The following is a 144179-nucleotide window of genomic DNA, read 5'->3' on the forward strand; positions in this document are numbered from 1 at the left end:
AGTACATGCTATTTTTTATTTGTTTAAAAATATGGTTAACATGTATTTCTATTTTCCCTGTCCTTTTTTTTTTTTTTTTTTTTTTTTTAAGGGGCCCAATATTTTCTTCTGGCCCTGGGCCTCAACTGACCTAAATCCGCCTCTGGTTCTTTCCCTAAAGGGGAGCCACCCGGAGTTCTGCGGATGCAGGGCGTAGAGGAGCGATCCTTTGTTCCCTCCGGGGGTTTTGAGAGGGGTCTAGGTCTGGATCTCACGACAGGCGAAGACCGCGGCAGCCTGCAGGGTCATCGCCACCGCCTGCAGGCTCAGCATGGGCCAGGAGTTGGGCTGGCTGCCGCGTTCAGAGCCCCTGTACTTGGGCCTTCTTAGCGCTTGGGGTTCAGCTAGTGACCCCGTCCAGGGGAAAGGTATACGGATTGGGTCTCCCGCTCTGTAAATCTTCCTGGGAAGGGACCGTCCCCTACCCGCTCTCTCCCTCCCGGTCAGATTGCAGGAGCGAGAGAAGGGGATTTGGATTTTTTTAGATAAAGGGTTACAGCCAAGGCGTCTCTCAAGCCACATTCTAGATTCCTCCGAGGCGCAGGGTGTCCACCCGACTCAATCTGGAGCAGTCTCACCGCACTGAAGAAGGCAGTGCGGGCTGCGAGTGAGAGAGTTAATGAGCAGCGACGGAATGCGGTTGGTTTAAGGAGTCTATGCCTTCAGTGGCGTTTAAATTAAAGAGCTCGGGCTTCAGCAAGATGTCTCCAAGAGAAGGGGCTCGAGAAGGTGGAGGGGATGAAAGCTTGGGCTACAGTTTGAACTATGTGAGTTGCTTGACTTTTCTAGGTCTCAGGGTGACACTGCAGATAGAGGTGGGACAGGAAGGCGTTTTATACGTCGTAAAGTGCTCTCCAAGACGTAAGGAAATACGATTACCCCAGTGCGCAGGGTCTCACTACCTCGGACTCCAGTTCAGGACTCCGAGCTCAGCGGTCCACATCCTTGCAGAGGATCGATCCCCCGACGTCGTGGTTTGGCGATAGCTACTTCAGGACATGTCCTTCCCACAGCTCTTCTAGATCAGCAGAGGCCCCGACGTCCGGACAAGAACCTACATGGCAGGACTCCCGCCGGTCCTGTGCGCCGTCTTACTGCCTTGCTGATTCCAGCCCTGGGTCCCTGCCCTGTACCCCGTCTTTCGCAGCGTCCTCTTCTCTTCCATGGATTTCACTTGCAAGACCTCCCAGGTCTGGGATGATGTGCTGCTAGGATGGCAGGACGAGGGAGGTTGGGAGGAGCCGCAAACGCATGGGAGTCCCGGTGACCAAGCCGTCCTCTTGAACTTCCCCGGCCTGGGGCGGAGTACGGCTTGAAGGGGTTCGTAGGAAAGAGGTTGACACAGAATTGGGAGACTCTGGGGAATTTTATCCGCAGTGGCAATAGAGCAAAAGCCCTTAAGAAATGTAATCATTGTCTATTTCCCAGGGATATAAATAACAGACCCCAACCAGCATCTTTACTCTCTTCAGTACAGCAAAGCCCACCTTCGGAAGTTCTCATTCTTGCCCACTCCAGCGTCACCAGCTTTTCCAAATTGGGGATATTTCTTTCGTTCAGCCTCTGTCCAGCCATTGAGCCTTAGGCCGGGGGAACTCCTTTTTGTCCTCATTCCACGTCCCAGGCATGAACCCACACACGCCGGCTGGACACCCTGCTCTACTCTCGGCTGCGCTGCCTCTTATTCATTCCAACTAGTCGAGGGCCACGATAACTCGGCAGGATTCTTTTCTTTTTCTTTTTTTTTTTTTACCTCCCTACAACAGCCAGCCCAAGCCAAGTGCTGTCTTTGGGCACCCAGGCCCGGGTACTGCCCAGGAGACGCCGTGGCGACTCTTGTTACCTGCGTCCTGCCCAGCCTTGGCAGATTGCAACAGCAAGCTCGCCTATGCAACCCCAACTTAAGTTTCTTCCCATTGGGACACGTTTCCCTGGAAAACCTCTCCCGGGTTCCCTCCCGCCATCCCCTTCGGGCCAGGAAACATTTTAATTTCCATAGAAAAGATTTAATTTAAGTGCAGGGTGGGGCGCAGTGGGCGGGGCAAAGGTGGCTCCGAACATTGAATTTCTCTCCGGTCCAGACGAGCTGTCGGCGGATAAAGCGACAAATTTGTGACCTTGGTCGATAGAAGGATTACATACCGAAAAAACTTTGTCCAGTAAAAACGCCGAGTGTGCCCAGATTTCTCTGCAGATGGGTTTGCTGAAAAGCCTGTGATGTGAAGTTTCCGCAGACTGTATGGAGGGAGCTCAAGGAAAGAGTAAGAGGAGCCGGCCGGGGAGGGGGCTGTGTTAGTGTGAAGTGTGTGTGTGTTAGTGTGGTGTGTGTGTGTGTGTGTGTGTGTGTGTGTGAGATGTACCCAAGCGCGGGGGCAGAGGAAGGAGTCCACAACGTCTCGCAGGCTAATTAGTTTAAGACATTCTGCAAGCACTGGTAAAGGTCTTTGAAGGAGTTCGCTGCACACACACAAAGAATAATAATCTTAAAAAAAAAAAAGAGTGCTGGTCATGCGCAGAGAAAGTATGCCATATTGTAATGAGGCTGCGGTGGGAGTCTCAGGAACAGAGCAGCGCACGAGGGAGGCGGAGGGCGGGAAGCAAGCGAGAGCTACAGCGAACGGGAGACTTGCAGATCCCGCTAGTAAGGCTGGCGGGCTCGCTGTCGGCGCCCGGCCCTTGATCCACTCCGAGTGGAGAACGAACTTCACCACGTAGGACACCGTGCCGGCCACTGTTCCCGCGCCAAGCCCGCCCCGCTGGCAGACCTACGGCCGCAGGTTGAGTGGGCCGGTCAGCTTATTTTAACCAGCTAAGAAAAAAAAGGGAAGCTGGCCCTGGCCGGTTGGCTCAGTGGTAGAGCGTCGGCCTGGCGTGCAGAAGTCCGGGGTTCGATTCCCGGCCAGGGCACACAGGAGAAGCGCCCATCTGCTTCTCCACTCCCCCCCCCTCCTTCCTCTCTGTCTCTCTCTTCCCCTCCCGCAGCCAAGGCTCCATTAGAGCAAAGATGGCCCGGGCGCTGGGGATGGCTCCTTGGCCTCTGCCCCAGGCGCTGGAGTGGCTCTGGTCAAAACTGGGCGACCCCCCGGAGGGGCAGAGCATTGCCCCCTGGTGGGCAGAGCGTGGCCCCCTGGTGGGCGTGCCGGGTGGATCCGGGTCGGGCGCATGCGGGAGTCTGTCTGACTGTCTCTCCCTGTTTCCAGCTTCAGAAAAATACAAAAAAAAAAAAAAAAAAGGGAAGCTGGAGCCAGCCTGGCGTAGAGGGCTGGAGGAGGGAGAGGAGCGAAAGAGAAAAGGAGGAGGATTGTCATTTTTGCTTCCTCTGTCCCCTCCCCTCTGCTCCCTCGGCTTTGAAAAGCCCCGCCTTCTGGGACTCGGTCGGCAGTTGGAAAGTGCCCTCCTCCGTGATGCAAGTTGTCCTTTTTCATTTGCGCTCCTTCTAGCGACGCAGCCACTCTTGCTACTTCGCGCTCCCCTGTCTCCTCCTCGCTGGGGTCTCTTTCTTCTTTTGGGGAGGTTGTGTGTTGGCGGGAACGAGATGATGGGGTGAGGACTGGAAACCAACCATCCAGGGGGTGAAAAATCGGAGTACATTCAGAATTGCCCCTTGGAAACTTTTGTGCAACTAAAATGAAATTAGCAGTAGTAGTTTCGGCATGGATGATCTTTTTTTTTTTTCCTTTAAAGTAATACCCTGTCATTTGGGGCTTTCCTGTTGTCTACTGTCATATGACCTTATTTCTAAAGTATTAATCTGATTGGGCTTTGCAGATATTTTTAAAACTGTGTATGTATTGTGTGTGTGTGTGTGTAAAATCCACCAAAACCCCCCACAAAAAACAAACAAAACCACTGTAGAAACTGCTAGATGTACTTACGGATTTTGACTCAGGGTGGTGGGAGGGAATTAAGCCGGGGAAAGGGGAAGCCTGGGAGTGGGAAATGGTTGATTCGCGGTGGCCCGACACATGTCCAGAGCTCCATCGGTACTTAACCTTTTCTTGGAAGCGCTACAACTGCAGGGAAGGAATATTTAGAGACCGTGCCAGTTCCAATATGACAGGCTAAGGTGGCTTTTAAAAACTGAAAATAAAGGTTTTAAAGTGGGGGAAAAAAAACCCCTGGAGTTGCTATCCCTTAGTTTTGACTCTCTTTGGCTACTTCAGGAGTTGCTTTAGCGAATGAAGTGGGAAAAAGAAGAGAAAATGAGCTCTACCTTCGTGGTTTTTATTTTATTTTTTATAGAGACAGACATAGACAGGCACAGATATGGACAGACAGGAAGGGAGAGAGATGAGAAGCATCAGTTCTTCCTGTGGCACCTTAGTTCATTGATTGCCTTCTCATATGTGTCTTGACCGGAGGTGGGTAGGGGGTGGGGTGTGCGGTGGGGGGTGGTACAGCGGACCGAGTGACCCCTTGTTCAAGCCAGCGACCTTGGCTTCAAGCTGATGACCCTTGCTCAAACCAGATGATCCCACGCTCAAGCTGGCAACCGGGGTGGGGTGGGGGGTGTTTCAAACCTAGATCCCCTGCGTCCCAGTCCCACGCTCTATCCACTGCACCACCTCCTGGTCAGGCATATTCTTATCTTGTAGAAAATGGCAGATGGACTCTAGAAACTGCTCTTTTTTTTTTTTTTTTTAACATTTCATAGCCTCCATTTTATTTTTATTTATTTATTTATTATTATTACTATTATTTTTTAAGAAGCTGCTCTTTATGGGAGACCTAACGAAGCAGTGCCCTCTTTGGGCTCATTAGCTGGTTTTAAACTCCTCCCCTGGTGAAGCTTGAAGCTGGCAATTCAGATGTTTATAAGAGCAGAAATTAATTTTACTTCCTTTAAAGCATGGGAGGAAATATCAAGTTTTGCCAAACTGAAGTAGTTGATTTTTTATAGAAATTGGTTTTGGCATTTTTTGAGAAAGTGCACTAAGCATGGGGTAGATAAACTATAGTCTGATGGTTAGAGTGAACCAGTAGCTCAGTTTTGTGTGACCTTGGCTAAGTCACTTTCCTTCAATCTTCAACTTCCCGTTTTTGATTTTTCCTGACAAATGGCAGGATAGAATTCTTGCTTGATACAAATACATCTTAAAAACCTGCTTTTAAATGTAGAAGCCATGTTTACTTTTACAGCTTCATGACAAATAAGCTGTCTTTTTGTTAGAGAAAAAAAATCTGACTTGTATAAGGTACCTGCTTAACAGTTGCATATGAAGCATTTGTGCTTGAAGTTACTGTATTTTTCTTTTTTCCCATCTCCATATTGGAGAGGATGTTTTCCTCTGGGTTATTATTATTCTTTTAATGTTATATACTTAGTATTGGTCATTTTGTTTATGTACTAAGGAAAAACACTGGTGTGCTTCAGAAAAGTTGATTTGTCGTTTGATATAGATGAATGGATACCTCTTGTTGCATAGCATAGGTTGGAATTTTTCAATTGAAAAGACAGATTAAAAGACTGTTCTAAACAGCTTTCTAGTTGTTGCTCTGTCTGAAAGAGGTGCATTGCTTCTTCTTTTTTTTTTTTTTTTTTCTGAAGCTGGAAACGGGGAGAGACAGTCAGACAGACTGCAGCATGCGCCCGACCGACCGGGATCCACCCTGCACGCCCACCAGGGGGCGATGCTCTGCCCCAACTAGAGCCACTCTAGCGCCTGGGGCAGAGGCCAAGGAGCCACCCCCAGCGCCTGGGCCATCTTTGCTCCAATGGAGCCTTCGCTGCGGGAGGGGAAGAGAGAGACAGAGAGGAAGGAGGGGGGGGGGTGGAGAAGCAAATGGGCGCTTCTCCTATGTGCCCTGGCCGGGAATTGAACCCGGGTCCCCCGCACGCCAGGCCGACACTCTACCGCTGAGCCAACTGGCCAGGGCCGGTGCATTGCTTCTTGAGTATTACAGAGAGCTTGCAGACTGTTGCACAAAATGAATGGAGATTGGGACAGGAAACGTCAAGGAAGATGGAAGAAAGAGCACACTGCCAATACTTAGGTTAGAATCCTGAAGTATTTTCTGCAGGGAAGAAACTGGATTTGCCTTTTTGAGGGCAGAGAAGTGGGAAGGAGGCATCCTGGAATGGAGATTCTGGGAGGAAGAGGAGAGTGTATCTACAGATAATAGTTCACCTGCACCTGTGCGAATGGGGGAATGGAGGTCTTGAGGACAACGGTAAATCCTGAGGGCAAATGTTGACCGTTCCAGACAATCTACTTAAAATATATATATATGTTTTTCATTGATTTGAGGAGAGTGAGGAGATGGGAAAGAGAGGAGAGAGAGAGGAGAAAGAGAAACTTCAACTTGTTGTTCCACTTAGTTGTGTACTCATTGTTGCTTCTTATATGTGCCTTGACTGGGGCTCAAACCCATGACCTCTGAGTCAGGATGATTCTGTATCCACTGAGCTACCCGGTTAGGGCTGACTGTCTACTTGTCTTATTAATATTGTTGATATTAACTTGCTCAGTTAAACTTCATCTGTTTTTAATGATACTCTTCCATAACACATAGCTTATAATGGTTAGTGAACAAGCAACAGATGTAAAATCATGACTTCAGCTTCCAGCTTTAAGTTGAAGGCTGTAGAATGCATTCTCCTTTGCTTATTTGGCTTAAGGCTGATTTGCTAAGATTTCTGCGACAGTCAGCCTGATTTGGATTGTTGAACCATGCGGCCCTTCTTGTCCTGCACATTTTGTGTTGATTAATCTTCTTTGCATTTCACAGCCTTAATTTTCCACTTAGTGTAATTAAGAGGCTTTTAAAATTCTGGTGTTGCCTGACCTGTGGTGGCACAGTGGATAAAGCCTCGATCTGGAAATGCTGAGGTCGCCGGTTCGAAACCCTGGGCTTGCCTGGTCAAGGCACATATGGGAGTTGATACTTCCAGCTCCTCCCCCCTGTCTCTCTCCTCTCTCCTAAAATGAATAAATAAAATAAAAATTAAAAACAAAAAACAAAAAACAACTAAGCCTAAAGTTCTGGTGTGTAAAAGGCTGTGTGAGAGACTTACCCTTCCAGGTTTTTTGATTTTTGTTTTTGTGGATGATGTTTCAGATATTATTTGTTGGTAGCTGAGATTGGTGCTTTATTCAGGCATTTCCTAGGTAGGAGCTTTCCTAGTTGAGTGGAGGGTAAGGAAGAGGAGTAAGTGAGGCCCAGACTATTGTGAGAAACATCAAGGTCCCTGTGCTAATTAAATACAAAACAAAAGCTAGGCAGAATGCAGCCGATGATGGTTCATAGTAAAGCTGATATTTCTGAGATGCCTCAGGGACTCACAACTGGTGTAGCTAATCCCTGCCAAGTGTGCTTCTCTGATTTTAGACAAGAAGATGTCAATAGTTGAATGCCATCATTTAAATAAAAGCTGATGGATGTGGAACAACTTCATTGATTCTCTGCTTGCCTCTCCCCTGGTTCATTCTCATAGCACCATAGCTGCAAAGCAGGCAGCTTTGGAATCAAACAGACCAGTCACAGTTCTCCAGGCTGCTGCTCTGTTTGCAGACTGAGGACTTGCTCTAGGGGGCGTCACTGAGTATCTGGAGCTTGGAGTTCTGGCCCTTGTCATTGTCTTTAAATGAACTTTGCCTAATCTGTGGTGGCGCAGTGGATCAAGTGTCAACATGGAACCATGAGGTTGCCGGTTCAAAATCCTAGGCTTGCTTGGTCAAGGCAAATATAGGAGTTGATGCTTCCTACTCCAACCCCCTTCTCTCTCTCTCTCTCTCTCTCTCTCTCCTCTTTCCCTAAAAATGAATAAATAAAATCTTTTAAAAAAGTTATGAAAGAATAAACGAACTTAAATGTTTGCTTCCTCCCACCTAGCTGCAAAGTACAGACACACTCTTGTCAGCCCTCGCTGCTACGAACCAAAGTGCTCAGTGCAGTTTATTTAAATGTTTTGAGTAGCCAGCTGAGCATTTTGGGCCTAACTCACCACTCACCTCTCCCATGAAAGCTTTTGGGACCTAACTCAGATCATGTGAATATTTCCCTTTTCAAGTCTTCCATTTGAGTGGATGCCGTATTATTCTCCCCTACTATTCACCTAGTTTTAACAAAGAAGGTCAGTGAAAACCCAGTTTCCCAGCAGTGTTTGAGTGGGAGGTGTGACTTTAGGAGGCTTTCAGAACAGTTGCTGTGGTTTTCAGATGAGAACAGTGTTGCTTGGGGTGGTTAAAAGGCCAGAGTGTAGTCTATAAGTGATAGCTGTATTATAGTATGAATGCAGGTCTTCTACCCGCTGCTGGGTTGGTTACAGGTCCCATGTTCTTTACTAACCAGAATAAATTAGGATGTTTTTATTGATTTTGCATAATTGGTGATTAGACTTCACTAGACTGCAACGGACGAGCTCGGCTCCTAATAACACAACAAAAACAATGGGACTGGAAGGACGCTTCAAAATGCCTGGCAGTATCCAAGTGCCCCATAGCCCCAGTTTGCTTTATTATATAGCCATATGCAAATCAAGGACCTTGATACAAAGTTGCACATCCAAGGCTAAGACAGGAACTCTCCTGAGGCAAAAACAGGATACATTAGTGAAATCTACCAACATCTGAAACAAACAAAGAGTCAGAGGAAGGGCACGGTATATTACTTCCAGCAACCCAAGGAAGCAAGTAGAGTGGGTACAAATACTCAGCATCATAACCAAATATGGAGATGGAGGGGGGAGAACTTAGCCTTTTGCTAAGCCTTGAATCTAACAATGGCTTTTTGCCATTTACGGTCTACAACACTAGACCAACTTCTTTTGTGCCATTAAATGATATAATTTATAAAATTTGGTTTATACACAACTTGGTGGTTATATCTATGGCTTAAACACCTAAAAGGAGTTGGTTGGGTGTTCGAAGCTTCATTCTTTTTTATAGTAAATAAGTAGTTAATAAATGCATAAATAATTTGTAGGTAGATAGTATATTCAGAAATCAACTTCTCGGATGGTGCACAGCTAGTTTGCACTTGGACTGGCTTTTCTCTTTTGAGCACAGAACATGGAAAGGTCTTGTTTTTCTCATGCCTATTTTGAACAACTGATTTAGCTTACCTTCAACTCTTGAGCAATTCATGCCCTTTGACTAGGAGGTGAAGAGGTGACAGTTAGAATTAGAAGACACACTATGTTATTGGGAACAGGAGGCTGCCGCCAGCCCTGGACTTTTACTTGACTGCCTATTATCCCCAACATATCTTATTTTCCAGTATTGAGGTAAGAACCTGGTTGTAAAAAAATTAACATTTCTTATGCCAGGGCAGCAATTTGTGTCTGGTTTCAATCTATTTAGAGTGAATGTGAAGCCTGGTTGAAAATAGCCAATAAATTGTAATAAATCCTAATCAAGGTAAATCAAACTGAGCATATGGGGGATGGCAGAATTTCATGATCTTGCTCCCCAAACAATCAGTTCCTCTTCTTAATGATGGAATCAGGCAGGCCTGTCTCTTACACAGTCTGAAAGTTGGCTGGTAGGAGAGGGGAGGAGATGGGCTTAGTCAGGCATTATTAGCGAGTGATCTGGCTGACAGGATGAATAGAAATAGAAGAAAGAAGCTCTCTTCAATAGTAGCACTTGGCACTTAACACTCACTGCTTTTCACCTTCAAAGCCATTTTCAAATATGGTTCTTGCAGATAATTTGTGATCCAAGGCTGTTACTTGCTTGTTGCTTTTTAGGAAGATGGAAGCAATGATTAGTTTAAGTTCAACTTTTATTAAAAAATTTGGTTGTGCATCCTTTAGGATCCTCCAAAATTTTCCATTTTGAGTGAAATATTTTTAAAGGTTTTAGCTTAGCTTCGGTATCTTGTGCTCATTTTGAAATTCCTGGAGAGTGAAATGAGACAGTTTTCTCTGATTTAGATAAGCTAGATTTTTTTTTTTACACAGGGACAGAGAGAGAGTCAGAGGGATAGATGGGGACAGACAGGAACAAAGAGAGGTGAGAAGCATCAATCATCAGTTTTTCGTTGTGACACCTTAGTTGTTCATTGATTGCTTTCTCATAATTGCCTTGACCATGGGCCTTCGGCAGACTGAGTAACCCCTTGCTTGAACCAGCAACCTTGGGTCCAAGCTGTTGAGCTTTTTGCTCAAGTCAGATGAGCCTGTGCTCAAGCTGGCGGCCTCGGGGTCTCAAACCTGGGTCCTCCGCATCCCAGTCTGGCGCTTTATCCACTGCGCCACCACCTGGTCAGGCGATAAGCTAGATTTCTAAGGGTAGCTAGAGCATGTCTGGAATTTCATAAGCTTTTTGTTTACACCATCACATTTTATTTTCTATTGGACAGTATTCCCTTTTTGGGTCATGTTAAAAAGAAAAACACAACAAACAACAGCAAACACCAAGCAAGATAAATAAAAAATAAGAAAGAAAACTATACTGAAGCATATTATATCCAAACCACAGAAATTTAAAGACAAAGAAAAAATCTTGAAAGAAGCCAGAGGGAATAAACAAAGCCTGACCTGATGTCCTCTCCTTCCCGGGAGCATGCCCCTACCTTTCCCTCCCCCCTCTTCTTCCCCCACAAGCATGCATCTCCTAAACCCTAAGGCAGTGGTCCCCAACCCCCAGGTCGTGGACCAGTATTGGTCCACGGGCCATTTGGTACTGGTCCGCAGAGAAAGAATAAATAACTTACATTATTTTCGCTTTATTTATATTTAAGTTTGAATGATGTTTTATTTTTAAAAAATGACCACATTCCCTCTGTTACATCCGTCGAAGATTCATTCTTGACAGTTGTCTTGGTCACGCGATACATTTATCCATCCCACCCTAAAGGCCGGTCTGTGAAAATATTTTCTGACATTAAACCGGTCCATGGGCCAAAAAAGGTTGGGGACCACTGCTCTAAGGGATGCCATGAGAACTGCAATGAGGGGAGCAATGGGCAGTGATGGCTTGTTGTAGGTTAACCCCCTGAACCTGTCCCTAAGTCCCTGTTTCTCTGACCTCAGTGAGCTGACAGCAGCCCCGCCTTGGCTCACTTCTTTCCCATAACATTTCTAGAGAGGCCAAAGCAGCCTCACCTAGGCCTCCCCTGTTGCTTCTTCTCTCCTAAGCCCTTCCTTTTTCACTGGCCCCACCTTTAATAAACATACTATCAAAACCATAAAAACCTTGTCTGTGGAGGAAGAAGGATAAAAATTATATCGGACTTCTCCTAAGAAACCATACAAGCAAGAAGAGAGTAGAGTGAAATATTTAGTGTTGACCAAAATAAGACACCAACTTAGACTTCTATATTCAGATAAATTATCCTTCAAAAGTGAAGGAAAAGCCTGACCAGGCGGTGGCGCAGTGGATTGAGCGTCGGACTGGGATGCAGAGGACCCAGGTTTGAGACCCCGAAGTCGCCAGCTTGAACGTGGGCTCATCTGGTTTGAGCAAAAGCCTACCAGCTTGAACCCAAGGTCACTGTGTCCAACAAGGGGTTACTCGGTCTGCTGAAGGCCCACGGTCAAGGCACATATGAGAAAGCAATCAATGAACAACTAAGGTGTTGCAACATGCAATGAAAAACTAATGATTGATGCTTCTCATCTCTCTCCGTTCCTGTCTGTCTGTCCCTGTCTATCCCTCGCTCTGACTCACTCTCTGTCTCTGTAATAAATAAATAAATAAATTAATTAAAAATAAAGACTTAAAAAAATACCTTAATAAACAAAAGTGAAGGAAAAGAAAAATCTTCCAGAAAAACAAAAATTGAGAGTTTTTTTTTATTAGGCTTGCCTTGAAAGAAATGTTAAAAGAAGTTCTTCAGAGAGAAGAAAAATGATATATGTTAGAAACTTGGGTCTACTACATAAAGAGAGGAAGAACAGCCTGACCAGCGGTGGCGCAGTGGATGGAGGGGGACCTGGGTTCGGGACCGAGGTTGCAGGCTTGAGCGCGGGCTCATCTGGTTTGAGCGGGATTCCACCAGCTTGAGCCCAGGGTCACTGGCTCCAGCGGGGGGTTGCTCGGTCTGCTGAAGGCCTGCGGTCAAGGCACATGTGGGGGAGTGGTCAATGAACAACTAGGGTGTTGCAACGCGTGATGAAGAACTGATGATTGATGCTTCTCATCTCTCCGTTCCTGTCTGTCCCTCTCTGACTCACTCTCTGTCTCGAAGAAAGAAAAAAAAAAGAGGAAGAACATTTGAGAAGGAAGAGGGAGGCCCTGGCTGGGTATTCAGGTGGTTAGAGCATTGCCCCGAAATGCTGAAAAGAAAGAGGGAAAGGTAAAATAAAGTCTCATATTTTTCTTACTTTTAACTGACCTAATTGGTAACAGTTTGCTCAAGATAATAGTAGAGATAATATATTTGATGATTATAGCTTAAGGATATGTGAAATGTATGATAGGAATGTTATAAGGGATGGGAGTAAGGTATTGCGAATATTCTGTTACAGGGTACCTGCTTTGCCTGTCAAGCAGTTGATGTTATTTGAAACAAGACTTAGATTAGTTGTAAATGTATATTGCAAACTCTAGGCATACACTAAAATGCTTTTTTGAAAAATATAATTGATGTGTTAAAAGATGAGGAAAAATAGAATCATAAAAATGCTCAATTTAAAACCAGAGGGGGAAAAAAGAGTGGATGATAAAAAGAATCAAAGAACAGTAGCAATGAATAGAACACAGTTAAAATACTGTAGAGGTTAATCAACTTTATATAATAATTACATGTGAATGGTCTAAATACATAAAAAGAAAGATACTCTCAGAGAAGATAAAAAAATAAGATCTAGCTGTATGTTGTCTACAACAAATCCTTTTAAGTATAAAGCCACAGATAGATTAAACATCAAGGATGGAGAAAATTGTACCATGCTAACTAAATTTAAAAAAAGCCTGATTTTGGGCAAACAGGTGTGTTACAAGTGTGTTAGGCTTGCTTGCTTGTTGCCTGATTGGCGCATGAGCATGGGGCAGCGCCATGTGTGTATAGTCTATGTAAAGCTGCAGGTGCTTATCCTCAAGATGGCAGGTTGTAGATTGTGGATTGCCTGCTGCCATTGGGAGGGGCTATTGTTTACTACTGTTTGCCTGAGAAGGGGTTCCCCTTACACTGAGGCCTGTTTTGCATTTGAGTCCTGAGAGAGAAAGAGAGAGAAGCAGTTTGCCCTGCCTGCTTGCTCGTCCACCATTGCAAGACTAATAAAAAGAATGGCCCACCATTTTCTGGCTCCACAGTTTCTTTATTGTCTGCCAGAATTCAATGTTAAAATGCATGGCCATGGCACCCGGCCTTATGCCTGAAATAGCTATATTAATTTCAGACAAAGACATTTCAGAGAACAGTAAACTGTCAAGGAGAAAGAGGGGTGATAAATAATGAGAAAGGGGACAGTTCACCAAGAAAACATACAAACTGAGTGTGTACCTGACAGTCAAAATAGGGGGAGGCAAAAACTGATAGAACTGCAAGGAAAAACAGACAAATCCAATCTATGTCAACACCTATCTATCATCAATGAACAGATTCAACAGGCAGAAAGTTGGTAAGCATATATAGTTGGACTGAGGAGTGTCATCAAGCAACTGAGGCTATTTGACATTTATAGAATGCTTGATTCAGTAAGAGAAGAAGACACATTCGTTTCAAGCTCACATGGAATATTCACCAAGGCAGGCAACATCCTCATTAATAAAGCACATTTTAACAAATTTAAAAGAATAAAAATCATCAAAATATGTTCTTTAATAACAATGGAATTAAATTAGAAGTCAAAAGCAGAAAGAAAGCTATAAAATCCCTAATATTTGGAGATTAAACAACATATTTCTAAACAACTGATGGGCCCCAGAACAAGTCTTATGAGAAATTAAAAATATATTCTGAATTAAATGAAAATAAAATATAATACCAAAACTTGTGAGATGAATAAAAGTAGTACTGAGAGGGAAACTTAAAGCACTGAATGCATATGTTAGAAAGTAAGATACACCTGAATCAATAATATAAGCTTCATTCTTAGGAAACTTGAAAAAGAAAAGCATTTTAAATCCAAAGTAAATAGGAGAAAATAAATAATAAAAATCAGAGCAGAAATCAATGAAATTAAAAACAGAAAATCAGTAGAGAAAATCAATGAAAACAAAAGCCAATTCTTTAAAAAGATCAATAAAATTAATAAAACTTGAGACAGAATACCTAATCAAGAATAAAGAGAGAAGATACAAATAACTAATATTAGAAGTGAAAGAGCCTGACCAGGCAGTGGCGCAGTGGATAGAACATCGGACTGGGATGTGAAGGACCCAGGCTCGAGACCCCAAGGTCGCCAGCTTGAGCGCGGGCTCATCTGGTTTGAGTAGGGATCACCAGCTTGAGCCCAAGGTCGCTGGCTCGAACAAGGGGTCATTCGGTCTGCTATAGCCCCCCCCCGTCACCCCCCCCCCCCCCCCCCCCCCGTCAAGGCACATATGAGAAATCAATCAATGAACAACAGAGGAACCGCAACGAAGAATTGATGTTTCTCATCTCTCTCCCTTCCTGTCTGTCTGTCCCTATCTGTCCCTCTCTCTGACTCTCTGTCTCTGCTACCAAAAAAAAAAAAAAAGTAAAAGAGATGACATTACAACTGATTCCATGGAAACTAGAAGAATAATGAAAGAATATGATGAAGAATTTCATGACCATAAATTGATAAGTTAGATGAACTGGACCAATTCTTTGAAAGATATAATCTACCAAACTCCCATATAAAGAAATTGAAAAACTAAATTGGACTATATTAAAGAAATTAAGTAAATAATTAATAACCTTCCAAACAGAAAGCACCAGCCCCAAATCATTTCACTGGTGAATTCTGCCAAACATTTAAGGAAGAAATGATACCAAATCCTCTACAATCTCTTCCAGAAAATAGAAGCAGAGGGAACACTGCCTACCCCATTCTATGAGACCATTTTATCCCAGCACCAAAACCAGACATCACAGAAAAGGAAAACTGCAGTCTCATGAACAAAATGCAAAAGTCCTTAACAAAGTATTAGCTAATTAAATCATGTGGAAAATTAATTCTATGCCATAAAAAGTGGAATTTATCTCAGAAATGCAAGGCTATTCACCTTTTAAAAATCAATATTGTAATCCATTGTATAAATAGGATAGTAATAAAAGTTATATGATTATAACAATACATGCAGAAAAAGCATTTTAAAAAATGCATCATGATAAAAACTCGCACCCAACTAGGAATACAGGAGAACTTCTTCCACTTGATAGAGAACATTTACAAAAAACCTGCAGCTAACAGCATATTAACAGTGAGAGGCTAGATGCTTTCTCCTAAAATATGGAACAAGACAAAGATATCCCCTCTAACCATTCCTATTTAACATCATCTTGAAAGTTCTAGCTAATGCAATAAGACAAGAAAGGACATATAAAAGGCATACAGATTGGCAAAAAAGAAATAAAACTGTCTTTGTTCATAGATTGCATGATTGTCTCTGTAAAAAATCCAAAAGAATTAAACCTCAAGGTAAGTTTGGGGCAAGGTTTCTGTTTTTTTTATTTTAAAAGAATAAATAGGGAAATAACAGAATTTGAGAAGGCAGAAAGCCAAATAAGAGACTAAGGTTTATGACTAAACTGAAAAGGATTCAAACATTTCCTCAGACTGAAATAATTCTAGGCCAAGTAGAAGGAGGTCAGTGGATTCTTTCGGGACATTAGAGAGAAGTCTGCATGGAGCACGTAGGAGGCTGAATGCCAGACCCAGCCACCTGTGTTCAAAGATTATCACCAAGAATGACAAGGAGGCCACAGAGAGGTGGATCTCGAAGGGTCATGTAGACTACAGACTGCTGATGGCAGTGGGATGGGATGCAGCACCTTGGTCCTGTATTAGATTTCCAAGTGGGGAAAATCCCAGAACATCTGAGCTAAATTTTCTGTGGCCCAATGGAAGTGAGGTTTATTAGAGTCACAATTCATTTGTAGCAAACAAAGAAATGTGATATTTCTTAATAGAATATACTAATTCTAAAAAATCTCCCCAAAACAAAAACCAACCAAAGAAAACACTCCACACAAAAAACACACCTCCTTGCTACCAATTAGCTAACTATTCCCATGATTGTGAGTGTAATTCTTCCCACAGGTAAAGATAATTTATACTAGGTACCTTATTTTGTTATCTTCTTATTTTAAGTTTCCATCATGATTTTATTTCTCTTATTCTCTCTTACCTTGCCTAACTTTTTTGATTTTTTTACAAGTATTTTTAAAACAAATAATAAAGCAGCAGTACTCATATTTTTAACCTTTGCTGCCACCCTGTGGCTCTTTCATTACTGTGCAAGAAGAGAGGGCATCTCAGAGCTCCTGCTAAGCCATCAGAACAAGGGCAAGTGTAGGGAAGTACATTAAAAAATTGCAAACCTGACCTGTGGTGGCGCAGTGTATAAAGCATCAACCTGGGACACTGAGGTTGCCGGTTCAAAACCTTGGGCTTGCCTGGCACTTATGGGAGTTGATACTTCCTGCTCCTCCCCCCTTCCCTCTCTCTCTCTCTCTCCTCTCTAAAACTAACTAACTAACCAACTAAATAAATAAAATAAAGGAACATTTTTTAAAAATTGCAGGACATCCAAGGTGGTATTTCACTGTAATGCTTAGGATCTTAAACATGAATCTAGTATATGATATATATGTCTTTTTGTATCAGCATTTGTCCCTTAAAATCTTACTAGTTTGTATTTAACCTTTTTTTAGTAGTCTCTCATTTTTAATCTTAGTTCAAACTAAATGGATAACTACTCTGCGAATACATTAATGTTGATCCTGACTTGACAGTGTCAATTAAGGCTTTTAGTGGTCCCTGGAAAACGAATTGCTTAGGAAGCTGAACCTCTCTATGGTAGGCCCATGTCTTAAAATGTTGTAGAATTTCATGTTGGTTTAGAACTTGTCAGATTGGTGCAAAACATTTTGGCTTTCCCCTAAGTGGTAGAGATTAATAAAGACAGTTGTAAGACGTGTATGTAATATACTCCCAGCCCATTTTCAGGCACATTTTTCATGAGAAATGTGGACAATTGTAATAATCTCCTTGTGATCTGTCTCTAGTACTCTAGCCCCTTTCAATTACTTGTTACCATTCTAAATAAAATCTGATCATGCCACTGTCTGTTTTTAAAATATTTCATTGTTATTTTGTTGCTTTCAGTTTTATATCCCACATATGAGTGAAATCATATGGTTCTTAACTTTTTTCTGTCTGACTTACTTTGCTTAAAATGATATTCTCAAGATTCACCCATGTTGTAACAAATGGCAGTATGTCATCTTTTCTTATGGCTGAGTAGGGTTTCATCACACACACACACACACACACACACACACACACACACACACCTATATTCATCCAGCATTATTCACGGTGGCCATGTGGAAACACCCATTCCCAGATGGATAAAGAGGTGTGGTACATACATACAATCATAAGCTTTTACAATAGCAGGCTTCAGGTCTCTTACAAGGATGTTTTCTAGAACTGTGAGGGAAAAGCTCAGTGTCTGACTGGTAACCTGAAATAAGAAAGGGAGAGGCCCTGGCCGGTTGGCTCAGTGGTAGAGCGTCGGCCTGGCGTGCAGAAGTCCCGGGTTTGATTCCCGGCCAGGGCACACAGGAGAAGTGCCCATCTGCTTCTCCACCCCTCCCTCTCTCCTTCCTCTCTGTCTCTCTCTTCCCCTCCCGTAGGGAGGCTCCATTGGAGCAAAGATGGCCCAGGCGCTGGGGATGGCTCCTTGGCCTCTGCCCCAGGCGCTAGAGTGGCTCTGGTCGCAACAGAGCGACGCCCCAGAGGGGCAGAGCATCGCCCCCTGGTGGGCACAGCGTCGCCCCCTGGTGGGCATGCCGGGTGGATCCCGGTCAGGCGCATGCGGGAGTCTGTCCGTCTCTCCCCGTTTCCAGCTTTAGGAAAAAAAAAAAAAAAAAAGGGAGAATAATCCAGAATCAGGGAGGCCTTATCTCTCTTTCTTCAGCATGATTCTTTATCCTTTGAGCTGATAGCATTCAGGCTCCAACCAATTGTGCTCCCCAACTGCTCACATATGCATATGGTAATGCACATTTTAGAGTAGGAACTTGAGGAACTAGAGAAGAGGCTCCTTAGGATAATAAAAATTTACTAGCCTTTTAGACAATTGAGACAATTTATATTTCTCCATAATGCCCAATGCATGGCTTTATTCAGAGTGAGAGATAAATTGTTTTTTTTTTTTCTTTTTGAGAGATAAATTCTTTTTACTGGTAGACTGACTTTATCCAATTAACATTTCCAAATATCTAGAGCATAGACATTTTTCAAAGTGTAAACTTACATGGACTAAATAAGAGTCATGTGCTTGTGTTGCTAATAAAACCAATTTCATTACTCAATGGTAAAACTGATCATAATTAATATATCTAGGCTGATAGCATATCCATCTATCTATCAATTTTTATATACATGTTTGTTAAGGTGAGGTTGATATAATCACTGACCAACTCATGGAAATATATCTTATTCTTACTTTGCAACTTTCAACAGGGTCTCTAGATAAGCAGGCCTGTTTGTGGTAAAGAGTATTTATCTGAAGTAAACAGAAACACTTTAGTATAAACAAATCTATATCTTCTAGCCTGTTACGAATTTCTTTATGTTTCGGACTCACAAGGCAAAAGACACACCAGATTCTATATACATCGGGCAGAGGGTTGAAACTCTTAGGCGGAATTAGCCCCGAGAAACAGCGCCACTGCATATTTATCGAGTTCCAAAAGCCATAGCTCAACAGATAAAACTAGAAAGCTACACAAGCCTTTTTTCCTATCCGTTTCGTCCCCAATCCTGCACGTCTACTGTTTCCTTTATGATTAAGGGCACAAGAGTCAGAGTCTCAGAGCTTATCAGTCATAAAGGACGTCTGGTTCTTGGAGGCATTCCTCCAAGAATCCTGCATACTTGCATTCAAGTAACCCAGGCCAGTCTCCTGTTATGGCTAATATACTCCAAGATCTTGTCTCCAAGTAACCCCTGCTCTGCAGTTAACTGCCGTTTATATTTGTGCGGGGTTGTCTCCTACACTGGCCTTTCCCCACCCTCCTTGCTTCTGGAATTCCAAGTTCCAGAGAAGCCTGGAAAGAGGAAAGAAATTTAAAATGTTATCTAATGGAACAGAAAGGATGCGCTTTTCCAAAAGGCTTTCCTTATGATTGCTCTTCTCATGTTTTGCGCTGCTCAGGTGCAAAGACCCACCTAACCGATTACCTACCCTGATGTGTCTAGCAAGGCTGCAGGGCCCTTACCTGTTTAACATCAATCCAGACATTGTTATTCACTTCTATCTTGCTCATGTGGCTAGATAGTTCAAGCTAAGAAAAAAGAGAAATTGTTAGAGTCATTTAATAAAGTCTTGGGGTCAGAGACAAGAGGACAGTGGGACTAAAATCTCTCTCTCTCTCTCTCTCTCTCTCTCTCTCTCTATATATATATATATATATATATATATATAAGCTGGGATTAATTTCCTTTCAGTGATATCTTGATCACCATTTATTTCACTAATGAGAACTCATTTCAAATCATTAGGCTGAAAAAAAGCCACTAATTCCACTAATAAAAACATACTGTACATTTGTTATAATAATTAGCAAAGCCTCTATTACTGATGGGAAATAAACATAATTGAAGTGCTCCTACTAGCTGACTGGAGCACAGCATCTGATTAGATCAGTGTTTTTCAACTCCTGGCCAAAGGAACCTTGGATAGCTGTACACACTTCCCACCCCAAACTTACTAAATCAGACTCTGGTGCTGGTGCCTAGGCATGAGTATATTTTAAAACTCTGTAGATGATCCTTATGTCTAGGATTGAGAACTAACTACTGCTTAACTGGTCACATTTGGGACATGGATTACTATTATAATTATTTTTTGTTTGAGTCAAAGATATTTATTCTTTTGCCAAATACAATCACTGATTTCCATTTACAATTATTTTTTTAAGGTAAAAAACAGCCGGTGGACAGAAGTACACCAGGGCCGGGCAGGGCCAGGCAGGGCCGGATGAACCCGCTAGCAGGCCCTCTCCAGGAAGGCCCAGTGGCCCCTCAGAGACCGCTGGTACACTTTTTCAAAAAGTCAGACTCATTTCTGTAATAGGGGTCTTCAGTAATGAGCTGGGAATATGAATTATTAAGTTAGCCATTGCCCATACAGCAGTAATTCTCATCTTGTCTGTACATTAGAATCAATTTCAATATAAATTGTACTCCTTAGACCCTATCCCAGGCCACTTAAACCAATTAAGTTAGAATATTTGGGTTTGGAATCATGGTACAGTTTTAGTAAAATAAAACAAAACCAAAAACCTCCTTAACTGATTCTGATTTAATCAGGGTTGTGACTCTAGTTCTTAAAGTACAGCTCCCTGGTTTTCCCAGGGTGCATGAGAATTGCATGAAGGGCCTGTTAAATAAGATTGCTGAGCTCTATCAACAGAGTGTCTGATTCAGTAGGTATGGGATGGGGTCTTAAGATGAGCATTTCTGTCATGTTCCCAGGTGCTGCTGGTGCTGCTTGTATGGAGACCACCCTTGGGAGAACTGGCTTAAAGCAGTGGCAGAAACTTGGTTCTGCATTAAAATCACCTGAGAGGTCTTTTAAAGTGCTAATGCCCAGGCCACATTAAAAAACGAGCTTCTACTAATTGAACATGCCAAATAATACCACACTATGCTAAATTAATTAAAATAAATGATAGGCATTATAACAAGACTGTGAGACCTTGGGAAAATTTCTTAACCTATGTCTCAGTATGTTGACTTAATACTGTTATTTACTAAATATGTAAAAAACTGAATGATTGAAAGTCTACAATCAGAGTCTACAATCATCTTTTGGGTATTAGTTTTTTTTTGTAGAAATATTTGATGGATCAGGGTGAACATGTTCTATTTGATTTTAAAGAACTTATTTCCTATCTTAAGTGGACAAAGGCTTAGGAGACATATGGACGTTTGGGGGAAGGAGGCGAATCAAAAGAGAATTAGAGAAGGCAAAAGAGAAGCAAGAGCAGAAAAATGCTTTTCACAAAACAAGATATGAAGAGTATTTTGGATTTAAGACCAAATGAAAATTATGAGGTAAGATATCTTTAATTTTACTTTATAGAGTATTTTTTTTTTGAACAAATTGATAGGTACTGGATTCAATATTTCTTCTTAGTCTTAAGCTTCTTATTAATTGGATTTTAGTTTAACTTTCAGAATAGTAAATATGTTTACATGGTCCCATAGTTAAATAATATATAATGGTATTTAGGAAGTGGTCATCTTCTCATCCTTGGAAACTTCCACTTACTTTTCCCTGTTCCTCTAGGTAAGACAACACTTTTTAGTAGCTCCCCCGCCCACCGTGGGTATCCTTCTAGTCTTATGTTATGTAAATGCAAAATGTGGACACGTTATTTCTGCCTTCAGCCCTTTACTACATTAAAGAATTCATAATTGGTACCCTGTTATGTGCTCTACTATTTTCTTGTAACAATGTAATCCTGGAGATTTTTCTGTATTGCTATCTAGAATGTTTCCTCATTCTGTTTTCAACTATATACTATATTTTGCTATTGTTTAGATGTTTTCTAATATTGTATCCTGAATTCTTGCTACCTCTTTCATATAGTAAATTGTTATACTTTAATCTGTGCATTAACTTTTGACTCATCAGTTGGGTTTAAATAAATTTGAAAGCCATTTATTTTTACAAGGAGGTAGAGTCAAGTATTTTATTTCTTTCTCTTTGAATTTCTATCATAGTCACCCATCTTCCCTGAGGCAAATGGATGCCTCTGACCAACTGGCCCGAATTGGGGAAAGATGAGTTTGGTAGTAAGGCACATACAGGCACACACAACAGATTGCTACATTTCAAAGTAAGTTACAAATAAAATATAAAATTCTCTACAAACCAATCACTGCACATCTCTACTTCTTTTCCTGTCATGGCTCCATATACTTTTCTAGGAAGAATAAATTTCAGCCTGACCTGTGGTGGCGCAGTGGATAAAACGTCGACCTGGACTGCTGAGGTCGCCGGTTCAAAACCCTGGGCTTGCCTGGTAAAGGCACATATGGGAGTTGATGCTTCCTGCTCCTCCCCACCTTTTCTCTCTCTCTCTCTCATTCCCCCCCTCTTTCTCTCCTCCAAAATGAATAAATAAAAAAAATAATTAAAAAAAAGAATAAATTTCAATTTACAAAGTTAGATGTTGTCAAATCATATCACTTTTTAAAATTCTGCTTAATTTTAATTCCTTAATTCCCATGCTACCTGGCTGGTGGCAGATTCATTTTTAATTATAATTTGGTCCCTTCCCAGGGTCATATCAAATTTTGGATGTGGTACCTCAAAACTTGAGGTCATTTTATCTCCAGTTCATCATAGTAATAAATATTCTGTAGTACTTATCACGTAGTATTATAATGATTCAAGTATGTACCTCTCTCCTTTTTAAGAAAATTCTCCAGTGAGTTTCTCTAAGGGATGAATCTCATTTTATTCAATTTTGTATCATAGCAAGGGACATAAATATTTTGGGATTAAATCTTGGTTTAGGAGATACAGCTAATGATTTGTAACAAATGTACCCTTTAAGTACATTTGCAATCATGATTTCCATATGAACAAAGAAAAAAAGGGCTAGACCTAAGTGACAGACTTTATTACAGTACTTTTAACTTGTTTCCTTTAGCCATATCCCTAATTTCTTTCTTGTTTTTTTATTTTTTTTATTTTTTATTTTAGTGAGAGGAGGAGAGACAGAGAGACAGACTCCCGCATGCATTCTGACTGGGCTCCACCTGGCAAGCCCACTAAGGGGCGATGCTTTGTGCATGAGGTGGTTACTCTGTTGCTCAGCAACCAAGTCACTTTTTAGCACTCGAGCTGAGGCTACGGAGTCATCTTCAGCGCCCAGCATGGGAGTCCAACTCGCTTGAACCCATCGAGCCATGGCTGCAGGAGTAGGGGAGAGAGAGAGAAACAGAAAGAGAGAGGGGAGGGGTGGAGAAGCAGATGGTTGCTTCTCCTATGTGCCCTGACTGGGAATCGAACCTGGGACATCCACACGCTGGGCCAAGGCTCCACCACTGATTTCCTTCATATTCCATACTCTGGATTGATGCTTAATTGACAGTAAGTGTTTGTTCGGCTCTGAAACATGTTTTTTCCTGGCCTTGTCTGAAGTGAGTTGGAGAGGAAGCATGGCTTGAGGTTATGAGTGTGGATTTGGAAGCCAGACTTCTTGGTATTGAATTCTGGTTCTGTCATTTACTAGCTGAATAACTTTGTGTAAGTTACATCACTCTGTGCTTTAATTTCCTCATTTGTTATAATAGTACTTGATTCATAGGGTTAACATATTAATATCTGTGAGGTTTTTAGAGTAGAACCTGTCATAAAAGTAACAATTTTTATCTTTATCTTTTTCTTAGCCTGGAGGCAGAGCTTGAATTTCAGAGTCCTTTAGAGTTCTTAGCTTATATCATCCAAGATTCGGTTAAACTAAATCAAATGGAGACAAAGGCTTCTAGGACTTCTCCAGAGATCTTCCTGCCCCTCCATTGATATGATAGATGATTTCAATACTTACCATATCTGAATACCTCCTTGAGTTTATATCTAGTTTTTGATCCTGATTCAAAGTTCCAGAAAAAAGATGCCCCAATATAATACTCCTATTTGGGCTTTAAGTACTATATATTCTTTCTTCTAAGAAAATTATTTTCTACATGTATCATCCTGTCAACATTTTCAATCCTTTAGGGAATCTAAAACCCAAGATTAACTGACTGGTTATACATATTAGTTAATGGTAGCTTTGGTGCTAGCTGAGGATGTATAACTCTCAATTCAGGTCATGTCCCAGTTCGTTATGCTGTCTCCTGAGGTAACCTGTTCAACTTTGTATTTCATTATTTCCCTTTAATATGGAAAGTCTTTTCTAGTTAAGTCAGTCTTTTATTTTCTGGTAAAATTCACTCTTTGACTTTTTCTGAGGGTATTCCCATAACCAAACATACTTTATACTTTCTTAGTACATAATTCAATGTTTTCTTCTTTTCCCTGCAACCCCTACATGAAGCTTACACAGACCAACATTGTTGTAACCATTTTCATTTTCTGAAGTCTCTCAGCTCTCGATAGCTATGAATTTTTATTTGACAATTTTATTTCATATAAAAAATAAGAAATGCTTATTGAATAACTGCAGATACAATGATAGAGACTGACTAGAAAAAATGGTTTATGCATTAAGGCTTTGGAGATACAAAAGCTATTTCTTCCATGGAGACCTGAGTTTGTGGAACAGGGTCTCCAGCAAAGCAGTTTCCATTGACGTAGTCTTCAAGCATTTCCTTGATCTGTGGTAGTGGAAAGAAAAAAAAATTAAGATGGACTTGGGTTTCTTGAGCAGCGATGATTACTTCTCTTAGATCTATGTAGTATGGGGCCTAAGAGAACTCATTAGTATGGTGGGAAACAAGATTCATTACTTGTGATTATCAAATGAGCAATCCTCTGAACTATCTAAATATCAATGGCCCTATCCAAATAAATACATTTTTTTCTATAGTAACTTGCACTAGAAGCAATATGATGTCTATGAAGAATACTGAGCTAGAATTTTATGGAGGAGATTTGAGGGTTCCAACTGCATTTGGAAGTAGTGTGAATTGCTTACCTTTGCTGCAAGGAGCACTGTATTCAGCAATTGCAAACTCATCTGAATAAAAACAAAATCATTAGGTGAAGTGAAAGGGATTACTTTTATGGGATACAGATTAGTGAAAGAATATTGTGGGAAAAATTGTAGTGTCAGAAACATCAGCATCGCTCATTTGATTCATTGCTGGCTGCTTTATATCATCAGCGTTTCAAATGCGTATGTTGTGTTTCTCTTTACCTTACACTTTTGAAGGACAGTTCAATATTGCACTTACTTAAATCTAATATTGTCATATACTTGATTTAGCTGAAGAAAGGGAACTAAATATCTTACAGTGTTATGTATTAGTTGATATATTTATACTATAGGAAGTTTCTACAATGTGTGTATAGAAGGCAATAAGAGGAGAATCAGATTTTATTCAGACAAAATGAAGTGATAAGTGCTGTTAATATAATTAATTGCTCCTTTGCATTTCTGAAATGTAAATTTCTGTGATCAGGAATGTAACTTCTGTGTGAAAGTTCCTCAAGTTGCTCACACTCACCTGTCTCATAGTAATCATAGACTTTCACTATGGCTGGTTTCAGATCTCTTACTGGAATATCTTGTAGAAGCGTAAAGGACAAGCTTAGTGTATGATTTGTTACCTAGAAAGCAAAAGGGAATTAAATACAGAGGGAAGAGGGAGGGGGAGTAAAAGGGAGGGGGGCAAAGTAGGTGTAATGGGGGGCACGTGGATGGGGGTGAGGGTCTTATATTGAGTGGGGCACTTAAATCCATGTTAACACAATAAATTAAAGTTAATTAAAAAATATATAAACAAAATAAAATAAAATTTGTTACTTCCAAAAAAAAGAAAATCTGGACATACAAGGTCAAGTGTCTACATAGGTCATACTCTGATGCTCTTCTGCAAATACTTAACTAAGTCACGGAAGCAAAAACAACAACAACAACAAAACAAACGCAATTAAATATACTTTCTTCTCTCATCTTTGAATGAGTTTAAATATTCATTTATTTTTGGGAAAAAAGCTACTTTTTAAAAAATAAATAAATGTAGTCCTTAAATTGTACAGAAAGCTCCCAAAGTAGAAAGAAGAAAGCCTCCCCAAATAGTTTCTTAAATAACTAAAACAAATCATATAGTTCCATCAATGCTAGTAGATGGCTTTGTTCATAGGGGGTGAATGATATATGATTTTTATTGGTTGAATAGCTTTGTTCATTTTTGATTATCCAGAGATTTGGCACATTTCATTTCTCTATTCTATAGAAATACTTGTGTTGACTCAAAAAGAAATATAAAAGGTCAATCCCTGTAGCCTTGTTTAAGTTTCATAAATTTGTAAACTATAGTATTCAGCAACTTATAAATGATAAACTATATTGCAACACATAACAATAAAATTAGGTTGGTTTTTTGATGGTCTGGTCTTATTATTATTATTATTTTTAAAACAAGGTTTTCATTCTTTTTTTTTTTTCCAGAGAGAGTCAGAGAGAGGGATAGACAGGGACAGACAGGAATGGAGAGATGAGAAGCATCAATCATTAGTTTTTCGTTGCACATTGCGACACCTTAGTTGTTCATTGATTGCTTTCTCGTATGTGCCTTGACTGCGGGCCTTCAGCAGACCAAGTAACCCCTTGCTCAAGCCAGTGACCTTGGGTCCAAGCTGGTGAGCTTTTTGCTCAAACCAGATGAGCCCGCGCTCAAGCTGGCGACCTCGGGGTCTCAAAATCTGGGTCCTCGGCATCCCAATCCAACGCTCTATCCATTGCGCCACCACCTGGTCAGGCGTCTGATCTTATTATTTTATGGCCTAAATCCTTGCTGAGATTGACGGTATTTTTCCCTTTTGTATTGTTGATTTTTTTTGTTGTTGTTGTTTTTTTTTTTTTTTTTTTTTTTTTTTTTCATTTTTCTGAAGCTGGAAACAGGGAGAGACAGTCAGACAGACTCCCGCATGCGCCCGACCGGGATCCACCCGACACGCCCACCATGGGGCGGCGCTCTGCCCACCAGGGGGCGATGCTCTGCCCATCCTGGGCGTCGCCATATTGTGACCAGAGCCACTCTAGCGCCTGGGGCAGAGGCCGAGGAGCCATCCCCAGCGCCCAGGCCATCTTTGCTCCAATGGAGCCTTGGCTGCGGGAGGGGAAGAGAGAGACAGAGAGGAAAGCGCGGCGGAGGGGTGGAGAAGCAAATGGGCGCTTCTCCTGTGTGCCCTGGCCGGGAATCGAACCCGGGTCCTCCGCACACTAGGCCGACGCTCTACCGCTGAGCCAACCGGCCAGGGCTGTTGATTATTTTTTAAAGCTGTTTAAAAATACCCTTTTATTTGTTAAAAATAATCTGCCTAGCTGAATTTTCTTTGATTCACTTTGGTGACCATTCTTGATTTATGACACTTATAAAAACTGACACTTGCTTTTGTGTTCTTGTGTTCCCTGGTGTTGTTGATATAATTGACTAATCTAAATGTATACTCCCTTATTTTACTCAATATCTTCAAAATAACTTGAGGACATAAGAAGCACATTTTGTGGAGAATTTCTTGCTTATGGGGTCCTAGAAATAGGTGTATTCTATTATTATATATAATAAACCATTTCTTTCTATAATCCCAGATGAAATATTCTTAAAGGAGGAAAGAACATTTACTGGAATTAATGTTAGATTTCTATGATATTTAACATGGTAGTGATGTCTCCAGAATACTTTCACTTTCCTTAGAGGGATTATTGTCTATGTTTTTTTGCAACTAGAGTGACAGGATTCTCACCTTGTCCAGGTAAATCAAAACATGGTTGTTGCTGACTTCTGTTCGGCTCACATCATTAGATCTTTCAAGCTAAAGAAAATTGAGACATTACAAATGTTAATAAACAGAAGAAAACCCTGTGGAGACTCAGAGAAAAGAACTTTTATTACTAACTTAAGTCTGATGGTAAAATTTCTTCAAATATTTTTGTTAGTAAAGACAATAATGTGGTAAAAATAAAAGATAATTGGGATATAAGGTTTAATATTAGTAAGACACCAGGCCTATGTGTAAAGTTGATTTATTTGAAAAAATGGGAGCTAAGTATTCTAAACTTGGGAATTACCTATATTTCAAAGTTTAATATACATTCTATTCCTTAATAAAGGAGGTGGCTTTTTTTTATTGTGTTAATTTATAACAATCTCATTTTGTCTGAACTTTTGTAATAATTGAAGTTTATGTCAATCTGTCATTTTCATATTTTTTTCATGGTTTATATGTAGATGCTTTATATTCAAGATTCTAAGCTACATGAAGGTAGGAAGCTGTTGACATTTTATTTCTAGTAAGTGTGGCTTCTAGCAGTGTGTTATGCACGTGGTGGACACCAATACAAACATGCTAAATTATATTTCTGAGGTTGGAGAAAGTATCAGTCTTTCATAGAGGTTAATTTAATAAGATTATAATATATATTATTTTATTCTGGAGATACATAAAACATTAAATAAAATAGGGACTCTTGGACTCGTAATAAACCTACCATTTTCACTGTTGGTTTCAGGGGACTGAAGCCAGAGACCATCTTCACATCAATAATCACCATGTTGGAGGTAGGACGGTTCCCAGTGTAACTGAAGATCCAGGGAAGGAAGGAATGGAATTTTCTGTTACTAAATAGTCTTATTTTCTATTTCACAGAAAGCACTCAACAACACTCAACAACCCTGAAAGGTACATAGAAATTTTTTATTTTATTTTTTAGTGAGAGGAGGGGAGGCAGAGATAGTCCCACATGTGCCCCAACTGAAATCCACCTGGCAAGCCCACTAGGGGGCGATGCTCTGTCCGTCTGGATCCCTTGCTCTGTTGCAACTGGAACACTTTTTTAGGGCCTGAGATGGAGGCCATGGAGCCATCATCAGTGCCTGGGGCCAACTTGCTCTCATTGAGCCTTGGCTGCAGGAAGGGAGGGGAAGAGAAGAGAGAGAAAGAGAAAGAGAGAGAGAAAGCAAGAGGGGGAGGGCCCTGACTGGGAATAGAACCCGAGACATGCACATGTTGGGCCTCCGGGCGACGTTCTACCACTGACACAACTGGCCAGGGCCTGGGAGTCTTTCTAAGTCTCCTACCCAAGTGGTTCAGAAGACTGGCTAAGCATTAGGATCTTCCGGGAACCTGTTAAGCCGAGACCAGGAGTACTCTAGACCTGAAGAATCAGAAATTTACATGTGTCAACTCGGAGCATGTGCATTTTAAGAAGGCTCTACAAGTGATGAATAGCTGGGCTTGAGACCTTTAATCTGTTGGTTATTTGTTACATATACTTTATATTGACTTCTTTCTCTGAATAGAAATTCAGAATTCCTCTGAATTTCTCTGAGGAATTTTATTTGTATGTATGTATTACATCCCTAGAAAAATAATTCCAGGACTTTCCCTCCTGTGCACTTTCATCTTGCTTTTTCATGGTCCATGATGCCCACCAAGGTTGTCAGTACAATGAAACCAAATTGATTGGATGAAAGCATATCTTTCTATCTTTTTTCTAGATATTTGAGTTGTACATCAAACCTGGGGCTGTGATTACTCCACACTAGTTTAGCCTTGGCCAGTTGGCTTAGTAGTAGAGCGTCAGCCTGGTGTGTGAAAGTCCTGGGTTCGATTCCTGGTCAAGGCACATAGGAGAAGCGCCCATCTGCTTCTCCACCCTTTCCCCTCTCCTTTCTCTCTGTCTCTCTCTTCCCCTCCTGCAGGCAAGGCTCCATTGGAGCAAAATTGGCCCAGATGCTGAGGATGGCTCCATAGCCTCTGCCTCAGGCACTAGAATGGCTCTGATTGTAGTGGAGCAACACCCCAGATGGGCAGAGCATCGCCCTCTTAGAGGGCATGCCAGGTGGATCCCAGTCGGAGGCGCATGCAGGAGTCTGTCTGACTGCCTCCCCCCTTTCTCACTTCAGAAAAATACAAAAAAAAAAAAAAAAAAAAAAGCTTGTTTTCCTTTCTTTTTGGCATTGTTGATACTCGAGAACAGCAGCTGGGACATTAATGTGCACCATTAGGCAATACAAAGAGATGGCGGAAAAGCTACAGATATATTTTTTGTAGTCCTTGTAGCTATTTAAATACCGTTGTGTGTGTGTATGTATTTTTTCCTCAGACTTACTTTTTTTGTGTATAATCTGAGATTTAATTATTGCCAATAGAAATTCTAACTAAAGAGCCACAACCTCCTTCTATTCTTGCTTTTCAGGAATTCCTTCCCACATTTTTTCCCTGGTTGCTTGATGATTGGCCATTATCATGAGCCACACAATAACTATTTGGACCCAGAAGTTCATGACCAGCAGACATCTTTTATCCTGGGAAGACAACAGTCCCTAAGGCAGAAATTTGGGAAAAATTAGCCAAAATGTGTAAGACTACACCAGATTTCATCTTTGAATTTGGAATCAGAACTTAATTTGGTAGTGACAACTGCTTTGGCATGATTTTGATTCCTTGGATTACATAAAAACAATGAGCCCAAACACAGACTAGCAAGACATGGCCTGTATGAGAAGACCTTAAGAAAACAGAGTCCTGGCCAGTTGGCTCAGTGGTAAAGTGTTGGCCGGCATGTGGATGTCCCAGGTTCAATTTCTAGTCAGGGCACACAGGAGAGGTGACCATATGCTTCTCCAACCCTCCCCTTCCTCTTTCTCTCTCTCTTTCTCTCTCTTTCTCTTCCCACAGCCATGGCTTGATTGACTTGAGCACATTGGCCCTGGGCACTAAGGATGGCTCTGTGGAGCCTCTGCCTCAGGTGCTAAAAATAGTTCTGTTGCGAGCATGGCCCTAGATGGGCAGAACATTGGCACTAGAGGGGTTGCTGAGTAGATCCCCATAGGGACTCATGTGGTTGTCTGTCTCTCTTATCTCCCCTCCTTTCACTTGAAAAAGAAGAAAACAACAACAAAAACAGGGAAAGGAATGCAAGAACAGTATGAAGAATGATGGGACTGTGAAGGTCATTGTTGGTGTTGGCAAAAGTGAGCTGGAGATTAGACAACAGAAGGAGTAAAGATTCTTCAGTGACTTTACATGTGGTGATTATGCAGATTTTTCATGAGATGACTAATAAACTAAGAACTTTAAGAAAATAAATATAATTCCTTGTTTCTGTTCTGGAATGGGCAAGAATAATATAAGATTTTATTACAGTAGAATAAAATTAAGATGAATCATTACATGATAATGAAATCAGAAATTCAGGTCAGAGGCAAGGGGTAATGTTCTTCCTTTAGTTATTACTGAGAAAAATGAATAACCTTTAAATAATGAGATGTGATGATAATAGAACTGGAGGCAAAGGATGTACAACATAAACCTCATCACTGAGAATTTCTATATCAACATGAGAATACATGATTTTTTCAGTAAATGTAGTACAAACATTTGCTGCCTCAGCACTCTGCTTAATGAGGAGTGCCAGTAAGATTGGTTGTTAAACCCAGAATTAGGTGATTCAGTCGGAAAGTTTTACCTGACATTCAGTGATATCTGGAAGCTCGTGTGGGCTTTGGGTCCATCACAAGTTTGGGGCAGAGTTTGCACCTCCAGAGCAAATGGGAATTCCTCCTTTTCTGGGAGAATATTGTATTTCAAGGATGTCTGTAGAACATCAAAGACAAAGATGTGTTTCTTTCTTCCCTAGTATTTCTCCCAACTTTGTCAACTCTTTCTGCCCCAAGAGTCTTACCTGGAGGTAGACACACCCTTCTCCTGACACTGTCATGCTATATTCTCCAGGCACCTCTGGCAATGAAATCTGCTGTAGTAGCAAGCGGTTGTAGTTTTCTACTTGGAAATTTCTGGAAAATGTCCCTGAAGATTGGATGGTCACTTGTGCAGCCTTCCCAGTCCTGGTGAAAGTGGCTGCTCCATATTTGGACAAAGCATGGAGAGCCACCACTGTGTCCTGAAAGAGACAAGTGAGAGAACCACTTAGGTGTGATAACCCTTTGAGGGCTCCTAGGCCCATGTCAGCTGTCACAAAAGGGATTTTGATTTCTTGTTTCCTTCACTATTTAAATATTAAAGTTCTGATTTCAATATTGGTTATAATCCTTAAATAGATGACAGTACTGTAACATTTACCTATCTTTCTTGAACTATATGCCCTAAAGTTTATTTTATTTATCAGGAAATTGATCCTTTTCTTTCTATAAATACATGTAGGATATGAAGTGTAGAAAATATATGTGAATGGGAATCATTTATTGGCATTGGCTGTTTGCCTAAAATATCTTTTTTATTTTGGTGAATAGTGATTTTATAAATCAGACAAAGAGTTTTTGTAAAGCTTAGTCATAACTATGCATTTTTTCCTTTGGATGATTCCTAAGTATTAATTACTTGACACATAAAAATATCTAAATTATATATATATATATGCACACAATATTTATACATATAAAATATAATTTTTTTTTCACTATTTAATTTTTTTACTTTCAATATACATATTGAGAAAAATAATAAAAAAAATTCAGTTATCACTCAAAGCATTTGAAAACTTGACAACTGTGGTCATATCTGTTACCACTCAACCAAAGTTCAGTTGTCTTCTGAGCTCCAGATTAAATTCTACCCTGCTGCTGAGATCAGTGCCCTGAAAAAGCCCAAAGTTCTTTGCAGCCATGATCAAGGTCATGCTTGAGTTTGTCCAAAAGAAATAATAATTATAATTATCTACTTGATTTATTGACATCTTTATTTGGCTCTTCCTCTTTTACTGGAAGGTTGAATTCCCCTATTTTCATGTTTTCATCAACACTGAACCTGGGTAACATCTTTTAAATAATGTATAAAAAATTAATGCTAACCATTCTAATACAAAATTATTCAGTTTTTTCCATTTATATGAAAAATAAAACAACAAGTACAATGGAGAAAGGATGGAATGGCATTTTGTCATTACTGTTTAGGCTAACATCTAAATTCTTTTCTTTTTTTTTTTTTTTTTTCATTTTTCTGAAGCTGGAAACAGGGAGAGACAGTCAGACAGACTCCCGCATGCGCCCTACCGGGATCCACCCAGCACGCCCACCAGGGGCTATGCTCTGCCCACCAGGGGGCGATGCTCTGCCCATCCTGGGCGTCGCCATGTTGCGACCAGAGCCACTCTAGCGCCTGGGGCAGAGGCCACAGAGCCATCCCCAGCGCCCGGGCCATCTTTGCTCCAATGGAGCCTTGGCTGCAGGAGGGGAAGAGAGAGACAGAGAGGAAAGTGCGGCGGAGGGGTGGAGAAGCAAATGGGCGCTTCTCCTGTGTGCCCTGGCTGGGAATCGAACCCGGGTCCTCCGCACGCTAGGCCGACGCTCTACCGCTGAGCCAACCAGCCAGGGCCCTAACATCTAAATTCTTTGAAGATAAGACTTTCTGCTGTATACATATTGATGAATTTCTTAAATATAAAATTAAATACTTAGAAGTCTGAATGGATAAAAATAGTTCTTTATGTTTTTGATAAGTGGTTAAAGAAAGCATGAAATTTGTCAGCTTTAAAAGAAACCAGTTAAAGAATAAACAGATTTTCGAGGAGAGATTATTGAGGGCTGAGTAGTATTCCTAGGATCAGCCTGAAAGGGACTCTTTGGCCCCCTGAGGCCACTTATCCAGCCCCCACTGCACTTCTAGAAGGGGCACCTCTTTCATTGGTAGTCAGTGAGAGGACCACTGTATTTGGCAGCCCTCCAATGGTCTGAGGGACAGTGAACTGGCCCCCTGTGTAAAAAGTTTGGAGACCTCATAAGAAGCAACAGGAGAGCCTAGGTGGAGATGCTTTGGCTCTCTGGAAATGTCATATGAAAAAAACGGGACTCCGCGGGGCTGCTTTAGCTCATTGGGAAAAAAGAGAGTCTTGATGACAGGTTCAGGGGGTTAACCTGGGATGAGGGGCTGCTGCCCACTGCTCCCCTGGTTGCAAGTCTCACGAGGACCCTTAGGATTTAGGAGAGATGCTTCAGTGTGTGGCGGGGGAAGAGAGAAAGCAGTGAGGTGACGGCATGGGTGCGCCCTAGGAAGGGAGATCGCCAGATTGATAGATTTTAAAATTTATTCTGCTATGACTATTGGTAGCGGTGCCTCACTATTGTTTCAGGAAGGCAGAGCTGTTACTAGAAAGAAGACCCTGTAAGAATAACACAGGAATGGGTGCCAGAATTCTAGGCAATTTCTTTTTAGCTCTCTTTGACTTTCATTTTCCTTTATTTTTCACTATCCCTGAACGCTAATAATATTTTCCTCATTTCAAGTTATTCTCATGTTTATTTTTTATTCCTGGATGTGTTTATGTCTTGTTCAGACCTTTTGATTAGCTGAAGGTGAAGTAAAAAGTTTAGAAATATTACACACCTGGGTAGAGGAGAAGCCCCCTCGAGAATTCTGTTGCTTTGTGATCCACCTCACAATGTGCGATGCGGAAGTCAGCTCCTCCGGGGTGGGGGCTGGCTGGGCCGTGAGGTGAGCGAGGAGCACATAGGACGTCATCTCCACCTCAGCAGAGGGAGCCTGGGGTTGGTAAAAGAGCCCCACTGGTTCCCTGGGTTTCTGAGGTCGTGTCCAGTGAATAGAATTATCTGGGGGTGAGAAAAATAGGTTTACAAGTGACTTCATGTTCACATTTAACTTAAGGTAGTCATACTTACCTAAACTAGAGCTGAAGTGAGGATTGCATTCCTATAATCATCTCTGGAACCTGATCTAGGTGATTTTCCTTCTATGTAAATCTGAACGTGGTTTCTTTCTGCCGGGTTCGGGCAGAACATGTTGCTGAAGTCAGAGGAGAGGTTATTGAGCGCTGAGTAGTATTCCTGGGAGCAGTCTGAAAGGGACTCTTAGAACTTCCCAAAGATTGATAGATTTTTCTTTTTCCTTTTTCTTAAAAAAACATTTATTAAAGGGCACACTGAAATAAGGGAGGGTTGGGTTATAAGAAGCAACAGGAGAGCCTAGGCGGAGATGCTTTGGCTCCTGTATTTGGGCCTGTAGCCATCTAGGTTTATAAATGGTTGCTACAGTTGAGTTGGTGGGAGAGCAAATAGCAGTTCTCTCACTGGTTGGCATCATTTCCTATTTCTGATATTTTCCAGACCTAACCTGGTGTTTGTTAAGTGTTCTATAAAGCCTACCCCTAGAGGTTTCTTGTGAGGATCACAGATCACTTGAGATAATGGAGTTGATGCTCATTAGATAGAAAAAAAAAATACAGTGATTCTTAAAATCCCAAATACTGAGAAGGCTGTGAAATAGTGGGAACTGATTTACACTGCTGTGCAAAGTCAAGTGCTCTTTGGAGAGCAATCTGGCGATATCCAGCAATGGGGAAGATGTGCTCAGACTACTAAGCAGATACAAGGAGACGTGTGTATTCATTGCGGCATGGCTTGTTATAGCAACCAATAAGAAACAAACAAAGATCCAAGAGGAGAGACTCTCCATATAAACAATACCTTTTTGACTTTTTTGTTATTTATTTATTTGCAAGAGATATAGAAACAGAGAGAGGGACAGACAGGAACAGACAGACAAGAAAGGAGAGATGAAAAGCATCAATTCTTTGTTGTGGCCCCTTAGTTGTTCATTGATTGCTTTCTCATATGTGCCTTGACCGGAGGAGGGCTGCAGCTACAGCAGAGCAAGTGACCCCTTGCTCAAACCAGCGACATTGGGCTCAAGGCAGCGACCGTGAGGTCATGTCTATGATCCCATGTTCAAGCTGGAAACTCCGCACTTACGCTGGTGAGCCTGTGCTCATGCTGGATGAACCTGCGCTCAAGCCAGTGACCTAATGGTTTCGAACCTAGGTCCTCTGCGTCCCAGTTTGACACTCTATACACTGCACCACTGCTTGGTCAGGCTGGATATCTTTTTATTATTTGCATTTTATTTTTCATTTCTCCGACATGCCCTCCCCCATATAGACCATTGTTTACAGAGAAGTATTGTGTAAATTGGAAAAGATTTGTCAACATTATCAGTTTTGTGAAATGAGCATAAAATACCAGAATTTATTCACGGGGTTACTTCCTTCAATCTTTTGGTTTAACATGATCTGATTCATCAGGTAAAGATCGGCTATATATTGAGAACTGCTAATCATAGTGGCTTGCACTTTAATAACACTTTCTATGTGCCATATGCTGTACCAAGTGCTTTATATGGATTAACTTATTTAACTCTGACAACTCTATCAGGTAAATACTATTATTATCCCCATTTTATTGATGAAGGCACTAAAACAGACAAGTTAAGTGACTTGCTCAAGGTCACATAGGTAATTAGTTTTGGTGCTGGTTTCCGGAGGCCAAGCTTCTCACTACTACAGTATACTGCTCCTTATCTTTTGATGTGTGACTTGATTAGGAAATCCTAGATTTATAATGATATAAACAAAAGAAGAGACAAGAAGGGGATTACAGGAGGTAGACACAGAGGGTTTGTGTAATGTTGTAGTATTTGATACAGAGAATGTGGGATAGGAGAAAGATTTTAGCTCTGCTCTCACCTTCCTTCACTGCCTCCTCATTAAGCGACTTGAGGACTTCGTTCCTTTTTTCCTGGTTACCTGCCAGGGCAAAAGCATAGGCCAGCAGTGCCTTGGTGTAGACATGGCTTCCCTGGGGTTCTTCTTTTGCTGACTTCCAGGCCGACTCCAGGCAGAACAGGGCATTGCGGACAACAGGGTGCTGTGAAAAGAGAAGAAGGGATCTGGCCTGTGTGCACAGGGATATCTCTATCTTAAGGATAGCGAGAATAGAATTTTTATCTGTTATCCTCACATTTGTAAAGCAGGAATATAAGGCATATCTTCAGAATTCTGTGTGTGTATGTGTGTGGGGGGCTGTTAAGGAATGAATAGCTTAAGAACATCATGGGGACAGTGTAAATCTTCCTTAATGAATTGAACACTATCTCTCTTGATCTGGGAAACATTGGCATTGCATAGAAGGGAAACTGACACTTGGCTTTTAGAAGGGTGATATTTCAGTGCACCCAGAATTATGCTTCAGGAGGTGGAGGTGGTACCTACAGTGACAGGAAGAGGAATCTCCAGAAGGGCGATGGTGATATAGGCAGAGAGGGTCTCTTCGTCTTCTACTCCACCCTGCGTGGATGAGTGAAAGAGAGATTGAGTCATTTGACTTCTGAAAAGGCTCTTCATCAGCTCTTTGTTTTCATGGAATTTATCCTTACTCATATTCATCCCCATGGGGCAAAGTATCACAATCAACCTAAATGGCATCTTCTCTTTCTTGGTGCTATCCAGGTTTTATTTTCTTCTGATACCTTCCCTAAAGAATTCCTACACTATTACCCCCTCTCTTCATCCTTGTACACATCCAAATGGACAGATCAAAGCTCTGAGGACACTTCACCTTCATGGCATTGTTGAGCAGTGATCCAGAACTTCTGAAACAGCCATTGTCCTTTTGCTTTTGAGAGAGCCAGGTGAGGGCTTGGGTAATGTGTGCTTCATCAATGAAGATGTGGGCTCGAGCCTGGGCAAAAGTCTTCAATACAAAGGCCGTGAGCCTGAGAGAGGAGGAAGTGATGATATTTACGTTACATAAATGGCTTTACAACAACTTTGAAGCAACAGGCTCCATAGAATACTTCTTACAGTGATACGTCTTGTGTAGTAGAGCCCCCATTTCCTTTGGACTACTTGATTAAATTGCTAGACTAGTATTTCCTTGCTGACTCACTTCTTTGCTACAAAGTTTAAGTACTTCTAATGTTAGTTTTTTAAAAAAATCTTATTTCAGTAAGGCTTTAAATCTTTTTTTCTTTAGAGATTTCTTTCTGTGAGTGGCAAAATCTTGTCATAGACAACTCTTATGTGCAATAACAACCTCTAATGTTGTTTTGCCTCAGAGATTTTTAAACTGTTTTGTATCATTGATCCTTCTTATTTCTTTCTTCCTATTGGTGAATTTATTCTCAGTCAACTTGAATATGATGTAGAAAACATAATATAACTTAAAATGTACATGATTTAACTAGAACTTATATGATATGTTCATTGACTGTACCATTAAAAAGCTCATGGTTATGGGACTTAGTTTAGAAAAAATTAACTATTTAGAAAGAAGACTTTGATGTATTAACTGGATGAATTTGGGGGACAAGTGTAGCATATAAGTATTTGAATCTCAGCTTTTCTGCTTGTGACCTTGCTAATCTTGCTATATTTATCTAGTATAGCCAACTATAAGCTTAGTAATAAGTATCTGATAGGGTTACTGTGAATATAATTATGATAATATATGTAAATGAGCTGGCATAAAAATAAGAGGTCCAAAAACTCTTACCAGGTATTGCCTGTACTCCCGCTATAGTTCTCCCCAAAGGTGCTATAGGAGCCATCATGGTGCTTGTAGTTCAGCTGTCTCTGGTAACCTGGAGTCAAGGTTAATGCAACAGCATGAAAGATCGTTCATGATGCAGCCAAAGAAACACCAAAATGTCTGGGCCTTTCTTGTGATAGTTTCTAAACTTTGCTGTCATATGTTAGAAGGTTCTGAATCTTAAACATTTTATTGGAGAATGGACGCTGGGTAGTTATCATGAAATTTACTGTCATAGTATTCTTGTAAGAACAATCATAGTATGATAAGATGATATATCATAGTATTGATAAGTAACTCAAGCTTATCAGGAAATCCAATCTATTTTTAAAGTAACATTGTGAAGTCTTCACTCACTTCATTCTATGACTCACCAGTATTGAGGTAGCCAGTGGCCTTGGACTTGACCTCTGGAGTCAGTTGCTGTGTTTCATTTAGATAATTCAGAACATAGATGTTAGGAGCGAAGAGGACCATATTCTGTTCTCCACAGCCATACGGCATTTTGAGGAGATTTTGTGTGTTTTGCATTGCAGAGCTTAATATATCACCTAGGAAATGGGAAAGATAGGCAGTCATAAAACTTATAGATTATAACTTAGCAGAATCATTAAGAAGAAATAAATTAATAGCTGAGGTGAAATGAGGATTGTTTTGAGAGGTAAGTCGTTCAGGGACAGAAGTTTGATTGGAAGCAACAAACAAAACTAAAAAAGGAGAAAAGTTTAAATTATAATTATTATTTTGAGAAAGTATTCATAGAAAAATATGTAGTAGAAACTGTTGATATAGTAGAATGATCTACTAAGGCTGGGGTCTCACCCAAAACTGAGAAGAAAGCTCGGGCAGATTCTTCTACCACATTTGGTGGCAGCTTAAGAGATAATTTTTCAGACAACTCAGCACCTAGAGAAAGAAACAAATCAGCATAATGAAAATTATTTCTGCTATGTATCTTCCTGAAGTGATCTAAGACCAAGAAGTCAGAATTATGCCTTATACCTAAACTTCTGAAATGTTTCTTTTGATACTCCAGTTTTTTATATCTTAAATGTATATGAATAAGGCCCTGGCCGGTTGGCTCAGCGGTAGAGCGTCGGCCTAGCGTGCGGAGGACCCGGGTTCGATTCCGGCCAGGGCACACAGGAGAAGCGCCCATTTGCTTCTCCACCCCTCCGCCGTGCTTTCCTCTCTGTCTCTCTCTTCCCCTCCCGCAGCCAAGGCTCCATTGGAGCAAAGATGGCCCGGGCGCTGGGGATGGCTCTGTGGCCTCTGCCTCAGGCGCTAGAGTGGCTCTGGTCGCAACATGGCGACGCCCAGGATGGGCAGAGCATCGCCCCCTGGTGGGCAGAGCATCGCCCCTGGTGGGCGTGCCGGGTGGATCCCGGTCGGGCGCATGCGGGAGTCTGTCTGACTGTCTCTCCCTGTTTCCAGCTTCAGAAAAATGAAAAAAAAAAAAAAAAAAAAATGTATATGAATAAGATTCTGAATTTTTCAGAACTTCTACAACCACTTTTACCCTTCGAGTTATATTCCAAAAGAATTCTACACATTTATAAGTGCCCCTGATGTCATTCTACGGCTAATATAAAATGGCTATCACAAGATGATATATTAAATGTCCATCCCCACCTGCCTTAGTCAACAGTTGCATTAAAAAAACACCCTTATGTATACATAGAAAAATAAAAATACCCCAGAAGTTCCTGAATTCTACAATAATGCTTTCATCAAATTTCACCAGAAAAGAGGATAGTATTTTTATGGAAGCCCTAGACATAGGGGTGGGGGTGAAGATGAATAGTAATTGACTCATCACAAATAAATAATTGCTGCTGATAAGCATACATTTACTGCCATTTTAATGTTGGTGAATTACACGAAGATGAAAAAGAAAAATGTAATATTTATCTTCACACTAATATCTTCCTCATAGATTAATAATAAAACTTTTGTCAAAGGGTACAAAATTTCAATTATGCAAGATAAATAAGTTCTAAAGATTTACTATGTAGCATAATGCCTATACTTAACAATATTGTATTATATACTATAACATTTGATAATAGGATAAATCTTATAATAAATGCTTTATCACACAAAATAATAAAGAGTGGGAGGGAATTTTAGAGGTGATGATTAGGTTTATGGTATAGATCGTGGTATGTACTTAAATCTCCAAACTCATCTAGTTATATATATTAGTTATGTATGTTTTAAAATTATATTAATTACATATGGTCATAGAATTAAATTTAAATTAAATTACATAATTAGATATATAATTATATATTAAATACATATATAGTTATGTTAATTATGTATATATTATTTGTATGTCAAAAAACTCTATTACTTTCCAAAAAAGAAAAAGTTCTGTAGGGAAACAGATGCCATAAGTAACACAAAAGACAAATTACCAACTCAAAGCAAATATTTTTAACTTATCCAATAGATAAAGGTTCAGTGTCATACAGCTGAATCAGAAAAATGACAAACTACTCCCAACATAGACAATCAAGGATATAAAAGCCATTCGCAGGCCCTGGCTGGTTGGCTCAGCGGTAGAGCGTCGGTCTGGCGTGCGGGGGACCTGGGTTCGATTCCCGGCCAGGGCACATAGGAGACGCGCCCATTTGCTTCTCCACCCCACCCTTCCTCTCTGTCTCTCTCTTCCCCTCCCACAGCCAAGGCTCCATTGGAGCAAAGATGGCCCGGGCGCTGGGGATGGCTCCTTGGCCTCTGCCCCAGGCGCTAGAGTGGCTCTGGTCGCGGCAGAGAGACGCCCCGGAGAGGCAGAGCATCGCCCCTGGTGGGCGTGCCGGGTGGATCCCGGTCGGGCGCATGCGGGAGTCTGTCTGACTGTCTCTCCCCGTTTCCAGCTTCAGAAAAATCCAAAAAGAAAAAAAAAAATCCCCCCCCCCCCAAAAAAAAAAGCCATTCGAAAATATGCACAAATAAGCATACTTGTAATTAGAGAAATATAAGTTAAAACAATATATTGTTTCATTCACATTTTTGGTTAAAATTGAAAACTTGGATGGTAACAGATGATGATGATCATCATGGAGAATGTAAACTGATGGAAATACAAACATGAAATTAGGTAACAGAATCTTTTAGTTCTACTAAAACTAAGAATATACTTCCTGCTTTTGAATCAGGAATTTCTTATTTTGGTATCTACTTTAGGTATGCTTGTATATATACCTAAGGGGGCCTGCGTTTACAGGGTGCATGTGCAGGGTGGAGCAAAAGTAGGTTTACAGTTATGGGTATGCAAAACACAGTTTATTCTTGTATTCTTATTAATTATTGTATTATTTTCCATACGAACAATTGTATTTATTCATTTATTTTCAGTGAGAGAAGGGGAGATAGACAGACTCTCACATGCACCTTGTCCAATATCCACCCAGCAAACCCCTTGGAGCTGATGCTCTGCCTATCTGAGGCAATGCTTGCAACTGAGCTATTTTTAGTGCCTGACACAGAAGCTTCACAAAGACATCTTCAGTGCCTGAGGCCAACGTGCTCGAATCAATTGAGCCATGGCTGTGGAAGGAGGAGAGATAGAGAAGGGGGGAGAGAGAGAGCGTGGGGGAAGGGAGATAAACAGTTGGTCACGTCTGTGTGCCCTGACTGGGAATCAAACTGGGACTTCCACACGCCTAGTAGATGTTCTACCACTGAGCCAACTAGCCAGGACACATTTATTTATGCATGCATGTATTCATTTATCCATTTATTCTGACAAATAGTTAGAAAAACCAACTTGGGAATGACTAAAAACCAAACAGAACTGTGATATATTGATAGTATGGAACCAACGGGAACTAAAAGAAATTACCTAGATTTATAATTTAACAAGGATAAATTTTGAGACAAATTACTAGTTAAAAAAACAAGTTACAGAATGAAACTGATGCCATATATGTAAGTCATACATACACAAATTCATCTACACATCTGATTTCTAAACATACATGGATGATCATTAAAGCTGTATTGAAAAAGACTGTAATGGGGTGACATTAGCTTTTAATATGAAGTTCTGGTTTTTTTTTTTTTTTTTTAAGGAGAATTCATTTTTGTAATGGATAGGTAATTAAAATTAATTCTAATAAAACTATCTGATGATTAGCTCTAGTTATAAAAGAGATAAATTAAAATAAAAATTCAGAATGGGAAGAGAACCCATGATAAAAGGATTTGGTGATAACACTAAATTCACTTAAATGTAGTAATAAGGTTAAACAATCGGGAAATTAGATTTTTAGAACACATTTTATAAATTTGAATCTTGGCAATATAAATATCATACTGAACAGAAATTAGTGAGTAGGCAGAGAAAGACCAGGAACACATGTGCTATTGGTTTAACATTAGTTTGAGGTAAGAATACATTGTGTCGATAAATTTCCTAGTGCAGTGGTCGGCAAACTCATTAGTCAACAGAGCCAAATATCAACAGTACAACGATTGAAATTTCTGTTGAGAGCCAAATTTTTTAAACTTAAACTATATAGGTAGGTACATTCTTTATTGAGGTAGCGCCCACACGTGGTATTTTGTGGAAGAGCCACACTCAAGGGGCCAAAGAGCTGCATGTGGCTCGAGAGCTGCAGTTTGCCGACCACTGTAGTGTACTATATTTCTATAAATGTTTCGACTAAAAAATTCTTCAAGATAGAGTTATATATTTTATTATAAGCTTCTTCAGTTCCTGCCAAATGACTGACAAGACATTAGGTACAGGATTGTTGTCAAACAAATGTTGACATGACAGCAATGGTACAGGCTATGACAACTTTTTTTGGGGGAAATAACATGGTCCTGTTATCAAATGCTGTTGGTTCTGCAAACCTCAGTGGTGGTCTGAATTTAGCTACCTGTATATTGTATTACTGAATATTCAAGGAAATATCCCCTTGGCAATATTCTGATTCTACCCACTTTCTACTTATAACCACATTATACACTGGTCAGAAAGACGTTTGGTGGTTGCACAGGTACCGTAAGAGAAAATGACTCCGATGCATTAGCTAAGGATATTGTCCTGATCCAATTACTTCACCTCTCTAAGATCAGTTTTCTCATCTGTCAAATAGGTTAATGGTTCTTTGGCTTTTTATCTACCTCATAAAGTATAGAAATAGTATATAAAATTCCTTAAACTTCAAATGTTATATAACCTTCAGTCAACTGTTATTTTAATTACTAACACTAAGTTTTACCTGATAGGCAAAGCAGGGAGTTGAATGTTACTTCCTTCTGTAGTCCTTCAGGCTTTAGGTGAAAAGAAAGAAAAGTTAGAGATGAGAGTGGACTGACTTTCAGGATTATTTTATTGGTAGGGTAACCACAAATTTCTTGATATTAAACAGAAGTGGAACTTATTTTTCAAATGTATTATATAAAATTCTTTTTAATTTTTATTTATTTATTGAGAGGGAGAACGAGAGAGACAGGAAGAGAGAGAGAGTGTGAGAGGCATTGACTCATAGTTGCTTTCACTTTAGTTGTACATTGATTGCTTCTTGTGTGCACCTTGACTGGGTTAAGCCAGTGTTCCCTTGCTCAAGCTAGTGACCTTGGGCTTTTCATGCCAGTGATTCTTGGGCTCAAACTGGAGAGCTTTGGGATCATGTGGATGATTCCCTGCCTCAAGCCAACAACCCCGTTCTGATGAGGCTGGACTCAGAGATAGCAAACTCAGGGTTTTGAACTGGCAACCTCAGCATTCCAGGTCGTTTTATCCACTGTACCATAGCCAGTCAGGCTGTATAAGTACATTCTATAAATAAAAGCAACAAGAAGGAGACAGGTTGGTAGATGAGAAGTGAAGGGACATTGTGAAAATAAATTAAGAGAAAGAGATGAAAAGAGACATAGAAACAGATACAAATATTTATATCTGTAAAATAATATAAAATATCTCATGACCATATATTATTTAGCCCTTTTTATCTAAAAATTATAGTCTTAAGTAGATTCACCATTGTTCTTATTCATTGGTGACCTGTCAAATGGTCAGGTTTACTCACTTCAACCAAAAGTGCCTTGATGATTGTGTCTTTCTTTCCATATTCAGGGACCACAGCCACTTCAGTCCCACACAGTTCTCGAGACTCCAGTGCCTCTGCACTCACGGTGAAATTCATATTCCCTGAAGAGAGGGCCAATTAAAGATGAGCACTATCTCCTCTTTCCTCCATACCTCAAAACTTTAAGATTAATAAATATTCTGTAACTTCTTTTTTTTTGGTTTTATAAAAACATTGGAGCAGGAATAAAAGCAGCATAAACTAGATAATAGTGATGCTGAACATCCAAGGTGGAGAATGGAAGTAGGTATATCCATCTAGAAATCTTAGAATAAAAGTGAAAAAAAAATATTCTACTATCTGGGGGTAGGACATCTTTGTCTGAGGGAGGTAGAAATGGATATAAGAATCCCACTGCGCCCTGTAATATAAATCTATTATAGTCAATATAGTTATAAACTAAATATGTAATTTGAGATTGTTCTTAAATATTTCTCTCTAAAATATTGTTCCACTGGCCCTGGCCGGCTGGCTCAGTGGTAGAGCGTCGGCCTAGCATGCGGAGGACCCGGGTTCGATTCCCGGCCAGGGCACACAGGAAAAGCGCCCATTTGCTTCTCCACCCCTCCGCTGTGCTTTCCTCTCTGTCTCTCTTCCCCTCCCGCAGCCGAGGCTCCATTGGAGCAAAGATGGCCCGGGCGCTGGAGATGGCTCTGTGGCCTCTGCCTCAGGCGCTAGAGTGGCTCTGGTCACAACATGGCGACGCCCAGGATGGGCAGAGCATCGCCCCTGGTGGCAGAGCGTAGCCCCATGGTGGGCGTGCCGGGTGGATCCCGGTCGGGCGCATGCGGGAGTCTGTCTGACTGTCTTTCCCTGTTTCCAGCTTCAGAAAAAAAAAAAAAAAAAAAAATAATCCCACTGCTACATAGTCCTTGAATGGTATTGAACAGTATCTAGGAATCTGCCCCTTACCTAATGACTTTGGGGTTATTGCCCATGACACGGTCTGTCGTTCGTTCCCACAGATGCAGTGCGAGTCTTGTTCCTTCTCCCCTGGGACTGCTAGAAATTCAGGGGAGGCTTCTAGGTGCACACTAACCTGAAACCACACATGAGGCAAAGATAGGAGATCAGAGGAGGAAGGGGACCAATGGGAGAATGGCTTGAAAGAAAGCATTTTGGAGGAGTGGTTAGATTTCAGGTTGCCTAATATTGAAGACCATATAAGTCAATTTGAACTGTAAATAGGAGTGGTTTGGTTGGTATAATCTGCTCTTCCATGCGGTGGGACCAGAAGTGAGGGAAAGTCATGTTGACTGTGGGAGGTCTATAACTTTGGCCTGGAATCTTGACCATTCTTGCAGTTTTCCCAGCAGAGTATTCAAGGTTTATGAATAATTATGTTTTCAGTGGAGGTAAGATGCTTAAAAATCATTTTTGACTAAGGATACATGAAAAGTTAAATATATAGGAATGCAGAGGTTGAAACCTTGTAGAATCCAAGACATGTAAATGGAGCCTAACAATTTTTAATGTCCATATCTGAAATCTTCATATGACACAAATTTCTTAACCTTAGAAGATTGTGGAAAGAATCAGAAACTTGTTTCAAGTTGCAAATCTGGTGTTTGGAGATATCAGCAACTATAGTTATGAGTATGCTTATGAATATCTGAGAGCATTCTTCCTCTGGTGAGAACGTTTTACACACGGGAGTTTGTTAGTATTCTTAGGAATGCGATTTTTAATTTAATTGATTTTGTGTTCAATTTAGGAAAGATAGGTTCTTACCCGGATGCATTTGGGAAGGTAGTTTAGGATAGTGGCCTTGAGTGTGAAGGCTTCTCCACGGATCACAGAGTAGGGCATTGTGAGTTCCACAAAGAAGGGCTGGAATGCTCGGAGAGAGGTGGGAAGAGAGAGCCCAAGTCCAGTGTCATTGGACAGGCAGAGGGCCCCTGCCTTCCACTCAGTGATGGTGTCGGGCACTGTCACTCCCACTTCAGCCACACCAGAGGAGCTGGGGAAGATGGCAATGTGAAGAACAGAAAGGAAGCAGGTAAAAAAAATTCTTTTTTTGGAAAAGAACCCCTATAAATGATTCTATTGTCACGATCTGATGCACTCAGAAGAAATACTAATAATAAAGAGTATAAACAAGGCTTAAAATGGAACATGTGGTTGGTCTGATGGTAGTGGGTTATCAGAACTTATTAACTTAGTGTCATTAAAATGGAACATGTATCTCCTTTGCTTTCAACTTTGATTGTTTTTAGTTCCATTCCCTATCAGACATATAGCTGTAATATAAATCTATTATAGTCAATATAGTTATAAACTAAATATGTAATTTGAGATTGTTCTTAAATATTTCTCTCTAAAATATTGTTCCACTGGCCCTGGCCGGCTGGCTCAGTGGTAGAGCGTTGGCCTGGCGTGCGGGGGACCCGGGTTCGATCCCGGCCAGGGCACACAGGAGAAGCGCCCATTTGCTTCTCCACCCCTGCCCCCCCTCCTTCCTCTCTGTCTCTCTCTTCCCCTCCCGCAGCCAAGGCTCCATTGGAGCAAAGATGGCCCAGGCGCTGGGGATGGCTCCTTGGCCTCTGCCCCAGGCGCTAGAGTGGCTCTGGTCGCCGCTGAGCGACGCCCCGGAGGGGCAGAGCATCGCCCCCTGGTGGGCAGAGCGTCGCCCCTGGTGGGCGTGCCGGGTGGATCCCGGTCGGGCGCATGCGGGAGTCTGTCTGACTGTCTCTCCCCGTTTCCAGCTTCAGAAAGAAAGCAAAAAAAAAAAAAAAAAATATATATATTGTTCCACTGAGGGCAGGTTTATAATTTTCAATTCTACTATTACTATGTGTAGTTGGCCTGATGGACTCCGTGCTTAATTCAGGATTGCTGACCAGTGAAGGACTTCTTATGGGTGTTAATTTGTGTAGTACTTGTTTATATTTAGTCCTTATGCCAATATTCTGGAAATTTTACATTACATTTGTGTAAAATTTCTTAGCTCTGATGCAGTTATATTACTGATATGTCACAGCAGAAGTAAACAGCCGTGTGTCTAAAAGAAATTCTTGGACACTGAAAAATTAGCAAAAAAATGGAAAATTGAGAGGAATCTCTATTACATCTTTTCTATAAAGGAAGTTACTTACTCGACTACCACCAAGTCCCAGATCCATGTCTCAGGAAAGTATTTTCGCACAGTCTCTGTGAAAGTCTCTGATTCATGTGTTATATAATCGTCATAACGTTCCAGTGCACTTGTTTCTATGGTAGGTGAAGGAGGAGGAGACAGAAACAATAAATATAACGATCAAGCTGATAAGAGGGTGTAATAGCTGCTGCAAAAGAAATAAACAGGGTGATGAAATATGAACCAGAGAAGGAAACGAGTGTTATTAATTTTATTTATTTATTTATTTTAGGAAGGAGAGGGAGAGAGAGAGAGAAGAGGGGAGGAGCTGGAAGCATCAACTCCCATTTGTGCCTTGACCAGGCAAGCCCAGGGTTTTGAACCGGCGACCTCAGCATTTCCAGGTCGACACTTTATCCACTGCACCACCACAGGTCAGGCCAGGAAACGAATGTTAATGAAAAGCTTCTTTGAGGAGATAATATTTTAGCTGAATTGTTAAGTATTAAAATAAGCTAGGAGTGGGGTGGGGGAAGAGAACCACAGAGGACATAGAGACTTCGACGTGGAAAGAACCTTGGATCCTGGGATTGTCTATGGGGCAGAAAGGAGTCTTCTGTGGTCCCTGCACATTGTGCAAGTGCAGATTTCTATGATATGGGGGTGGGAAGAGGGCAGGAATCAGAGTTTTCATTTGGTATGTTTCTCTGTGAGAGCAAAAAAAAAAAAAAAGACATAAATATCATGACAGTGGCTTTAAGAAATGGTTTGTAGGGGTGCAAAGATAAAGGATTAAAAAAAGATCTTGCCTGACCAGACAATGGCGCAGTGGATAGAGCATCGACCTGGGATGCAGAGGACCCAGGTTTGAAACCTGAGGTTGCCAGCTTGAGCGTGGGCTCATCCAGCTTGAGCATGGGGTCACTGGCTCAGCTGGAGCCCCCCTCATCAAAGCACATATGAGAAAACAATCAATGAACAACTAAGGTTCTGCAATAAAGAACTGATGCTTTTCATCTCTCTCCCTTCCTATCTCTCACACTCTTTCTCTCTAATAAATACATACATACATACATACATACATACATAATACATAAAACTCTTTATTTCCCTATGTCTAAAAAAATCAGAGTTATGATCTCTCATCCTATTTACCTTCTGTTAATGGTGTGCTGGTAAATTTCTAACAACCAGCTCTCTAGAAAAATATTTGTGTATATATACACTACATACCTAAGTTAACTATAAAGCTGATAAAGGGTTGTAGAATGTAAGTTATAAGTAATAATAAAAATGTACAATAACTTTTATTTAAATTTCATATAGCTAATTTATTCTGACTGATTTTTGACAAACTTTGGTTTGTACTAAACCTATAGTCAACCATGATATGACAATCAAGGGCTATAAGCAAATGCTTGATTTCTATTTGACTCATTTAAGAAGTAGCCCATATCATTGGCAAATGAGTGAGATTTCTATATGAATACTGGCTGATGTTTTTGGGACTTTAAGGAGTCTTTACTTGGCTGATGAGAATGTAGTCTTGACCTGTGAACATTTCTGTTTCTGTTCACAATGTTCTTATGCCTGAAAACTTTTTCTTTCCTTTTTAACTCCACATACCGTTATTTACCAGATACAGATTCTTTATAACTGGCTTTCCTGATTCGTCAATCAGAATTAATACTTTCTTTTATTCTGCAGATCTTCCCCAATCTTCTGACACTTTTCACAATCAGCCTTGTGTTGTCTCCAGCTTTGCATATGTGGGAGCCTGACACAATAAGAATTTATGGGTTTGTATTGCTATGCAATCTTGAGCCAACACTTGTGAGTCACAAGTGGTTTTATGGTTAATTTGATTAGATCTTTATCTTTAAAATTTTTTAATTAATTGATTTTAGAGAGAGAGAGAGAGAGAGAGAGAGACAGACAGACAGAAACATCAATGTGTTTTTGTATGTGCCCTGACCCAGGATTGAACCAGCAACCTCTGTGCATTGGTATGATGCTGTAACCCACTGAACACCCAGTCAGAACAATTACATTTTATCTTTTAAAAACATATTAGGTAATTAATTTATATTAATTTTTACCTGCATGAGCTAGTAGTCTTGGAGCTGATGTCATTGCAAAGGGGCGTTTATGTTTACATAGTTGGGGTTTATGAATTTTTGAGTTGGTGAATACCTTTAAGCCCATATCCTATAAAGAAAATTATCATGTAATCAGTACATAAATACTATAAAAATAGGTATATAGGTACATATCTTTTTTTCATTGAAATTAACAAACAATCCAATTAATTTAATATTAAACTTTTAATGTTCATATTTATAGAAGGGATATTGCTATAGAGGTAATTTCATTCTCTTTTTAAAACACTTTCAACAGTAATTATTTTATATATGTGATATTTATAAGTACAAGGCAATGAATTTCAGTAAAAAAAAGAAAATTTGATTAATAGCCCCAAAATTTGCAGTGCTGGCTCTTTGTTATTAGTAGATGTTATTTTTAGTGACCTAGGAGAAGTCACTTGATTTCTTTATGTGCTTCTTTATGTGCTATCACCCTCAACTCTGATATGAAGGCATTAAAATAAAGAATTTAAAAATATATAGTATTTTGTAAACCTTAAGAACTGCCCATCTACAATACAAGGGATTTACCTGTAGGAAGCTATACATATCTTTTCCATTTGTGTCGGATACTGGGGAATAGATGATTCCATTGACATAGACATGGTGACTGACACAGTTTCCCTTGTCTTCTTCGTGTTGATCCAAACTCTCAGGGAAACCACTGAGATCCTTTACAGGTAGCAGGTTATAAACCTGTAAAAACAAAAGACAAAGGGATAAACTGATTTATAGTTTATTTTTATTAAGTGCAATGATAAAAGAAAAGAATGATCACCATCAATCTTTGAGTACTTCTTTGCTTAGATATTTTATTGAGAAGATGATTTTGAAAATGTTTAACTTTAAGAGAAATTGAGGTCAGCTATATTTGATCATTGTACAAAGCTTTAAGATGATAGAATGAAATGATAGTTTCATCTCTGTTTTGTGGTTAGCAACTGACTTAGTGTATAATAAAGTTAATAGACACATGTTCCAAACAGGCACATGTTTACAGAAACAGAGAGAAAGTCAGAAAGAGAGACAGACAGGGAGAGACAGACAGAAAGGGAGAGAGACGAGAAGCATTAATTCTGTTGAGACACCTTAGTTGTTCATTGATTGCTTTCACATATGTGCCTTGACTAGGGGGGTACAGCAGAGCGAGTGACCTCTTGCTCAAGCCAGTGCCCATGGGGTCATGTCTGTGATCCTACGCTCAAGCCAGCAACCCTGTGCTCAAGCTGGTGAGCCCCCAATGAAGCCAGATGAACCTGCACTCAAGCCGTTGACCTTGGGGTTTCGAACCTGGGTACTCCATTTCCCAGTCTGATGCTCTATCCACTGCACCACTGCCAGGTCAGGCAATATATACCTTCTATATAGAACAGAATAGTATTTTCTTAAGTATTATTCATGGGAACAAAATGTTCCAGATCTTCACAAATACATAAAACTTTAACTGGAAATGATGCTTTCAAATTCATTTGGAAAAGAAATTTAGACATGTAAAAATGTTGGTAGAGGCACTGTATTATATTCATAGGAGTTTAAAATTGACTGATAAGAATAGATTAGCAAATTAAATAATGTAATGAAATTAGACACTTTCTCAAAGGCAGCTCCCGCTGAACTATTCTCCACCTTCCTCCTCTACTTGCTGTTCTCCAAGCATATTATATAATTATTGTCTGTCTAATCTACGAAAATGTTCATTCCATGAGAACATGGATTTTTGTCTTTCCAGCAGTTCACTACTAGATTCCTGGATCTTCATCACACAGTGGGCACACACCTAGGACACAGTAGGCACTGAATAAATATGTGTTAAACGAGTGGCTTATGCTACTTGGAGCAGTGTTTCCTTAGTAAAACACTATCAAGGATTGAGAGGAATTAGTGTTCTAACCCAGGTCTACTACTAAATACTTAAAAGCTTCTGCTTTATTATTAACAAATTAATAAAAATTTCTGTTTTTTTTTTTTTTTTTACCAATCAGGTTTATAATTAAAAAACAAAAAACAAACCTCTGAGAACTATAAAGTTTTGTTATACAAACACAAAACATTGTTATTTTCCCACATATCTTCCTGCTCTCATTGTTGAAAGGTACTCAATACTTTTTTTAGAAGTATACTAATATTTTCAATGAAATTCTACTGGAAGGACCAAAAAGTAATTCTTCTTATAAGTTCCTCTTTTAGGGAAGAAAAATATAAATTTCCCTTTGTACCGTTTTTATAGTAAAAAACATCAGTAAGAGGTTATTCTAGCCCTGGCCGGTTGGCTCAGCGGTAGAGCGTCGGCCTGGCGTGTGGGGGACCCGGGTTCAATTCCCGGCCAGGGCACATAGGAGAAGCACCCATTTGCTTTTCCACCCCCCCCCCCCCTTCCTCTCTGTCTCTCTGTTCCCCTCCCGCAGCCGGGGCTCCATTGGAGCGAAGATGGCCCGGGCGCTGGGGATGGCTCCTTGGCCTCTGCCCCAGGCTCTAGAGTGGCTCTGGTAGCAACAGAGCGACGCCCCGGAGGGGCAGAGCATCGCCCCCTGGTGGGCAGAGCATCGCCCCCTGGTGGGCAGAGCGTCGCCCCTGGTGGGCGTGCCGGGTGGATCCCGGTTGGGCGCATGCGGGAGTCTGTCTGACTGTCTCTCCCCGTTTCCAGCTTCAGAAAAATACAAAAAAAAAAAAAAAAAAGAGGTTATTCTAATTTGCCTCATATTAAATATTTGAAGACATGAGCAAGTGACTAAGTGACTATTAGAACATGGTAAGTAGTTTCTTAGTGTTTCACTCCAACATACCCTTTACTATTTCTTGTTAACCCAATATTTTAAGAGAATTCACTTATTAATGTCATTTATCATATAGTAATTCATTTTTCTTAATTTTTGCTCATCAGTGACACTACAATATCTTCCTTCAGAAATTGTGTTCATCTTGAGACAATCAGTATTTCAAGTAACATAATTCTTTCTTTTTAATAGTCACTTAATGACTTTTAGGGAGAGGGAGGGAAAGAGCAGGAGAGAGACAGAAACATCTGCTCCTGTATGTGCCCTGACCAGAGATTGAACTTTTGGGATGATGCTCTAACCAATCAAGCGATCTGGTCAGGGCTCAACTGATATAATTCTTATGAAAACAGAATTTTGATATTTAACATGTGCATTCTTAGTGCAAGTAAATGTACCATTTTGTTAAGCTTTTGGAAATGTTAAAACTAGTTTTGAAAACTTCATTATTGGTTTCACAGAGTTCTAGAATGTCAGGGTCTATTATCTATATCTATCTATCATCTATCTATCTATCTATCTATCTATCTATCTATCTATCTATCTATCTATCATCTATCCATCCATCCATCCATCCACCCACCCACCTACCCACCCACCTATCTGTCTGTCTATCTTATCATCTATCTCCATATGCAATATTTTTCTTACCAAAACAAAGTGCATATGAAAGAGCTCAGAATTATTCACTCTTAGATGAATATAATTGTAATAGATCCTATCCTACTCAGAAAGCATTTCTTCTTGCTTGGAGACTCTTATCTGGACCTTCCTGACCCGAGGCCAAGGAAACTCACCGAGGTCGGGGAGAGCTCTGCCTCAGGCTTCATGAGCAGCACACTTTGGTCCACTGCACGGAGGGCACAGAGCGACTGAGGAGAAGCTGTGACGCGCAGGTGGGCCTGTGAGGCTGGGAGACTCTGCGCTGGGCTGAAGCTCACATCCACCTGTGAATTTGGAAAGAAGGAGCAAAAAAGCAAATTTCCTGACTTAAGCATGTACTCACCAGTATTTTCTGAGTGCTGTCACATTCAATGCATAAACACTTTGTTTGCTTTTGCAGTGGCTGGTGCCGTGTGGGACCTGAGGCCTTTTGTCCCCTATACTTCACTTTGATTTTCAAAATTTGCTGGAGCCAATATAATGACATCTAATTATTTTTACAACCAATTAATTTTGAGATGCCATTGTTATCTTTGATATATGATGAAGAGTTCATTAACTGCAAGATAGAATGCAGATGGTTCTAGAGGTACCTGTATTTTTCTTCTGGCTCTTTAGAGGCCGTAAACACTTGCTTACATATTTCACATTTCACTATAGAAGAAGGGAATGAGCTACTCTGAATCCTATCACATGGCAAGAGATAATGAGAATTTTGCACTAGGAGTCAAGTGACATGGCTTCTTCGTGTGATTCTGCCATTCCCTTGCTGAAATCTTTTGGGAAGTTTTTTTAATCCCTTTGGTCTCAATGCTCACATGTGGGGAATAATTAATAATGATAGTAACTTCTAGCTTAATGTTAAAAAACTTATGGTATGAAGCACCCACCTTGTTGGCCAGACAATTTTCAACCTTATATTTTGCAGAATCTCCCACTACTTCCCCATCGGGGAAAATGGCATAGATGAGCAGTCGAGCGACTGGAGCAATGTCTGAGTCCACAGGGACTGACACAGGAAAGTGACCTTTCACTGGAGCACAGAGACAATGAGGAAGTGATTATGGGTTAGACATCTCCCCAGAACTAAAACGAAAATTTTCTTCTATTGCACAAAGGCATTTTAGGAGCCTGGTTGGGTTAGCGACGATTTCTGTTAGTAGGTGTAATATACATATATATGTGTATGTATATATAATGAACTATGTAACAAATGGATGACTGCCCCTAAGAACTCCACATTTCTAAAAACTCTAGCTTTAGGGGAAAAAAAGTCTTTTAAAACCATTTTTCTATCTTGGCTGCCATTTGATCTAGACCTCACATTAGAGAAGGAAAATAGACTCTAAAGTTGTGAGTTATAAAATCAAGAGTTTAACACATTGTATTTATTCTTATATCCTCTTCATTTCTCTGTGAATAAAATACTCTTCTTCTTAAGAGAAATAATGTGCTTCTTTAGAAGTTATTTTTTGCTGTCTACGTAGGTTCTTTAGAGGTTGCATTAAACTTCTCTAAGTCTATTTATTGTGCTTCTGTGTTGTTATGAAAAAGCAGCAAAAGACTAGTAGTTCATGATAGTTTTCTAGTAAGTGATCTTTCAGACATTCTTAGACTAGGAGAAAACATCAGAGATTTATAGTGTTCCACATTTATTCATAGGGAGAGTCCAATTCAATGGTGGAAATCCCAATTAAACTTTTCACAAATCATAACAATTTTTGAAAAAGAAAAGTAATATACAAATACAAATTATTCAGTATAAAATCTAGTATATAGGCCCTGGCCGGTTGGCTCAGTGGTAGAGCGTCGGCCTAGCGTGCAGGAGTCCCAGGTTCGATTCCCGGCCAGGGCACACAGGAGGAGCGCCCATCTGCTTCTCCACCCCTCCCCCTCTCCTTCCTCTCTGTCTCTCTCTTCCCCTCCCACACCCAAGGCTCCACTGGAGCAAAGTTTTCCCGGGCGCTGAGGATGGCTCTGTGCCCTCTTCCTCAGGTGCTAGAATGGCTCTGATTGTGGCAGAGCGATGCCCCAAGATGGGCAGGGCATCGCCCCCTGGTGGGCATGCCGGGTGGATCCTGGTCGGGCGCATGCGGGAGTCTGTCTGACTGCCTCCCGTTTCCAGCTTTGGAAAAATACAAAAAAAAAAAAAAAATCTAGTATATAGAAGGCACTCCAAATTTTTACCTCCTCTTCATTGATTAAAACAATTTTGAAATGTCATTTGGTGAAGATGTCCCATGAATATTTATAGTTTGAAGATTTGGAATAAGCACAGACTATAAAAGCACTAAATCTACATTTTTAATAATCTGAAAAGAATATACTGAAGGAAAAGAAATATTTGATAAAGGGTGTAAAAAACAGAAAGATTACTTTCTCCTCTCAATGTTTTTATTGGGGTTAGGTAGAAATTGCCTCCCTTTATTTGAAACTATTCCTGGTATTCCTGCAGTGTAAGGTTGAATGTATCAGTGTGGGGTGGGAATGTGGAGTTATGACAGTACTCACATTCTCCTTGCTCCACGGGCAGTACATGGGTCCCAATTTGGACAATGCCTCCCTTTGCCATTACCTGGGGGGAAAAAGGCAATATAAAGGAATTAAATTTGCCTGGCGGAGATCTTACACCACGTCCTCCTCTCCATGTGATATACTTGTTGTATTGCACACCTGCTGGCAATAATTAGCCCTAAGAGAAGTCAAACTTTCCAAAGAGAAAGAAACTTTCTAAAGAGCTTCATAAATCTTTGCCCCACAGAGAGCATTTGTCCACAAATGAGTCAATGCAGTGGCCTTCCTGCTCACCAGATAATAGAACGTGAGCTCCTTCAGCTCCTGCAGAACCTGTCCATTCAGAATATAATGTGCTTGGATTTTCTGAGTTTGGCCGCAGGGCAGTTCATGAGGCATGGGCTCAAGGTAGACAAAACTGTTGCTTGGAGAGAATACAGGATTAGCGGTGTGATGAGCTTCTTTGTGTTCATCTGACAGCCATTGGTAGCTATGACAGAGGCTATGATCCTTGTATTTGGCCTAATGAATTAGAAAAACAATATAATTTTATAGGTTATATCTCATAACGAATCAATGTTCTCACAAAACTGCACTAGTTGACTGTCTTTCCTAAACTAGCACCTAGAAATCTTTTGCTCCACAGTACAAAGTGGGCAAGAAGTTACTCCTCCTCCTTTTTTTTATTTATCTGTATTGCAGGCATGGCTTGTGCCTTTACACTGAAGGGGACCCTTGGGTTGATATTTATATTTTTGAAGAACATAAAGGGAGGCATCTTTTGCCCTGATAAGTTTGCTCGACATTTCTTTGGCCACTTTACTAGGCAGATAGAAACACTGGAGTTATGAGACCTCTTTGATGAAACTAAATAATTTCCAGAAATTGGAGAATTGCATTTCAGAAAGTCAATACCTCACTTGTAATGAGCTTCAAATAGGCATTATGAGTAAATATAATATTGCAATCTTAAGAGTCTGAGAATACTTTTTGCAAATAGCATTGGCTCAAGAGTTGAATTGGTGTATTGGCCAAAGTCCACCTTTTCTGAGCTGTTTTAGACTGATCTTTTTTAATGCTTCTTGCGATTCTAGACTTTTAATCTTTAATGGCACTGTTTGGGCTATATTTCCATTTTCCTCCATATAGAAGTAGTTTGCTAGTTTTTTTTCTAGGCCTCCCTATCCTCCCAACTGGCATGAGTGAGTCCTTTTGTAAGCACATCACTTTGTTCATGTCTTTTTAAAAAAATTTTTTTATTCAGTGAGAGGAAGGGAGGCAGAGACAGACTCCTGCATGTACCCCAACCAGGATCTACCTGGCAAGCCCACTTGCCAGGGGGTGATGCTCTGCCCATCTGGGGCATTGCTCTGTTGCTCAGCAACTAAACTCTTCTTAGCACCTGAGACAGAGGCCATGGAGCCATTCTTAGTGCCCAGGGCCAACTCGTTCCAATCTATCCATGGCTGCAGGAGAGGAAAAGAGAGAGAAAGAGAGAGAGAGAGAGAGAGAAAAGCAAGAAGAGGAAGGGTGGAGAAGCATATAGGTGCTTCTCCTGTGTGCCCTGACTGGGAATCAAACCTAAGGCATCCACACGCTGGGCAGAAGTTCTATCACTGAGCCAACCGACCAGGTTCTGTTCATATCTTAATATATGTTTAATGTATGTTCTGACATATAAAGCCTCAGAATAAAGAGTAAACATTTAAAAATAATATTTTCATTTTCAGGACTAGCCCAGTGCCTAGCACACAGAAAGTATTTGAGATACTTTTTTTTTTTTTTTGTGACAGAGACAGAGAGAGAAACAGAAAGAGGGACAGATAGGGATGGAGGGAGAGAGATGAGAAGCATCAAGTCTTCGTTGTGGCACCTTAGTTGTTCATTGATTGCTTTTTCATATGTGCTTTGCCTGGGGGGCTCCAGCAGAGCAAGTGACCCCTTGCTCAAGTGAGCAACGATGAGGTCATGTCTATGATCTCACGCTCAAGCCAGCGACTCCATGCCTAAGCTGGTGAGCCCACACTCAAGCCAGATGAGCCTCTGCTTGGATTTGAACCTGGGATTTTGAACCTGGGTCCTCCACGTCCCATTCGACGCTGTAGTCATTGCGCCACTGCCTGGTCAGGTGAGATACTTCTTGATGGCATAAATGAGTACACATTTGATATTCAGTTATTAGAAGTATAGGCTTGTACGCCACCTATTTAAAGCTTAATCAAATACACGGCTCACAAAAATTAGAGGATCAGGGAACATGCAGATACTCCAGTACTTTCAGCCTTTTGTATAGTGCATTTTCACCAATGAAATAAAAGTTGGTTTTATATCTCATTTGCATAATCAAACAACTTTCTTTGATTTGTTTGCTTTTCTGATGTTCTTTTTTAATAAAAAAATCAAAATCAACTGCTTCTTTTTCTTAATTGCTTCATATTCATTTTGAAATATCCCCTAATTTTGGTGAGCAGTATATATCATTTATCCCTTTTCATATTTATTATTTTTATTTTTTTGTATTTTTCTGAAGTTGGAAATGGGGAGGCAGTCAGACAGACTCCCGCATGCGCCTGACCGGGATCCACTCGGCATGCCCACCAGGGGGCGATGCTCTGCCCATCTGTGGCGTTGCTCTGTTGCAACCAGGGCCATTCTAGCACCTGAGGCAGAGGCCATGGAGCCATCCTCAGCGCCTGGGCCATCTTTGCTCCAATGGAGCCTCGGCTGCGGGAGGTTGAAGAGAGAGACAGAGAGGAAGGAGAGGGGGAGGGGTAGAGAAGCAGATGGGCGCTTCTCCTGTGTGCCCTGGCTGGGAATCGAACCCTGGACTCCTGCATGCCAGGCCGATGCTCTACCACTGAGCCAACTGGCCAGGGCCTATCCCTTTTTACATTTAAACAATTCTAGGAGGCAGGGGTTTTTCATCACTATTATTATGTAATATCTATTGTATAGCTATATAGCTATAAATGTATATTTACATCTCCACTGTATGCTACACAAAGCAAATTATATGGAGATGGGAAATGTCTGGAGAAAATTAGAATAGCAGAACAAAAATAAAGAACAATAATTTAAGGAGTGTATATATTTGAAACTAAATGTTAATAATGTTAAAAATGGGCTTTTACAGTAACAATATTTAGTAGTTAAAGGGAGCTTACTAGGTACTTTAACATGTCATATTGGTAATCCTCTCAACAATTCTGAGTTAGGTGCTAATATTACATCTGTCTAATAGATAAAATGAAGTATAGAGGTATTTAGTTATTTGCTCTTAAAAAGAGTTGAGCCAGAATTTTAATCTAATTTATTCGATTCTGAAACATACACCTTTTAGAAAAATTGTGGTAAGAAACACATAACATAAAATTATGGTCTTCACCATTTTCAAGTGTATGGTTTGGTAATGCTAAGTAGTGTGTAATAGATCTTCAGAATTTTTTCATCTTGTGAAACAAAAACACTATAGCCATCCAGCAATAAATTTCTCATTTCCCCTTCTTTTCAGCCCTGGCAGCCACCAATCTACTTTCTTTTGCTATGACTTTGATTACTTTAGATACCTCATATTAGTGGAATTGTGTGTGTGTGTGTGTGTGTGTGTGTGTGTGTGTGTGTGTGTGTGAGACTGGATATTTCACTTAGCATAATGTCATCCATGTTCATCTGCATTATAGCATGCAATAGGATTTCCTCCTTTTTAAGGCTGAGTAGTATTCCATTACATGTATATGCCACATGTTTGTTTATCTGTCCATCTGTTCATAGATATTTTGGGTTACTTTCTCTTTGTGGATGTTGTGAATAGTGCTTCTATGAGCATGGTTGTGAAAATATCCTGCTTTCAACTTTTTTGATTATATTCCCAGAAGTGGGATTACTGGATCATATGGTAGTTCTATTTTTAATTTTGCGAAGAAATTCCACACTGTTTTCCATAGCAGTTGTACCATTTTATAATCTCAGTAACTGTGCACAAGAAGATCCCGCACTTTAAACCACAAAACTATACTGCCTCCTTTTTAATAAACTTTTTCAAAGTTAACCTTAAATTGGTTTCTAGTTTCTAGGTTTTTTCTCTCCATAGGACTAAACGCCACTTGGAAATTTCATCACTTTTAGGTTGCAACCATTTTCCAAGGCTACTTCACATTACTGGTAACTTTTTTCCAAGCTTACCCTGACAGTGAGGGAGGAATCTTTAACGTTGGTGGTGTTGATGGAGAACTGCACCAGGCCATGCTTATCAGTGGTGGCATTGATGTGATAGTTGGCAGCACGTGCTGTGATGAAGATGAGTTTATTTGGCATGGGGTCACCTTTTCCATCCACTAGGCGCACCTGAAAATTAAAATGTTGTGGTTCAATTAAATGACTAATCCCCAATAGGCACAAAATACATTTTATCAGAAATATTTATTGAGTGCATCTTATATGTTGAACATGGTTCCAAGCATTGAGGCTAAAGCAGTGAATAAAAAGAAAGTTCTTTCCATTAGGTAGCTCACAGTCTAGTAAAAGACAGATATTGAGTAAATGCATAAATGATATACATTTATATTGTAGTAATCAGTCGGAAGAAGAAAAACAAAACAGTGTTGCATGGAGCCAGGTGGGCACTTGAAATATCAGGTGGACCACCCTGTGAAGTACATGATTGTCTCACCACTATGCTGTACATCTAAAGTGAATGCAGAATAATATGGAATGTAAACTATAATTAAAAAATTAAAAAAATAAAGCAGTGTAAAGGCATAGAGAGTGATGGATATCATGATAAGAGTGACTGGAAAATGTATTCTGGGAATCTTTTGGAAACATTGTGTATTACATATTACTCTTGGAGAGTCACAGAGCACGAGTCATACCATAATGAAAAATTTTAACCCATTAGCTAAATTTAATTGAGCCCCTCTTCTTGTGTGGCAGACGACTAACTTTCCATGGATTAGTGTTCTTAAGTATATAAGTGCACCAGTGAACAATTAACACATTGTCTAGAGTGCTTCACTAGTTGTTTTACATGTGATATCTGCTTCTCAACGTAGATTTTCAATCTTTTGGAAGGTAGGTAGGTTTCATAAGGCACTTCCCATGTGAAAAATGTAAAGTGCAGATGAAGCACATAATATTAAATAAAGGCTTAAAGTCACATTACTGCTAATTTAAACAGATGGGTAGTCTTGTTTCTACCCTGAACATGGTGATTCTTTTTCAGGTTAAGCTACTTATCATGGCAGAAAGAAGTGCAGCAGCAGACTTCATCAGTACGTGTAACTGATGAACAAAATCAACAAGTTTGCACTAAACTTTGGCTGCATGTATGAAGACAACGATAAGTACAAAATTCTGATTTGTTCTCTCTTTTGCTGAGTCTCATGACTAATGGAATAGTTATTTAGCAGGAATAAAATATAAAAAATGTACAACATGCCTCTGGAAAATTTAAAAACATGGAATATGGAGTATACTTTCATTTTAGGATGTGACCAAAGTTTCTGAATATGTTTCCTGTCATAATGTAATTAAAACATTCTAAAATTTACTCCACTGCTTCTTTATTGAGTCTCATCTCACTCCACTGCTGAAATCTTAGAGCATTTCCATTAAGAATGTGACACACAGCAATTATGCACCAAGATGCATACAGCTGTTAGATTTCTGGAGTCAGCAAGGTCCATTTTCACAGCTGCTTATAATAGAAAAATCACAATAAAAGATTTTTGTAGATCTATGAGAAAATTTATATTTTTTAGAACCTGGGAACCATTGTGTGTACTGTTTAAAAAAAATACTTGTTGTTATAAGAAAAGTATTGTAAATATAGCCATGAAATAAATTCTAAGTACAATAAAATCTTTTATGATTCAAAATAAAAATTGAAACCACCTATCCACTCACTTCCATATAAAGTTAGTGTTGGAAGGATAATGTATGTGGCCACAAAAAATTTGTAGATTCTTGTGAAAAAATACTGTAAAGATATGAGAGTGCCCAGTAAACCATGCAAAAAGGATTGAGTGATATCATACAATGCTGTTCCAAAAGTGAAAATTTTCTAATTTTAAAAAATTTATTTAGTGATTTATTTATTTATTTTAGTGTGAGGAGGGGAGGCAGAAAGATTCCTGCATACATCTCCACTGGAATCCACCTGGCAAGCCCACTAGGGGGCGATACTCTGCCCATCTGGGACTGTTGCTTCATTGCTCAGCAACTGAGGCATTTTTTTTTTAGCGCCAGAGGTGGAGGCCAGGGAGCCATCCTCAGCACCCCAGGCCAACTTGTTCAAAACAATCAAGCCATGGCTGGGGGGTGGAGGGGAGAGGGAGAGGGGAAAGAAGAAGAAGGAGGAGGGGTGGAGAAGCAGATGGTCACTTCTCCTGTGTGCCCTGACCAGGAATCGAACCCAGGACATCCACATGCTAGGTCAACACTCTACCACTGAACCAACCGACCAGGGCCCCCCAAATTTCCTAATAGTGCTTTAGAATTATTGTTATAGATTTCATGTGTAGATTGATAGAGGAACAAATTTATTTTTATGTGGTTTTATACTTTTGCTTATGTTAATCAACAGGTAACAATAATCAGGTATAGTTTTAGCAGAATATGTTGTGCTTATTCTGTGATGATGTGTGGTCTGATTTGTGAATTGAAAAATACTCCACCTGACATAAAAGTGAGACTAAGAGACATTGATAAGAGTGTGGTGGTTACGGGGGGAGGGGGGAGAGGGAGAGGGAAAGGGGGAGGGGGAGGGGCACAAAGAAAACTAGATAGAAGGTGACAGAGGACAATCTGACTTTGGGTGATGGGTATGCGACATAATTGAATGACAAGATAACCTGGACATGTTATCTTTGAATATATGTATCCTGATTTATTGATGTCGCCCCATTAAAAAAATAAAATTATTAAAAAAAAATACTCCACCTGCCCAGAGAAGGGGATCCCTTGTCTCAAGTGTTGGTCCACTTTCACAAAGTAGAGTTTGGTTATGGTTTTTGTTATTTCACTGGACCCTTTTCCTGTTAACTCCACCTCTGAAAAAAAAGTAGGAAAAAATAAGTTATTTTTTGGAAGGACAATCTCCATGAACTTCTTATACTTTCTCTCTCTCTCTCTCTCTCTTTTTAGAGACAGAGAGAATCAGAGAGAGGGATAGTTAGGGACAGACAAACTGGAAGGGAAAGAGAGGAGAAGCATCTTAGTTGTTCATTGATTGCTTTGTCATATGTGCTTTGACTGGGGGGTTTCAGCAGACTGAGTAACCCCTTGTTCAAGCCAGTGACCTTGGGTCCAAGCTGGTGAGTTTCGCTCAAACCAGATGAACTCGTGCTCAAGCTGGTGACCTCGGGGTCTCAAACCTGGGTCCTCCGCATCCCAGTCTGACACTCTAGCTACTGCACCACCACCTGGTCAGGCTACTTTTTCTCTTTTAATGCATACTTTGGCAAAGGAAATGTTACTGTCCATTGTTTTTAATCCCATACCAATGTGGTATGCATACCTGTTCCTTCTTCTTTGATTTTGGCTTCTACTTCAAGTTCCATTTTATACCCTTGTCTCTTCAACTGGAAGACTTTGGTGTTTACTTGCCGGGAGAAGCAGCCCTGACTGTTTAGCTGGAAGGGGATAAAAAAATACAAGAACATAATACTAGATAGATTAGTGGTCAGTTAATCTGGTGGGATCTGGGGGGGGACAACATAATTTAGATTTTTTTTTTTTTTTTACAGAGACAGAGAGAGAGTCAGAGAGAGGGATAGACAGGGACAGACAGACAGGAACGGAGAGATGAGAAGCATCAATCATTAGTTTTTTGTTGTGCATTGCAACACCTCAATTGTTCATTGATTGCCTTCTCATATGAGCCTTGACCGCGGGCCTTCAGCAGACCAAGTAACCCCTTGCTTGAGCCAGCAACCTCGGGCTCAAGCTGGTGAGCTTTTGCTCAAACCAGATGAGGCCTTGCTCAAGCTGGAGACCTCGGGGTCTTGAACCTGGGTCTTCCGCATCCCAGTCCGACGCTCTATCCACTGCGCCACCGCCCGGTCAGGCTAGATATTTTTTGTAAGAATGCAATACCTATTCTCTATGGATTAGTTATTACATTTTACAACAGTATTTGGTTTATAATTGACAGATATATTCCTTAGAATTTTAGATTTCCTAGAGTAAATGAGATAGAAATGCCTTAAAGATTTTGGGGTAATCTATTGTAATAGGCAGCTAACCTTTCACCAAAGTCAGGTTCTCCTATGGTGTACAGCTATAGCTGGAAAGTGGCCACCCATGTGGGGACTGTGTTTCCCACCTCCCTGTACTTAGGTGGGGCCATCTGACAGGGTCTCACTCATAGAAAGAGCAAACATGACATCTTTCCCAGGCAAGGTGGTTAAGAGGTATGTGTTGTTTTTTTTTTCTTTTTCTTCATACAAATGGATGCCAAGATGGCTTTGGATGTCAGGTATTGAAGTTGTCTCAGCTTTCATCATTCTGTATGCTTGGTGCACCAAAAATACCCACAATGGACAATTTTAAGAAATAAATAATTCCTATTGTGTTAATTCATTTATTTTTAATTTTTTTCCCATTGATATGAGAGATAAAAAGAGGAAGGGAGGGAGAGAGAGAGAAAGCATCAACTTGTTTCACTTAGTTGTTCCATTGAGTTGTGTGTTCATAGATTTGCTTTATCTACGAGCCCTGCCAGGGGATGGAACTGTGTCCTTGAAGTACTGGGACAATGCTTTATCCACTGAGCCCAATTATAGTTAGCATAGAATTCTCTTCTAGATTGCTCTCTTATTGAGTTAGCACCATGTTGTAACTCACTGGTTATTAACAATGCCTCAGTTGTTAGTCCCTAGAAGAGTTTTCCACTTACCTTCTGACTGAATTTCTCACAGACAGCCTGGGACTCTTCACCGAAGCAGTTAGAAGGATTATTATACTTTCTGCATATGCTCATAGTCACATGTCCTGGGACCGGCTTCCCATATGTGTATCTGTCATAAGAACATTTCCAAGTGAATCAAAGCAGACACTGAACATTTACAATTTTTATCTATTTATATTTATTTATAGTCTTCTTTTAACTACAGTATATTCACTCCCTGCACTTTCCTTCGCAGGGCTCCAAGAATGTTGTGCACAGTGAAGTGATGACCCTTCTCTTCTAGAATTCTCCAGTGTAATGTACTGAAACTTACTACTATCTTCTTTTATCATGTCTTTTTTTTCTTAATTTTTAATTTTCAGTTTTATCTTAAAAAGTTATCTTTTGTATTACCAAAGCTACATCTGTTCTTACAAGAAAAACCAACTCTGACAAAACAAGACAGAGAAGAAACATATACTCTCAATTCTACTAGGAATACAAACTACTAATACGATGGTGCCTCTCCTTCTGTCATCCTCTCTCCATGTGTAACCATGTTTATTTACATAAAATTTTACTTGTTTACTTTTTACACAAATGTTGCTGTGTTTTCTGAGGTATCTGTTTCTTTCCCTATTTAAAATTTTCTCTAGGCCCTGGCCGGTTGGCTCAGCGGTGGAGCGTCGGCCTGGCGTGCAGGGGACCCGGGTTCGATTCCCAGCCAGGGCACACGGGAGAGGCGCCCATTTGCTTCTCCACCCCCTCCCCTCCTTCCTCTCTGTCTCTCTCTTCCCCTCCTGCAGCCGGGGCTCCAGTGGAGCAGGAATGGCCCGGGCGCTGGGGATGGCTCCTTGGCCTCTGCCCCAGGCGCTGGAGTGGCTCTGGTTGCGGCAGAGCGACGCCCCAGAGGGGCAGAGCATAGCCCCCTGGTGGGCAGAGCATTGCCCCTGGTGGGCGTGCCGGGTGGATCCCGGTTGGGCGCATGCGGGAGTCTGTCTGACTGTCTCTCCCCGTTCCCAGCTTCGGAAAAATGCAAAAAGAAAAAAAAAATTTTTCTCTATATCTCTATTTCCAAGAATATTGGCTCACCAATTGTGTGGGATCAAGAACATGGTGGCCATTATTCTGAGATTGTGCAAGGGCAGAAACCCAGTTGAATAGTGGGTGCATTATATAAGTGATCTTCAGCAGGAGTGGTCACATCACTGTCAGCTCTTTCTACGAGTGCTACTGCTGGGCTACTGGAGATGGGCACATAAGCTCCTGGGAACATGACTTCCTTTCTTTTTTAAAAAACATTTTTTATTAAATTTTTTGGGAGGCCATTGGTTTGCAAAACCATATAGGTTTCAAGTGTATAGCTCAATGAAACATCATTTATATATTTTATCGTGTGCCCATTGCCTCAAGTAAAGTCTCTTTCTGTTCTCATTTCCCCCAGCCCTTTGCCCCACCATACTGTTGTTTGTCTATGTGGTACATGTGTGTGTGTGTGTGTGTGTGTTGTGTGTGTATGTTTGCTAAATCTCTTCACCTTCTTTCATCTAGTCCCCAACCCTTCCCCTCTGACACCTGTCAGTCTGTTCCATGTGTCTATGCCTCTGTTTCTATTTTGTTCATCAGTTTATTTTGTTCATTAGACTTCACTTATAAGCAAGATCATATGGTATTTGTCATTCTCTCACTGGCTTACTTCATTTAGCATACTAATCTCCTGGTTCATCCATGCTGTTGCAATAGGTAAGATTTCCTCCCTTTTTTATGGCTGAGTAATATTTTATTGTGTAAATGTACTACAGCTTTTTATTCACTTATCCACTGATGGACTCTTGGGCTGTTTTCAGATCTTGGCTATTGTAAATAATGCTGCAATGAACACAGTGGTGCATATATTCTTTTGAATTAGTGTTTCAGGTTTCTTTGGGTATGTTCCCAGGAGTGGCATTGCTGAGTTAAAAAGCAGTTGCATTTTAAATTTTTTGAGGAAACTGAATAGTGTTTTCCACAGTGGCTGAACCAGTCTGCATTCCCACCAGCAATGAAGAAGAGTCCCCTTTTCTCTACATCTTTACCAACACTTGTTTGTTGACGTATTGATGATAGCTATTTGACAGGCATGTGGTGATATCTTATTGTGGTTTTAATTTGCATCTCTCTGATGATTAATGATATTGAACATTTTTTCTTTTTCTTTTTTTTTTTAGAGAGGAGAGGGAGAGACAGAGACAGAGAGAGAGAGGAGAGACAGAGAGAGAGAAGGGGGGAGGAGCTAGAAGCATCAACTCCCATATGTGCCTTGACCAGGCAAGCCTAGGGTTTCGAACCGGCGACCTCAGCATTTCCAGGTCGACGCTTTATCCACTGCGCCACCACAGGTCAGGCTGAACATTTTTTCTTATGTTTATTGGCCATCTGTATGTCCTCTTTGAAAAAGTGTCTATTCAGGTCCTTGGCCCATTTTTTAATTAGGTTGTTTGTTTTCTTGGTGTTGAGTGGTATAAGTTCTTTATAGATTTTGGAAATTAACTCCTTCTCAGATGTATCATTGGAAAATATGTTCTACCATTTACTGGTGGGAACATGAATTTTCAAAGTTGAAAAAGACACACTCACTGAGAGAGGTATATAATATGCCTTAGGTAGACTGATGAGTTAGATGAGATTTCACTATTATATTTATCTCAACAAATCAGAATCTAAATTATTTTTCCCCCATGTATGCAAAATCAGGTAAATAATCTGTTGGTGATTGAATTTCCTTTATAATCTTGTGAAGGGGGAGCCACTGTTTCAATACTATTCCATTTGTCTGTGCATGTGTGTGCGTGCAACTGTGTGTGCACACAGGCAGGTTTGCTACGTTCAGAAGCCTAGTAGCATGGTCTCTCTAGGAACAGTTACCTGCACCATGATAGCTTTAATAATGCTGGTAGGGACGTGAGAGCAAGTAATGAAAAGTAAGAAAGCAACAGGAGAGGAAAATTCTAGAGACGGGATTTTCTTATGTGTTTAAAATATTTGTGCTATCACTCTTCCTCGAAACACTAGCCATAATATCTCAAATGGTGAATCTTTTAAAAATAATTCCCCTCTGAATATTAACAAAGTATAAACTCACAGGCCACACACTGACACATTCACCACTTCTTCCAAGATAGTGATTATCTTTGGCATTGTTACTTGCACATCAAACTTGGGAAGCACTGTAGATTGGAGAAAAGGAGGTTTGTAATTAGTTTTCAAATTTTATGGAATTAGTATTTTCAGGTTCTTTGTAACAATTCCTTAATAATATTTTAGACCTCTAAAGTGGTAGCTCTCTTCTCCAATGTATTCACCTTACTCTCAGATGGAGATTCTGACTGAAGGTCTACGGATCACTGTAACCTCAATGAATTAGGGAGAGTCCATTAAAACAAGGATGCTTCACATTTTTTGGAGATTAAAAATTGCTATAAAAATAACTAAGTTCTTTGAAGTCCTATTCACAAATCATTTGTCCTCTCTGGAGTTAGGTATGTAACTGGTTCTACTCTAAACTCAGTCTCATCCACGGGAAATTAAAGGACTCCAAATAAGCTCAAATTCTAGGCCCTAGAAATTTAAATATGAAGAAAAGCATTCCATGATTTTCCACAATTCATACCAAATTCCTCCACAGTGAAGGGGTGCTTTATACTTCTGTCTGATTCCTTCTGTACCACCACCTTGTAGGAGCCCTGGAAGGGCTCTGATGAGAGAGGGAATGTCAATTGCTTGAGGCCACTCTCTAACTGAACTTTCTGCCATTGTGCGATGCGGTTTCCTTTGGGGTCCTATAGATACATTAATTGAAACTTACAAAAGGGCTTAAAGCATTAGAGACAATACAGGAAATCTGTGGACAGTCCTGTTATCCACAAAGTGGAAAAAGGAATGGGGAGGGGAGATGACTTAGAACCATCTATGTTATCCAAGTTTGAAGGCTTCTCCCTTCATACCCAGTTTCTGGGATACTGTAAGAATCTCAACTAAGAACATTTCCCCTAAATTTATTACTTTACGTGTAATTATGTAATGTTTCATTTAGCTTACTTCAACGTATATTAGTGGGATCTGAAAGACAAAAGAGAAAAAAAGAACTTTAGACTTGTTCAAAAATATTCTCACTTCTGATTTATAAGCAAGACAGTTTTACATAGAATAACTTTATCTGTAGTAAAACACACAAAAAGTTACAGGTTAAGTATTGCAATGCATAAAAGAACAATATATCTGCTTCCATGGAACTTACTTTTCAATAAGGAATGATACATAAGAAACACGTGTATATGTGTATATATACATATAGTTGAGATATATATATATATAAAGATATGTTTGATATCTATCTTTGAGATATATGTTTGACACTTTTATTTTGTTTTTTTATTAAATGAGAGGCAGGGAGGCAAGGAGGCAGAGACAGATTCCTGCATGCACCTCAACTGGCATCCACCCAGCAAACCCACTAGGAAGTGATGCTCTGCCCATCTGGGGCCACTGCTCCATTGCTCAGAACTGAGCCATTTCAGCTCCTGAGGTGAGGCCATGGAGCCATCCTCAGCACCCAAGGCCAAATTGCTTGAACCATTTGAGCTATGGCTGCAGGAAGGGAAGAGAGAGAGAGAGAGAGAAAGGAGAGAGAGAGAGAAGAGGGAGGGAGAGGGGTGGAATAGGATGGTTGCTTCTCCTGTGTGCCCTGACCGGGAATCAAATCTGGGACTTCCACAACTGGGCTGACACTCTACATTGAGTCAACCGGCCAGGGCTGACACATGTATTTCATATATTTATATATTTAATAAATTTATATCTGTATCTATCTATATCTATATATATCAGGGAGTGGTAAGTAGTAAGTATCTTGAAATAAATCAGGGTTAAGCTGATAGATGAACGAGGTGTATAATTTTAGATAGAGAAGTGAAAGTAGAAGCCTAGACTAGTTTCTTGGCTTGTTTAGAAGTGACATTGACCAGGAAGGGGCTGTAGCATGCAGATAGTAAGAAATCGTCTGGACACATTTTAAGCTAATGTAATTTTCTAATGAAGTAGATGCATACATGTGTGAGAAAAAGAGCAAAGGCAAGATCATGCCATAATCTTTTCCTTAGGGACTGGAAGAAAAAAATTGCCTCTGAGATAGGGAAATGTAGAAGAATAGATTTGGGAGAGAAAAATGAAGACTTTGACTTGGTGTGTCTTTATTAAGTTAAGAGTTGTTTCTTATAATAAATATCAAGTGTTGACCTGGCCTGTGGTGGCACAGTGGATAAAGCATTGACCTGGAACACAGAGGTAGCCTGTTCGAAACCCTGGGCTTGCCTGGTCAAGGCACATATGGGAGTGGATGCTTCCTGTTTTTCCCCTTCTCTCTCTCTCTCTTTTTCTGTGTGTGTCTCTCTCTGCTCTCTAAAATGAATAAATAAAATCTTGAAAAAAATATCAAATGGTAATTGTATGGAACAAACATTGACTTCATTCTTTTCCTTTCTTTTTTTTTTTGTGGCAGAGACAGAGAGAGTCAGAGAGAGGGACAGATAGGGACAGACAGACAGGAAGGGAGAGAGATGAGAAAAATCAATTCTTCATTGTGGTTCCTTAGTTGTTTATTGATTGATTTCTCATATGTGCCTTGACCAGGAGGCTATAGTAGAGTGAGTGACCTGTTGCTCAAGCCAGCGACCTTGAGCTCAAGCTGGTGAGCTTTGCTCAAACCAGATGAGCCCACGTTCAAGCTGGTGACCTCGGGGTCTCGAACCTGGGTCCTCCACATTCCACTCCGACACTCTATCCACTGCGCCACCACCTGGTCAGGCATTCTCCTTTCCCTTTTTAAAAGAGATTTTGGTAGGTGTGTTTGGAAAAATTAGAAATCTTTGAGAAGTTATTTGAACTTAAATTATTTGACTTAATGTGTCTGTTGGTTAATATGTCTTTTTCATTTACCTAATTGAGAACTTTCCAAATAGGAAGTTTAATTGGTGATGATTGCCTAAGTATCAGTACCAAGATAGAAAGAATTAGCTACTCTCTTGATCAGGGATACTGTTTAAAATCATAATCTTACACTATTGTAATGCCAGAAATTACTGTCCAGATTCCTCCTCTCCCTGGTCCTCCCCAACACCAAAAATAGGCGCCCAGCCAGATTACACAGATAATAATGACTCTGTCTAGAAATTAGGAAACTCACCAACTCATTCAGGGGGTGAAAATTTTCATCTAATGAGACGACACGAAATTTCACTGAAATAGAAATATTTCTATCAGTCCCATAAATCTTAAACCCAGGACTGTAGGCCAGTAGAACAAGTTATTAAGGAAATAGGATTATAGGACATTTAAGTGGGGAATACACAGGGGAGGATCTTTCCCTTTTGAAGTTGTCCTGACTGTAGGTCTCTTTGTACCTGTCTGCTCTGGTTTGTAGATGGGTTTGTCTGTCTGGATAAAGACCAGGCTCTTTTGGTTTTTAACCACCACTGCAGTCCGCCTCCTGAATTCCTGGGTTGCTCCTTTCACTCGGAAAGTGAGAAACATTACCTCTTCATTGGATGAAGGACTTGGGACCTGAAATACAAGAGAATCTTGAGAATCCATTCAGTCTTCCACCTTTCCTCCCCCATCCCTGCCCCACTCTTCCCTGGAGATCTGGACTCTGACTTAACTTTACTCCCTCATTCTTATCAGGGAAAACTGGCATGGACAAGAATTACTTCTGTCATTTTTCAATTGCAGAGACAGACACAAGATGGAGGAAGATATATCAGTAAGTAAGGTCACAAATGAGATTCACATCACCTTATAGATACAATCTTGATTCAATACAGAATTGATTCAATTACTATTACACTGAACTTTACCAAGTTTTGGTTATCGGCTAAAAAAGCATGATAAAACATATTTAAGTCTATGAGAAAAAAAATTATAATATTTTATTGCTATAGGTTATCATTTTACATATGGGCAATACTGAAGAGTTTGGGGGCTTATGTTGAGTATTGGCTTAGTTTGCTTTATTAATATTTTTTTCATTTAATTTTAAAAATTCAATTTTTCCTTTATCTAGTACATATTGCTTTTGTTTTCTGGCTGGAAATTCCTGCATTGCTTCTTTTGTTTTTTTAAGAAATATTTTTATTTATTTATTTATTCATTTTAGAGAAGAGAGAGAAAGAGAGAGAGAGAGAATGGGGAGGAACAGTAAGCATCAACACCCTTACGTGCCAGACAAGGCAAGCTCAGGGTTTCATACTGGTGACCTCAGCATTTGAGGTCGACGTTTTATCCACTGTGCCACCACAGGTCAGGCTGTTTGTTTCTTAATTTCTATACTTGGTGAATACATTTAAATTTCTTTCTGAAGTGCTTGCCAGCTTCTCAAAGCCTTATCTGGACTGCATTCTGTATCCTTATAACTCTGACCAATAGAACCAAGTATATAAAGTCTAACAACCATACTCACTGTGAAGGAGACACAATGGAATAAGTCCTTCTCTGCCACCAGGTCAGTGAAGAGGCTTCTGTTCTCTCTGAGAGACTTCAAGGAAGCCCTTACAGTCACTGTCTCATTCAGGTGGCTCAGAAGGAAGCAAGCCTTTTCAGGGGTTTCAGTGTGGAGCAGAGAGGGGACCAGCATCATATACTGCCTGGAAACAGGGAGTCCAGATAGAGGAGAGTGTAGGAGAAGAGGCATTATTATCAACAGCACTATTTTCCATCAAAATTACTGGTACTATCATTAGTTCTATACCATGAGAAGACAGATTGAGAAGCATGAAGTTAACCTTTGCTGTTGGATGGCACATATGAGAATTATTCTCCTGTCCATCACCACTTCCACAGCAGTGACCATTTTGCTTAAAGTGAGCCTTAAGTAGATTAAAATTTGCATGTTTGCCTTATTTTAAGAAACCCAAAAATGTAAATACTTGAATTCAAATAAAAAATATGTTAATTATATGTATTCATGTTGTAAGTCTATTTTATGTTAGTATTGCTGTAAAAAGCAAGCAAGCTTTCCATTGAGACACTGAAAGATCAATCGACAAATGCTCATTGAATATTTATATGTATAGATATAGATATTCAACACCCTGAGAAAATGGTATGGCAAGTACTTGCCTTCCACTTTACAGATGTAGAATCTGAGACTTAAAAGAAGTGAATCATTAGTTTAAAGTCTCAGTTATGGTAAACAACTAATGAAATCTTAGTGTGTTACCTAATGCTGGATGTTTGCATTTTAAATATTTGCCTTTCAACTCCCAGCTAGACAATGACTCCACTCAAAAATGATCTTCTAGTGACTGAATTTTGGGTCTTGGGAGCTCATGAGCAAAACAGAAATATTCCCATTTCCCTCACATATATAAAATACTTCATTGATTCTGTAGTTTTCAAACATTTTTTGTTCAAAGGATTCTCAATAATTTTTTAGAAAAACTGCATTCCTTACACATTTTCAAGAAAACAATTTTTTATCACAAGTTTAAATAATAGCAAAAGATATTATTTATGATGATATTTTAAGTTAAAACTTACATCATTCTTTTTTAAGTGTCCCATTGAATCTTAAATATCACAGAGAAATGATACCCAATTTAACTTACTTAAAAAATATATCAAACTGTTTTTGTAATTACCAGAAATTTAACATTTTTCCATTTTTTTCTCCTTGAACTTAAATTTCCTTGCCACTTACTACACAGAAATTTATCCTAAGATTTTTATGCTTCAAAATTTTGTATATATATAAATATATAAATATATATATACACACACACATATATATGTATAAATGTAGATTAGATGTGGGCATATACATTTAACTTTAACTCTTTGTCTAAATTTAATGTGACCATAAAGTTGTAAATGTTAAATATTTTCTTCTAGACCCAGTTCTTTTAAAAAATCTCACTTATATATAACAGATCAAAGCAAAATAAATATATTGCAAATTGTAATACATACATATTAGATAAAACATCAAAATACCTTTGAAGCATATCTTTAATAGAACACATGCTTATCCATAAATGGATATTCTTTATTGCAAGATTAAACAAGGTCTAGCATTAATTCTGTTGTTATTTTTGGTTTGTGTAGATGTAAATGCCATGAAAAATTATTCACATAAGACTAAGAAAATGACAGCTAAAACAATTATACATTATTATCAGTTTTTGTAACTCCTTCTACGTTACATGCCAGAAGTCACCCATTGCCTTAATTATCAAGAATGACATCTAATCATCTATCAGCTAATGTTCTGTTTAGATCTTCTTTCAGTTTTGTTGAAACAAAAAATCTGTTAGCACATGATCTACAAAAGGGTTTTCTCCCCTGTCCGTAGAATTCTTTGCTTTCTCAACATCAACATCAGTATTTCAAATTATTCCTTTCTTTGGCATTCTAAAGATTTTTTATACTCCAGGACAATGCTCCACGGTAACATCTAATTGAGGGAGAGGCTTGTCTTTCTCTTATAAAGTGGCAGATGGGCAATTAAGAAAAGGGAGGCAAGAAAGGATAAATAGCATGGTCTCAAGCAGATTAATATGAATGTAAGAATCTAAAAATGAATTCCTTTAAAACTATCCATTTTCAATGCCCTTTAGAAAGTCCTAGTATATCCCTAGATACTTTAGAGATTCAGAGATGCAGAGAATTAGAGAAAAATGGTTAAGAATAAGTAAAAAATGAATACACCGAATATATGAAATCTCATCATTAGAAGAGAACCTAAAGATAAGACGGTGATGGTTTCAAAAGGAAGACAAATAAATGATATAAGTAAAATAAAGGAAAGGATTCTTTTCCTAACTCTTTAAAGTGCATTTTAATGAATCAAGCAAGAGTTTAACACAGATATATAAGTGGTGCACAACAAGAGTACGGTATTTCAATTCAAAGCAGAAAAAAATGTAAGGAAAGGACTCTGAATGTTTATGCTCTGTGGGAAACTCACGGTTGTCCAGAGAGTGAGGCATCTGTAGGCAGGACGACCAGAAGGAGGAGAATTAGACTTGAATGAAGGAGTTTGTTCTTCTCCATGCTGCAGGGTGAAGGACCTCGAGGAGACCAGACTGTATTGCACCCGAGTCCCTGGAGTTGGTCTGGTCCAAAGTGGTTCTCAGAGCAAATGGGTTTTATGTTGCTCTCTGAGACAACATGAAGTTCCACCCACACAGCTGTCTAAACAAACTAGAGGTCTCTGAATGTTCTCTGAAAGGGTCATTGCTCTCCGAGGCTTAATTTATGGTCAAGGTTAATTCCTGGCTAAATAGAATTCCTGGAGGGATAAAATCCACATTCCCATAAGTGCTTACTTTCTCTGGTTTTTACTATAAAGCAGCTGATCAGCTTTTCAAACCCTTCTCTCTTACTCCCTCCTTCCACTTCCCCATAGCACCTTTTATGGATTTCTACACATCTTTTGTGTGAATAGTTGGTAAAGGAAGCTACAATTTAAGCAATACTGGGCAGACTCCCAGTAGATATTTTACTGCAAGTCCTCCATTAAATATTTCTGCCTTAAATGTTGAAGCAGTTACAGAATTCAGTAGTCCTCTATGGAAATGATATTGAATTAAGCTAACAACGGTTTTTAATTTAAGGGCATTACTGGATTGCAGATAAAAAGCCAGTCCCTGGAAGAATAGTAATTAAAAAAAAAATTTTTTTTTTGTACTAAAAAACTGAAAAGATGAAAGGAGAAGTAGCTGGACTTCAAAAACAAGCTTTCACTTATTGTGCCTGACAAAGATCCCAGTTACCTTTACCACCGGCTATACAAACAAATTTTGTTGCTGACTTCTAAATATGCTGCTCTTTATCAATCTTTCATCATAGACAATATTTCATTCATCTATCCACCCATTTGTTTATTCCACTATTTATTTTTAAATGAGAGGAGGGAAGATAGAGAGACTTCCACACACACCCCAACCAAAATCTACCTGGCAACCTCTGTCTGGGGCCAATGCTTGAGTACTAAGTTATTTTTAGATCCTGAGGCCAATGCTGGAATGAACCGAACTATCCTTAGTACCTGGGCCATGCTCAAACTAATTGAGCCACTGGCTGCAAGAAGGGAAGAGGGAAGGGGACAGTGTGCCCTGACTGGGAATCAAACCCAGGATGTCCATCTGCCAGGCCAACGCTCTATCCACTGAGCAATTGGCCAAGGCCTGGATTTTTTAAAATAAGTATTCTAGAGCCTAGTAGGACTAGGTATCCTGTAAAATCAAAGAGATAGAATGGAAGTTGGTACAATTATATAGGTGAGAAATGATGGTATTTTGAACTAGGGTATTCATAATGAGTTTAAAAAAGGTTGACAGATGTGTATTATTTTTATTCATTATAGAGTGGGGAGAGAGAGAGAGAGAAGGGGTGAGGAGCAGGAAGCATCAACTACCATATGTGCCTTGACCAGGCAAGCCCAGAGTTTTGACCCAGCAACCTCAGCATTTCCAGGTTGACGCTTTATCCACTGCGCCACCACAGGTCAGGCTGATGTGTATTATTTTTAAAAGGCAAAAGTATAGTATACAATGAATATATGAATGTGGTGGATAATGGAGAATGTGCTTTTCAATTTTCCTGGCTTGTCACTGAGTGAACTGTGTTGCCTTTAACTGATTAAGTGAAACAGAAGAAACAAAGCTGGGAACAGAAAGACAGAAAAGCTGAGGATTGGAAAGATAGTCTAGTGTTAGAAAGTGCTTGTGATATATTCAAGTATTAATATTCCCAAGGAGCTTATCATTTCCACCTAGAGTTTAGAGCAGTGTGGTCTAATAGAAATACGTGTGAGCCTCCTATGTAACTACTTTTTCTAGTAGCCACATTAAATAAGCAAAAAGAAAAAGATTAATTTCAATTCTGTATTTTACTTAACTCAATATATCCAAAATATTATCATTGCAACTTTTAATCAATATAAAAATACTAATGAGATACTTTACTTTTTTTTTTTTTTTGCACTAAGTCTCTAAAATTTGGTGTGGATACTACACTTAAAATACATATCAACTTAACCACATTTCAAGCACCCAATTGCCTATTTGGCTCCTGGTTATCATACTTGACATAGTAGGTTTAGAGCAATGTTTTTCAAATTATGAGTCACCATTATAGTGAGTTATGATATGATCAGTGAGTCATAACCAAGATTTAAAAAAATGAAATAAAATATAATAAAATAGAAAATACAGTGTTAGCAAAAAAAAAAGTAATTGAAAATATTGATATCAGAAACATCTGTTTCTCATAATTTCAATAGAAACTGCTGATGTGTCTTATTAACACTTCTCCAATTCTATCTTTAATAATAGAACTCCTGAGTTTTGCCTAAACACAAACTGTCTTCTATTTCTCTCTGGAAGTGGGAATGGCTAAATTTTGGTGACTGAGCATAAATGGAAGTGATGCATGCAATTTTCAGTTCATGATTGAAAAAGGAAGTCTTACATTTTGTGCTTTCTCTTTACCACTTGCCTGGAATATAGACAGAATGATGGTAGTCAAAGCTTCTACTGTAGATCACAAGACGGGAGCCATGTGCAGAGTAACAAGCGAGACTAGTCTCAGTCCCTGAATCCCCTAGACTGGACTTTCACTTAGTAAAAAAATAACTTATTAAAGCCACTGCATTTCAAGATCTCTTTGTTAAAGCAATAAAACTTGTATCTTAACTAATATAATTTTTCTTTCTTTATCACTGTCTTTATTTTGATCATTTCATCCTTAACTATGAGTGTCCTAAGTCACAATGTAAAAAAAAACTTAAATTGTGAAACTGTGATTACAGTGTTATATTGTGAACTGACTAATGAAAATGTACAAAATTTATTATTGTAGGTTAAAGTTAAAGCAATTTGAACACTACCAGTTTACTGAGATCCGGCCTGAGAATACAGACTAAAGATTTATCAGCTTATTGGGAGAGTTGATGCCATTGAAATAGATCACAATATACAGGTAAGATAATGTTGACGAGAAAAGAAAGATCCCAGGGTAAGAACCCCAAGGACTATCAGTGTCTAGGCTATATGCAGAGGCAGGCAGATGGAAGAAGAAAGTACAGAGAGAGAGAAAGGGAGAAACAATCAAAAAAGTATGAGATCTGTGAGTCCCAAAAAAAGAGATAACATTAAGAAAAAAAATAGTCAAAGAAGATTTTTTACTAGTAAGAGTGACTGGGTCTTTAGCCAAGACGTTAATGTTAATAGCATACAAAAAAAAAATCATTTCAAAAATGTGCATGATAGACTGACCAGGCGGTGGTGCAGTGGATAGAGAGTTGGACTGGGATGCGGAAGGCCCAGGTTCAAAACCCTGAGGTCTCTAACTTGAGCGCTGGCTCATCTGGTTTGAGCAAGGCTCACCAGCTTGAGCTCAAGGTCGCTGGCTTGAGCAAGGGGTCACACGGTCTGCTGTAGCCTCCTGGTCAAGGCACATATGAGAAAGCAATCAATGAACAACTAAGGTGTCGCAATGAAAAACTGATGATTGAATCTTCTCATCTCTTTCCCTTCCTGTCTGTCTGTCCATCTCTCTGTCTCTCTCTGTCTCTGTCACACAAAAAAAGTTTGCATGATTTTATAATGTATTAATGCAAAACATAACAGAACTTAAATTGTTTTTAAGAAACTAGAAATAATTAAACACTTATTTATAAGATTAATTAAAGTAGAAGACAATAACATTAATAGCATTCATTTGGTGCCTTGTCATTAATTGTAAACATGATCTGTAAAGGCTGCTATTGCTAAATCCCTGTCTATTCATCTTAAATGCCATTGTGAAATTAAATAATAGGCAGGATGATCATTTTTCTGCTGGATTTAGGAACAAGAAGAATACCTGAACCCCGGTGTTTCAGTGTCTGTGTAAGGCAGAAGCTTGATTTCAGTTTGGGAGGAATGAGCTGAGCATGAGGACCCAGGGTGAATTTGCCAGAGTTTGAAGGGGAAGAAAATATTAGGACAGTACTTGACAGAGTTGTGAGAATGAGAAGGAGGTTTAAGAGGAGAGAGACTTGAATAAATTTAAATAAAATGTTGTGAGTGGGAGGAACAAATGAAAGGATAGAGGTTGAACATTGTACTGTGAGAGGTGATAATCTCAAGAGAGGGCTCTGCGGATGCCTGAGGTGGTTGTATTAACAAAGTGGATTGAGGCATTGTCCTTAGAAGAAGCAGCACTACTTTCAATATAATTATAAATAAAGAGGGAAGTTTTATCTAAAGTGCTCTCTCTCTCTCTCTCTTACACACCCCCACTCCCCCCCCCCCTTTTTCCCCCACGTGCATTTTCTTGGCCTTTCTTCTCCTAAAAACAAAACAAAACAAAACAAAAAATAAACCAAAGCAAAAACAAACAAAAGAGGGTCATTTTTCTGGATTCCTTAACTTGTTTCCTGAGCCCATGAAGCCCAGCTGGCTCACTTCTACCTCTGTAACTTTCTAAATAAACTTTTGCTTGTAAAAAAAAAAAAGTAAATAAAGTGCTCCATCCACTGAGATGATACTTTCCCTTCTTAGGAAGAGGAAAAACTAGCTTGATCGGATCAGTGATCAGGACACCCGAGTCTTAGTTCAGACAGCCTGGATAACTGTTCTGAGCCTCAGCTTTGTCATAAAAAAAATGCTGGGTAATAACATCTGTCACCTTCACGGGGTAGTTTTACACAAGAGGCTATTTATCTCTATATAACAGAGGTTTAAAAACTGCAAATATTGCCTGACCAGGTGGTGGTGCAGTGGACAGAGCGTCAGACTGGGATGCAGAGGACCCAGGTTTGAAACCCCAAGGTTGCCGACTTGAGCGCAGCCTCATCCAGCTTGAGCATAGGGTCACTGGCTTGAGTGTGGGATCATTGACATGACCCCATGGTCTCTGGTTTGAGCCCAAAGGTCGCGCTGGCTTGAGCCCAAGGTTGCTGGCTTAGGCAAGGGTTCACTAGCCTCTACTGTAGTCCTCCCATCCCCCCACCCCCCCCATCATCAAGGCACACATGAGAAAGCAATCAATGAACACGTAAGGTGCCGCAACGAAGAACTGATGCTTCTCATCTCTCTCCCTCCCTGTCTGTCTGTCCCTATCTGTCCCTCTTTCTGTCTCTCTGTTTCTATCACAAAAATGAACAAATAACTGTAAATATTACTGATTCAGTGAAATTTAATATTTATATTTTGAATCTTAATGACTTAGGAAGAGATCTGTTTCATACCTGCTCTGGGCTTTAGTATAATATGGCATCCAAATAAAGCAAGTTAAGTTATTTAAGTAACAAGTGCTTGACAGAAGTGAGAACACAACTGGGACAAGTTCTTTAAAACTTTGAAGTATTCAGCAAAAAATTACTGTTAGAAAGCTGAGGTAAAGGGTTAAGAGAGAAAAGAAAAAAAAGAAGAAGCAGTTTATAGAAAAGAAAATAAGGGAACAAAAGTCAAGAAAACACATGACATTAAGAACAAAGGATAATTCTTTGGGAATTTCAAAAAAATAACATTAGCATGTATATGGGCCTTCATAAATAGGAAAAAAAAATTTCTCTTGTATGATGTAGTGCAGGGGTCCCCAAACTTTTTACACAGGGGGCCAGTTCACTGTCCCTCAGACCGTTGGAGGGCCGGACTATAAAAAAAACCTGAACAAATCCCTATGCACACTGCACATATCTTATTTTAAAGTGAAAAAACAAAACGGGAACAAATACAATATTTAAAATAAAGAACAAGTAAATTTAAATCAACAAACTGACCAGTATTTCAATGGGAACTATGGGCCTGTTTTTGGCTAATGAGATGGTCACTGTCCAGTTCCATATTTGTCACTGCTAGCCATAACAAGTGATATGGTGCACTTCCGGAGCTGTGACGCGTGCGTCCCACATCATTGTACACGAGCGACGCCGTGCTTTGAAGACCGCCACATACAGTACTCTCACTGACCACCAATGAAAGAGATGCCCTTTTGGAAGTGCGGCGGGGGCCGGATAAATGGCCTCAGGGGGCCGCATGCAGCCCGCAGGCCGTAGTTTGGGGACCCCTGATGTAGTGCTTTCCAGGAACTGAATATATCTTCTCTAATGCTACCAATTATTACATTTAGTTCCCTTTGTGAGAAAAGAGAACATTCAGGCTAGTGTAGTTCCTAATAATAATAATAATAATGAGGGACACTTCAGCTCGTAACATGATCTGCCTTCAAAACCAGGAAGCTCATTTAATGGAATACTGTATTGTACTCTATCGGGGAATACGCTTATTTTATCTTCCCAAGTATTTTAGAAAAAACTTGGAGTTAGGGCAATATGTATCTGTAGAGATTTTCTCAAAGATCAGAGTGTTTCTCATTTGTATTATCTCGTTAACCTCCTTTTCTGATTTTTAATGAGAAAAATAATTTAATGTACAAAAGTAAAAAAGCATAACAAATTCTCAGATTGTTTCTATTCAAACAATATGCTTGCTGTAATTTCTCAGAATTATCAAAGGGTTTATCTTTTAAATTAAAATCTACTTGTTTCTTTAGGTTTCTAAAGAGTACTGATATCCACAAATCTTTTTTTACTATAGTTCACATTGTGATACAATGTTCTAATACATTGTGATTAGTGCCTGAGTTAAAACAGATTACTACTAACAGTAGCATTCAAGGATTGTTCTTACATATACATACTTTTGGACATGTATAAAGATTTTTGTATGATGAATTTATACTATGAATTTGTGATGTCAGAGAATATATACATTTAAAATTTTTTATACTGTTACATTGACTTTCTAAAACGACTCTGCTAGTTATCTTCTATCAACAAGACTAATCCTTGGAGTACTGTGACATTGAGCACCTTTTCCTATGCCTGTTGACCATTTGTATGTCCTTTTTGGAGCAACGTCTATTTAGATACTTTACACATTTAAAAGTCAGGTTCTTTGCTTTTTTTTTTTTTCCTTGCTTTTGAGTTGTATAAGTTACTTACATATTTTGTGTATTAATCTCTTTCAGATATCTAAATGCACCAATAGTTTCTCTCATTCCATAGTTGCCCTTTCATTTTGGTTGTTTTCTTTGCTGTGCCGGTACATTTTAGTTCAGTGTAATCCATTTGTCTAGTTTGGTCTTTGTTGCCTTTGTTTCTGGTGTAATATCCCAGAAATTGTTGCCCAGTTAAATGACTAGAAACTTTTTACCTTTGTTTTTTCCTAAGAGCTGTATTGTTTTAGGTTTCACACTTCAGTCTTTTAAGTTATTTTGAGCTGATTTTTGTGTGGTGGGAGATAAGGGTTCAATTTCATTTTTTGCTTGTGTGAACAACTGGCATAAGTGGAGCCATTTAAACGTGGAGTCAGGCAGCCATTTCAGAGGAACTGCGTTATATGTCTTTTTTTTTTTTAATTGGATTTTTTGGAGTGACATTGGTTAATAAAATTATATAGATTTCAGGTGTACATTTCTAAAATACATCATCTGCACATTGCATTGTGCTCACCACCAAAGTCCAGTCTCCTTCCATCACCATCTATGCCCCCTATGCCCTCATCTACCTCTCTTACCCTTTTCTCTCTTGTAATCACCGTACTGTCACCTTTGTCTATGAGGGTTTTTTTCTTCTTTTGCTTAATACCTTCACCTTTTTTTACCCAGTACATTATCCGTCTTCTTCCTTGAACCTTTGGAATGTTTGAACTGGACAAAGTAACTTTTGGACTTGGCCAGAGCACCATTGTCTTCCAAAAACTGCTTTGTAAAGCTAACAGGAAGGAGACCTCCTGACTCTGAGGCCTGATAATTAAAGTCGTTCCTTAGAATCAGTAAATAGCCTGTATACCAAAAGAATAACTTAGCTTATTAGCATTAATAGAAATTCATATCTTCTACTTATGTAATTATTTCCCTCCCTTTTCTCATAAAACCTCCTTGCCTTAATTCCATAATCAGAACAATATTTGGATTTCTGCCTGAAACACTTGTTGCCTCCCACATTTGGTTTTTAAGATTAACGTGTGTATGCCGAATTTCCAACACCATTTGTTGACGTGACTACCTTTTCTTCATTGTAAATTCTTATCACTCTCTTTGAAGATCATTGACCATGTATGGAATGAGCTCTCTAGTTTGTTTCATTGGTCTCTATGTCCTCCTTTATGCAAGTGCCTTACTATTTTATAGTTTTGTAATATGTTTTGAAATCAGGCTGTGTGGTACTTCTAGTTTTATTGTTCTGTTTTAAATTACTCTATTTGACTATTCATTTTGTAGTTCAAAATGAATTTTAAGATTGCTTTTCTCTTCTCTAAAAAATGCTATTGGGATTTTGATAGGGTTTACATTGAATCTATAGATCACTTTTGGAAGTTTGGGCATTTTACCATTATTAATTCTTGCAATTCACTATGGTATGTCCTTCCATTTAAAATTTACGGTATGTCCTTACATCTTTTAAAATTTCTCTCATCAGTGTTTTGTAGTTCAATGTATAGATCTTTTACCTCCTTGGTTAAGTTTAAGTATTTTATTATTTTTTATGCCACTGTAAGTGGAATTGTTTTTTTAAATTTTTTTCAGATACATTGTTGTTAGTGTACAGAATTACAATTGATTTTTGTTTGTTGATTTTGTATTATACAACTTTACTGAATTAATTTATTAGTTCTAACAATTTTATTTTGTGTGTGTAGAATCTTTAAGGCTTTCTACATATAAGACCATAACATCTATAAACTGAGATAGTTTTATTTTTCCCTTTTGTTATGGACCAAATGTGAGTAATTATTGATCAGAGCCCAAATTGAGTATAAATTTAAAGAGCCTTTATTAGCTGGCCAGCGCCTGCTAGCTGAAAAACAGCTAACAGCACCAAGCCTAGGGAGAGAGCAGTATTTAAGGGGATAAACCACAAAGTCATAGCTATTACACCATGTATGCACAACATTCTTGACATTTCGGTAGAAAGCATTCTTTGTTCTAAAGCTGATTAGTTCTTCCTGCAATTGCTGCAAGGCTAAGGCATAAAACTACATCCTGCTTTTGTAGGCAAGATTTAAGTCAAGATATCTAACTAGTTAGGCCTGTAAAAATTTTTCACTCTAAGTTACTGCCACAGGCAAGCTCCATTTAATACTTAACTTTCTTGTACAGACTATTGGGGATTTTCTACTCTAAGCAGCTACCAAAAGCAAGTTTAAAGTTCCTCTTTATGTCCAACTCTCCATACACAATACTGAGGTCCCATACACAACACTAAGCCCCTATCACATTCCCCAGTGGTTTTATATCCTGAGTCAAATCCTTGACTCATTTTAATGAGGTGCATGAGGCTGTTGAGTAGGCAGGGGCCTAAAATTAAGGCTAGTATTAGTGATCTGCAGATCCTGTAAGTAGGAACATCAGCCTATACCATGCAACAGAAAGGGTGATGACTTTTGTTCATATTTAACAGGTAGACTTGATGTTTTCATTAACAGTAATACAGTCTACTGAAGAAACAAATGTTACTGATTAATTTCTTACAACCTGTACAAACCTTCTGCAACTTACATAAACCTTTAATTTTTATAAACTTTCTTAACTATTCAGAAATAACTGGCTTTCATAATAACTTCTTTCTTCCTTTTTCTTTTAAAAGTATTTCTATACCTTATACCTTTTATTATCAAAACTATACAATTCTTTTCTAGTCAGAACTCTTAATTTTAAAAAATCGTAACCTTTAGTGACAACCAAGCTGGCAATAAGTAATTTTCCTTTAAAGTATACTTCTTTTTGGAGGTGTCCTCCCTCTAAGTAGCTAGTATTTATAGGTTAAGTATAAGCACATATATATTTTTCATTTACCTTGTAGCTTCCCTTCTATAAAAGGGACTTATATCTCTCTTCTGTATGACTCATAGCAGTACATGCATCAGCCCTTAAGATAACTTGTTCTGGCTTTCCTTTGACCTCAGTATCCCTCCCTCTCCAAAGTCTATTTAAAAGGAGTTCTTCAGTGAGTTTCTTCAGGCATTAGCCATACGTAGACCAGCCAGCTTCTGGTTTGTGGCTGGAGCAGAGCATGCTGTCTTTCTCAGGGTCAACTTACAAGGGTTGGCAGGGTCAGTCTCTGCTGTCCACAAGGGTGTCTCTGCTGGGACTGCAGGCTTCAACCGGCTAGGTGGATCCCATGGTATACCTTCTACCTTGGCAGCAGTGGGAATGGTCAGGATCATGGTGTGTGGATCTGTCCACGTGGGGGTCAGTCCTTGGGTGGTATACTTCTTTACTCAGACTGAGTCCCCAGGCTAGAAGGGATGTACCAGATTTCTTGGCATTGCTGGAAGCGCCTCTTGGACAGCTTTTGGACAGCCTGCTGAGTAATCTGTAGACCCTGTAAGTACTTAAGAAAGGAGTGGTTACTTAACTCAGCTTTTATTTCTTCTCTGAGTTTTTGGTAGCAAGGGAGGGGGTCTCTCAAACATTATTTCAAAAGGAGTGAATCCTTCCCTGTAGGGGGTGCACCTCGCCCTAAGGAGGGCTAAAGGGAGTAAGGTGGGCTACTTTTCACCAGTTTCAAAAACAAATTTGGTTAAAGTTTTCTTTAAGATCTGATTCACATGTTCTACCTGCCCTGAACTTTGGAGCCTGTAGGCACAATGTAATTTCCAATTAATATTGAGTGCCTTTTCTACTAGCTGTGAGATCTTGGATACAAATGCAGGCCCATCATTAGACCCAATATTAATGGGCAAGCTAAATCTGGGAATAATTCATATAGCAATTTCTTAACAGCTGTTACTATGGTCTCATTTCTAGTAGGAAAAGCTTCTTCCAATTCTGGAAAGGTATCAATTACTTTAGTAAAATCTATTTCTAAATGTTCACCTGGGAAAGTTCCTCTCTCTGTTTCTCTTTATAATTTCTTTACTTTGCTTAGTATTTATTTGGGCACAGACTAAACACTCGGACATTATGCCTTCTGCAGTAGATTCTAAGTCTGGCTTTTCTAATTATTTCTTCTTATTCTTAGTCATCCCTTTCCTGGTAGCAAAATCTTTTTCTAATTGGTTGCAAAAAAGCCTTTAGAAACAAGAGTTCTAGTAAAGTTACTAAAATTTCCTAAAAACCCCTCTGGTTTTAGGGCTACCTTATTGGTAGTATCATCAGTTGCTTTGTTTTTCTTGAGTTTCTAGGGAGTTCCCCCTCTTTTGGTGCCCTGGACAGTGGATAATGGCCACTATTTCCAGGGAGCAGGCTCCTGCATTGTTGGGGTGAGGGTTTGAGCCTCACCTTGGTTAGTTCTTAAGCTTTCTTCTGATGGTCCCTCTTTGTGCCTGTCTTAGGTTGTTCCTGCCTTCAGGAATCTTACCCGTCTTTGGCTAACCAGCCATCTTAGGGGCCAAACAGTTATGTGATTGTAGGAGGAGCAATGTCCCTTCTGAAATGCTTAGTTTTTTTTAGCAGCTTTAAAAAGGTGTTTCTTCCTTTTTAAAAACTTATAATACGGTCCCGGACGTCACGGAAATGGCGCCGTGAGCAGCGCGTCCGACAGATCTCCCCAAAATCACAACAAATTTATCAACTAGAAACAGGAAAATTTATCTTCGGAGCAAACTGAAAGCAAAAGGACTGTTATCACTCGAATCTGAGAGACGAGGGTGTGGAGGAAGCTACCGCAGGGACGTTCATTCAAGCCGCGAGGAAGTGCGCCTGTGGTAAGTCATCCCGCACTCGGAAGCCGCGAGCAGCAGCCCCCGCCAGCTGCCGCGAGCAGCACCCGGGTCGGTTGCAGAGCGAGCGGCGAGCAGCCGCTGGTGCGCGCCCGGTCTGGTTGCAGACCGAGCATTGCAGACCGAGCACCGCTAACGTTCCCAGCGGCCCGCGCACGGGGAGCGGGAGAGGCCCCAGGGCGGTATTCCCTACTTGGGAGATTCTCTCCGCGGGCGGGGCACCTCACCCAGCCATTCAAGCTAACAATCAAGCGTTGGGGGAGGGGCGCGCGCAGGCAGCCTGAAATACCTTCGGGAGCACAGCTGCGACCCAATTACTAAAATTAACTTAACCCGTGAAATCTGCGCACCTTCGGTTCTAATTGATAAGATCTCTCTCAGTTCACTGACCCAAGACAAGAGGCGTGATATTTTTTGGTGCCTCTCGCTAAAGGGGCGGGGGCAACTTCTGATTGATAGAGCCTCCATATTCAGGGATAAACGCTAACAAGAAGGACTTGGAAGATAATGGGATCTATACCACACTAGTCGCAAGCAGAGACTAGTGCCTCTTCTTACCAGCCAAAACAGGCTACAAAGTGTGGAAAGCCTGGGTTGAGAGGTCCAATGGAATGCTAGGCGCTGAACAATCACCTTGACAACAATTGACTCCCACCCCCGCCTGATTACACTGGAGGCCCTGACTGTCAGAGCCCTTCCCAGAGCCTTGCACTGAGTGGGGATAGAGTGGGGATTTCCCAGCTCTTTGAGCCTCTTACTCCCCAGGCAGAAGCAGTGGCAGCCTTGTGGCTGGATCGCCAGGCTGCTGGTTCGGGAGGGGGGGACTGGGAGAGAGAATCCACGAAGGCGAACTCTCTCGTCGTTGGACCCTGCAGACGCCGGCAGGCCTTGACTACCAGCAAGACTAAAGCCAATTGTGTGACATTGCCGTAGAACCCCATCAACTGCAAGTCCCTGCCTGGGTGTGGTGCAGGGGCAGGGCCTGGGGTGCAGAGTCGCCGACCGGGAAGAGGGAGAGAGGAGAAGGAGGAAGAGGTTGACATCTCAAAATCAGGAAAAATCCACAGACTTTGCAGCTTGTTCCACTGGTTTTTTTGTTGTTGTTGTTGTTTGTTTCTTCTATCTTATTGCCTTTATTTCCTCCACCTCAGTCCTTCTATTCTCTGCCCATCTTATGCTTCCCTTTTCTTGAACTACACTACCCATAAGTGTTACATTTTATTTCTCTTCTTCATCCTCACCCTCCTTAGGGGTTATACTCCAGGACACTTAACTCTCACTCTCTCCTCTTTTGTTTTTTTTTGCTTTATTTTGTTTTTTTCTCTTCCTTTTTTATTTCTTCCTTCGTTTTTCTCTTTTTCTTATTTTTTCCTTTCTATTCGTTTTTTCTTTTCTCATTTTACTTTCCTCCCATTTAATCCTCAATCACGAACAAATTAGTTAATTTGGGACTCAAGGGTTTTTTTGGCTTTGTTTTTCTTTTTCGGTTTTGTTTTTGTTTTTTTCTTGTTGGTTTGTTTTTGTGGCATTTTGGGTCCTCCCAACCCAAGGTCTCCATTGTATTTGGTCTTTGCTCTACTTAATACAACGTATTTTTACTTATTATTTTTATTTTTTCTTCTTTATTATTCCTTTTTTTGTCCTTTTTTCTGGTTCCCTCTTGTCCCTCTCATTATATCTCTTGGTTGACCATCACCCACAGGCAAATCAACTTATGCTTGTCTAAGATTTTCTTCCTTTTTTTTTTTTTTTTTGCATTAAGTAGGTCCCTACTCCCCCCCCCTTTTTTTTTTTTTTTTTTTTTTTGCCCCCTTGAACTCTTCACCGCAAACCAGGCCCTCCATTATAGGCACGATATTTCCCTGAGGAGGGGAGAGGAGGGAAGGAGAACAAAGAAAAAAAAAGGGGGAAATAATAAATTATTACTGCTTTTTTTTGTGGGGTGTTTTACCCTTTGTTTTTTTTGTTTTTTTTTTTGTTTGTTTGTTTTTTACTTTTTACTCTTTATTAATTCTAATTAGTGCTATCAACAAGACCACCCTCAGATGCCAATAAGAAAGAGGAAATCGAATATTATGGATACAAAAGAAAGAGAGGTAACACAAATAGATGTGGAAAAATCTATGGAGAAAAGACTTAACATATTGGAAGCCTTGGAGCTAAATGACAGAGATTTTAAAATAGAAATCCTAAAAATACTCAGAGATATACAAGAAAACACGGAAAGGCAATATAGGGAGATCAGAAAACAACTCAATGAACACAAAGAATATATTACCAAGGAAATTGAAACTATAAAAACAAATCAAACAGAAATGAAAAACTCAATTCACGAGCTGAAAAACGAGGTAACAAGCTTAGCTAGCAGAACAACCCAGATTGAAGATAGGATTAGTGAAATAGAAGACAAACAACTTGAGGCACAACAGAGAGAAGAAGAAAGAGACTCAAAAATAATAAAAAACGAGAAAGCCCTACAGGAATTATCTGACTCCATCAGAAAGAATAACATAAGAATAATAGGTATATCAGAGGGAGAAGAGAAAGAAAATGGAATGGAGAATATACTCAAACAAATAATAGATGAGAACTTCCCAAGCCTGTGGAAAGAACTAAAGCCTCAAATTCAAGAAGCAAACAGAACACCGAGTTTGCTTAACCCCAACAAACCCACTCCAAGGCACATCATAATAAAGATGACACAAACCAATGACAAAGAAAAAATTCTCAAGGCAGCCAGGGAAAAGAAGAGTACAACATATAAAGGAAGGCCTATTAGATTATCATCAGATTTCTCAGCAGAAACTCTACAAGCTAGAAGAGAGTGGACCCCAATATTTAAAGCCCTGAAAGAGAGGAACTTTCAGCCAAGAATACTATACCCATCAAAGCTATCCTTCAAGTATGAAGGAGATATAAAAACATTCACAAATACAGAAAAGATGAGAGAATTTATCACGAGAAAGCCCCCACTCCAGGAAATACTAAAGGGGGTTTTCCAACCAGATTCAAAGAACAAAAGAAAACAACACCACAAGTAACAGCTCCACCAAGAACACAATAAAACCAAACTTAAACTGTGACAACAAAGGAAAAAAAAAAGGGGGGAGAGAATGGAGATTAACAGTAGCAAAGGACGATGAAGTTCAGAAGTACTTATAAGATAGGGTACTACAATGAATATGGTAGGTACCCTTTTCATTACTTAATGGTAACCACCCTAGAAAAAACCACCACAAAAACACATGACTTAAAAAAGGTAGCAACAGAGGAAAGAAGTATGGAACACAAACAAACAGAAACAAATGATAGAAAAACAAAAGAGAAGAATCAAACTAGATACAAAACTAACAGAAAGCAATTTATAAAATGGCAGTAGGGAACCCACAAGTGTCAATAATTACACTAAATGTAAATGGATTAAACTTACCAATAAAAAGACACAGAGTAGCAGAATGGATTAAAAAAGAAAATCCAACTATATGCTGCCTACAAGAAACACATCTAAGCAACAAGGATAAAAACAAATTCAAAGTGAAAGGCTGGAAAACAATACTCCAAGCAAACAACATCCAAAAAAAAAGCAGGTGTAGCAATACTCATATCTGATAATGCTGACTACAAGACAGAAAAAGTACTCAGAGACAAAAATGGTCACTTCATAATGATTAAGGGGACACTGAATCAAGAAGACATAACAATCCTTAATATATATGCACCAAACCAAGGAGCACCAAAATATATAAGACAGCTACTTATTGACCTTAAAACAAAAACTAACAAAAATACAATCATACTTGGAGACCTCAATACTCCGCTGACGGCTCTAGATCGGTCATCCAAACAGAGAATCAATAAAGATATAGTGGCCTTGAACGAAATACTAGAACACCTGGATATGATAGACATCTACAGGACACTTCATCCCAAAGCGACAGAGTATACATTTTTCTCTAGTGTACATGGAACATTCTCAAGAATTGACCATATGTTGGGCCACAAAGACAATATCAGCAAATTTAGAAAAATTGAAATTGTACCAAGCATATTTTCTGATCATAAAGCCTTGAAACTAGAATTCAACTGCAAAAAAAAGGGGGAAAAACCCACAAAAATGTGGAAACTAAACAACATACTTCTAAAAAATGAATGGGTCAAAGAAGAAATAAGCGCAGAGATCAAAAGATACATACAGACAAATGAAAATGAAAATACGACATAGCAGAATCTCTGGGATGCAGCAAAAGCAGTAATAAGAGGAAAGTTCATATCACTTCAGGCCTATATGAACAAACAAGAGAGAGCCGAAGTAAACCACTTAACTTCACACCTTAAGGAACTAGAAAAAGAAGAACAAAGACAACCCAAAACCAGCCGAAGAAAGGAGATAATAAAAATCAGAGCAGAAATAAATGAAATAGAGAACAGAAAAACTATAGAAAAAATCAATAAAACAAGGAGCTGGTTCTTTGAAAAGATCAACAAAATTGACAAACCCTTGGCAAGACTCACCAAGGAAAAAAGGCACAGGACTCAAATAAATAAAATCCAAAATGAAAGAGGAGAGATCACCACAGACATCATAGATATACAAAGAATTATTGTAGAATACTATGAAAAATTATATGCCACCAAATACAACAATCTAGAAGAAATGGATAAATTCCTAGAACAATACAACCTTCCTAGACTGAGTCATGAAGAAGCAGAAAGCCTAAACAGACCAATCAGCAGGGAGGAAATAGAAAAAACTATTAAAAACCTCCCCAAAAATAAAAGTCCAGGCCCAGACGGTTATACTAGTGAATTCTATCAAACATTCAAAGAAGACTTGGTTCCTATTCTACTCAAAGTCTTCCAAAAAATTGAAGAAGAAGCAATACTTCCAAACACATTTTATGAGGCCAACATAACCCTCATACCAAAACCTGGCAAGGATGGCACAAAGAAAGAAAACTACAGACCAATATCTCTAATGAATACAGATGCTAAAATTCTAAACAAAATACTGGCAAACCGAATACAACAACATATTAAAAAAATAATACATCATGATCAAGTGGGATTCATCCCAGAATCTCAAGGATGGTTCAACATACGCAAAATGGTTAACGTAATACACCATATCAACAAAACAAAGAACAAAAACCACATGATCTTATCAATAGATGCAGAAAAGGCTTTTGATAAAATACAACACAATTTTATGTTTAAGACTCTCAACAAAATGGGTATAGAAGGAAAATATCTCAACATGATAAAGGCCATATATGATAAACCATCAGCCAACATCATTTTAAATGGCATAAAACTGAGGACTTTCTACCTTAAATCAGGAACAAGACAGGGTTGTCCACTCTCTCCACTCTTATTTAACGTGGTGCTAGAAGTTCTGGCCAGAGCAATCAGACAAGACAAAGAAATAAAAGGCATCCATATTGGAAAAGAAGAAGTAAAGGTATCACTTTTTGCTGATGATATGATCCTATAAATCGAAAACCCGAAGGACTCCACAAAAAGATTATTAGAAACAATAAACCAATACAGTAAGGTCGCAGGATACAAAATTAACATACAGAAGTCCATAGCCTTTCTCTATGCCAACAATGAAATATTAGAAAACGAACTCAAAAAAATAATCCCCTTCACGATTGCAACAAAAAAAATAAAATACCTAGGAATAAACATAACAAAGAATGTAAAGGACCTATATAATGAAAATTACAAAGCATTGTTAAGGGAAATCGAAAAAGATACAATGAGATGGAAAAATATTCCTTGTTCTTGGATAGGAAGAATAAATATAATCAAAATGGCCATATTACCCAAAGCAATATACAAATTTAATGCAATCCCCATCAAAATCCCTATGAGATTTTTTAAAGAAATGGAACAAAAAATCATCAGATTTATATGGAACTATAAAAAACCCCGAATAGCCAAAACAATCCTAAGGACAAAGAATGAAGCTGGGGGCATTACAATACCTGACTTTAAACTATATTATAGGGCCACAATAATCAAAACAGCATGGTATTGGCAGAAAAATAGACACTCAGACCAATGGAACAGAATAGAAAGCCCAGAAATAAAACCACATATATATGGTCAAATAATCTTTGATAAAGGGGCCAACAACACACAATGGAGAAAAGAAAGCCTCTTCAACAAATGGTGTTGGGAAAACTGGAAAGCCACATGCAAAAGAATGAAACTCGACTACAGCCTGTCCCCGTGTACTAAAATTAATTCAAAATGGATCAAAGACCTAAATATAAGACCTGAAACAATAAAGTACATAGAAGAAGACATAGGTACTAAACTCATGGACCTGGGTTTTAAAGAACATTTTATGAACTTGACTCCAATGGCAAGAGAAGTGAAGGCAAAGATAAATGAATGGGACTACATCAGAATAAAAAGTTTTTGCTCAGCAAGAGAAACTGATATAAAAATAAACAGACAGCCAACTAAATGGGAAATGATATTTTCAAACAACAGCTCAGATAAGGGCCTAATTTCCAAAATTTACAAAGAACTCATAAAACTCAACAACAAACAAACAAACAATCCAATAAAAAAATGGGAAGAAGACATGAATAGACACTTCTCCCAGGAAGAGATACAAATGGCCAACAGATATATGAAAAAATGCTCAGCTTCATTAGTTATTAGGGAAATGCAAATCAAAACTACAATGAGATACCACCTCACCCCTGTTAGATTAGCTATTATCAACAAGACGGGTAATAGCAAATGTTGGAGAGGCTGTGGAGAAAAAGGAACCCTCATTCACTGTTGGTGAGACTGTAAAGTAGTACAACCATTATGGAGGAAAGTATGGTGGTTCCTCAAAAAACTGCAAATAGAACTACCTTATGACCCAGCAATCCCTCTACTGGGTATATACCCCAAAACCTCAGAAACATTGATACGTGAAGACACATGTAGCCCCATGTTCATTGCAGCACTGTTCACAGTGGCCAAGACATGGAAACAACCAAAAAGCCCTTCAATAGAAGACTGGATAAAGAAGATGTGGCACATATACACTATGGAATACTACTCAGCCATAAGAAACGATGAAATCAGATCATTTACAGCAAAATGGTGGGATCTTGATAACATTATAAGGAGTGAAATAAGTAAATCAGAAAAAAACAAGAACTACATGATTCCATACATTGGTGGAACATAAAAATGAGACTAAGAGACATGGACAAGAGTGTGGTGGTTACCAGGGGTGGGGGGAGGGAGGACAGGGGGAGAGTTAGGGGGAGGGGGAGGGGCACAGAGAACTAGATAGAGGGTGGCGAAGGACAATCTGACTTTGGGCGAGGGGTATGCAACATAATTTAATGACAAAATAACCTAGACATGTTTTCTTTGAATATATGTACCCTGATTTATTAATGTCATCCCATTACCATTAATAAAAATTTATTTAAAAAAAAACACAAAAACTTATAATACATTTCCTTTCTAATTTCTAGAGCTGAATGCTATGTAAAGGCTAAGTCAACTGCCTTAGTATCTTCTGGCGCCTCTAGGTCTAGAGGTTCATAGACCCTATAAGCTTTCTATAGTCTAAGAAAGCTGCAGGGTCTTCTGAGGATCCTGAATAACTTCTGACACCTTAGACAAATTTATGGTTCTTTTTCTTAGTATCTTCCCTGATCCTGGCTAACAGAAACTGGTAGAAAGTATCCAAAATTTTCTGACTTGCTTGGATGCTAGGGTCCCACTTAGGCCAGGCAACCGGTGTAGGTAGAGCACAGAGCACATTCCTAGCAGCTGTGGCTGATGCAACGCTGTGAAAACACTCCAGCACCTGAAACCCTCCTAGGCACACCCAGGAGGGAGCTCGCCCACTGTAAGGAAGTAACTCAGTGCCAACCAGGCAGCTCCCTGATTTTCAGTCATTGGCTGTGAAGGCTGTAACACTCTGTTGGCTGAACCCATGTATATAAGCTAGCTTCCTTAATAAAGTGGATCTGCATCTCTGAACCTGATCTCTGGAGTCGGGTCTCTGTGTCTCCGTCACCCTCACCCCCGGTGGGCCTTGTCCACAAACCAGAAATATTTTCTTGAGGTAGTCTTGGTTGTCCTAAGTGGGGCAGCATATGTACAGTACAGATTCTAACAGTCTTGTTAAGGCTTGAGGCTTCCCCAAGAAAGGGGATTCTGAGCTTTCTAATTCTATAGGTCACTTGGGGAAAAAAAGATTTAAACTATTTCCTATTACATTCATGCCTCAAATTCTAAAGATCTAGTTAAAAGCACTAGCTGAAGTGACCAGTATTTGATAAAATGAATCTTATACTCTACTTAATCATAAATCCCTTTTACATTCTAAGAAAACATACCTTAGGTTGTAACTTTATGCACCCTAACAGATAATGTCTAAAAGCTCAAGAGAAACAGGTTTCTGTTCACATCCTTTAGACCTTTAAATCTGGGCACAAAACTTAAATGTTTCCTATTACTACAATTAGTTATCTATTTTCTATTTTCTCCTTTCCACCTATTATGTTGAGAATTCTACTGCTAAGCCAATAAATAGTAATATTTGTCATTCTGGGTTTGGTAACTGTTGAGCAGATAAAATATATCATGCTCACTTTGTTAAAGATGGCGCTGCCCACATGGAAGCCATCGCCCAGGTGACATTAATGTGTGTTGAGGGTGGGCTGTGGGCAGGCAGGATCCTTGTAGCCTGGGGCTTGGTTTTAGGACTAAGCCTTTCCCACCCTTTTTGATGTGGGATGGTACAATCCCATCATGCGTCAGATAAGTGACTTTGTATTAGAGACTTCCCTATTTTGTATATTGGATTAAAGGTTTTGATTTCTACACTATAAAATGGGGGCAGAATGGGAACTTGCTCTTGGTTCCTGAGATTAGCATTAGAGAGCAGAGAAAGACCACATGGAGGAGGCCAGGAGAAGCAGCTAAGATGGTGAGTGTTGAGTGAGAAGTCAGTTTGTGCAGAGTTTGTGCAGGGAGAAGGAAGGATATGGGGAACAGAGGTGAATAAGTCTGGTGAGCTAGGAACTTTTGATTCTAGGAAACTCAGATAAGTCAGTAGCTTTGTGAGCACTGAATGTGAGTGGGTTTTGGAGCCCAGTGTGTGTTTTTACTTGCCCGCCGTGTGCAAGCTAGGATTAAGATGATGGCCCACCAGTTTTTGGCTCCTTTGTTTCTTTACCGACTGTCTGAATCCAATGCAAACCTGCATGGGCCAGGCTGCTGTGATGGTGGCCATGGCTTCTGGCTCTACATTTGGTGTAGTCTGTGGCAGGATTCGATACAGATCATTATGGAGCCACCACCCCCTTTGAGCGGTGGAGTAGAGGACTGGCTGCTGTTATGGTTCTCCATGGCTGTCATTTTGGGGACCGTAGGCTGGCTGACTTTTATAGCCATGTGTGAGGAAACCGAGAGCTCTGTGGAAGAGGCTGCTCAGGACCTGCAAGCCGAGCAGTGGAAGGAGCTGGAGCAAACATAGGAGAAACAGATGCTGACCCTGGAGCTGGAGAAAGCGCTGGAGAAGGAGGCTGACCAGGTTTGTGAGATTCGCCTGGAAATGGAGCAGCTGCTGGAGGAGGATTCACAGGTTCGTGAGTTGCAGATTGCCCTGGACGTTGTGGAGAGCCAGCAGTGGCGGGAGGCTGGGGCTCAGGCCGGAGCTGGAGCTGCAAGGTCTGTGGAGCAGAAGGCGGCAGCAGCCCAGAACTTGAGCCCGGCAGCAGGAGCTGGTGTTTTCAGTTCCTCTTTGGAGGATGAGGAGAATCAGGCTGTAGTTGCAATCTGCAGTCTCCATAAGATGAAAGCCCAACTGGAAGGAACACCTACTACAGCCCTGGTGGGTCTGTGATTTTGGGACATAGGGCTGAACGATATCATGCTCTCCGGAGCAGAGATGGAAACGCTGACTGCCATTGCCACATGCCTCTCTTTGGGACAGTGTAAGAGCTGCCAGGACAGCAGGAATGAGGGGGGTGGCTGACGCCCCATGTGCATGGACTGATTTCCTGGACTACGACCAGAGTGGGTATTGGCTCTTTTGTTGGATGGACTTACAGATTTTGGACAATGTGAAATACCCTGATGGGGGTGGGGGGTGACTTTGCTGGAAGCACTCCCCTGCCCCGGGAAGCTTTTCCCATGGCTAGAAAGAAGGCCAAGGACATTTTGCACTTTGGGCAAAGTGCTCAGAGACTGGTGAAGTGTACCTTTGTAATTCTTGAAATTGTATGATTTGCCATGTTGTTGTAATTTGTGTAATGTGCTTAATTTCCTTGCACGGGGATGCCAGTGGTGTAGATTGTGGGTAGTAAAGTGAGCATAGGGGTGGATTGTTGGGCAGATAAAATATATCATGCTCTCTTTGTTAAAGATGGTGCTGCCCACATGGAAGCTGTCACCCAGGTGACATTAATGTGTGTTGGGGGCAGGCCGTGCGCAGGCAGGATCCTTGTAGCCTGGGGCTTGGTTTTAGGACTAAGCCTTTCCCACCCTTTTTGATGTGGGATGGTACAATCCCATCATGCGTCAGATAAGTGACTTTGTATTAGAGACTTCCCTATTTTGTATATTGGATTAAAGGTTTTGATTTCTACACTATAAAATGGGGGCAGAACGGGAACTTGCTCTTGGTTCCTGAGATTAGCATTAGAGAGCAGAGAAAGACCACATGGAGGAGGCCAGGAGAAGCAGCTAAGATGGTGAGTGTTGAGTGAGAAGTCAGTTTGTGCAGAGTTTGTGCAGGGAGAAGGAAGGATATGGGGAACAGAGGTGAATAAGTCTGGTGAGCTAAGAACCTTTGATTCTAGGAAACTCAGATAAGTCAGTAGCTTTGTGAGCACTGAATGTGAGTGGGTTTTGGAGCCCAGTGTGTGTTTTTACTTGCCCGCCATGTGCAAGCTAGGATTAAGATGATGGCCCACCAGTTTTTGGCTCCTTTGTTTCTTTACCGACTGTCTGAATCCAATGCAAACCTATATGGGTCAGGCTGCTGTGATGGTGGCTATGGCTTCTGGCTCTATAGTAACCTAACAATGAACAATACTGAATCATTACATTAATAATCATTACATATCTCCTAATATTTACACCAAGATTTCAACATCACAGGGCTATGAAATAGCAAATAAAAAGAATTAACAAAAGATTCTTGAAATAACCTATACATTTCTAACATAGAAAATATTTTTTTCCACAGCAGCAGGTTCTTGGTACAAAAAGGAAGTCTTTTTATTTGGCAGACTATACAATTTTATATGCCTCATCATTAGTACAAATTTAGTACAATTTACAATAAGAAGATTGTAAACTACTACCCCCCAATGAACTATTGATTTACTGAGAAAAATAAGGAATGGTCAAAATGCACTCACTATTTTGTATCTATCTAGTTGACATAAGAGATGCTAACTCTCTTTTTGACCCACAGTGCTTTACACCATCATGTCAATATAAGGGTTGGGGTGCCTGGGATTCCTGGTGTCTAAGGAGGAGAAGGCGCTGGGAGCTGCGTGAGGAGTCATCACTTGGCACCACTCCTTGGAGCATAAGTGAGCAGAGTAGGGGCCCTGAACGCTATGGAGGCAGCACTGTCCCTGCTGCAGCTTTTTCCCTTTTTTTTCTTTTTGCAAACATGGCTTCTTTCTCTGCTTCTTCTCTAGCAGACATTAGCAAAACAATGTCCCCTCCCAAGAAGGAATGTAATCCAATCTGCCACTTGCAATCAACTGCCTTGCTCTGAGTGGCTGCTCAGTGCTATTTCTAACAATAAAAGTAGCAAACTAAAAAACACAAATTTTACAAACTCATTTTCCCAACAGTGGGCTATTTTTGTTCACACGAGGTCCTCAATTTCCCTGGGAACATAGTAGCCCCGTAATCCCGAGAACCCTTTTTTACAATTCTTGACCATTATGGCTAAAGCAGTGGGTTTCCCCTGTGAACCTCATGCCTCCCATGTCAGACAATAATTATGCCACACAAAGGAACTGGGGAATGGTAGGGGAAATTTGGAGGGGACCTAACACTTGCTTTGGCCCTGTGGGAAAGAGTTGGAACCCTCTCCTAGTGTCAGTCTTGTTCATTCCACACTCATTCTCTTTCCCACAACTGTTCACACACCAGTGTAGGGTGACAAGTCACTACTCATAACCTATGGAGGGCTTATGTGACTTTCATGTCTCAGGGAGGGGAAGGGAAGGGGCAGCTGGAGGGTCTGTCCCTGACAATTCCATCCCCCATAATCCTATCACTCATGATCCTATCACTTATTCTCCTTCCTGGAGCTGCAATTTATTTCTAAGGAACTGATAACCAACAAGGTCCACACCCGTGGTTTGTTATTTTCCAAACATTTCTATCTGGCCTTGTTCCCTTTTTTTCCTCTAAGATTCTTCTAAAGAAAAGTTCTAATCTTTTTTATTTTCCTTCTTAATCCTATTCCTACCCCATATCTTCCAAATGGGTAAAACTTCTTTGGGTCAGTAGGTGGATATCTGAAACTAGTTTCTACTCTATATTTCTTCCAGCACTCTCTTAGGTCTTTAGTTAGTTTTTAGCTTTAAACAATATAATATTTCTATGAAGTTTTCTAGTTTTATAATTTGTAGCTTGTTTATGAATTTCCCTTCACTGTTGCCCTTTGGTTTTAAGCCAGACATTTCCAATTGAAATCGCCTCTTTAAGGCTAAGTGCCTGTATGGCCAGGGGCTGCCATCATGGCCATTCATATGCAGGTTCTCATTGAATTCGGGCAGATGGTAAAGAAATGGCGGAGTCGGAGGATGGTAGGCCATTCTGTTTATTGGTGTCTCACCAAGACAGGCAAGCCACAAGAGAAGACAAGGGAATCCCATGAAGGGCAAGGGATCAGGGAGGCCCCTGCAATGGTGATAGCAGAAACTGAGAAAGAGAGAGCCCCTGGTCTGTCCCCATTTTATAGTATAGAAATCAAAACCTTTAATTCAATATACAAATAAGGAAGTCTCTGATACAAAGTCACTTATCTGAGGCATAAATGGGATTTCTCATAAGAGTGCATCACCTCATATCATGCAACAGTAAAGGGTGTGGGGAAAAGCTTAGTTTTAAAACTAAGCCTTAGGCTATACTGACTTTGCCAGCTTACAGCCTGTCTCCCACACCCAAAGCAAACATATATGTCATATTTAAAAACTTATTTGACCAATAGTGCCTCACACAAGAGGAGAGATAGGAGCTAACAGAAAAAGCAATTTCCTCTGGGGAAAGATCGGACAGAGAGGCCTGAAACCAGAGGTCTTAGATCCAAGAAAAGAGATCTAGTAAGTGAAAGAAAGGTGTTTTGGACCAGAAAATGTCACAAGAGATGACTCTAATGAACAGAGAGAATCTTCAGAACAGAAAGAAAGCTAGAATTCAGCAAAACAAAAGATTGGCCTGACTTACCTCTGGAGGTCAGAATTTGAATTCCCCGATTTCTCTGCTGAATTGTGAGATTTTTTAGGGCTTGGGGGTGTCTGCCGAGAAGCTGTCCGAGACCCACAGGAAAACTGGATCCCTGGAATGTCTCAGGGGGTGCCCCTCCTAGAGATCTGTTGGGCAGATAAAATATATTATGCTCACTTTGTTAAAGATGGCCCACATAGAAGCCCTTGCCCAGGTGATATTAATGTGTGTTGGGGGTGGGCTGTGGGCAGGCAGGATCTTTGTAGCCTGGGGCTTGGTTTTAGGACTAAGCCTTTCCCACCCTTTTTGATGTAGGGTGGCGCAATCTCATCATGCTTCAGATAAGTGACTTTGTATTAGAGACTTCCCTATTTTGTATATTGGATTAAAGGTCTGGATTTCTACATTATAAAATGGGGGCAGAATGGGAGCTTGCTCTCTTGGTTCCTGAGATTAATATTAGAGGAAAGAACAGAGAGGAGAGCAGAGAAAGGCCATGTGGAGGAGGCCAGGAGAAGCAGCCAAGATGGCGGAGTGTTGAGTGAGAAGCCAGTTTGTGCAGAGTTTGTGCAAGAAGAAGGAAGGAGATGGGGAACAGAGGTGAATAAGTCTGGTGAGCTAGAAACCTTTGATTCTAGGAAACTCGGATAACTCAGTAGCTTTGTGAGCACTGAATGTGAGTGGGTTTTGAAGCCCAGTGCGTGTTTTTACTTGCCCGCCGTGTGCAAGCTAGGATTAAAGATGATGGCCCACCAGGTTTTGGCTCCATTATTTTTATACCGACTGTTTGAATCCAATGCTAACCTGCATGGGCCGGGCTGCTGTGATGGTGACCACAGCCACTGGCTACACAAGATCCAATGGGGTCAGGCAACTGTTCAGAGAGGCCACCCAGTCCAGGTGTTTCAACCTGGTGCCTAAATTTAAAACACTCTAACAGGGCAGAAGATGAACATGACAATGACTGACCCATTACTGGACGATCAGACACAAACAAAACTACAAGCAGACAAAAGATAACAGTGGAACACAAAACAAGTGAAACCAAACCAAACCAAAGACCACCGGCCACCGTTGTGGTCCGGGATCATGTCTCGAAAGTAATGAAAGTAATGCTGTGTCCAGCCTCCCAAAGACTCCCAACGGGGTACCGCAGAAACCAAAACAAATCTTACCGGTAAGTACAGATTCAAATGGCTCCATGAGTTGAATTGCAGAACTTTGAGATGGGAACCTTCAGCTACTTTGTCTCCTCAGGCTGAGGAACGTCTTCTCAGAGATCTCCCCCTAGGAGTGGGGTAGTGAGGTTCCAGCTGGGCTCCGACCCAAATGCCAGGAAGGCCTGGCTAAATCTTAGTGAAACCTCCAAATGTTATGGACCAAACGTGAATAATTATTGATCGGAGCACAAATTGATTATAAATTTAAAGAGCTTTTATTAGCCGGCCAGCGAATGCTAGCTGAGAAACAGCTAACAGCACTGAGCCTAGGGAGAGAGCAGTATTTAAGGGGATTGTTGGGCAGATAAAATATATTATACTCATTTTGTTAAAGATGGTGCTGCCCATGTGGAAACCCATTGCCCAGGTGATATTAATGTGTGTTGGGGGTGGTGCTGGGGTCCAGCCCCGGGGGGGGGGGGGATCCAGGGGTCCCACAGGAGGAGACGGCGTCGGCGAAATCGAGTGAGAGAGCCGAATTCTTTTCTTTCTCTTTATTCTCTGGTTAGCATTTACTGCCAGGCATCTCTGCCAAATGCTAGTATAGGTCCCTTTTTATACACACACACTGAGTTACAATTACATGGTGTTAATTATTGCTTCTGTTTCACTATGTTTACATGTTTCCGGATAACAGTTAATTTATATCTATAAATCACAAACCAGGTAGCAAATTATTCAAAGTACAAAATAACTTGAATAGCGATAACAACATCGGTAAAAGCTTTTAAGGTATTAGTACTAATAGTTAACTAACTTTACTGCTGTTGTGAGTTAAGGGGCAGAGAGAGATTAGCAGACGAAATCATTAAGGACTAACAATGAACCACCGCTTGCTTAGGTAAATGGCTTTGAGTTTATGCAGTGTCCTACTTTTTCTCACAAGATTCTAAAAGGCTTGCCTATAAAGAAATTGACATAACATTAAGAGTAGCTTTCACCCAAAGATATACAGAGTGTACTTGCAATATAGCCTAGTAGCAACATAAGACATTAACTGTTATTACTTCTATGGATTCCCCTACATTTTTCTCATTATCAAAGAATTTTGGAAAGTATATAAATCTCATGAGAACATCTCACTGAGAAAGCCTAGCAATTGCCTTTAATCAAAAGACAATTCTCTTAGTAAAACATTCTTTTCTTGCTGACTGCGCTCTCATCCTAGGCCACACAATGGGCCATTCTACTATACCTTACCTAAGATACTATTGTCTAGTCAAATATTACTTATTTATTATATTTAAACACTAGTTAAGTTCTAACTCTATTCTTCTCAGAGTGTACCACTATCTGCAGATCAAATAAGCAAGAAGAAAGGAATGTTTCTCTACTCTATCACATGAAAAGGCTAGGGAGGAAAAATGTTGAATTAAGTGAAGGCTGAAAGGTGCTCTGTGCATAGCCACTGCCTCCTACCCATTCACAAGTCACAATCTATTCTTTCTAACATGATTAAGAAGGAATTCTCCTACAGACTTAACCCTTTACGAGGGATATCATAGTCAGCCTCTTATGTCTATGAGCCCAGTTCAAGGGGCTTACAGGCTTTTCTGTGGAACTCACACCCTCTGTCTCATTTCCAAAGAAATTACTACGAATCTACAGGAAAAGCACGGTACTATTATCCCTGTGCCATAAATAATAGCACACACCCAGAAAAGGGGGGATATAAGGCCAGATTAATTCAAAAAGTCAAAGGGGGAAGTATCGTTGTGTCTCTCCTTTGGGTGACTTCGTCAACCCGCAGCCATTGGTCTTCTCTGCTGTGACTTTGTCAATCAGCAGTTTTTGATCTTCTTCTGCTGTGACCTTGTCAGCCAGCAGTTGTGGGTCTTCTCCTGCTGTGACCTTGTCAGCCAGCAGTTGTTGATCGGCTGCCGACAGGGTGGGCTGTGGGCAGGCAGGATCCTTGTAGCCTGGAGCTTGGTTTTTAGGACTAAGCCTTTCCCACCCTTTTTGATGTGGGGTGGTGCAATCTCATCATGCCTCAGATAAGTAACTTTGTACTAGAGATTTCCCTATTTTGTATATTGGATTAAAGGTTTTGAATCTACGCTATAAAATGGGGGCAGACCAGGAGCTTGCTTTCTCTAGGTTTCTGAGATTAGCATTAGAGGAGAGAGCAGAGAAAGGAGAGCAGAGGAAGGCCATGCGGAGGAGGCCAGAAGAAGCAGCCAAGATGGTGGAGTGCTGAGTGAGAAGCCAGTTTGTGCAGTTTGTGCAGGGAGAAGGAAGGAGATGGGGAACAGAGGTGAGAGTAAAGCTGATGAGCTAGAAACCTTTGATTCTAGGAAACTCGGATAAGTCAATAGCTTCGTGAGCACTGAATGAGTGGGTTTTGGAGCCCCGTGTGTGTTTTACTTGCCCACCGGGTGCAAGCTAGGATTAAAGATGATGGCCCACCAGTTCTTGGCTCCATTGTTTCATTACCATCTGTCCGAATCCAATGCGAACCTGCATGGGCCAGGCAGCTGTGATGGTGGCCGTGGATACTAGCTTTACAGGGGATAAACCACAAAGTCATAGCTATTACATGTATGCACAACATTCTTGACATTTCGGTAGAAAGCATTCTTTGTTCTAAAGCTGATTACAGTTCTTCCTGTAATTTCTGCAAGGCTAAGGCATAAAACTACATCCTGCTTCTTTAGGCAAGATTTAAGTCAAGATATCTAACTAGTTGGGCTTGTAAAAATTTTTCACTCTAAGTTACTGCCACAGGCAAGCTCCGTTTAATACTTAACTTCCTTGTACAGACGATTGGGAATTTTCTACTCTAAGCAGCTACCAAAAGCAAGTTTAAAGTTCCTCTTTATGTCCAACTCTCTATACACAATACTGAGGTCCATACACAACACTAGGCCCCTATCACACCTTAAAAAAATTTTTTTTAAATTTTAATTTATTTTATTTTAGTAAGGAGAGAGAGAGAGAGGAAGGGGGAGGAGCAGGAATCATCAGCTCCTATATGTTTCTTGACCAGGAAAGCCCAGGTGTTTGAACCAGTGACTTAAGTATTTTTCCCTTTCTAATATGGGTGCCCTTCCTTCCTTCCCTCCTGTATTATGTTAGGTCAGTTGGTGAGAGCAGGGTATTTAGGAGGACAAGATCATCTGGTCAGCCATGGTTAGGACTGCTTGTTTTCATCTAGACCATGTTTATTCATTACGACACTTGAGGTGAGAGAATTTAGAAGAGCAGATACCTAATTCCTTCTTTCCTTCCCTTCCCTCCTTCCTCCCTCCCTCCCTCCCTCCCTCCCTTCCTCCCTTCCTTCCTTCCTTCCTTCCCTCCCTCCCTCCCATTTTGTGTATGTGTGTGTGTAGCTGTTCTGGTTAGAACTTCCACTGTTATGTTGAATAGGAAAGGAGAGCATAGACATCCTAGCATTTTTTGTAGATTTTAGTTAGGAGTTTTCAGCTTTTTACTGAAAGGCAGAAACCACAGGACAAACCAAAAACATGAGGCTAGTGTGTTTCAAAAGGAAAGTTTATTTTAAAAGTGCCTGGGCACAGATGGGCTGAGACCAACAAAGGGTGTCAGCCCTGAGCTGCGGGAGGGAGCGTTAGATATAGGGGTTACTTGCTGGCATGGGGTTGCCTGCACCTGGAATGCTCAGATTAGCATGAGGTTTGTGGCCTTGGTCACTGGCTTGGTTAAGAGCAGGAGGAGGGGTATTCTGCTGCAAAAACACAAGTTCTCTTTTTTGTTTTGGTTTAAGGCTTAATCAGCACGGTCTTTTCTGGTGTCTTCGGTAAATTTGAAGATAGCCAAGAAGAAGTCAGAAATCTCCCAGGAATAGCTGAGACCTGTTTTCTCTTAGCCTGTAGCTAAACTTTCACAAATAACTACTGTGATTTAAACTTTAGTGGTCAGTCCTTCCCAGTGCTTTCTCAGACATTCCTGCAGGGTAAATTTTTTGCTACATTTCAAAGTGAAGGCCAGGAAGTCATTAGGAGAGAATAGCAAGCAAATTAACTACAGCCTCACAGTGGGGGATGAGACTGTTCTGTTTTGAGCCCTAGTGGGAAACGGGGTGAGGGAAATTTGAGCTTTAAAGGGGCTCTGGATCTAAAGGAGCCAACTTAAACCTTACATTTACCATTGACTATGATGTTAGCAGTCAGCTTTTCAGAAGTTTTGTTTTTTTAATTGTATTGGGGTTTCTTCTATACCTAATTTATTGAGAGTTTTCAACATAGAAGGATTTTGAATTTTGTTTAATGTTTTTTCTGCATCTATTGAGATGATCATGTGATTTTTATCATTTATTCTATTACTGTGGTGTGTCACATGATTGATTTGTGTATGTTGAACCACCATAACATATGGGTAATAGATCCAACTTGATCATGGTATTCAATTTACTTTGCTAGTAATTTTTTTGTTTTTGCTTCTGTGTTTATCAGGGATATGGGCCCACAGAGTTTTTTTTTTTCTTTTTACCTTGTGGTATCTTTCTTAATCAGGATGTGGCTAGCCTCATAAAATGAATGTAGAAGTGTTCCTTTTTCTATTCTTTAGAATAGTTTAATTGAATTGATATCAATTCTTCTTTTAATATTTGTTATTCAGCTGTCCAACCTTTCTATTTCTTCATCATTCAGTCTTGGTAGGTTGAATTTCTAGGAATTCCTTCATTTCTTCTAGGTTGTGCAATCTGTTTGTTTATAATTTTTCACAATAGTTCCTTATAATCTTTTTTTTATTTTTGTGAGAATAGTTGTAATACAGTTCATTTCACTTCAAATTTAATTTTATGAATAATTTCTTTTATTCTGAGTCTAACTAAGGGTTTCCCAATTTTGTTTATCTTTTCAAAAAACAGTCTGTTAGTTTCATCATTTTTTCCCTTTCTTTTCCAACTGAAAGTGTTGTAAAGTAATTAAATCCACAAATCCACGAGTGTTTGTAGAGGCATATAGTCCAAATAAGTTTTTGTAAAGTTTTTTTTTTGTAAAGTTTTATTAAAGGAGAAAATTTATTAAATATACCAGCTGCATATGGCTGACACAGGGCAACGGACTCAAATTGTGTAGACTCCAAAAACAGTTCAGGGGCTGTTTATATACTCCTAATTATACATGGGAGGGAGAAAACCTGACATCATGGCATAAGTTTATACCTTTTGTTTAGAGATACATACTGTAAGGTCAGTGGATAATGGGGGATGGTCACGTGGGGAACCCAGGCCTGCAAACTTTGGCTAGGACCGCCCACAACCAAGTGCACCAAAATAAACTTCCTAGGAGTCCTTGGGAAAAAAGCGACTGACTGTCAGCCAGTGAGATTTCACTACGTCATATTAGCCCGACTTCCCTAGAGGACCCCTTTAAATTTGCCCACGTGGTCTCTCCATGTGCGATTTTCCTGACCTTCATCTTCCAGGCCAGTGAATCTCGTCTGAGAAACGCTCTGTACTGAATAAAGCCTTTACTATTCCACACCTTGTGGCTCCGGCCCCCTTCCTTCCTTCTTGGTGGGGAAAAATACCTTACACAAACATTAACACATGCTTTCAGGAGGGGAGGGGTAGTTTCCATAGGGACAAATGCCTGTAAATGGTTCATTATTACAAGAAAAAAATTTAATTTAATCTTTTTTTTCTTCCTGTACCTGGCTAGCTATTCACTCCTCCTCCCATGGGCATGGGGGAAGGTCAGGGAATCCAAGTCTCCTTCCTCTTCTGCATTTACAACACAATGCCGTTGGCCATCTTAGTTTTGATGCTAATCACACAAGCATAGAAATCACACTTACAAAACCTTTTTGCATGCCTAGCCCAAATTAATAAAATGTTCTTTATATTTCCTAAAATTTTAATATTAATTCTGTAGCTTTTGGCCCTTTACAACATTCCCCACTGATTCTATTTCCTAAGTCAAATCTTTGACTTAATTTACTAATGAGCATAAGGCTTTTGTCTAGAAATATTAACTTATAACATGTAGCAGATATTTAACAGACAGCATTAATAGCAATACAGTTCACTAAAGAAACAAATGTTATTGACTAACTTCTTATAAACTGCACAAACCTTTTGCAACTTACATAAAACTAACTGGCCTTTATAACAATTTACTTTTAGTTAGAACTCTTAATTTTAAAACTCTTAACCTTTAATGACAATTAGATTGGCTTTCTTTTTACCCTAGTTTTCCCTTTCCCTAAAGTCAGATTAAAAAGAGTCTTTAGTTTCTTTATATATTCCCATACGTAGACCAACCAGTTTCCTATTTGTGGTTGATGCCTCCTATTTTTGGCAGTAGTGAGAGTCGTCAGGATCACGGTGTGTGGTTCCGTCTGCATGGGAGTCAGTCCTTGGGTGATGTACTGAATCTTCTGGAAGCACCTTTGGATAGTCCTTTGAATAGTTTGCTGAATAACCTGTAAATCCTGCAAGTACTTAGGAAAGAGTGGTTTTGTTTCCTTTATTATTTGATTCATGTAATTTACTTGCCCTGAACCTTTGGATACCTGTGGTACAATGTAATTTTAAATTAGCTTCTAATTAATATTGAGTTCCTTTCCTACTAGCTTTGAGACTGTGGACACGAATGCAGGTCCAATACTAGAATGGGCAAGCTAAACCTGGAGAGAACTATATATAGCAATTTCCTAACAATTGTCAATTAATTTATTAAAGTCTATTTCTAAATGTTTACCTGAGAAAATTTCTTTCTTTCCTGCTTTTAAATCTTTTCTAATTGGTTTCGAATAAGCCTTTGGCAATAAGGGTACCAAAACCCCACTGATTCTGGGTGGCATCTATTAATTTGAATTAGTATGTTCCAATTTTGAGGCAGACTGGAAGAATATATAATTAACAATAAAATTCAAATAGCTAATGTTAACAAATACTGTAACAAGCATCTTAATACAATAAAGTGACTAAAGCCTACTAGATTATTAAACAAAAATAAAATTCTTACAGTCACAAATGTTCTTAACATGTTAACGGAATTTCACTAAGTCTATGTTGACACTATTACTGCTTTATATTATTTGCCAATGTAACTTAATTTCACTTTAGTCTGAGAAATGTCCTAAAGAACAAGTTACACATATTCAGGAAAAGTCCACAATGCATTGGAGTTGTGGTCATATTCTACACTTTGCAGCTAGAGTTTAAGTCCTAGTGATCACTGCTTCTAGCTGAAATTAGGAGCAGGTCCCAGCCTACAATAGACATGGGGCATTGAGACAAGAGTAATAAAGGAGACACTATACATTAAATAAAGCAACAAAAATCAGACTGTCATTACCCCCAGTAAAGATCTTCGAGGAATAAATAAAACTTAAATATTCAGGCAAGGCATAGTAAATGGTCCTTGTATTTACAAGAAATGAGATCAGTTTTACCTGCTTCTTGGAAGAAATTCTCTTAGGCTTGTAAATGGCCTTCAGAGGCTGGTCCCAACAGGCTGGGCAAGGTCAAGTCACAGGTAGCTGGAAAGGGCTGAAAGAGACTGAACCCTCCCTCTGTGAAGCAAGGGGGCAGCTTACTTACCTTCTTGTGTCCCTTTTTCTATAGCAAAGACATGTCCCCGGTGGGGCTGGGAAGCCTAGCAGTCCTCAACTCAATGACCTTTCTTTCCACTCTTGATGCAAGGCCCTGATGAAATCCGATGAAACCCTTTGGGGCGCTAGAGCCTTATAAAGGGTATATGCCAAGAACTGGTCTTTTCCTGATATCTTTCGGGCTCTATTTGCCTTTTCTATTACTACTTTGGTCATTATAGACCTTAAAAGCCATGCTCAGAAGATCTCGCTGAGGGGCTTGAGGGTCCTTACTTGTTTATATAAACTTTTGGAAAAAGACTAAAGCAACATTTTTAGCTAGATTAATTCAAGAAAAATAGGTTTGGGTGTCTCCTTTAGAATTCTAGAATCTCTTCACTGCTAAATAATTCAGTACATTAGCATTCAAAATAAATTTCAACAAAAGCATGATAAAATAGATTTGCAAGAGTTCCAGGACATGACTTCTTTTTTTTTTTATTTTTATTTTTTATATAATTTTATTTTTTTAATGGGGTGACATCAATAAATCAGGATACATATATTCAAAGATAACAAGTCCAGGTTATCTTGTCGTTCAATTATGTTGCATACCCACCACCCAAAGTCAGATTGTCCTCTGTCACCTTCTATCTTGTTTTCTTTGTGCCCCTCCCCACCCCCTATCCCTCTCCCATTCCTCCCTCCCCCCCATAACCACCACACTCTTATAAATGTCTCTTAGTTTCACTATTATGTCCCACCTACGTATGGAATAATACAGTTCCTGTTTTTTTCTGATTTACTTATTTCGCTTCGTATCATGTTATCAAGATCCCACCATTTTGCTGTAAATGTTCCGATGTCATCATTTCTTATGGCTGAGTAGTATTCCATAGTGTATATGTGCCACATCTTCTTTATCCAGTCATCTATTGATGGGCTTTTTGGTTGTTTCCATGTCCTGGCCACTGTGAACAATGCTGCAATAAACATGGGGCTGCATGTGTCTTTACGTATCAATGTTTCTGAGTTTTTGGGATATATACCCAGTAGAGGGATTGCTGGGTCATAAGGTAGTTCTATTTTCAGTTTTTTGAGGAACCACCATACTTTCTTCCATAATGGTTGTACTACTTTACATTCCCACCAACAGTGTATGAGGGTTCCTTTTTCTCCACAGCCTCTCCAACATTTGCTGTTACCTGACTTGCTAATAACAGCTAATCGAACAGGTGTGAGGTGGTATCTCATTGCCGTTTTGATTTGCATTTCTCTAATAGCTAAAGAAGATGAGCATCTTTTCATATATCTGTTGGCCATTTGTATTTCTTCCTGGGAGAAGTGTCTATTCATATCCTCTTCCCATTTTTTTATTGGATTGTTTGTTTGTTTGTTGTTGAGTTTTATGAGTTCTTTGTATATTTTGGATATTAGGCCCTTATCTGAGCTGTCGTTTGAAAAAATCATTTCCCATTTAGTTGGCTTTCTGTTTATTTTGTTATCAGTTTCTCTTGCTGAGCAAAAACTTCTTAGTCTGATGTAGTCCCATTCATTAATTTTTGCCTTCACTTCTCTTGCCATTGGAGTCAAATTCATAAAATGCTCTTTAAAACCCAGGTCCCTGAGTTGAGTACCTATGTCTTCTTCTATGTACTTAATTGTTTCAGGTCTTATGTTTAGATCTTTGATCCATTTTGAGTTAATTTTTGTACAGGGGGAGAGACTGTAGTCCAGTTTCATTCTTTTGCATGTGGCTTTCCAGTTTTCCCAGCACCATTTATTGAAGAGGCTTTCTTTTCTCCATTGTGTGTTGTTGGCCCCTTTATCAAAAATTATTTGACTATATATATGTGGTTTTATTTCTGGACTTTCTATTCTGTTCCATTGGTCTGAGTGTCTATTTTTCTGCCAATACCATGCTGTTTTGATTGTCGTGGCCCTATAATAGAGTTTGAAGTCAGGTATTGAAATGCCCCCAGCTTCATTCTTTTTCTTTAGGATTGCTTTGGCTATTCGGGGTTTTTATAGTTCCATATAAATCTGATGATTTTTTGCTCTATTTCTTTAAAAAATGTCATTGGAAGTTTGATGGGAATTGCATTAAATTTGTATATTGCTTTGGGTAATATAGCCATCTTGATTATATTTATTCTTCCTAGCCAAGAACAAGGTATATTCTTCCATCTAATTATATCTTTTTCGATTTCCCTTAACAATGGTTTATAGTTTTCATTATATAAGTCCTTTACATTCTTTGTTATGTTTATTCCTAAGTATTTTATTTTTTTTGTTGCAATCGTGAAGGGGATTATTCTTTTGAGTTCCTTCTCAGTTGTTTCATTGTTGGCATATAGAAAGGCTATTGACTTCTGTATGTTAATTTTGTATCCTGCGACCTTACTGTATTGGCTTATTGTTTCTAGTAGTCTTTTTGTGGATTCTTTGGGGTTTTCGATGTATAGTATCATATCATCTGCAAAAAGTGATACCTTTACTTCTTCTTTTCCGATATGGATGCCTTTTATTTCTTTGTCTTGTCTGATTGCTCTGGCTAGAACCTCTAGTACCACATTAAATAAGAGTGGAGAGAGTGGACAACCCTGTCTTGTTCCTGATTTAAGGGGGAAAGCCTTCAGTTTAGTGCCATTTAATATGATGTTAGCTGATGGTTTATCATATATGGCCTTTATCATGTTGAGATATTTTCCTTCTATACCCATTTTGTTGAGAGTCTTAAACATAAAATTGTGTTGTATTTTATCGAAAGCCTTTTCTGCGTCTATTGATAAGATCATGTGGTTTTTGTTCTTTGTTTTGTTGATATGGTGTATTACGTTAACCGTTTTACGTATGTTGAACCATCCTTGAGATTCTGGGATGAATCCCACTTGATCATGATGTATTATTTTTTTAATATGTTGTTGTATTCGATTTGCTAGTATTTTGTTTAGTATTTTAGCATCTGTATTCATTAGAGATATTGGTCTGTAGTTTTCTTTTTTTGTGCCATCCTTGCCTGGTTTTGGTATGAGGGTTATGTTGGCTTCATAAAATGTGTTTGGAAGTATTGCTTCTTCTTCAATTTTTTGGAAGACTTTGAGTAGAATAGGAACCAAGTCTTCTTTGAATGTTTGATAAAATTCGCTGGTATAGCCGTCAGGGCCTGGACTTTTATTTTTGGGGAGGTTTTTAATGGTTTTTTCTATTTCTTCTCTACTGATAGGTCTGTTTAGGCTTTCTGCTTCTTCTTGACTCAGTCTAGGAAGGTTGTATTTTTCTAGGAATTTATCCATTTTTTCTAGGTTGTTGAATTTAGTAGCATAAAGTTTTTCATAGTATTCTACAATAATTCTTTGTATATCTACGGTGTCCGTGGTGATTTCTCCTCTTTCATTTTGGATTTTGTTTATATGAGTTCTTTCTCTTTTTTCCTTGGTAAGTCTTGCCAAGGGTTTGTCAATTTTGTTGATCTTTTCAAAGAACCAGCTCCTTGTTCTATTAATTTTTTCTATAGTTTTTCTGTTCTCTAATTCATTTATTTCTGCTCTGATTTTTATTATCTCCTTTCTTCGGCTGGTTTTGGGTTGTCTTTGTTCTTCTTTTTCTAGTTCCTTAAGGTGGGAAGTTAAGTGGTTCACTTGGGCTCTCTCTTGTTTGTTCATATATGCCTGAAGTGATATGAACTTCCCTCTTATCACTGCTTTTGCTGCATCCCATAGATTCTGATATGTCGTATTGTCATTTTCATTAGTCTGTATATATCTTTTGATCTCTGCACTTATTTCTTCTTTGACCCATTCATTTTTTAAAAGTATGTTGTTTAGTTTCCACATTTTTGGGGGATTTTTTTCCTCTTTTGTGCAGTTGAATTCTAGTTTCAAGGCTTTATGATCAGAAAATATGCTTGGTACAACTTCAATTTTTCTGAATTTGCTGATGTTGTTTTTGTGGCCCAACATATGGTCAATTCTTGAGAATGATCCATGTACACTGGAGAAAAATGTATACTCAGTCACTTTGGGATGAAATGTCCTGTAGATGTCTATCATATCCAGGTGCTCTAGTGTTTTGTTTAAGGCCACTATGTCTTTGTTGATTCTCTGTTTGGATGACCGATCTAGAGCCGTCAGCGGTGTATTGAGGTCTCCAAGTATGATTGTGTTTTTGTCAGTTTTTGTTTTAAGATCAATAAGTAGCTGTCTTATATATTTTGGTGCTCCTTGGTTTGGTGCATATATATTAAGAATTGTTATGTCTTCTTGATTCAGTGTCCCCTTAGCCATTATGAAATGGCCATTTTTGTCTCTGAGTACTTTTCCTGTCTTGTAGTCAGCATTATCCGATATGAGTATTGCTACACCTGCTTTTTTTTGGATGTTATTTGCTTGGAGTATTGTTTTCCAGCCTTTCACTTTGAATTTGTTTTTATCCTTGTTACTTAGATGAGTTTCCTGTAGGCAGCATACAGTTGGATTTTCTTTTTTAATCCATTCTGCTACTCTGTGCCTTTTTATTGGTGAGTTTAATCCGTTTACATTTAGTGTAATTATTGATACTTGTGAGTTCCCTATTGCCATTTTATATCTTGCTTTCTGTTAGTTTTGTGTCTTGTTTGATCCTTCTCTTTTGTTTTTCTATCTTTTGTTTTTATTTGGTTGTATTCCATACATCTTTCCACTGTTGCTATCTTTTTTATCTCATGTGCTTCTGTGGTGGTTTTTTCAATGGTGGTTACCTTTGAATAATGAAAAGGGTCCCTACCCTGTTCATTGTAGCGAACTATTTTGTGAGTACTTTTGCACTCCATCGTCCTTTGCTACTGTTAATCTCCATCTTCTCCCCCTCTTTCTTTTTGTTGTTGTCACAGTTTAAATTTGGTTTTATTGTGTTCTTCTTGGAGCTTTTACTTGTGGCTCTGTTTTTTTTTGTTCTTTGTATCTGATTGGAGAACCCCCTTTAGTAATTCCTGGAGTGGGGGTTTTCTGATGATAAATTCCCTCATCTTTTCTGTATCTGTGAATGTTTTTATTTCTCCTTCATATTTGAAGGATAGCTTTGATGGGTATAGTATTCGTGGCTGAAAGTTCCTCTCTTTCAGGACTTTAAATATTGGGGTCCACTCTCTTCTAGCTTGTAGAGTTTCTGCTGAGAAATCTGATGATAATCTAATGGGCCTTCCTTTATATATTGTATTCTTCTTTTCCCTGGCTGCCTTGAGAATTTTTTCTTTGCTGTTGGTTTGTGTCAATTTCATTATGATATGCCTTGGAGTAGGTTTGTTGGGGTTAAGAAAACTTGGAGTTCTGTTTGCTTCTTGAACTTGAGGCTTTAGTTCTTTCCACAGGCTTGGGAAGTTCTCATCTATTATTTGTTTGAGTATGTTCTCCATTCCATTTTCTCTCTCTTCTCCCTCTGATATACCTATTATTCTTATGTTATTCTTTTTGATGGAGTCAGATAATTCTTGTAGGGCTATCTCATTTTTTTTAATTTTTGAGTCTCTTTCTTCTTCTCTCTGTTGTGCCTCAAGTTGCTTGTCTTCTATTTCACTAATCCTCTCTTCTATCTGACCTGTTCTATTAGCTAAGCTTGTTACTTCGTTTTTCAGCTCGTGAATTGAGTTTTTCATCTCTGTTTGATTTGTTTTTATAGTTTCAATTTCCTTGGACATATATTCTTTGTGTTCATTGAGTTGTTTTCTGAGCTCCCTAAATTGCCTTTCTGTGTTTTCTTGTATATCTCGGAGGATTTTTAGGATTTCTATCTTGAATTCTCTGTCATTTAGCTCCAAGGTTTCCAATATATTAAATTTTTTCTCCATAGATTTTTCCTCATCTAGCTGTGTTACCTCTCTTTCTTTTGTATCCATGATATTCGATTTTCTCTTCCTTAATGGCATCTGAGGGTGGTTTTGTTGATAGTATTAATGAGATTTAATAAAGAATAAAAAGTTTAAAAAAATAAAAAAAAAAATCGAAAAGAGTTGTTTTTTTTTAAAAAAAATTAATAATGAAATAAAGAAAAATAAAATAAAATAAAAATTTAAAAAAAAAAAAAAAAGGAAATTATTCCCCCCCTCCTTTTTTCCTCCCCTCTCCTCTCCCCTCTTTCTTGATAAAATCTTGTGGTGGACTGTGAATTATAACAAACAATGCCTGTGATGGAGGGCCTGAATTGGGGAAAAGTAATAAAGGGGCAAAAAAAAAAAAAAAAAAAAAAAAAAAAGAAAGAAAAAAGTAAAAAAAGAGCGTATGGACCCACAAAAAGCAAATAAGGAAAAAATTTGGGTCAAGAATAAAATGATTTGCTTTTAGGTGTTGGTTGTCTAAGAGTTATGATGAGAGGATTAAGAGGAAAACGGAAAAATGGGGGGACAAATTAAAAAATTACTATTGTATTTAGTGGAACAAGAACTAGATAATATGGAGAGCCAGGGATGGGAGCACTGCTAGTGAGTTAAAAAGGTGAAGTAAAAACCCCCCAAAATGCCACAAACATAAGTTTGAGTCCCAGATAAGATAATTTGTTTGTTATTGAGGTTTGAATGAGAGGAGATGTAAAGGAAAAAGGAAGAAACTAATATAGAGGGAGAAAAGAAAGAGAGAGAGAGAGAAAAAAAAGAGGGAACCACTAAAAGAAGAAAAAAGAAAGGAGAGAGAGAGAGAGTTAAGGGTTTTGGAGTGCAACCCTCATAGAGTGAAAGGAAGAGAAGAGAAAAGATAATGGGAGATGTAACACTTATGAGTAGTGTAGTTCAAGGAGAGGAGAGAGTAAGACCGGTAGAGAGTTAATCGGCCAAATTGGAGGAGGAAAAAAAAAAGTATCAAGAATGAAGATAAGAGAAACAAACGAACAAATATAATAAAATGGGATAGGTTATAAAGTCTGCAGATTATTCTTGATTTTGAGAGGTTATCTTCTTGCTTTTTCTTTTCTCTCCCTCTTCCTGGTCGGTGACTCTGTACCCCGGGTTTTGCCCCTTTGCCATGCTCAGGTGGAGGTTTGCCGTTGATAAGTCTCTATGGCAATGTCATGTATTGTGCTTTAGTTTCGTTGGCAGTCGAGGCTATTAGCATTTATAGGCTCCGACAGTGAGAGAGTCCGTGTTCCTGGAGCCTTTCTCCTAGTCTTTCCTTCCTCAATTAGTAGCCTGATAATCCAGCTATGGGGTTGCTGCTGCCTCTGCCTGGATAGTAAGAGGCTCAAAGAGCTGGCAACTCCCCACTCTATTTCCACTCAGCACAGGGCTCTGGGTAAGGCTCAGTCAGTCAGAGCTGCTAGCATAATCAGGCGGGCTTTCCACCCACTCACAGACCTCTGGCTCTGCCACTCTGTCCGGTAACACAAGCGGGTGCCCACTTCCGGGGCGCTTGGAGAAAACTCTCACTCACTGGCTGCGCGCGCAGACCAGGATATCCGGCCAGCAGTCTCACGCTCTGAGTGAAACCCCCGACCGCAGGGAAAAGTTGCAGCGTTGGAATTGAGTCTCGCTCCGTCCCCGTCCCCGTGCGCGGCTTTTGCAAGGCGCTGGGGCGGCCCAAGATTCCGCTTTGGCCCACACAAAGGCCCCTGACTCTGCTCCTCTGTGCAATGACACGGGCGCTCACTGCCGAGGCACTCGGAGGAATCGCTCATTCCTTATCTGCGCGCGCAAACCAGGATATGAGGCCGGCCGCTTTCCCTCTGAGTGAAACACCCTCGGCAAGGAAAATCTCCACCATTGGAATTAGTTCTCACTCCCTCCCGTGCGTGGCTTTCCCAGGGCGCTGGGGCTGCCCAGAGACTCTGCCCTCGGCCCACAGAAAGGCCTCTGACCCTGCCTCTCCGTGGGGCAACACGGGCACTGACTCCCGGGGCCTAGGAAGAAATCTCTCGCCCACTAACTGCGCACCAACCAGGAGACCGGGTAAAATGGCCACGCCGCTTGTCTTTCTTTGTTTGGGTTTGGCGCGAGTGTTAGCTTGTATTGCCCGGGTTGCCACAGGATCAGATTTTCCTCGGCTTGGATCTCCGTGCCACAGCCTGGTTTGGCCGTTTGTATTCACCCCCTTTGCCCGCCTCAGTTTCTATATTCACAGTTACCAGAGAAAGCCGCCCTGTTTAGGTTAGTGAGGAAGGCGGAGCATTTCTTACTCCCTATTTCCTTCGGGGTTTGGTTATATATTTAGCCAATTTTTCACTCAATCATACCTTTGGGTGTATTGCGAAGCATCTGGAAGCTCCAAGTATAGGTTTTTCTGTTTCTGGTTGAAGATCTTGTTGAGTTTTGGGGGAGATTTATCGGTATCGCTTCCTACCCCGCCATTACTCTGACGTCATCCCCTCATGACTTCTTTTTTTTAATATTACCTAGTATAAAACAATATTGTTGTAAAATGATAATAAAGTAAGTATTAAATAAAAAGACATTATTAAAAATTTCTAATATATATATTTTTATAAATAAATTTTTATTAATGTTAATGGGGTGACATCAATAAATCAGGGTACATATATTCAAAGAAAACATGTCCACTCAGTGGTAGAGCATTGGCCTGGCGTGCAGAAGTCCCGGGTTCGATTCCCGGCCAGGGCACACAGGAGAAGTGCCCATCTGTTTCTCCACCCCTCCCCCTCTCCTTCCTCTCTGTCTCTCTCTTCCCCTCCCACAGCCGAGGTTCCATTGGAGCAAAGATGGCCGGGGCGCTGGGGATGGCTCCTTGGCCTCTGCCCCAGGCGCTAGAGTGGCTCTGGTCGCAACAGAGTGACGCCCCGGAGGGGCAGAGCATCGCCCCCTGGTGGGCGTGCCGGGTGGATCCCGGTCGGGCGCATGCAGGAGTCTGTCAGACTGTCTCTCCCCATTTCCAGCTTCAGAAAAATACAAAAAAAACAAAAACCAAAAAACATGTCCAGGTTATCTTGTCATTCAATTATGTTGCATACCCATCACCCAAAGTCAGATTGTCCTCCGTCACCCTCTATCTAGTTTTCTTTGTGCCCCTCCTCCTCCCCCTTCCCCTCTCCCTCTTTAAAGCCAGGAGCCAGGGCCACTATCACAGCAGCCTGGCCCATGCAGGTTCGCATTGGATTCGGACAGTTGGTAAAGAAACAACGGAGCCAAAAACTGATGGGCCATCCTCTTTCATCCTAGCTTGCATCTGGTGGGCAAGTAAAAACACACACTGGGCTCCAAAACCCACTCACATTCAGTGCTCACAAAGCTACTGACTTATCCGAGTTTCCTAGAATCAAAGGTTTCTAGCTCACCAGACTTATTCACCTATGTTCCCCATCTCCTTCCTTCTCTCTGCACAAACTGGCCTCTCACTCAACACTCGCCATCTTGGCTGCTTCTCTTGGCCTCTTCCACGTGGCCTTTCTTTGCTCCCTTCTCTGCTCTCTGCTCTAATGCTAATCTCAGGAACTAAGAGAGCAAGCTCCTGTTCTGCCCCCATTTTATAGTGTAGAAATCCAACCCTTTAATCCAATATACAAAATAGGGAAGTCTCTAATACAAAGTCACTTATCTGAGGCATGATGGAATTGTACCACCCCACATGAAAAAGGGTGGGGAAAGGCTTAGTCCTAAAACCAAGCCCCAGGCTACAAGGATCCTGCCTGCCCACAGCCAACCCCAACACACATTAATATCACCCGGGCGGCAGCTTCCATGTGGGCAGCGCACACATCTTTAGCAAAGTGAGCATAATATATTTTATCTGCCCAACACCCTCCTTTCCTCCTGTGCCCCCCCCCCCACGTAACCACCACACTCTTCTCCATGTCTCTTAGTCTCGTTTTTTACGTCCCACCAACGTATGGAATCATGTAGTTCTTAGTTTTTTCTGATTTACTTATTTCACTCTGTATAATGTTATCAAGATCCCACCATTTTGTTGTAAATGATCCAATGTCATCATTTCTTATGGCTGAGTAGTATTCCCTAGTGTATATGTGCCACATTTTCTTTATCCAGTCTTCTGTTGAAGGGCTTTCTGGTTGTTTCCATGTCTTGGCCACTGTGAACAATGCTGTAATGAACATGGGACTACATGTGTCTTTACATATCAATGTTTCTGAGTTTTGGGGGTATATATCCAGTAGAGGAATTGCTGGGTCATAAGGTAGTTCTATTTTCAGTTTTTTGAGGAACCACCATACTTTCTTCCATAATGGTTATACTACTTTACATTCCCACCAACAGTGAATGAGGGTTCCTTTTTCTCCACAGCCTCTCCAACATTTGCTATTACCTGTCTTGTTGATAATAGCTAATCTAACAGGTGTGAGGTGGTATCTCATTGTAGTTTTTGATTTGCATTTCTCTAATAGCTAATGAAGATGAGCATCTTTTCATATATCTGTTGGCCATTTGTATTTCTTCCTGGGAGAAGTGTCTGTTCATGTCCTCTTCCCATTTTTTTATTGGATTATTTGTTTGTTGTTGAGTTTTATGAGTTCTTTGTATATTTTGGATATAAGGCCCTTATCTGAGCTGTTGTTTGAAAATATCATTTCCCATTTAGTTGGCTGTCTGTTTATTTTGTTGTCAGTTTCTCTTGCTGGGCAAAAACGTTTTAGTCTGATGTAGTCCAATTCATTTATCTTTGCCTTCACTTCTCTTGCTTTTGGTGTCAAATTCTAAAATGCTCTTTAAAACCCAGGTCCATGAGTTTAGTACCTATGTCTTCTTCTATGTATTTTATTGTTTCAGGTCTTATGTTTAGATCTTTGATCCATTTTGAATTAATTTTAGTACAAGGGGACAAGCTGTAGTTAAGTGTCATTCTTTTGCATGTGGCTTTCTAGTTTTCCCAGCACCATTTGTTGAAGAGGCTTTCTTTTCTCCATTGTGTGTTGTTGGCCCCTTTATCAAAAATTATTTGACCATATATATGTGGTTTTATTTCTGGACTTTCTATTCTGTTCCATTGGTCTGAGTGTCTATTTTTCTGCCAATACTATGCTGTTTTGATTGTCGTGGCTCTACAATATAGTTTGAAGTCAGGTATTGTAATGCCCCCAACTTTGTTCTTTTTCTTTTGGATTGCTTTGGCTATTCCGGGTATTTTATACTTCCATATAAATCTGATGACTTTTTGTTCCATTTCTTTAAAAAATGTCATTGAAATTTTGATGGAAATTGCATTAAATTTATAAATTGCTTTGTGTAATATGGCCATTTTGATTATATTTATTCTTCCTATCCAAGAACAAGGAATATTCTTTCATCTCATTGTACCTTTTTCGATTTCCTTTAACAATGCTTTGTAGTTTTCGTTATATAGGTCCTTTACATTTTTTGTTATCTTTATTCCTAGGTATTTTATTTTTTTGTTGCAATCGTGAAGGGAATTATTTTTTTGAGTTCGTTTCCTAATATTTCATTGTTGGCATATAGAAAGCTATGGACTTTTGTATGTCAATTTCGTATCCTGCGACCTTACTGTATTGGTTTATTGTTTCTAGTAATCTTTTTGTGGAGTCTTTGGGGTTTTCGATATATAGTATCATATCATCTGCAAAAAGTGATACCTTTACTTATTCTTTTCTGATATGGATGCCTTTTATTTCTTTGTCTTGTCTGATTGCTCTGGCCAGAAATTCTAGCACCATGTTAAATAAGAGTGGAGAGAGTGGACTACCCTGTCTTGTTCCTGATTTAAGGTGGAAAGTCCTCAATTTTATGCCATTTAATATGATGGTGGCTGATGGTTTATCATATATGGCCTTTATCATGTTGAGATATTTTCCTTCTATACCCATTTTGTTGAGTGTCTTAAACATAAAGTTGTGTTGTATTTTATCAAATGCCTTTTCTGCATCTATTGATAAGATCATGTGGTTTTTGTTCTTTGTTTTGTTGATATGGTGTATTACGTTAACCGTTTTACGTATGTTGAACCATCCTTGAGATTCTGGGATGAATCCCACTTGATCATGATGTATTATTTTTTTAATATGTTGTTGTATTCTATTTGCCAGTATTTTGTTTAGTATTTTAGCATCTGTATTCATTAGAGATATTGGTCTGTAGTTTTCTTTTTTTGTGCCGTCCTTGCCAGGTTTCGGTATGAGGGTTATGTTGGCCTCATAAAATGTGTTTGGAAGTATTGCTTCTTCTTCAATTTTTTGGAAGACTTTGAGTAGAATAGGAACCAAGTCTTCTTTGAATGTTTGATAGAATTCACTAGTATAACCGTCGGCCTAGACTTTTATTTTTGGGGAGGTTTTTCTATTTCCTCCCTGCTAATTGGTCTGTTTAGGCTTTCTGCTTCTTCATGACTCAGTCTAGGAAGGTTGTATTGTTCTAGGAATTTATCTATTTCTTCTAGATTGTGCAATTTGGTGGCATATAGTTTTTCGTAGTATTCTACAATAATTCTTTGTATATCTATGATTTCTGTGGTGATTTCTCCTCTTACATTTTGGATTTTGTTTATATGAGTCCTTTCTCTTTTTTCCTTGGTGAGTCTTGCCAAGGGTTTGTCAATTTTGTTGATCTTTTCAAAGAACCAGCTCCTTGTTCTATTAATTTTTTCTATTGTTTTTCTGTTCTCTAATTCATTTATTTCTGCTCTGATTTTTATTATTTCCTTTCTTCGGCTGGTTTTGGGTTGTCTTTGTTCTTCTTTTTCTAGTTCCTTAAGGTGTGAAGTTAAGTGGTTCACTTGGGCTCTCTCTTGTTTGTTCATATAGGCTTGAAGTGATATAAACTTCCCTCTTATTGCTGCTTTTCTGCATCCTAGAGATTCTGATATATCATATTGTCATTTTCATTTGTCTGTATATATCTTTTGATCTCTGTGCTTATTTCTTCTTTGACCCATTCATTTTTTAAAAGTATGTTGTTTAGTTTCCACATTTTTGTGGGTTTTTTCCCCTCTTTTTTGCAGTTGAATTTTAGGTTTATTTTTATTTTTATTTTTATTTTTCTGAAGCTGGAAACAGGGAAAGTCAGTCAGACAGACTCTTGCATGCGCCTGACCCGGATCCACCTGGCATGCCCACCTGGGGGCGATGCTCTGCCCATCAGGGGGCGATACTATGCCCCTCCAGGGCGTCACTCTGTTGCAACCAGAGCCACTCTAGCGCCTGGGGCAGAGGCCAAGGAGCCATCCCCAGCACCCGGGCCATCTTTGCTTCAATGGAGCCTCGCTGCGGGAGGCGAAGAGAGAGACAGAGAGGAAGGAGAGGGGGAGGGGTGGAAAAGCAGATGGGCACTTCTCCTGTGTGCCCTGGTTGGGAATCGAACCCGGGACTTCTGCACGCCAGGCCGATGCTCCACCACTGAGCCAACTGGCCAGGGCCAGTTGAATTCTAGTTTTAAGGCTTTATGATCAGTAAATATGCTTGGTACAATTTCAATTTTTTTGAATTTGCTGATGTTCTTTTTGCAGCCCAACATATGGTCAATTCTTGAGAATGTTCCATGTACACCAGAGAAAAATGTATACTCTGTCACTTTGGGATGAAGTGTCCTGTAGATGTCTATCATATCCAGGTACTCTAGTGTTTTGTTTAAGGCCACTATATCTTTATTGATTCTCTGTTTGGATGACCGATCTAGAGCTGTCAGCAGTATATTGAGGTCTCCAAGTATGATTGTATTTTTGTCAGTTTTTGTTTTTAGGTCAATTAGTAGCTGTCTTATATATTTTGGTGCTCCTTGGTTTGGTGCATATATATTAAGGATTGTTATGACTTCTTGATTCAGTGTCCCCTTAATCATTATGAAATGTCCATTTTTTGTCTCTGAGTACTTTTTCTGTCTTGTAGTCAGCATTATTATATATGAGTATTGCTACAGCTACTTTTTTTTTGGATGTTATTTGCTTGGAGTATTGTTTTCCAGCCTTTCACTTTGAATTTGTTTTTATCCTTATTGCTTAGATGTGTTTCTTGTAGGCAGCATACAGTTGGATTTTCTTTTTTTAATCCATTCTGCTACTCTCTGTCTTTTTATTGGTGAGTTTAATTCATTTACATTTAATGTAATTATTGACACTTGTGGGTTCCCGATTGCCTTTTTATAAATTGCTTTCTTTTAGTTTTGTATCTTGTTTGATTCTTCTCTTTTGTTTTTCTATCATTTGTTTTTGTTTGTTTGTATTCCATACTTCTTTCCTCTGTTGCTACCTTTTTTAAGTCATGTGCTTCTGTGGTGTTTTTTTCATTAAGTAATGAAAAGGGTACCTACCATATTCATTGTAGTAGCCTTTCTTATGAGTGTTTGTGCACTTCATCGTCCTTTTTTTTTTGCTTTTATTGTCACAGTTTAAATTTGGTTTTATTGTGCTCCAGGTGGAGCTTTTACTTGTGGTTTTGTTTTGTTTTGTTCTTTGAATCTGGTTGGAAAACTTTCTTTAGTATTTCCTGGAGCGGGGATTTTCTGATGATAAATTCCCTCATCTTTTCTGTATTTGTGAATGTTTTTATTTCTCCTTCGTATTTGAAGGAAAGCTTTGATGGGTATAGTATTCTTGGCTGAAAGTTCCCCTATTTCAGGGCTTTAAATATTGGGGTCCACTCTCTTCTAGCTTGTAGAGTTTCTGCTGAGAAATATGATTATAATCTAATAGGCCTTCCTTTATATGTTGTTTTCTTTTTTTCCCTGGCTGCCTTGAAAATTTTTTTTTTGTTGTTGGTTTGTGCCATTTTTATTAAGATGTGCCTTGGAGTAGGTTTGTTGTGGGTAAGAAAACTCGGTGTTCTGTTTGCTTCTTGAGTTTGAGGCTTTAGTTCTTTCCACAGGCTTGGGAAGTTCTCGTCTATTATTTGTTTGAATATATTCTCCATTCCATTTTCTCTCTCTTCTCCCTCTGATATACCTTATTATTCTTATGTTATTCTTTTTGATGGAGTCATACAATTCCTGTAGGGCTTTCTCATTTTTTTAAAATTTGTGAGTCTCTCTCTTCTTCTCTCTGTTGTGCCTGAAGTTGCTTGTCTTCTCTGTCACTAATCCTACCTTCTATCTGGCCTGTTCAATTAGATAAGCTTGTTACCTCGTTTTTCAGTTCATGAAGTAAATTTCTCATCTCCGTTTGATTTATTTTTATAGTTTCAATTTCCTTGGTAATATATTCTTTGTGTTTGTTGAGTTGTTTTCTGAGCTCCCTAAATTGCCTTTCTGTGTTTTCTTGTATATCTCTGAGTATTTTTAGGATTTCTATTTTAAATTCTCTGTCATTTAGCTTCAAGGTTTCCAATATATTAAATTTTTTCTCCATAGATTTTTTCACATCTATCTGTGCTACTTCTCTATTTTTTGTATCTATGATGTTTGATTTCCTTTTTCTTAATGGCATCTGAAAGTGGTCTTGTTGATATCACTAATGAGAATAATAAGTTAAAAAAAGTAAAAAAAAATGTAAAAAAATTTGGAAGAAAACCCCAATAATAATTTATTATTTCCCCCCATTTTCTTTCTTCTGTTCCCCTCCTCTCCCCTCCTCCTTAGGAAAATATCGTGATGAACTGTGAATTATATTATGCTAAATGGAACAAAAACTGCCTATAATGGAGGGCTTGAGTTGGGGGGAAGTGTTCAAGGGGCAAAAAAGGAAGTAGCGACCCACAAAATGCAAAAAACAAAAATATTTGGGTCAAGTATAAAATGATTTGCTTGTAAGTGATGGTTGACTAAGAGGTATAATGAGAGAGATAAGAAGGAAACAGGAAAAAGGAAAAAAAATAACAATTGTAGTAAGTGGAGCAAAAACTAAATAGAATGGAGATCCTGGGTTGGGAGGAATGCTAATGAGTTAAAAAGTGAAGTAAAAAGCACCCAAAATACCACAAAAAAAACTAGAGTCTCAAATTAAATAATTTGTTCGTGATTGAGGATTGAATGAGAGGAAAAGTAAAAGGAGAAAAGAAGAAACTAATAGAGAGGGAGAAATAAGAAAAAGGGGAAAAGGGAAAGAGGAAAAAGAAAAAAAAAGAGAGAGAGAGTTAAGGGTTTTGGAGTGTAATTCTCATAGAGAGTAAGGAAGAAGAAAAGAAATAAAATGTAACACTTATGGGTAGTGTAGTTCAAGAAGAGGAAATAATAAGACAGGCAGAGAATAAAAGGACCAAGGTGGAGGATGTAGAAATAATAATAATAAAGGAAAGAAGATGAAAGAAACAAAAAAATAGTGGAACAAGTTATAAAGTTTGTGGATTTTTCTTGATTTTGAGAGGTTAACTTCTTCTTCCTTTTCTTTCCTCTCCCTCTTCCTCATTGGTTACTCTGTACCCCAGGCTCTGCCCCTGTGGCACGCTTAGATAGAGATTTGCAGTTGATAAGACTCTATGGCGATGTCATATATTAGGCTTCAGTCTCATTGGTAGTCAAGGCTTGTTAGCGTTTGCAGACTCTGACAATGAGAGAGTCCATTTTCCCGGAGCCTCTCTCCTAGTCTCTCCTTCCTGAATTAGCAGCCTGATGATCCAGCTATGAGGCTGCCGCTGCCTCTGCCTGGGGAGTAAGAGGCTCAAAGAGCTGGCAAATCCCCACTCTATCCCCACTCAATGCAGGGCTCTGGGTAAGGCTCTGGCAGTTAGAGCCGCCAGTGTAATCAGGTGGGGCTGGGAGTCAATTGCTCTCAAGGTGACTTTCTATGAGCCTCCAGGCCTGTTCAGCACACCTAGCACTCTGTGGGACCACTCTCCCCAGGCTTTCCGCACTTTGTAACTTGTTTTGGCTGGGAAGAAGATGCCCTAGTCGCTGCCTGCAGTACAGGAGGTCTTAATATCTGCCAAGTCTCTCTTTTTAGCGTACGTCCCTGAGTATGAAAGCTCTGCCAATCAGAAGTTGCTCCCACCCCTTTAGCAAGAGGCACTAAAAAATATCACGCCTCTTGTCTTAGATCACTGAACTGAGAGAGATCTTGTCAATTAGAGCTGTGTAGGTCAGTTGGGAGGTGAGCAGACTGTGGGTTAAGCTAATTTCAGCGATTGAATCCGCCAATCTGCTACAGAAAGGACTGCAAGCTGCCTGTGCGCCTCTCCCCTGACACTTGATTGTTAGCTTGAATGGCTGGGTGAGGCACCCCGCCTGCCTAGAGAAGCTCGGGTGTAGGGAAGTTCGCTTTGGCACACTCCCTGTGCTCTGCTGGCAGCTGCTGCTTGTGGCGCATGGGCATTTGCTCACAGTGTGCGGGCGTTTGCTTGCGTGGGCTGATTCACCACAGGCACACTCTTTCCTCGGCTTGAACGAACATCTGTGCTGCAGCCTAGCTTCCTCCACACCCTTAGTCCCCCCCCCCCAGTTCCAAGTGAAAGCAGCCTTTGCTCAGGTTAGTGAGGAAGGCAAAGTGTTCCTTTGTCCGACTTATTTCCTTAAGTGTGATTATATATTTAGTCAAATTTTTTGCTCGATCCTACCTTCGCCTTCAGTGTGTGGAACTCCCGGATGCTCCAAGGATAGATTTTTCTGTCTCTGGTTGATGAACTTGTTGAAATTTTGGGGAGATTTTTTGGTTGCACTTCTCATGGTGCCATTTCTCTGATGTCACCCTAATTTCTAATATTTAAACTAATATTTCAATATTACAGGGCTATAAAACAGCAAATAAAGAATTAACCAAAGGCCTTTAAAATAACACATACATTTTAACATGGAAAATACTTTTATACAATAAGGGATTTTTGGTATAAACTACCCAGCTGGCAATGAGATATTAACTTTCTTTTGACGTACAGTAATTTCAATCATGAAGGGCGGGGTGGATGCCTGAGGGAGAAGCAGACTCCAAGAACTGAGAGTTTGCCACTTTTACCCTCTTTTTTTTCCTTCTTTACACAACAGTGGGGAAACAATAAGTCACTACTCCTAACCCAGTGGTCTGAAAACCTGTTAGTTAATAGAGTCAATTACCAACAGTACAATAACTGAATTTTCTTTTAAGAGCCAAATTTTAAATTTAAACTACATATGTAGGCACCTTCCCTATTGAGGCATCGCCCACACTTAGCATTTTGTTGGAGAGCTATACCTCAGAGGGCTAAAAAAGCCTTTTGTGGCCCGCAAGCTGTTTGCGAATGGCAGCTTACCGACAAGAGTTCTTAGGGAAGGGGAAAAGGAGAGACATTCAACGTGTTTGTTTCTCTTTGCACAACTTGAGGGCTGACTTGAACCCCAGCCTGGCCAAGCATTCACTCAGGACTTCCATTCCCTTCTTCATTGCCAAATTAGGGACACGGTTGTCACGGGAGAGGTGACGCGGATGGGCGGGTGTTTGGACCTAGCATTTCCAAAAGCCAAGCCAACTTTTATTCCCTCCCCCGGAGTTGGGCAGATAAAATATATTATGCTCACTTTGTTAAAGATGGCGCTGCCGACATGGAGGTCCATTGCCCAGGTGATATTAATGTGTATTGGGGGCAGGCAGGATCCTTGTAGCCTGGGGCTTGGTTTTAGGACTAAGCCTTTCTCACTCTTTTTGATGTGGGGTGGTGCAATCCCATCATGCCTCAGATAAGTGACTTTGTATTAGAGACTTCCCTGTTTTGTATATTGGATTAAAGGTTTTAATTTCTGCACTATAAAGTGGGGCAGACCGAGAGCTTGCTCTCTCAGTTCCTGAGATTAGCATCAGAGAAAGGAGAGCAGAGAAAGGCTATGTGGAGGAGGCCAGGAGAAGCAGCCAAGATGGTGGAGTGCTGAGTGAGAAGCCAGTTCGTGCAGAGTTTGTGTAGAGAGAAGGAGATGGGGAACAGAGGTGAATAAGGCTGGTGAGCTAGAAACCTTTAATTCTAGGAAACTTGGATAAGTCAGTAGCTTTTTGAGCACTGAATGAGTGGGGTTTGGAGCCTGTAAAGCCAGTAGCCAGGGCCACCATCACAACAGCCTGGCCCATGCAGGTTTGCATTGGATTCGGACAGTCGGTAAAGAAACAACAGAGCCAAAAACTGGTGGGCCATCATTTTTAATCCTAGCTTGCACCTGGCAGGCAAGTAAAAACACACACTGGGCTCCAAAACCCACTCACATTCAGTGCTCACAAAGCTACTGACTTATCCGAGTTTCCTAGAATCAAAGGTTTCTAGCTCACCAGACTTATTCACCTCTGTTCCCCATTCCTTCCTTCTCCCTGCACAAACTCTGCACAAACTGGCTTCTCACTCAACACTCCACCATCTTGGCTGCTTCTCCTGGCCTCCTCCATGTGGCCTTTCTCTGCTCTCCTCTCTGCTCTCTGCTCTAATGCTAATCTCAGGAACTAAGAGAGCAAGCTCTCATTTTGCCCCCATTTTATAGTGTAGAAATCAAAACCCTTAATCCAATATACAAAATAGGGAAGTCTCTAATACAAAGTCACTTATCTGGGGCATGATGGGTTTGTACCACCCCACATCAAAAAGGGTGGGAAAGGCTTAGTCCTAAAACCAAGCCCCAGGCTACAAGGATCTTGCCTGCCCACAGCCCGCCCCCAACATACATTAACATCACCTGGGCAGCGCCATCTTTTACAAAGTGAGCACAATATATTTTATCTGCCCAACAGAGCCCAGTGTGTGTTTTACCTTCCGGGTGCAAGCTAGGATTAAAGGTGATGGCCCACCAGTTTTTGGCTCCATTGTTTCATTACCATCTGTCCGAATCCAATGTGAACCTGCATGGGCCAGGTGGCAGTGATGGTGGCTGTGGATACTGGCCTTACACCCGGCATCTATTTAGCTTAATTTCTTATAATAAAAGCAGCAAATAAAATATAATTTTTATAAATTTACCTTCCTAATAATGGGCTGCTTTTAGCCTATATGAGGTTTCTAATCTTTCCTGTAATTCCCTGAAAAGTCCTTTTTTTTTTACTAATATAGCTAAAACAGTGGGTCTCTCCTGTGAATCCCATGCTTCCCACATCAGATAACAACTATGCCACAATAAGGAACTGGGGAAGGGTAGGAGAAACCTAGAGGGGACCCTACACCCGCCTTGGTCCCACGAGAGAGAGTCAGAATCATTCTCTCAGTGCTAGTCTTGTTCACTTTACACTTATTTTTCCTTCTATAATTTCATAGATCTCAGTGGAGGGCAACCAGCCACTATTCTAAACCCACAGAGGGCTTATTTTAAATTTTATTTCCTATAATCTTACTACTTATGCTTTTATTACTCCTTCTGGAGTTGTAATTTAATTTAAGAAACCACCAATTAACTAGCAAGGTCCACACCTACAGTTTGATAATTTTTAAATCCTTTTACCTGGTCTTGTTTTTTTTTAAAGACTTTTCTAAAGCAAAGTTCCAATTTTAATATTATTCCTGTATTTTCCTAATAGGTAAAACTTCTTTTAGTTAGTAGGTGGATATCTGAAATCAATTTCTATTTTATATTTTAGTTATTTCATCCTTTCCCTATTGCTCTTTCTCCCCTGCCCTGCACACAGCAAACTGAGCCCTATTCTAGCCATGCATCTGGAGGTGGCGGTGGGGCTCCCCTTTTGGTGCTCCACCTTCTGCCTGATATTAGCCTTCTGCTTGAGTGCGCTGTGGTGGCGAGGGTAGGAGCTCGGCTACGAGGGGGGGGGGGGAAGGAGGCATGTCCACGTTTGCCTCTCCGCGGCCACACTCCTACTCTATCGTTCCACACACTGTGTGTCCCTGCTCAGCTTTTTTCTCTTCTCTCACCTAAATTGTTCACTTGCCAGCCTTTTCTCCTAGAGGCTGGAGAAACACTTTCCCGGCCATATTCGCTATTGCAATAAGCATATTGATTTCTTCCTAATTGAGTTCTAACATTTTCTTTCAAATCTCTTTTCTGTCTTAGATATAAGTCTGGCTGGACTAGGAAGACGTATCGCCCTTTCTGTATTGAGCAAGCCTTTAGCCATTGTGGTGGATCTAATGTTAAATTTAGCCATTGATCAATGTATAGAAACTGATCAGGGTAGCCTGGATCCTTAGTTATGATATTCTAGACTTCCTCTACTAGCCAGAGATTAAAAGTCCCTATTGACGGCCATCCTGTTCCTAAAACATGCCATTCTGATTCACAGAGATAGCGTAGCCTTTTCTTGGACCATTTAATTCCATATTTATGGCTGTCTCCATAAACTTCTTGAAAGTGTTTTAAAATACAGCCTAATGGGGTCTTCTGTGAACTGGCCCCTCCTTTCATATTTAATAGCCAAGGCCACTAATTAAAGAATTAAAACTACTTCAGTAAAATCCAGAAATTAATGCACAAATAAAAACAAAAGGATAAGACAGATAATTAACTAGCACCCAGAATTAAAAGTGTTTGACTATAGGGATATTAATTATTACACAAGACAAGGGGGAGAAGCCAACTAAAGAGAATGATCTCTTCAGGGAGAAATCTAACAAGTCCCCTTGAAGCCAGAGATTCTGAATCCAAGAGAAGGGAGCAGGGGAGAGGGGTCCAAACCATGAAACATCACAACAGATCTCTCGAAGAAACAAAGAAAATCTGCAGTATGTACAAGTCACCATTTGAAATTGCTTTTTAGACAGAAGCTTCCAATTTTAACACAAAAGACTCAAACAGGCCTTAAAACAGACACGTTTAGACATTAAACAAAGGACTTACACACAAACACACATGAGTGCGCTTTTATAGACCGGGGAAGGGCTCTCTCTCCTGGCCTCTCAGGTGTGCGCAGGCTGCATTCTGCAAGGACTTTAAACTAAACCCAGAAATTTTAGAATTTAAGAGTAAGGAGAACAAAGAAGAATGAGATCTCGACAAACACAGAAATGTCTCTTGGAAGTCTTGGGTTGAGATTAATCAATCCAGGTTAGCTCAGCCTCCACTGATTCAGTGCGATGTGAGACTGACTAATCGTGGATGAACTTAACCTCTATTAGCCTTTCTAGAGATAGACACAACATCTCCACTTCTGTTTCTCTAGAGAAGCCGATGTCTCTGAAGGCCTGAGGCAGAACTGGTGGACCTGGTCCACTCAGTTCCTAATAATGACCAAATGTGCAAACACAAAACCGCGATAGAAGCTGATGGACCTGGTCACTTTCAGCTTCTACTAATTGTCCTTCCAGAGTACGAGCAGATATTCCCCCAGAGTCTGAGGCAGGACCTAAAAACTTTCCACCAATGTCATGGTCTTGGAAAGCCTGCGTGAAATTACAACCACGTCTGTTTCGCGGCAGATCAAAACATAAAGACTATAGACTAGTTACAGACAACAAAATAGTCTCAAAAGCTCTACTTACACCATTGGGGTTCCACATCCCCAAAGTCCCAAATCAGCAAAGCCCCCAAACCTTTTTTACCTACTTCTAGTCCCAAACATTTTTGATCAGTACCAGTCTCAGACAGAAGAGTGAAAGCAAGGATTCAGAGGAAAGCCAGAAAAATTCAGCAAAGCAGAAAGAGTTGTTTTTTTTTACCTCCTTTATTTCTCTGCCAAATAGTCCAAATTGTCAAATTTGGGAACTGAGGGTGTCTACCAGGGAACTGTCTGAACCCCACAGGAGGACTGGGAGCCCTGGAAATCTCAGGTGTCATGCCTCTCCTTGGCTCTCAAGCATGCCCCAGGCAGCTCCCCACAGAGTCCGTCCTATTAGGGGTGCCTTTACCCGGTGACGCAAAACACCGTAGGCCCCACGTTGGGCGCCAAATGTTGTAAAGTAACTAAATCCACAAATCCACGGGTGTTCGTAGAGGCACGTAGTCCAAATAAGTTTTTGAAAAGTTTTGTTAAAGAAGAAAATTTATTAAATACGCCGGCCGCATATGGCTGACACAGGGCAACAGAACCAAACTGTATAGACTCCCAAAACAGTTCAGGGGCTGTTTATATACTCCTAATTATACATGGGAGGGGAGAAAACCTGACATCACTGCATACGTTTATACCTTTTGTTTAGAGATACATACATTAACCACATGCTTTCAGGAGGGGGGGTAGTTTCCATAGAGACAGATACTTGTAATTGGTTCATTAGTATAAGAAAAGATTTTAATTTAATCTTTTTTTCTTCCAGTACCTGGCTAGCTATTCATCCCTCCTCCCATGGGTATGGGGGAAGGTCAGGGAATCCAAGTCTCCCTCCTCTTCTGCATTTACAACACAATGCCATTGGCTGTCTTAGTTTTGATGCTAATCATACAAGCATAGAAATCAAACTTACAAAATCTTTTTGCATGCCTAGCCCAAATTAATAAAATGTTCTTTAAATCACCTAAAATATTAATATTAATTCTGTAGCTTTTGGCACTTTACAAAAAAAAGATGGGAGATAAGAGACATAAACTCCTGTTGTACCTTAACTGGGATCTACTCAGTAGTTTCATCAATTTTTAAAATTAGTTTTTCTTATTTATTTTTGTTCTAATCTTTTTGCTGTTCTTTCTTTTGCTAATTTTGGGTATAGTTTGTTCTTTATTTTCTAGTTCTTTGAGATATAAAGTTAGATTGTTTATTTGACATCTTTCTTCTTTTCTATTATAGGAATCTAGTGCCATAAATTTCCCTCTTAGTGTTGCTTTTGATATATATTCAACTTTTGGTATGTTGTGTTTTAATTTTTGTCTACCTTGAGATAATTTTTAAATTTTTTCGGCTTTTCTTAGACTCAATAATTGTTTAAAAACAATTAAATCAGTGTTGTTTAATTTTCATGTATTTATCTATTTTCCCATTTTCTTTCTATTATCAATTTTTAGTTCTATTCCATTGTGGTTGAAAAAAATACTTGAAATGATTTTAATTTTTTTAAATTTGTTGTTGTATGACCTAGCATGCTATGCTCAATCCTTCAGAATGTGCCTTATGTGCAATTGAGAAGAATAAGTTGCATGGAATGTTCTGTATATATCTGTCAGGCTCAATTAGTCTATAGTGTTGTTTAGTTCTGGGATGTTTTGTCTGGATGATCTATCCATTTTAGGGAGTGGAGTATTGAAGTCTCCTACTATTAGTGTATTGTTATTTCTCTTGTTAGTTCTGTCAATTTCTGCTATATATATTTAGTTGCTTTGATGTTGGGTGCACATATATTTATAATCATTATGTAGTCTGTTGAATTGACCTTCTTATTATTTAATTTTAAAAAATTATTTACCTATTTATTTTAGTGAGGAGACAGAGGGAGAAAGAGAGAGAGAGAGAGAGGAGGGAGGAGAAGCAGGAATCATCAACTCCCATATGTGTCTTGACCAGGGAAGGCCAGGGTATTTTTGAACTGGCAACCTCAGCATTCTAGGTTGATATTTTCTCCACTGTGCCACTATAGATCAGGCCAACCCTCTTATTATATACAGGTTCTTACATGGACCCTAGAACCCTATTAAAGACATTTTGTATGTGAACAGTTGCCAAATTGGTGTTTGTGTGGGAGGCTAAAAGCTGGGGACTTCTTATTCTGCTGTCTTGCTGATGTCACTCACATTTTAATTTTTACTAAAAAGTAAAAAATGTTAATTTTATTAAGTTGAAGATTTCTTGTAATCAAAACAAACATTTTATGATATAATTTTATAAACAGAACTTAAATAACTTGATTAAATCTTGTGTACCATCATTCTTACCTGAAGCACATTTCAACACATAGACTACATTTGCAGTTTCAGGTTACCTCTTGTTCATGAAGTAATTGGATTTATGAACCTTCCTAAATTCTTTACACTATTCTTTAGAATTTGTAGTTATTTGCTGTAAGTCTAATTCAGTGACATTTTTAAATGATTCATTTATTTTGAGTCTTTCATGATTTCATAGTTTTTATATAAAAATTGAGATCCTTTTATATATCACCTTTGTAAGTTATTAATAAGATTTGTAATTATAACATATAACTGCGTAACTAATTTGGCAATATGCCACAGTGATTCTGAGTAAGCATATAATTCAACTGTTAGAAACAAAACTGTGTGGGGATTATTATTAGCCACAAGCATTTAGTATTTCACTGGTTTTATTTTCTGAAATGGAGAGTATTGTATATTTTATATGGTAAGTCTAGGTGAAGACCAATTAAGAAAGTTTTTTACATTAATTCATTTAAATATTATGTAAATATAATATTCCATTGAAACTTTATTTCAAAGGAGTAAAAACTGCTACATTTTCATGCTGAAGACAAATCTACTCTATGAGCCAGACCAGCTGGTGGCACAGTGGATAGAACATCAGCCTGGGATGCTGAGGTTCCAGGTTTAAAGCCCCGAGGTTGCTGGCTTGAGTGTGGGCTCACCATTTTGAGCACAGAGTAACCAGCTTAAGCATAGGACCCTAGATATGACCCCACGGTTGTTGGATTGAAGTCAAAGGTAACTGGTTTGAATAAGAGGTCACTGGTTTGGTTGAAGCCCACCCTCACCTGGTCAAGGCACATATGAGAAAGCAATCAATGAATAACTAAAGTGTTGCAACTATGATTTGATACTTCTCAACTTTCTCCCTTCCTGTCTGTCTGTTCCTCTCTCTCTCTCTCTCTTATACACACACACTCTCTCTCTTGCTTAAAAAAAAAAAGGACAAATCTACTTTCTGAAATAGCTCTTTATGTGACATAGAAACTTCTGAGAGCAAAGTTCAACTTTTGTCCACTGTTCCTCCTGTAGCTTATCTTGTATGAACTGGGTACTGATATAGGCTTTTTAAATTTTGTAATAGAATGCATAACTTACCACAAAAATTCTTTTTAAAAATAAAATAAGACTTTTACTTTTTAATTTTACAGAGAAATAAGGGAGGGAGCAAGAAATATCAACTTAAAGTTGCCTCAATTTAGTTGTTTATTGCTTGCTTGTCATATGTGCCTTGACCAGATAAGCCCAGGGTTTCCAACTGGCAACCTCAGCATTCCAGATCGAGGCTTCCACTGTGCAACCACAGGCCAGGCACCACAAAAATTTTTAGAGTTGGTAAAATGCAATTAATTTCTAAGTCAAGATATGATTATCTTTCCATACTCTCTCACATTTATTTTTTTAGTTTGAGTTGACTTTTGTATATGGAGTAAGACAGGGTTTCACTTTATTCTCTGCATGTGAATTGCCAGTTTTTCCTACTCTACTTGTTCAAGAGACTGTCTTTTTTTTACTGAGTGGTCTTGGTACTGTTGTTAAAGGTCATTTAATCACATACAGGAGAGTTTGTTCCTTGGTTTTCTATTTTCTTCCATTCATTTCTTTATCTGTCTTTATTCCAATAACACACTGTTTTGTTAACTGTAGCTTTGTAATGTTTTGAAAATAAGAAGTGAGAATCCTTCAACTTTTTTTTTTCAAAATCGTTTTGGCTATTCAGGGTCCCTTGAGATTTCACATAAATTTTAAGATTTTTTTTTATAGTGTGATTTTATTATACTATACATTTTGCTCTGTAGTTTTTTAAATTAATATATATATATATATTGGAGATATTGGAGATAATTTTCCATTTCAGCATATATATCTATATTAAGAGATATATATTCTTTCCAATAATTATCTTATATATTATAATTAATAATCATTATGTCAATATTTAAATAGTATTTTTGTTATTCTAGTTACTGTATCAATGAACATTCTTATCTTTGAAGAGTATTCTGTAAGGTAAATTACTAGAAGCAGAAATATTGAGTCAAAGGGTTAATATTAGAATGAAAGTTTCACAAGAGAAAAGATTTTGTTCATTGCTGTATTCCCAGTGCCTAGAATAGTACCTGGTATGTATACTAGGTGCTTAATAAATATTCATTTAGTGTGGAAGGAAAAATGCATAGAAATTTTCTAAATTTTTAAGACATAATTAAGAAGGTACTAGCTGAGCAGAGTATGGCAGACACTGATCACTGGCTTAACTACCTACACAGCATTCTTCTCCCTATCTGCCTTTAAGGTATAGGTGGCTATTTGACCTAGTCTGGCCAGTGACATATGAATGGAGAACTTCTGTGTGGGCTTATGGAAAACTTTTGCTGTCTTAAAAAGAAAGTTTCTGTGAGTGTAGCATTAAATGCCTTTATTTATTGCTCTTGCATGGAAAATTGATTTAATGCTTGAAGTTTCAATGGTCATCTTGAGATGATGGAACAACAGCAGAAGGATGTAGATCTACATGCTAAGCAAGTCCAAAGAGAGGGCCTTCGTCTTTGCCAGCATTATTGGGCAATTGTATCAACCTTGGAATGTCAACCTGTGCACTCCTTCCTCGCTTGTTTAAGTAAATTTTAGCTGCTTTTCTGTTATTGATTGCCAGAAGGATTCTTAGTTGATACACCGACATTTGCAAAATATATTCTAAATCAGTAGTTTAGTGTGACCAAACTGTGTTCACGGGGTTGTGAAACAACATGGGGTATTAGGTGATCTCCAAGTACAGAAGGAGTTCAGACTGGGGCTTATGGATAAGACTAGAGAGAGTTAGAGAGCCTTGTGTGCTACAGGCAGGAACTTAGATTTTATTCTTTAGGCAGTTATATAGTTAGGCATGGGAGAAACATGATCACTCTGGTAGGAATATGGCGCAACGTTGGAAAAGGGCAGTGTAAGGGGCAAGGAGATCATTCAGGAGCTCCTTCAATGATCAGATGAGAGAAATGCAGGACTGAAGTAGGGCTGTAACAGTGGGGAGAGGAAGAAAACTATGGATTTGTTATGTATTTAGTACATAACAATTACTAGTTTAATATCAATAGGCATATTTGAAAGAGAAGTTATTTTACTGCATTTTATTACATGTAAGACACCGTTGATATAAAGAACATCATTATTACTTAAAGAAAAAAGCTCATCTAATGGTCAAACACATACTGATTAAAAAGATGTGTATCTTAGAATCATTGAAAGCTTGTAAGAGCTGGTAATCCTTATAGGTTTTGATTATTTCACTTAATGTTCTCAAAGTTTATAAAAGTTATATACTTTTCCATTTTAGAGATGATAGAGGATGGCTCTAGATTTCTCAAAAACATATATGATTTTGTTTATAACAGATTGAGAAAAAGAAGGAGGTCATCTTAGATATGTTGAATTTGAGGCTTTGAGAGATAAGCAGTGAGGCCGTTTGGTCAGGAGTTGGATATAAAGTTCAGAAGTAAAGGAAAAAAAGAGACTGATTAATCAGGTAATTCATTTATTTAGTCAATATTTAAGGGCCTGCCATGAATCAGGCACTGGACTGTGTACTGGAGATAATGTGACAGGCAAAGCAATCAAGAGGAGAAGATGGGTAATATTTAGTCAGTCCACATATATTTGAAAGCGTACTTTGTATCAGGCACCGTTTTGTGGTTAACAAAAACCATATATCTCTTGTCACTGGGGAGTTTGTCACTTTTATCAAAATTAAATAATATGACTGGTGAAAGACGTGTGAATGTATTGACAGGTTTAAATTCCTGACCATGGACTAGGTACAAACACTCTACCCTGCAGTGCTACTGTATTGCTCAAATAACTTCATTCTCCTATTCTCTCAGGTCAGTGTTTTACATCTTTTATTATCTTTTCACTATTCCAAATGCCTTCCTTCTTGTTTTCTCTCAACAAATGACATTGCTTATTTCACTGTGAGAATCAAAATTCTGATCATCTTCCCCCAATACAGAAACTATAGCTCGTCTGCTCCAGTGCTTGTGTGCTCTGCACTCTCTGTGTTATTCTGGAGCAGAGCTGTGCGCTCCGCACTCGCTGTGTTATCCTGGAGCGGAGCTGTGCGCTCCGCACTCGCTGTGTTATCCTGCAGCGGAGCTGTGCGCTCCGCACTCGCTGTGTTATCCTGGAGTGGAGCAGTCTGTTCTGTGCATTGAAATCTGAACCGAGATTTTGTTTTTGTACCAGACCTTATCCCTTTTTGCCCACTCAAAAATTTTATTATTAAAATTGCCAGAAAGGGGTCTCACCCCTTTCTACTGCACCATAAAATTTCTCTTGTTAACTCATTATTCTCATCAGCAGATAAATAGATATTTCACCTATGAAAAAATAAAATCCTTAACTATACATTTCCCTCTATCTGCCACCTAATATTTTTTCTCCCTTTGTCACAATATTTGTCCAAACCTAACTACTTCTGCTTCTTTTTTTCTTATTCTTTCATAAATCCACTCTCATTTGACTTTCTTCACCACTGGACTTAAAGAGTTTTTGGCAAAGTCACTAATGATGTCCATGTTGCCAATTTCAGTGGTTAATTCTCAGTTCTCTTTTTATTCTGTCTTGCAGAAACAACTGATATATTTTCTCCATCTGTTCTTAAAATCATTCTTGAAGGAATTTCTTCATTTGGATTTCAATGCCCTACACTCTTTTGATTTTCTGTCAATTATTTTCAGAATCCTTTGCTGGATTATCCTTTGCTGGTTATTATCAGGAAGATAAATAACTTAAACATTGCTGTGTCTCTCAAAGTTCATCAGAGTATTTTCCAAGTTAAACATCTTTATTAATTAACATTTTAGGCATAGTAATTTGATTGTAAATTAAGCTATGAACTCACTAACAAATATGTGACTCATATTTCTCTTTTTTTGCATGATGATATCATGATTTCTTTAGATTCCTTGTCAACATCATGTTAAAATGACTACTTCTTCATCTATACTACCAGTAATTCATTATTTTCTTTTCTTTCCATTTACCCATCTGCAACACTAATTGAGCATGTGCTGAGTTCAAGGGAATAACTCTTACCCAAAATGCAATGAGGCTCTTTCTTTGTAAATTTATGTAGGTGTAAAATCTTGGCATACATAGAACATCTACATTTGGGGTCTAGACACTACTTAAATAAACATTACAGTTAATATGGCACTGGTGATGCAGTTTCTCATAGCAAAGCACCAATGCCAATTCTAGTAATATCAGTAATGTTTCTTCAGTACAGAGAAACAAGTAACACAAAATTATTTTTACGAACTGAATATAGCATCAGTATTCAAACCTGGCAAAAGTAACATAAAAAGCCTGACGGGGAGATGGCGCAGTGGATAGAGCGTCGGACTGGGATGCCAAGGACCCAGGTTCCAGACTGTGAGGTCGCCAGCTTGAGCGCGGGCTCATCTGGTTTGAGCAAGATTCACCAGCTTGGACCCAAGGTACTGGCTCGAGCAAGGGGTTACTCAGTCTGCCGTAGCCCCAGGGTCAGGGCACATATGAGAAAGCAATCAATGAACAACTAAGGTGTCACAACAAAAAACTAATGATTGATGCTTCTCATCTCTCTCCCTTCCTGTCTGTCTGTCCCTATCTATCCCTCTCTCTGACTCTCTGTCTCTGTAAAAAAAAAAAAAAAAAAGTAACACAAAGAGACTAACCTTACTTATAAATAGCAGGAAACTTATAATGAAAAGTTAGTAAACATAATCCAGCAGCACATTAAAAAATTACCAGTTTTACACCATGATCAAATTAGTTTCAGTTTCATATATGTGGGCAGACATTTGACAAAATTAAATATCTGCTCTTTATAAAAATACCCAAGAAAAGAATAAACAATGGGTAGTTTTATAATTACGTAGTATTTCATGAGTACATATATTTTTTCCTGAAAGCAAATGCCATATTTAATAAGAAAATATTGTTTATAGTAGGACAAAAATAGAATAAAGAGGCTATCTTCACTTCTAAGTTGGTTTTATAGGTATCAGCCAACGCAAATAAAATAAAATAGAGGGAGTATGCAGATAGGGAAAAGGTTAAGTGATCATTATTTGAAAATGAGTTATTTTTATACCTAGAAAATATACAAGACTCAATCAAGACACCACTTTGTAAAATAAGAGAATTTAGCTGGACATAAAATTAATAGTTAGCAATATTTGTCAAAATATACAAAATCTACCTATCAAAACTTCAATAACAACTCCTTCATCCCCCTATTACATACAATGACACAAATCATTTGACTCAACAATTATATTTCTGGAAATTCAGTCTACAGTCTTGCCAGGAGTCATGAAAAAGTTACATTCAAGTTTATTTATTTCAGTTGTTTGTAATAGTATAGCCTGACAACACTCAAATTTCCATCAATAAGAAGTTGGTTAATAACTTGTGGAACATGCCTGACCTGTGGTGGTGCAGTAGATAAAGTGTTGACCTGGAATGCTAAGGTCGCCATTCAAAATCCCAGGCTTGCCTGGTCAAAGCACATATGGGAGTTGATGCTTCCTGCTCTTCCCCACTTCTCTTTCTCTCTCTCTCTCTTCACTAAAATAGATATAAATAAAATTTAACAAATTATGGAACATCTACGCAACAGAATGCTGTGAAGCTGCAATAAAAAAGAGAATCTACGCACTGATGTGTAAGCATGTCTAAGATATACTATGTAAAAATAAAAAAGTATGTTTATGTTACTTTTTATGTTAAAGTGGAGATAAAAATTAATATTTGTTAGGGTATCAACAGAGAAAGTTTGGAAAGTTACATAAAAACTAAGAAAAGAGGTTGCCTCATTAGAGGTGAGGTCATCAGTGAGAAATGGGTAAATTAGAAATGGGTAAGAAGATGACTTTTCACTGTGTAATTTTTTTTTTTTTTTTAATAATTTTATTTTTTTAATGGGGTGACATCAATAAATCAGGATACATATATTCAAAGATAACAAGTCCAGGTTATCTTGTCGTTCAATTATGTTGCATACCCACCACCCAAAGTCAGATTGTCCTCTGTCACCTTCTATCTTGTTTTCTTTGTGCCCCTCCCCACCCCCTTTCCCTCTCCCATTCCCCCCTCCCCCCCCCCCGTAACCACCACACTCTTATCAATGTCTCTTAGTTTCACTATTATGTCCCACCTACGTATGGAATAATACAGTTCCTGGTTTTTTCTGATTTACTTATTTCGCTTCGTATCATGTTATCAAGATCCCACCATTTTGCTGTAAATGTTCCGATGTCATCATTTCTTATGGCTGAGTAGTATTCCATAGTGTATATGTGCCACATCTTCTTTATCCAGTCATCTATTGATGGGCTTTTTGGTTGTTTCCATTGTGTAATTTTTTTTTTTTTGTATTTTTCTGAAGCTGGAAACGGGGAGAGACAGTCAGACAGACTCCCACATGCGTCCCACTGGGATCCACCGGCACGCCCACCAGGGGGCAACGCTCTGCCCACCAGGGGGTGATGCTCTGCCCCTCCAGGGCGTCGCTCTGTTGTGACCAGAGCCACTCTAGCACCTGGGGCAGAGGCCAAGGAGCCATCCCCAGTGCCCGGGCCATCTTTGCTCCAATGGAGCCTTGCTGCGGGAGGGGAAGAGAGAGACAGAGAGGAAGGAGAGGGGGAGGGGTGGAGAAGCAGATGGGCGCTTTCCCTGTGTGCCCTGGCTGGGAATCGAACCCGGGACTTCTGCACGCCAGGCCGACGCTCCACCACTGAGCCAACCGACCAGGGCCACTGTGTATCTTTTTATATGTTCTAATATTTGAGTCATGTGATGCTATCCATGAAAAACCATACACTAAAAATTTTAAGGAAAATAAGCTAAGTAACTTGAAAAGTTGGATGAGTCCTAAAATTTTCATTTAAACTCTCTGAAAAACATCATTAACTGCACAATTTATAAATACACAACCAAAACACAAAATTGTTCAGCTCTGCAACACCATGTTATGCAAACAATAAACTTGTTTTACAGTCATTTGTACACTTACTTACTCCGTATGAGATACACTGGAATTCATGAAGATAAAAAAAGCCCTTAGAGAACTTGAGGGACAGATGGATAAATAAACAATGACATCCAAGGTTATTGTCTGATTAATTGAAGAATAAATTTGACATTTATTGAGATTGAAAAGCCTGAAGAAATCAGAATTTCTGTTTTTTATATATTAAGTTTAAAATGCCAAACAAACATCCATGTATAGCTATTGAGTGGGTACTTATATTTACAACTTGTAAAGCCAGGAGGCAAGGCCAGGGCCACCATCAGAGGAGCCCAGCCCTTGCAGGTTCGCATTGGATTTGGACAGTCGGTAAAGAAACAACGGAGCCAAGAACTGATGGGCCTTCATCTTTAATCCTAGCTTGTACCCGGCTGGCAAGTAAAAACACACACTGGACTCTAAAACCCAATCACATTCAGTGCTCACAAAGCTACTGATTTATCCGAGTTTCCTAGAATCAAAGGTTTCTAGCTCACCAGACTTATTCTCCTCAGTTCCCCATCTCCTTTCTTATCCCAGATACAAACACTACACAAACTGGCATCTCACTCAACACTCCGCCATCTTGGCTGCTTTTCCTGGCCTCCTCCACGTGGCCTCCTTCCACTGCTGGCTCTACTCTCTCTGCTCTCTCATGCTAATCTCAGGAACCAAGAGCGACAAACTCCCGCTCCGTTCCCATTTTATAGTGTAGAAATCCAAACCCTTAATCCAATATACATAATAGGGAAGTCTCTAATACAAAGTCACTTCTTCTCTGAGGCATGATAGGATTGTACCACCTCACACCAAAAAGGGTGGGACAGGCTTAATCCCAAAACCAAGCCTCAGGCTACAACAATTCTCAACACACATTAATATCACCTGGGCAACGGCCTCTTTAACAAAGTGAGCATAATACATTTTATCTGCCCAACACAACTCTATAGTTAAAGAAAGTGGCCTGGGCTAAATAAAAATTTGGAGGTCATTAGCATAGCAATGATATTTAAAACTTTTACCTTGGATGAAATTCCCATGGCATGAGTGTAAAGAGAAAGAATCGAAAGACCAGGCTTTTCTCTCCATTTGACTATTTGTTCTCCTTTGCTTTATATTAATATTTTTTCCCCTCAACAACTATTTCATGTTCCCTAATAGACACAAATACTACAAATGCAAGATAGAAAATTTATAGAAGTTTTTTTATTCATATAATTTCTAAAATAGTAATTCCAGGAATAGGTGATCAAAAAAGATATTAGAATTGACCACTTACAATTCTAAAATTCAGATGAAACTGTAAGAGATTCTGAATAGCCAAAGCAATCTTGAACAAGACCAAAGCAGGAGGCAACACACTTCCTGATTTTCAACCATATTATAAAATTATCGTAATTAAACAGTATTATAATTGCACAAAAAGACACACCGATAGTGGCACCTGGGCTCCCTTCCATTAGTGCACCCACGAACCTCCACTCGCCTCTTGGATTTAAATTCTCCCTGCCAACTAAGGCTTCAACTCATTTCCATACAAAGGATTACTTTCCATTCTTCTTTAAGAGAACCTAGAGTAATTTGCTCAAGGAGCCAGGGTTTTCACAAAGTTATTTTTAAGCGACCTCTGCTTCTAACCTTGAAACTTCTTAAGGCAAAAGAACAGAAGGGCCTGGCTACACTTTTGAAATAGAAAAAATACCAGAGGATAAGGGTCAGCACAGATCACATTCTTTCCAAATCCTTTTCATCAGTAAACACAAAACACCAGTTAATGTTTCCATGCATTATCCTTCCGTGTTGGTCAAAGAAGAGAGCTTGGGAAAAAGAAATATTTCACTTACATTGAGAAAAGAAAAAGAAGCACGTGTAGTTTTAGTTAAAGTTAAATAATTATGTTTTTCATTTTTTTTGGAGAAAAAGAGAAAGAAAAAGATAAATGGAGGAGGAAGAACAGACTAGTCTTGTTATAATTTTGAGAATTCCCATTCTCACATACATATCTCTGTAAACTCACATAATTGTATAAAAACATGCAGAGACTTCTGGTATTAGGCTCCCAAGATATAATGTTCTTATACAATCGTGAATAAAATTACTTTCTTCTCCAATTTCTTCTTTGGTCCCCAATGATAATCCATATTGACACCCAGGGCAATGAACTTCCCATGCATATTTTTTTTCTGCTTGTTTGTACAAGTGAAAATATGGTCCTGAACATCTGGAATTTTAATCTCAAGGTTCTATAAAGAACACTGGCATTAAGAGACAACTGTTCTTTTGGAAACAGTAAGGTATTGGGAAATGTGTTAAGTTCTGTTTCCTTTCTTTCAATTTCTTATGTAAAAATGGATCAGCAATATTTAATCTTATGAGAAAGGGATCAAAGTACATAGTGATTAAGTAGTACTATATGACTCATTTGAGGAAGGGACTAGTACATAGTTTATACTTTTATTTTTGGAAAATGTGTAGATGAAATTATAAACTGATCTGAGAGACAGAACTTGTTAGACTTCTGGCTGAACTTGCCTCTTCCTAAATCTAATCCTTGTAATTGAACAACGTCTTGTTTCTTACCAAATTCTTTCTCATATTCTAATTCAGATTTTTTTGAGATCACTTTTAGATTTCTTCCAAGTTTTTCATGGGGAAGCACTGTGTCATTTGATTCTGGTCTACTGCTGACCGCAGGGGCTGGGGGATGTGCTATCCACATCTGCGCTTGCTCAACCACTCTCTTCATCCTTTCTGTGTTCATATCATGATTAGACTGTGTTCCATTAATTAAATACAAAATTATATGTCTCAGATATATAATGTGAGTGGTGTACACATTCAGATATAAAACTGAAACTGCTTTACCTTTATCAAAAGTTTCTCCCCTCTTTTGAAGAGTCCCCGTGTCCAATTACTCTCAGTTATCAAGACTCACAAATAAGCTTTCTAGCTCAAATAATGGCTACCCTCAAAGCTTCTGCTATTGAATCTGGCCATTTCATCGGCATTAAGTATACAGTAGGCACATACTCTATTGCGAAAGTCCCTCCTCTTCTTGGAAAACTCACTTCAGAACTAAAAACTTTTCAGACTACTGTAGTGGAATAACCCATTGCTGGCCTTGGATGGGAACACAGCCAACAAGAAATGAATGTTTTGCCAAAAAGTTGTTTTGTGACTTGAAGGCGGGTCACTGAAACAGGTCTATGTGACTGAAGGCAGTTGCTGGGCTTTTCTCAGTAAAACATTCTCATAAGATTTCTGTACTTTCCAAGGTTATCCCTTAAGGCTTAAGATAAGGAGAGGAATGTTGTGGGATCCATAGAAGCAATAGCAATTAATGCCTTCTGATATTATGTTGTTACTAAGCTATCTTGCAGGTGCACTCC

At 39.5% G+C, this 144179-nt stretch overlaps 1 protein-coding gene, 2 long non-coding RNA genes and 1 other non-coding gene across 4 annotated transcripts in view; 3 read left to right on the forward strand and 1 right to left on the reverse strand.

Moving 5' to 3' along the window:
* Nucleotides 1–2136: 2136 nt before the first annotated feature.
* On the forward strand, nucleotides 2137–30887 carry LOC136385022 (uncharacterized). The gene is made up of 5 exons (XR_010747680.1): nucleotides 2137–2300; nucleotides 21035–21190; nucleotides 28333–28381; nucleotides 28470–28502; nucleotides 30022–30887. It is a non-coding gene; the product is annotated as an uncharacterized lncRNA (long non-coding RNA).
* Nucleotides 24255–74681, reverse strand: LOC136385015 (alpha-2-macroglobulin-like). The gene is made up of 36 exons (XM_066355760.1): nucleotides 74324–74681; nucleotides 71819–72002; nucleotides 70764–70923; nucleotides 70547–70599; nucleotides 68404–68424; nucleotides 67976–68144; nucleotides 67448–67532; nucleotides 64336–64456; nucleotides 62956–63070; nucleotides 62379–62488; nucleotides 59622–59783; nucleotides 55734–55961; nucleotides 55437–55500; nucleotides 53816–53958; nucleotides 53060–53209; nucleotides 50020–50184; nucleotides 49444–49552; nucleotides 47364–47478; nucleotides 46000–46228; nucleotides 45181–45307; nucleotides 44209–44330; nucleotides 43399–43450; nucleotides 38984–39067; nucleotides 38536–38712; nucleotides 38126–38213; nucleotides 37190–37346; nucleotides 36844–36918; nucleotides 36319–36499; nucleotides 34167–34390; nucleotides 31510–31728; nucleotides 31294–31421; nucleotides 28312–28402; nucleotides 27567–27635; nucleotides 25322–25424; nucleotides 24790–24831; nucleotides 24255–24469 (listed from the first exon to the last, which is right to left on the reverse strand). The coding sequence occupies exons 1-36, from the start codon at nucleotides 74407–74409 to the stop codon at nucleotides 24453–24455; spliced, it is 4425 nt and encodes a 1474-aa protein (XP_066211857.1). The 5' UTR covers nucleotides 74410–74681; the 3' UTR covers nucleotides 24255–24452.
* On the forward strand, nucleotides 44726–44801 carry TRNAA-AGC (transfer RNA alanine (anticodon AGC)). The gene has a single exon. It is a non-coding gene; the product is annotated as a tRNA-Ala (tRNA).
* Nucleotides 74682–143981: 69300 nt separating the features above from the next.
* The window catches only part of LOC136389384 (uncharacterized), a 6759-nt gene continuing 6561 nt past the window's right edge, over nucleotides 143982–144179 (forward strand). The window contains exon 1 of the long non-coding RNA XR_010748302.1: nucleotides 143982–144179. This exon is cut by the window's right edge and continues 252 nt beyond it. This is a non-coding gene — a long non-coding RNA (uncharacterized lncRNA).

Source organism: Saccopteryx leptura, chromosome 1 (genome assembly GCF_036850995.1).
Source record: "Saccopteryx leptura isolate mSacLep1 chromosome 1, mSacLep1_pri_phased_curated, whole genome shotgun sequence".
NCBI lineage: Eukaryota > Metazoa > Chordata > Mammalia > Chiroptera > Emballonuridae > Saccopteryx > Saccopteryx leptura.

Bases quoted from the DNA above. Each gene is read 5' to 3' on its own strand.
- LOC136385015 (XM_066355760.1), bottom strand. From the start codon at position 74,409: ATGGAGAAGAACAAACTCCTTCATTCAAGTCTAATTCTCCTCCTTCTG. The intron at 59,784-62,378 runs GTGGAGTATTTT...TTTAATTTTCAG, and splicing joins GGATCCCCTTCTCTGGGCAG to GTGCGCCTAGTGGATGGAAA. The intron at 38,713-38,983 runs GTGAGACCCCAG...CCCATTTCCTAG, and splicing joins AGCTTTCTTCTCAGTTTTGG to GTGATATATTAAGCTCTGCA.